The sequence below is a fragment of the Argentina silus genome, assembly GCF_951799395.1.
Source record: "Argentina silus genome assembly, chromosome: 17".
Classification (NCBI taxonomy): domain Eukaryota; kingdom Metazoa; phylum Chordata; class Actinopteri; order Argentiniformes; family Argentinidae; genus Argentina; species Argentina silus.
Window position 1 is genome coordinate 3,467,497 of NC_139671.1, and position 138,090 is coordinate 3,605,586.

Consider the following 138,090-nt stretch of genomic DNA (forward strand, 5'->3'; position numbering starts at 1 on the left):
TAAAAGATGAAAGAAGGTTGTAAAATAGAGAGACAGACAGATAGATAGATAGATAGATAGATAGATGGCTGGGTAGTTGAAAGAAAGTGAGAGTAGGATGGTCAGACGGTAGGACAGCAAGAGAGATAAGAGAAGGTTAGAGCATTGTTAAAGTAAGATAGACCAGAAAGAGAAAGTTCAAGGTGATTTTATTAGGGTACAGCCAAGAGAGTGCATTTTTGTGTAACCATTCTAAGAATGAGTTGTGGAGGTCTCATGCTGTTTTTACATAGCAGTTGCAGTAACAAAGGAGCTCACAGAATGTTGACCCATATCAACATACAGAAAGAGTTCAGGAGTAACTCAACACAAATAACTTGGTCTATCAGAACAGAAACGATATGAGGTCAGAGCCTTTCTGTGGGCTTCATCTAAGGGAAACAGAAGGAGATTTGGAATGCAGGCAAGGCTATGGCCTAGAGTATTATTGACATCTTTTTAAAGCTGTAATTCAGTTTACAATCATCATGAACTAAAACCCTGACATGTTCATGCACTGTACTTTAACTGGGTCATTTATATGGCTTCGGTTGACAAAAATTGACCATACTGGTGGTGCACCAGAGTTAATCATCTATTGTTTGCTGAGATTGTGTAGATGTGTGCCGTCGCACCCCGAGTAGTCCATAATGATTGAAAGAAGTCGGTTACACTTGCCAAATAAAGTGGTATTTGCATGAGAAATGCATAATGCTCTATTGTATAGGTTTCTGTTGGTGGCCCACGCTTGCAGAACTCAAACGGTCCTGCGTGGCTCAGTTGGTAGAACATTAGAGAGATTAGGTCGGAGGCAATGATAAGACAGTTCTGTGTAAAAGGACCCATGAGGATCAAAATGTGAAAGTTCTCAGAACATAGCACATTGAAATATGTAAAATTAAAGCTAAGAGTCTATATGTTTGGGAAATTAAGTCAGGCTTTGACTCCTGGTCAAACATCTTGAAGTCTTTAAAGGAGTTTAGAAAAACATCAAACCTCATTCACATGTTCTAGTATACACCCCGAACAACAAATATCAACACTTATATTTAGTTTTTAGGAAATGGTTTGGCTTCTGTAAGATTAAGAATCATTGCTGTCTCTGGGTCATTCTGTTACCGAAAACCCACATAAGTGTAAGTTATTTCTAATTTCTCTGCCTGATGAGGAGCAAGCATAATCAAGGAAGGTGACACCAAGAGGCTGAACAACCTTATTAGGAAATCTGGTTCTGTCCTCGGTGTCACCCTGTAGACACTGTGGAGGACACTGTGGACACTGTGAAGGAGGTGGCCAATAGGAGGATGAGGACCAAACTCCTGGCCATCATGGACCATCCCTCCCATCCCCTACATGTCACTGTGGCAGTTATAACCACGTTGCACTAAGGAGTGCTATAGGAGATCTTTCTATTGTCACTTTATTTTGTTGTTGTTGTTTGTGATGTGAGCTGCTGTAACGCCTTAATTTCCCCTTGGGGATCAATAAAGTATCTATCTATCTATCTATCTATCTATCTATGTAAGAAGTAGAGGTAGACCTTCCAAATACTAGTAGTGTTTTTACTGATATTGATTTAGTTCATTAAAAAAATAAGTTATCAAAACTGGTTATTCTTTTACCAAATCAGTAACTAAATGACCAAATGGAATTACTGAAATTTAATTGGCTACATTAATTTATTGTACAGGTTGTACAGAAAGCGTTCTTTAGCTGTCCCTGTGGGAGAACCCTTTAAGGAACCCTTTTGGGTTCCATGTAGAACCCTTTTCATGCAAGTAACTTCCATTGAGAATGATGACATACATGTTGCACACTTCTACAAAAAGGACATTGAGAGATGTATCTTCATCATGAAAGAGACACATAAGGTGTGGTGGCATGTATGGATGCAAATCATACAATACATGCTTACAAACTTATGTCATTAATTTATCTTCATACCCCTATTTCATGGCACCAAAAGTATTGGGACAATAGGCTTGACAGGTTAGTTGTTATTGGGACAATTGGCTTGGTGATTTTCGTCACATAATTTGTGCAGGCAAAAGAGAACTGTCAATGTCTAGTCTGGAATTAAGGCTTTGCGTTTGCCTTTGGAGTCTGCTATTGGTGTCTGTCAATATGAGGACCAAAGAGGTGTCAATGAATGTCAAGGAAGCCATTATGAGGCTGAAAAATCATTATGAGAAACATAGTCAAAACGTTATGCTTACCAAAAACAACAGTTTATTTTATTTTACTTCTATTTTCATTAAAAAGAAATAAAGCACATGTACCAGACTGATGGCAAGAGGGGGTGTTGTGGTTTGGGCATGTGGGTCTGCCACTGGAACTGGCTCACTTGTCTTCATGTTTTCTATGAGAAAATTTTACTGTTAAATAGGCTCAATTTTGAGACGACGAAGTCACTAGATGGCGCAGTGTGAGCATGCAGTAGCCACTATGTGTAATTCACATTTATAGCCTACTGCACCATTAAAGTTCCTCACAATTCTTCGGATCGGTCTGATGACTATCTGGACAGCGCCACACACACACACACACACACACACACACACACACACACACACACACACACACACACACACACACACACACACACACACACACACACGCACCCACCCACGCAGGAGTTTACTTACCACAATAGGCGCTTAATGCCAGCTGGCGGAGGGTATGTCACTCTAAAGGACTTACCTAACATCATCCATGAATGGCAAGAAACGCGTCAAAGGAATTCATCTGAAAAGGATGAACTTTAAATGACTGACTCATATGGGTAGGCCTAAGTGAATTTTATTGATCATCATAGGGAGTGGGTTTGCTTGACACTGAATGGTCCAACAACTGAGTAGGCATACATGCTACTAGTAACCAGACTTACCTGAAATTCAGGAGTGGGTTTCGACTCCAACGTAACCTATGTGCGACAGCAGTGGCAATCCACGCATTTTGAGACAGAGTTAGCCTTAACTAATTTGAAGTTTGCTGCAGTTTCGTAAAACAGGTGGACTAGGCTATTGCGTTTTTCATTAATACACTTTCTTTGTTCCTTCAGGTTTTATGTGAAGTCACCCGTTTTACATTTTTCATTTATCTGGACGAAATATCCCATAGAGATGCAGACCTTTCTGAAGGGCAGAAGAGTGGGGTACTGGCTCAGTGAGAAAAAGTTAAAGAAGCTAAATTTCATGGTGTTCGTGGATATGTGCAGGTAAGAGCATAACAGCGTGTGATTGAAAGTCTCATGTGCTATTCGTTCGAATGATTGACCTTCCACAATCGTTTTAAAGTTAAGTATCAACAGGACGTGCGGAAACAACAGACCTTAGGCTATAATATATAGTGGTGGGATATATATATATAGTTCAATAGCTCATGTTATAGTAGCCTATAGTTCAATAGCTCATACGTTTCTCACCGGGGAAAACCCATTGCTGTAGTTACAAGGCAATTGTTTTGTTAGCCTCGAGAATCAACACTAGTTCACTCCTCTGCCTACCGAGGAATCCTAGACTGAGTTTCGGAGAGAGTCCGAAATGTAGCGTTGAAAAAGATGCCACTTTTCACTCAGTTCCATTGCTATATCTTACTCGAATCCTGACACATTCTTCTTCACCTTCACCATTGACTGTGTTAAACACTGACTAAAATTTGTTTTAAAGATACGATGAGATGAAAATAAGGGTTCGATCAAAATGAAAGATTCGCACACGCCAGTCTGCCATTATGGACGCAGCACAGTTGACAGTCTACCGTGTCAGAATAAGACATTGAATGAGTGTATGAGGATAGCAGATTTTTACCAAGTCGTGAAGGTGTTTCAGGGTGTGGTATTGCTCAGTTAGCCTATTCCCTCTCTGGGACGCTACCTGGCCGGTCTTATTGGTCACCCATGACCGTTTGAGACAGTTTTCACATGACAATGCTTCTCCAGACAACCGCAGTGTTACAGGTGCATTTCTTAAAGGTTAACTTTCGGATAGCCATTTGGGCTGTTTGTTGCATTTGTCTTGAACAAAATCATGCCAGAATTGTGACACCGATGCACATGAATGGATTGCTAGGCCTACTTAACCATAAAGATCTTTCCCAGGATACAAATATATTTTAACCAAAATGTTCAGGGGGATTTTGCCTGTTCTAGAGGCTGTTATGGCACAAATTGCCCCAGCAGCAGATTATGAAAATATCTGGTGGATGAGATTACCATCTGACATTACCTGCTGCCAACCAGCTGACTGACCACAGCAGGAGCGGTTGATAAGTCAAGCACCAATCAAGTGAGAGCCTAGTAGCTTTAGCCTGTCATGGGTGACTGTTTATATGGGATCTGGGTGGTGAAATGGAATAGCATTTTGTGTCAAAAGAAAACACTTTCATGTGTGAACGCATTGCGCAGTATGTGAAAGCACTAGCAGTGCCAACATTCTCTGACATCAAATGACATCAGATCACGCAGCACGCAGGGAATGGAGGCACATTAGGTGTTTTGGAGGAGCTCTGCAACTCTCTCTCTCTCTCTCTCTGTCTCTTTGAGTCTCATGTTTCCACTGCTATTGTTAGCTTAGTAAGTTAGCAGAGGGAATAGAGCTCCATACACAGAAAGTCTGCAGATGTCAGACACATTTTGGAGTAATTTCACCTCCGTAATGTAAATATTTCCAAAGCTGTAGCTGTAGGCGTCCTTGTCATACAGTCATGGCCAAAAATATTGGCACCCCTGCACTTCTTTCAGATAATGCACCACTTCTCCCAGATTGTTGCAATTACAAATGCTTTGGTATTCACATGTTTATTTGTTTTGTTAGCATTAGAACAACACAAAAAAAAAGCAGAGAAAAAAAGCCAAATCTGATATCATTCCACATAGAACCCCAAAAACGGACTGGACAAATTTATTGGCACCTTTTCAAAATTGTAAGAAATAATTGGATTTCAAGCATGTGATGCTCCTTTAATTTGTATTTAAACTCACCTGTGGCAAGTAACAGTTGCTGGCAATATGGAAATCACACTTGCAACCAGTTTAAATGGAGAAAAGTTGACTCAACCTTTGTGAATAATGTGTGTTGTGTTTTGAAGATTTTGAAGATGTATTTAGATGGTATTTAAATTAAATGTAAACATGGTCCGAACACATTGACCAATGTGTTTGAATTATGTTAATCTTGTGTAAAAGTCCAGTAGAGTTAGTGTGAAATAGAAAAAAACCCAACTGATCAATTCAGACTTTCTGATTACATCAGAAGAACATCATTTTAGATTATCCCAGGAACCAGGCTACTGGTTTTGAAAATGTCCCTAGTCTGTACTTGATATCCACTTGTCAGTATCCAACATATTGTCATTCATTCTATTGTTTAAAAGGTTGCATCAGCCGTTGTTAAGTTTTGGAATCCCAAAAATGCTGCCACCTGTTTGTGTGCAGGGTAGGAAGTTCATATGATGGAATGTTGTTTATCTCTAAAACTGGTTTGAGACTAGTCTTGTTGACCATTTCGGTTCAAGCCATTTTTGGTGCCCTCACTGAAACAGGTCTCTGGTCGGCTGTTATTGTTCTAGTTCAAGAGTAACATTCATCATCTAATCACAATCAAAGAGACTTGCCTGTCCGTACTCTTTGTGAAATCCAATGTATAAAAAATAAAATTAACATACAGATTGGTAAGACATTGAAATGTTAAAGAGGGACTCCACTGGCTGATTTCGCCTTGATTTTTCGCCTCATTTAAAAAAATATGCAACTGAGAAAGAGATTGGTTTCTTGGAGCCCACCTTCAAAGTTGTCAAGGAAAGGAGAGGTGTCATAAGTCGGTGCTAATGAAGGTCTGTTCACGGACTGACTAAATATAGACAGAAAATATTGGGTTGATGTCAAAAGTTTTCCTTTCCTATGACCTACTACCAATGCTACATAGACCATGTTCAACAGGAAATGGTTTTTTCGCTTTATTTCCTCTTTAATGATTAGCATAGGACAAATAAGTAAAATACTGCAGAAGCTGAAATGTAAAGTTCTCAGTTCTTTGTGACTCACCCTCCTTATCCTTACCTCCATCTGGCACGACACACTCATTCCTCAAGTGTTTACATTACATCAGAGTGTGTGCGTGTGCGTGTGTGTGTGTGTGTGTGTGTGTGTAAAGTCTAAAATGAGATGTTAAAGGGATTACTGCCATGCTGAAACAGTGATGAGCATTTCTTTTTTACTATTAAACTGAATGTTTCGCTCATTTATCCCTTCACTATCACTTATTTAAAATGTTTTCAATCGTCTTTGTAGTGTTTTATATTTGACAGTCTACAGTTTGTACATGTTTCTGTAATATGTTGATGTGGTCAGTGTGTTCATTTTGTTTTGCCCTCTTTCCTCAGGAAACGAGGCATAGAAATGGTCGAGGTATGTTTCTCTAATTTATATTCTACACACACACACCACACATACTTTTGTATATGTACATTTCTTTTCACCCAAGATATATCTCTGATATGATAATCAACTAATTTAATCTTGTTAGACTCTTGAGGTGAGTGTCGGTCAAAAGACTTGGGTTCGGTATTTCAATTCTCAAACTAGTATACCTTCCCTCCAAAATGAAATAAAAAAGGTTTTACGGTTATACCTTTTGGCGGACCTTCAACATGACTCGAAATCTGACAAGTATTTTCTCTCTCTCTGGCCATCGTAACCGTCAGATTTATGACCTCCTCAACCCCTCAAACAAGAGTTATTGATCATGCCATGGGATGCTTGTGTGCAAATTTGGAAGATGTTTATCAAGCAAACGTTGGTGGGTATCATAATTGCAAATACAGGTTGAGATGGTATTGACAGAAATAAACCGGTCTAAGCTTAAATACCTTCTTCACCCGGTAATACCTTATACCTTCCCAAACCTACTGATAAATGACTCTTACTGTCTGAAAGCTCATGATGTCTGTTGGATTGGAGACGTCCGTGTGAGCTATTTGTTAGGGCAGATCCTATTTCCCTTTGGAAGGACACAAGCCTGATGATGTCATGCTTGATGGATATAGTAAATCACGGTTTTGTGTGCTTTTACACTCCCCTGCTGCTGTGACTTCTAACCTGCAACATATCAAATGCTGTTGTTCGGCCACATGACATGTAGTCATGGTCAAACTGAAGGCCAGTGTGGAAATAGGTGAGTGACCTTTTCAGTTGGAGAGACCCTGTGGAAGTCCATATGTTGTTTTACATGCAGGTTACGGTTAGCATAGGAAAAAGACGATCCTATGAAGTTCAGTGTTTTTGTGTAGAGGTCTCCTTCTCAGAATATGAGCAAGGATCCGTCCATCAAAAGTGTTATTGCAATTTGAAATATAAAATCATTTTGTTTCTTGGCTCATGCTTACATGTTTTGGTAAAGTAAGAGGTAATAAAAATAAGCATAGTTTTAAGTGTAGTTTTTATAGCATAGTTATAAACTGGTGTGAAGTTTGATATCATATTGATTACTCCCATAATGATAATAAACCTTTGTGACAAGATGGAATGTCTATAATATGCTAATGAGCAGAACATAGGGAAATTCAGTATGAAAACAAAGAGGGTTGTTTGTACTGTACTAGATATAATTGGATCTTGGTTATGTGTATTTGTCTTCTGCACAATTTGTTTATTGCATACCTACAGTGTCCTGCGTAAGTAATGGGACAGTGAAGCCTTTTCTCTTCGTTTGGCTCTACACTCCAAACGTTTGGATTTTAAATCAAACAATTACTATGAGGTTAAAGTAGAGATTCTCAGCTGTTATTTGGTATTTGTGTACATATTGGTTTCACCATTACGTGACACTTTTTATGCATAGTCCCCCTAATTTAGCGTAACCAAAAGTAATGGAAGAATTGGCTTGACAGGTGTTTCTGGTAAGTCAGGTGTGTTCAGTCACATAGCTTGTGCAGTCATAAGAGAGCTGTCAATATCTAGTATAGATTCTAGGCTTTGTGTTTGCCGTAGAGTTTGCTATTAGGCGTGAATGTGTCAGAGATTACCATCCGTAGAATAATTCACCAGCCAAACTACAGACACTTCTCTGCAAAGTACAAACCACTAGTTATCCTCAAAAAGGATGGTCAGGTTACAGTTTGCTAAAAAGTACCTAGAAAGGTCTGGAAAAAGGTATTGTGGATAGATTATATAAATATTATCATGTACCAAAGTGACTGCAAGAGGAAAGTTTTGAGAAAAAAGGATCTGCCCAAGATTTACAGCATACCACCTCATCTATGGAACATGGTGCAGGGGGTGTTAATGTTTGGGCATATATAGCTGCCACTAGAACTGGCTCACTTGTCTTTATTGATGATTGTAACTGCTGACGGCAGCAGCAGAATGAATTCTGAAGTGTATAGAAACATGTTGTCTGCTCCGAGTACAAGCAAATGCCTCCAAATTGATTGGATGGTGCTTTATAACGTAGTAAGACAGAACATACTGCCACACAACTAGGAAGTTTTTCAGGGTCAGAAAGTGGAAAGGTCTTGACTGGCCAAGTCAATCTTCAGATGTAAATCCATTGAACATGCATTTAATTTCCTGATGATAAGATTTTAGGCAAAAAGACAAACAACAACCAAAGATGGCTGCAGTACAGGCCTAGCAGAGCATCATCAAAGAAGATACCCAGCGTCTGATGGGATCAATGGGTCGCAGACTTCAGGCAGTTATTGCATGCGAAGGATTGTCCACCAAATGCTAAACATGAGTGCTTAATTTGGACATTTGATAAATATATCCTATTACTTTTGGGTACCCTGAAATAGGGGGACTATGCATAAAAGGGTTGTAATTTCTGCATGGTGAAACCAATATGTACACACTTTTAATGATTTGATTTAAAATCCAAACGTTTGGGGTGTAGAGCCGAAAGAACAAATGCTTCACTGTCCCATTATTTACACAGGGGACTGTATTCAGCAGAACTGACATACTTAAGTACTTAAATGCTCTCATGTTGGTAGGGTGATGAACTTCTCACAGCAAATTATGCTGTGAGAATTGAAATCATGTAGGCTAGTTGGGTGTCAAAATATAGCTTAAGAGGAAATTCCCAAACTAGCTGCTGAAGTTGCTTAATGAAGACAGAGTTGGTTGTTTTGAGTGAGAGGATTGAGCTGATTATTTGTTCATGGCTGTCCTTCCATTTTGAGCAGAGCCACAATAAGGAGAAACGTCCTGGGAACAATCCCAAAATCAGCAAGGTTGTGTTTTAAGAAGCGGATGTGAAAGATTGGAGAGGGAACCACTTTTTACAAGCTTGCTGGGATGCAGCGCAACCACACACACACACACACACACACACACACACACACACACAGACACACAGACAAACAAATACATTCAGAAACTAATAATAATAATACATTTTATTTGATATCATTAAGACAGTACATGATAGAAGTGGGGCAGTGGGTTTGAATGAGAGCTATAACCAATGATCTATATAAATAGGTATATTAGTTGGTAAAACAGAGTGTCGTCGGCTTAACAGTGGAACTTGACTCCATGGTGGCGTGGTAGATGACAAAAAGGAGTGGACCGAATACTGACCCCTGGGGGATGCACTATGTAACTTTTTCTTTTTTTTGCTGGAAAAACTGTTCTCTTTCTGAAAGGATTGAAAGCAGGAAAGTGCTACTACACCTGTTATCCCCAGGCTAGCCAGCCGGTGCAGTAACAGGGAGTGGGAGACGGTGTCAAAAGCAGCAGAGAGGTAGAGGAGGAGGAGCACGGAGGAGGCCATTGGTGACTGTGCTGTGTTTAGAAAGGAATCCAGGTTGAAAAAGGTTCATGCAGGTTTTTAGAGTCCAGGTGGGATTGGAGTCGGGCAGCCCACTACACGTTCCAGTACATCGGAGAGGAAGGGGATATTGGAAATTGTCCGGGAAGGTATTTAGGTTGTTAGGATCTGTACCAGGTTTTTTTTAAGAATGGAAGTGACAGCAGTACTGGCACAGTACTCGAGGTCAGGGAGAGGTGGATTATCCCAGTGGCCAGGGGGGAGATGGTGAGCAGGCAGGCTTTGACTAGACCAGTGGGTAGATGGAGGACTTGCAGGTGGTTGTGAACTTTGTTATGGACGTTTCAGAGACCGGGGTGCCACCAGCCTCTATGCTTGGCTGTATAATCAGACAGCTCAGTTGATAACAAACCTCTTTTTTCTCTCTCTCTCTCTCTCGCTCCTCCCTACCTTCGGGGTGTAGTAGAGCATGACAGATGTGTTTGAACAAATCCATATCAGTGGGAAGGTTCGTAATGAGCAGAATGAAGGAGGGGACTGGACTTTGAGTAGACTCCTTAGTGTCACATGTCATTGCCGGGACGGCTACACCCAGTCAGAGGTCGCCAGCTATCACAAGAGAAAAAAAAAAAAAAAAAAAAACTTTTGTTAATTATCAACTTATCATATAATGACAAGCTGTAAAATGGCTTAATTATCACAATGTACAGTGCATAAGTAATGGGACAGTGAAGCATTTTTCCCTCCTTTGGCTCCATACAATGAAACAATTACTATGTGGTTAAAGTAGAGAAGATTCTCAGCTTTTATTTTATTTTATTTTTTTACATATTTTATTTAGATTTATGTTCAACTTTTATGTACATATTGGTTTCACCATTCAGAAATTACAATACGTTGTATGCATAGTCCCTCTGTTTCAGGGTACCCAAAAGTGATGGGACAGATTTATAAAATTAAGCACTCATGTTTAGCGTGCAATAACTGCCTGAAGTCTGTGACCCATTGACCCCACCAGACGCTGGGTGTCTTGTCTGGTGATAATACGTTTCTTACCGGTACTGCAGCCGGTTCTTACTGTACTGCAGCCATCTTCACTTGTTGTTTGTTTTGAGGTCTTTTTGCCTAAAATCTTATCATCAGGAAATGAAATGCATTAAATAGCATTTAAATCTGAAGATTGACGGTGGTAAAACAAAACATAAACATAGACATTAGCCATTAATTTATCATCACTTAGCATGTAATTACTACCCTCTAGGAATTTGTACAGCAGATTTATCCAGGGGTTTGTAATAAGGTTGTGGTTATTCTATAATCACGATCAGACTTCATTACGACAAGAAAGATGGTGCCACTCCACCTCCTATCAACCACACACCATTAAGACATTTAATACAACAAGGCTTGGACTATAAAGGTTTTAAACACAGATTGTTTACTCCTGGTTCTCCAGAACTGCTTCTTTGTTTGTTGAATTTTTTCAGAAAGGATATGGATGGTTTTCTGGAATAGAGACCTCACACAGTATTTGCTTTAGTCAAGTGGATGGTGACCGTTGAAATGTAAACCTGTGTCATAAGTGCACTGTGAGTCCATGACACAATGTTCTCCGAGCTGTTAAGAGACAGATTTGCCTTTGCCTAATGCACACCTCTTTATTCTCCAATTGCTCTGTGTAATTTACACACCTGGTCACTTAAGAAAATGAGGAAACCCTGGCTAGGGGCATTTAATATTCTTTCATGTCTCTCCCCAACAGGGTTGGGGTCTTTTGGAATTTCAATTCAGGAAGTAAAATAGAAAATGCATTCAATTATTGAAAATAATTAACTGGGTGGCATTAACTGGGTTAGGGTTAGGATTAGAGGAGTTCTGTAATGAACCCACTCTCATTGATCTCACAGAACACAGTACTATGTCAGTGCCCCTTGCATGAAAGCACCCAGGCATTTTGATCGATTGCTCCCAGAAAGATAAAATGGTTGCATCCCTCACTCAAGCTGAGCTCATGAGCTCTCTACCCACATACAATACGTATGTGTATGCTTTCTTAAATCAGCTGAAGGCGCATCAGGTCCAACTGGTAAAACATTTCCAGACATCCTCCTTCCGCAACACATCAGATCCATGTAGAAAATGGGCCCCAAGGGTCTCCCCCTAAATCCTCTCTCCTCCCCCCTGCCCCCGCCTCCTTCCATCCCACAACTTGGTGGGTCCCTGGTGTGTTTGTGCTCCTATATTTGGTGCCAGCGCTGGACCGCTGGCCCTTGGCCGGGTCCATACTCATTACATAATGTGATATTCCATGCTGATTTTTCCTCCACAGCTGTTACCAAGGCCCAGTACATGGGCCGATATGGTTCCATCGCTTGCCAAGAGGCTCAATACAGCCTAATCCAATGAAACAACTCTTTGACCCTGAGGGTCAAATCCTAAAGGATCGGGTTAACTGTTTTGCCACCCAGTGCACTGGGTCTAAATACCTGTTTGTTCACCATGAAAAGCCTCTTTGGTGAATAGCTTTTTCAGATTTCAGATTATCGATACTCCAAGTGGCCTTTATTTGAAATGTTTGTTTTGAATTTATTGCCTCAACTTACATTTAATGTTTTTTCAAAGGTGCAGGGATGGTGTTTGCCAGTCTGACAAAATTCTGAAAACCACATAAGCCATTTTCTATATTGGTCAGTCATTTAATGGCACACTTTGATGAGAGGGATAGAAAATCTACATGCAACAGTTGCCCTTGTGTTCTGAGAACTCTGAAAATACTGCAAAGTGGCAATAATGTAACCTTGATTACAAGATTTTTAACCACATCGCTTATCTGTATAGAACATAGTCCTCTTGCTTGTCCTAAGTTCATAGTACATAGAACATAGTCCTCTTGCTTGTCCTAACTTCTGCGCCCGTTCCCTCGTCTCCAGTTGGATCTGAGTCAGCCGCTGGAGGAGCAGGGTCCCCTGGACGTCATCATCCACAAGCTGACTGACCTCATCCTGGAGGCAGACCAGAACGACACACAGGCCCTGCTACAGATGCAGAGTGTCCAGGTAGACAAATAGCATCATGGGAACATTGCAGGGAGGGTGGAGCTTCCTTTGTGGGGGATCATACAATAAGCTGCTCATCTGAAGGGTGGGGTTACTTTTAAAGTGATGTTTCAAAGCTAGGGTTCCTTGTTGCTGTATTTTGTACATGCACACCCTATGTCTGTGGTGAATAGATAAGACCATTATGACTTGAGATGTAGGTCCACCATTCAATTTGTCAGGTAGTTAGTGGACTTGTTTTCCGCCTTTCATATAAAACATTTGCAGTCAAGTCATTAAACGTGCACACATCCTAAACCCCCCACTGTCAGACATTATAATAATCAAAGCAAATATTTGGCATACTTTGATGCCTATTCAATTACAAGGCTGACAGGCATTTGTTGGTCCTCGGCAAACATCTTAGTTTGCTGCTCCACTCTCAGGTTGAGTTAGTCCACCAATGACTCCGTTCATGTCTGCAATGTTAATTGATCTTATCTTTGGCCCAACTCAGAAAAGAGACTCTTTTAGATGAATATTTAAGACGCAGGCACTGAATAACAAATCCTTCTCATACAGCAAACCCAAAACGGAAAGGAATGCCATAAACAATGGTTTGAGGTGATGACCAGGTTTTGTGTCGCTGTAAACGCTGTGAATTTTCTGCCATCTTGTAAACATTACGCGCACCACATGAAAGAGCGTTGTGATCCATAACTCTACTGAAAACATTGCTTGTCACACAGCCTCAGAAAAACAAAATTACTCTTCTCTTATATGCTTTTATGGTTTCATACGGTTTCATACTTTCATACTAAGACGAGGAAAGAAATAGGCTCAAACGGAAAGAGTATAACAAAACTGGAGAAAAACAACAACTTTTAATTTGAAGGAGACACAATAGGACAGAGTAACTCTGTTTTCAAAGTACATACAGAGATACCAAATAGATTAAACCATAGAATTATCAATTATTTATATTGTACACACTTACAAACATTTGACTATCATCATCACTAGTGTCACTGGTCTAATGATTAGTGGGTTTCCCAAGCTTGTTCTTATAAGAGATGCTATGGTACGTGGGCACTGATTATTCTTTTGTGGTTACTGTACTTCTCAATTATTGGTGACTGGTGTCCATGGTAACACTAAACAGAGGAAGTGGATGGCAAATTTGGACAATGTAATCTATGTTGTCTTTCTATTCAACAGATGTTGCCTCAGTAGTTTTTATTGCTTTTGTGGCCTACCAGAACTGTAACATGGAAATATCCCAATTGATGATTTGAATCCCAATTTATCCCAACTGCCTGACAGAGAGTCCCTAGATGGCCATGCTGGAAAGTACAGAAGTGGCAAAATCGTTAGAACTGAAGAACATATTCAAGACCTATTTGTTCATAATGTGGGGTTAGGGCCAAGGTTAGGGGTAGATTTTAAATGTGCATTTGTCTTTAGAGAGTGTTGTACTTTCTAACATGGCCAGATAGTGAGTGATTGGGGTTGTTGTGGGCGTCTTGTTCAGGACTACATCAAGGCCCACCCTGAGACTGTGGTTCTGGACCCGCTGCCGGCCATCAGGACCCTATTGGACCGATGCAAGTCCTACCAGCTCATCCGCAGGATCGAGGACAACATGAGAGGTATGGGCACACACACACACACACACACACACACACACACACACACACACACACACACAGATAGAGACACAGACAGATATTTACATACTGTACCCCATCGTCTTACGTCAGGTATCGCCATTCTAGTGTGACGCTGGTGTGATTCAATGGCCATTGCGTGTTTTGCTAAGCTCTTCGTCACGTTTATGACAACCTAATAAAGGCATTAAGACGCACTCGCATGAACCAAAAACACATAAAAAAAAACAACAACTCAGCATCAACACCAAACACGAATATGAATGGTCGACTTACTCCCGGAAATCCCGGAATACCAAAATACGGGAATCTCTGTGTGAGGTTACTTGCTACGTGAGCCTGCTTCCAGAGCCCCTTTGTCACTGGATGGATGTCCAAATGCGGGCTCCATTTCGGAGCTTTCCGCTGGGGAAATGTGTGGCTTAGAGTGGGTTTATCCACAGTGTGTGTAGAAAAACTGCCGACTGGCTCATCCTTTGTCCCATGGCACAGGGCATTCCCAAACAAAAGGCCGCAGGGATCAGGGACCAAGAGGCCAAAGGGTTAGACACTGACATGCACACAGGGATGAGCTGTAGCTACTGTGGCACCCTGTGTAAATAATGTACATAAACGATGTACAGTAGGTACTACTAGATAATACTGGAGGTGTAATATTTTTGTGAAGTGTCATGACATTTACAATTGGTTCTTTTGACCATAGAACAATAGAGGCGCTGTGACATCATACCACAGGTCTTACTGTGGTCCAGATCAGAAAAGTTACCTAACCTGCTCTTTCAGATTCTTAGCTAGAGACACCCAACCTATTTTTGAAACGATGTGTATTTTGTTTCAGTTACAGGCATTATGAATTTGCATTGGTGTGTCAATGGAACATTTGCTCACATCCCCCTCGTACAGCTTTTAAGCTAGACCCACCAAACCAACTTTAAAATGTGCAGACGTACTGAAATGAATCAACTTTGAAATATCCCGAAAGACAGGTGTGAAACAGTGACAATTAATGGCTGAAACTGAGGTGACATGTTCAACACTCCGTTAAAAAGAAAGAAACACCAACCCACTTTTAAAATGCACAGATAGACTCGACTTAATGAATACCTTAAAATTGCTTTTTAATACTTATAATACTTTTTAAGCTATAAGCATTTTCAATTGGTATAGTGTTATTATTCGAAAATGACTTCAATTGAATTCAATTGTTATATAAATCTTATTGAGGAAGTACACCAGTTATAAGCCCTGTAAATGCCACTTCTGCCATAGAACATGCCATTTAACCAATAACACACAAGGGTGTGCTATATCGTCGATATTGGAACGGCTAGAATGCTTCTCGGCCAATCACAAAGCTTGATTTGATCAACCCGTATGAAGCCGGTTTAAAACAGGACCACAGTAAGGTGGCCACCAAATTGCCCCATTCCAGTGCATTAGGTGTCTATGACATCAGCCTATCTATTGTGGTGTATATATGCTGTTGACACATCATCTTCTCTGCCCCTTTATCAACTACTTTAAGCAGAGGTCAGGGCCAAAAGCGGACGTACCTATTAGGCCACTTCATGACTGGACCCCCCCCCCCCACACACACACACACACACACGTTTGAGCCCATGTCAGAGTGCAGTGGATGCGTCCTGGGGTAGTCTGAGGTGAACTGTGTGTCTGGAGCTGGAAGAAACATCTCTGTTTATAATAGCTCTGGAAAGAAAGTGTGGTTTCTGTGGCTCCGCTCATTCAGGCAACCACTTCCATGGTGATTAGCAGGACATTTAATGTGAAGGATCCTGGGGAAAAGCGGCCGCTTAAGCTCTGGCTTTATGTAACAGGGCTATTTGAATGCTTTTTAGATGCCTATCGACGCATGGATCGGACGTTCTCTGGTTCATATCAGCACGTTGAATCGCCCAGTTGAGGTGATGTTGTTTCTACAAGAGGTTCCCAGGGCTTAAAGAGGAACTGAAGAGAAAAACCTACTTTTCCTGTTGAAAACGGTCTCCTGTATGTGGCCTCGTTAGATGTCATTTACTGTACAGTGACGTCTGTAAGTAATGGGGCAGTGACCTATTTTCTCTTCTCTTGGTTCTATACTCCAAAAGTTGGGTTAAATCACCTATTATGATATTCCTACACCACAGTAGATTTGTGTATCACGTTACCTTGACAACGTTTGTATACTCCAAAAGTTGGGTTGAAGTGCAATAAAGAATGATATAATAACAAAGAACACCACATCAGGTAATGAAACAGACTTCTTTTCTGCTATGTAGAGTTTTATGGCAGATCCAATCACAAGTTGTATTTGATTGAGTTAAACTATTCCAATTCAACCTGAATATTGACACCGTATCGGAGGTGTTAACTGTGTTAAAAACACACTCCTCAGGCTGTTCCTCTCAAGGGTATTATCCTTGGACACAAATCCACACCTGTCCTTATAAGTGGACCAGCAGTGTGTGGTTTGCCTTCTCATGATTTTAAGTGATTTTAATTTGGCGTTTTATATTTATGTTCTAAATTAGTACTCTTAAATTAGTACAGAAGATTAGCTCTAGTATGGAGATGTTCATTATTTCTCCCCTGTGTTTGCATACTTCAGGCCTAGGTGGTTATTTAACTAGGATTTAAGAGGATAAGAACAGCCTCAGCCCTTGGGGATTCAAATGCTAATGTTTATATGCAACGCCCCCCCCTCCCCTTTAAGATTTCTTTTATAAAAGCCTGGATGTGGAGCCATGCTTGAAATGTCAATTGTTTCTTTGGAAGAGACAGAGTCATAAATAATGGGATTGTTTTGGTCCAAGGGAACTTAACAGTGGGTGCGGGATCTTGTAATTGGTTTACGTAATGTGCCTGGGATAAGAGGAGAGGGAGAGAGGGAGAGGGAGAGGGAGAGAGAGAGGGAGAGAGAGAGGGAGGGATAAGAGGAGAGGGAGAGGGAGAGAGAGGGATAAGAGGAGAGGGAGAGAGAGAGAGAGAGGGATAAGAGGAGAGGGAGAGGGAGAGAGAGAGAGAGAGGGATAAGAGGAGAGGGAGAGAGGGAGAGAGAGAGAGAGAGAGAGAGGGATAAGAGGAGAGGGAGAGAGAGAGAGAGAGGGAGAGAGAGAGAGGGATAAGAGGAGAGAGAGAGGGAGGGATAAGAGGAGAGGGAGAGAGAGAGAGAGAGGGAGAGAGAGAGAGAGAGGGATAAGAGGAGAGGGAGAGAGAGAGAGAAAACCGAGGTTGTTTCACTTCTAGATGGGCCAGATGATAATATTGGGTTGTTGATAGTAGCGACCCGTCCAAAATGGAGATTAGTAGGGGTGTTGGGTAATGGCAGGAGCTTAGGAATGGCTTCTGTTCTATGAAGAATTCAGCCTCAGACTCAAACTCTGCAAACTCATTCTTTATTGCACTTCCATGTTTTTTTTTGCTATGAACAGCCACAGCCAGTATTTCTTTTTTTATATTTTTATCAGTCTTGCTTCTTACAGCTTTGCATTGATTTCTCAAAATATTATTCCAAATATTATCCCAAATATTATATTTCTGTGCTGAGCTCCTGAACGCCAGGCTTTTTCAGAGCAGAGTTGAAAAAGGGTCAACTTTTGATAAAAAGCTGTGTCCATCACTGTCAATGTTTACATCACCCATAGCAAAACATAATATTTCCTACACTGGATGGAACGAACGTCTCACCCCATCTTAACCATATATGGTTTTATTATTCTATTGTTTACAAACACAAGAATGCAAGCAAACAATGTACAGGTGCAAAATATGTTTAAAACTATCATGTGGATGTCGAGGGCTGTCAGTACGTGCACCCAGAGCACTGTCTATGAATCTGAGAGACGTTACTCTACAAACCTCTGTGAAGTGAAACCCTTGTGTGCATGTGTACTGTATGACGCCATCACATGCCCTACCCCAAGGCCTTGTCTGTTTCTCTTTCTGTTCCTTGTCCCTGGCCTGGCTTACCAAAACAAGTTGAGTCAGACTTAGAGGGTCACAGTAAGCAAACACAAACACACTGATGGACGAGAGAGAGAGAGACAGAGAGAGAGAGAGAGAGAGAGAGAGAGAGAGAGAGAGAGAGAGAGAGAGAATGGGAAAAATGGTTGACTGACACGGCACAGAAATATCCAGTTATGCCAATTTCGTTCCAGGAAGCAGACTTGTGCATGCACTAACAGCTGTTCCAAAGACAGCAGGACTGAAAACATTACAACTGAACATCTCTCCCCCGAGACCACAGAGGGAAGAAGAGCTCCTGCCCTGTGTAATGAGAGAGAGAGAGAGAAACCAATAGAGAGGGGCTAGAGAGAGATGTTACAGTTGACTGTTTTAGTGTGATTCAAAGTAATTGTTGCTCATGCAGTCTCCGCTCCTACACATTACTGGTGCCATCGTCTAAGGAGAAGCAGTAAAATATCAAAGGATTGTTTAATCTTCCCTAACTGATTAATTTAGACATCTATTATCTTAGTTTCAGAGCCAAGTTTTATGTTGTTTTCATGCTACGACTGTGATATAACAAATGATATAAATGATTATGTAAATATATTATAATAGATAAAGTGTTTAAAGTTGAAGGGCGTAACACGGAGGTCAGGGGATTGGTTGTCACTATCCCCTCTCTCATTGTTCTTTTTTTTGTTGTGTGATACTTGTATATTACATTCCTACAGAAAAACACATTGTGGAAACACAAAACAAACCATCCCAAAGCACCATATATGAATGATGTTGAAAAGTAAAAAGTAAAAAGTTTTAGCAAAAACAGAGAAAGATAACTGGATTCTCTCCCTCCCTCCTGCTAGATGACAGGATCAGCTCTCCACCCTTCATGGTTCTGAGGAGTGATTGTGGGGCTGACACCCTCCAGCACCTCCAGAGGCATGGCATCACTTTCCCCTTCAGTATGTACAACCAATGTCTCTACCCACTGTCTACCTTCTCTACCCACTCTCTACCTTCTCTATGACCCCCTCTCTATGACACCCTCTCTACCCTCTCTATGACCCTCTCTATGACACCCTCTCTACCCTCTCTATGACCCTCTCTATGACCCCCTCTCTTTGACCCTCTCTATGACCCCCTCTCTATGACCCTCTCTATGACCCTCTCTATGACCCCCTCTCTACCCTCTCTATGACCCTCTCTATGACCCCTCTCTAGCTTCTCTATGGCCACTCTCTACCCTCTCTATGACCCTTTCTATGACCCCTCTCTAGCTTCTCTATGGCCACTCTCTACCCTCTGTATGACCCCCTCTCTATGACCCCTCTCTACCCTCTCTATGACCCCTCTCTACCCTCTATATGACCCTCTCTATGACCCTCTCTACCCTCTCTATGACCCCCCTCTCTATGACCCTCTCTACCCTCTCTATGACCCCTCTCTACCCTCTCTATGACCCCTCTCTATGACCCTCTCTATGACCCTCTCTACCCTCTCTATGACCCTCTCTATGACCCTCTCTACCCTCTCTATGACCCCTCTCTACCCTCTCTATGACCCTCTCTATGACCCTCTCTAGCCTCTCTATGACCCTCTCTATGACCCTCTCTACCCTCTCTATGACCCTCTCTATGACCCTCTCTACCCTCTCTATGACCCCTCTCTACCCTCTCTATGACCCTCTCTATGACCCTCTCTAGCCTCTCTATGACCCTCTCTACCCTCTCTATGACCCATCTCTAGCCAACTAACATATTTTGGATCCCAGAATGTTTCTGGTCGGTAAGGGAGACGTTTCTCTGACTTTGTGTCACTTATGTTGAAGGTAGACTCCGTTAGATAACCTCATCCTAACCCTCATCACAATGGAAAACTAGCATTGTGCTCAGCTAGCCAGATGGGTCGGGTGCGGGTTGTTAATAAGAGGACGCAGCTTTTTTCCTTCCTGACTTTTCCTGACATTGACCTTTTCCTTGACCTTGTTTGAAAACTGTCAGAAGTTCAAGGTGAGGAGGGGAGAAAAAGACACAAGGGAAAAGCAGGTCAACCTTTAATAGTGACGATTCCTCTGAGAAGATTCCACAACTGTCTCGTAATATTTTTCAACTGAACTCAACTGACAATGGCGTTAGAGATGACCTGAATGACTCAATATTTGCTTCCCTTCTCTTCCATGTACAGTTTGCAAAACCCGCGTGGCGCATGGCACTAGCTCCCATGAGGTAAGATATTGCGTTTCATCACAAGACCAAATGTATGACTTTCACAACCATTTATTTCTGTGTTGATCATTTCTAGCTCAGGACTATTTGTCCCTCAACCTATTTGGTCAAGGTTAGGGTGGGCCGTCACCTTCGAATCTTCTGATTGGCTGGAGATTAATGAATCAGTAGGACTTCCTGATGTGGCCCACCCTGTCTGTCATTATGTTACTAAGGAATTCTCCCACTTCCTTGTAACCAAACCAAATAAAACCAACATGTGATTACCAATGTGAATCACACAATTAAGCTCTCTGCAATATTGACTGGGAATGTTCAGGACAAATATGTGTGTTCAAGACAAGAATTCTAGAATGGCTCATGAGTAAGTTGCCAGTGAGTTGCAAGTGTCATGTGCTTTTATGACTGTGTACTCAGCCGTGCCTTGGTCATAAAGCAGAATGAGTAGCGTGCAATTGTGTTGAAATGGGTGCGACACCTTTGTTTCTGTGATCAATTCCTTATTGATTTCAGTGTCGAAAAACTGACAATACGCCGGACAGGATAAGGGATGCCCACCCAGTTTAAACACACCTGTATGCTTATTCTGCTGTAATCCATTTATATGTTGATGTTTTGATGACGTCATCAAAATTGAAAAGTGGACTGTAGCGCGCTAAAGTGACTTAATCAATTTCATAACTTCATAAATTCAGAGAAGTATACAAACATAGTATTCTCACACCGGGTGGTACAGGATTGTCACTCTGGTCATGTTGTGGAGATAGTGTTAATAACACTGGAATGACATCGTCATTGCACGTACAGTATAGTTAATGTGTCACATTGTGCTGACAGGATGTCCAGCCAACGCCTTATGAATAGTTTGAGATGATTTACTGTAGGGTGGAACCAGTACATTAGGGTAATTTGCTGATTATGAATAAGACAAGTTATCAGTGGATCCCTATACATAGACTATATACTGTTGATGATTTATTTGTATGCAATAGATTGATGAATCGATACTGACAGTGGAAAGGATGATTTGCTGAATCTAGCAGTTTCAGGATGAATGAGATGATAGACAGTTTTTGGGCTTGTCCACTGAAAGGTTAGAGGGATGAACATTTGGTGTGGATGGCACGGAATAAACAGATGAGTGAGGTTGCCATATGTGTCCCATAGATGGCCATCATCTTCAGCGAGGAGGATCTGAAGGACGTCAAGCCCCCGTGTGTGATCCAGAACTTCATTAACCACAATGCCGTGCTGTACAAGGTGTTTGTGGTGGGAGAGGCTTACACCATGGTGGAGAGGCCTTCCATCAGGAACTTCCCTTCTGGACCGGCAGGTGAGATGTGTTCCAGGTTGCCCACTGTACATTCAGGCTACACAGATCAGTCCATCGCTATTTCATATGGATGTGGATCCTCAGATGTTCCACGCATGTCCAGGCGATGTAATATCCCACCATCTACACTGCACGACAGAAATGAAGGTGACCATGACAAAGGATTGGAAAGTGACCGTCTTAATCTACTACTTCCCCCCCACCACCCACCTACCCACTTGCCCATCCATATCTTAACCCAAATCTTGCTACCACCTTTTAAATGTCGAAGCCTTTAGGGCTAGCTGTGAGTGGCAATGCTTAGGGGTAACACTTGCTTTCACATTTTCTGTGGTATGGTCCATCTTTCTGTTCATGGGTGGACGTGTGTGTGGACACGTGTGTGGTGGAAACCCGTAATAACAATGCCTCTTCAGAAGGTGACGAAAGAGAAAACACAGTCAGTAAGTGAGCAACCCGTCTAACCCAAGTCTCTGAGTCTCAGATGTGTACCGGAACATTCCCTTATAAAGGGCCTTGATTTACGACACTATATAAACAGATCTATGTGTAACCGTCACCAGGGGCCCCTTGCCAAGTGAGATGTGCATTTATGGGATTTCCGAGACGCTCTGTTTCACGCAAAGTGCTGATGCTTTCTCAGATGATTCCCCCCTCTGTGTCAATGTTTGTGCTCGTCCGTGTGTGTGTGTGTGAGTAGGTTCATTTTCCCTGTCACACTTCATAAGCATTTGTTACCACATACTGTATGAGTCACATTTCTGCCCCCCATTGGACAAATAGTGTACTGCACAACCCAACATCCTTCAACTTGAGCCCATCTTTGATTTGAAAAGGATGGCATAGGTAGCGACAGTTTATCCTGAACATGTGACCTGTCCAGGAAAAACCTTTGGAACATAATTGTCATTTGACAAAAGTAGCAACTGTACCCTGATTTGCTGATTTTATGTATGTTGTTTATTTGTCCTGGACCATGCACAATAAGTATTGCACCAGATTTAGCTACATACTGGTTTCAATTTGTAATCCCTGATTTCCCTGATTTAGTTGAGAAACATGATTCTCAATATTTCCGGTTAGAGTCGGCCATTAAAATGTAGTACTGGTCCTGTTAGGCACGTCTCTATAGGGAAACTAAAATATGTACAAGATCATTGTGACTTAATTTACATCAGTTCATACTTATTCAACTGTCTTGTTTGTGAATTGTGTCTTTCAGAGAGGAAAGCCATCTTCTTTAACAGCCACAATGTGTCCAAGCCAGAGTGTGCCTCTGACCTGACATCAGTAAGTGCAGCACCATCTCTCATCTAAAAAAAATCACGGCCATTTTGAGTGACAAACAAATTTGTGATTGTTTATTTTCTATTATCTTAGCATTTGTTTTTAATATCTCAATTGACACAACCTACTGTACACTTAATATCACTTAGTGCCTTGAAAAAGTATTTAACCCCCTGCACAATCTTTAGATTGTTATTGCCTCAGAGTCTGAAATTTTGAATGATTTATTTTTTTAAGTGGATGTCCACTTTCCTTCATATTTTGTTTCATTACTCAGACAGCAGGAAACTACAGAGAACGGTTGTGGATTTGAACCCTGTCAGCCCACCAACCCTGTATCATAACCTGGGCGTGAAAATGTTCACATTCAAACACTTTTCCTCATCGTCACATTACTAGACGTAATTATCATAGCTATGATACAAAAGGAAGAATGCTGTTGGGGTTGGGGTTGGCAAGTGGGCGTATAACCAAGACTTGTAACCCGAACGTTGGGAGTTCGAATCGGCTTTGGGGCAATTTTGACAAAAGTGCTTTTAGTGGTTTCGTTTGATAATTCTTGTTGCTAATATTTAATAAAACCTTCCCCTGACAACTAACCCTAACCACTGGAAGTTAATGCCCAACCCTAACCACTGGAAGTTAATGCCCAACCCTAACCACTGGAAGTTAATGCCCAACCCTAACCACTGGAAGTTAGTACTGCCTAACCGCCATGTAAATAGTACAGGCAGTGTAAAAAGTATTTATTAACCAAGACATCTTCTATTTTGACGAAATAGGACGTTCAGAACGTTCAGCAGTGACACCGTGTCGGCCCCACACTCCAGAACTGATTCGATGTCATTTGTTTCCATAGAGGGACAACGTGGAGGGCGTCTCCAGGGTGCCAAATGACGATGTCATCCGGGAGATCTCCAGGTGCCTGCGGCGAGCCCTGGGCGTTTCCCTGTTCGGCATTGACATCATCATCAGCAACCAGACGGGCCAGCACGCTTTCATTGACATTAACGCATTCCCAGGTTTGTGCACGTTTTAACAATGCTTCCACCAGGGGGGCGATGGTGAGGATATTATTCGGGTACAACCACGTAACAAGCCTCGTTCTCCGGTTTTCCATGTGCGTTGCTCGGAAAGTCGTAGTAAGTAGAGGTGGTATTGTTGAGCTGCTTAAGGATTTGTTACGAATGAGGTAATACTGTGAGGAAGCATCTGATGTCCATCCAATCAACCACCAAAAGACACCCATCGCAATCGCAATTCACAGGAATGAAGCTTGACTGATATTGTAAGAAGAAATCAAGAGAACTATGGGTCTCCAATTCTTGAGCGATATTGTTGTAAACGTCAAACAATAGTCTGAACTTTTTCTATTTTTCATGTTGTGTATTGTTATTACATGTGATGTGTATGTCGATGGCTGTGATTTGTTTGTGTTGAAACATTCTGAAATGCCTGTGTGACACAATGCAAAACCATCTCAGATTTCCCGAAACCTAAGCAATAGAACTTCTATCTCTCTGCCGCTAGGTTACGAGGGCGTTCCTGAGTTCTTTGATGATCTGCTGAGCCTCCTGACAAGTGTTCTGACGGAGTGTGCGCCTGGGAAAACTGTCAGTGGACAGACCCCCCCCGCCTCAGCCACAGAAACCAGTGAAAAGCCCTGCAAGCTGTTAGCGGAAGAGGCCAGCACCTGGATCGAGGGTGAGGGTGCCAAGAGGGGCGCCCATCAGGGACTGGGGTGCAACTCGGACGTTCCGGCCAACTTCCAACAGCACTGTGCGTCTGCCATAGCCACCAAAGCCTCCTCTCAATGTTAATTTTCTCCCTCTCACTCCCACCCTAGCCATGAGAAACAAGATGTCATATATGATCTAACTCAACACTAATTAAAACTGTTCGTTGTCAGGAAGGAAGAGATGTTAATGATTTCAGCACTGCCAGTATGTTTTTCATTCGCTCCGTGTTCCTTTGTACGGTATACAGGTTTTGAAGCTTTTGGACCGCCATTACGTCGGCGACAGTTTTTGTAATGTTTTTGAGTAAGTGAATTCCCACCAGTAGGTAAACAGTGTTGACACAACAGTGCGACAGTGAATGAGGTGGCTACTGCCTACAGATGGGGTTTGTGTGTGTGTGTGAGAAAGAGTGTGTGTGTGTGTGTGTGTGTGTGTGAGAAAGAGTGTGTGTGTGTGTGAGACCTACAAAAGACTTGTTTATATATACCGGGTGCAGCAGGTGTAGGCCCCCTCAGGTTGGCTTTAAATGGTCAGACTAATGTCATATACATGTTAAGATTTACTGATACAGTGAATTTATCCGTCTGTGTTTTTCCAGGGCAGAAAACAACTCACTAACTTTACTCCTTCATGCCTTGTTGAAATGCTGGGTGTGAAACATGCGTGACTCCAATTTCATTGTAATGAGGATTTTTTTTAATCATGTTAAATCTACTGTAGTGGTTGACTTATATGTTAAGATATTACTTTTTTTCCTGACGAAGACACAAAACTAGCAAAGAATTGATAAACTCATAATGAATTAATTGATCAATTATAAAACACTCAGGTATGAGGGGGAGACTGTTCCTTGGACATATTTCACAGAGCAGGACTCCAAATGTCCTAGGTCATGAAGAAAGTTACACTTGAATTGAGAATCAAGAAATTAGCAAGCTGACTTTGATAAACGCTAGTTAAATACGGGTGATTAAGATTACTGGCCCGATAATAATGTTAATCGCCCATATTTAACTTGAACCAGATATAAACTTTTCTGAGTGTATCAAAGTTATCTTGCTAATTTCTTGATCCTGCTTTTTGTGAGACTCAGCAGTCTATAATCTATGCTTCTATAGTCTGACTGTGGCTGATGATCAAATGAAATGGAAAGTTCCAACTTACAAATTGAGATGCTTTGTTATGTACCTGTGAATTATTTTGCCGTCATTTTCAATCTAGTTATTGGAGCAAAATTTGAATACTGGTATGCGTGTAATTTGTCAATGTATCGTGCATTCGGAAAGTATTCAGACCCCTTCACTTTTTCCACATTTTGTTATGTTACAGCTTTATTCTAAAATGGATTCAATTAATTGTTTTTCCCTCATCAATCTACACACAATACCCCATAATGACAAAGCCAAAACAGGTTTTTAGAAATGTTTGCTCATTTATTAAAAATGAAAAACTGATATCACATTTACATATTCAGACCTTTACTCAGTACTTTGTTGAAGCACCTTTGGCAGTGATTGCAGCCTCAAGTCTTCTTGGGTATGACGCTACAAGCTTGGCTTACCTGTATTTGGGGAGTTTCTCCCATTCTTCTCTGCAGATCCTCTCAAGCTCTGTCAGGTTGGATGGGGAGCGTCGGTGCACAGCTATTTTCAGGTCTCTCCAGAGATGTTCGATCGGGTTCAAGTCTGGGCTCTGGCTGGGCCACTCAAGGACATTCAGAGACTTGTCCCGAAGCCACTTCTCTAAATTTACCACAGGTGGACTCCAATCAAGTCGTAGAAACATCTCAATGATGATCAATGGAAACAGGATGCACCTGAGCTCAATTTCGATTCGTGTCATAGCAAAGGGTCTGAATACTTATTTAAATGTGATATTTCAGTTTTTTTATTTTTTTATAAATTAGCAAACATTTCTAAAAACCTGTTTTGGCTTTGTCATTATGGGGTATTGTGTGGAGATTGATGAGGGAGAAAAAGGAATTGAATAAATGTTTAGAATAAAGCTGCAACAACAACAACATGTGGGAAAAGTGAAGGGGTCTGAATACTTTTGAATGCACTGTATATACAGACTGTATATATTTTGGAAATATTCATACCTTCATTAACTGTAATAGAAAACTATGAAGGACCAAAACATTAAACATATGTATATACTCTGGAATATCTTACTGTAACAAAGCATTGGTGAAATACATTCACCGGCCACTTTATTAGGTACACCTGTTCAACTGCTCGTTAACGCAAATATCTAATCAGCCAGTAACATGGCAGCAACTCAATGCATTTAGGCATGTAGACATGGTCAAGACGACCTGCTGAAGTTCAAACTGAGCATCAGAATGGGGAAGTAAGGTGATTTAAGTGACTTTGAACGTGGCATGGTTGTTGGTGCCAGACGGGCTGGTCTGAGTATTTCAGAAACTGCTGATCTACTGGGATTTTCATGCACAACCATCTCTAGGGTTTACAGAGAATGGTCCGAAAAAGGGAAAATATCCAGTGAGCGGCAGTTCTCTGGGCGAAAATGCCTTGTTGATGCCAGAGGTCAGAAGAGAATGGCCAGACTGGTTCGAGATGATAGAAAGGCAACAGTAACTTAAATAACCACTCATTACAATCAAGGTATGCAGAAGACCATCTCTGAACGCACAACACGTCGAACCTTGAAGCAGATGGGCTACAGTAGCAGAAGACCACACCGGGTGCCACTCCTGTCAGCTAAGAACAGGAAACTGAGGCTACAAATTGCACGGGCTCATCAAAATTGGACAATAGAAGATTGGAAAAACATTGCCTGGTCTGATGAGTCTCAATTTCTGCTGCAACATTCAGATGGTAGGGTCAGAATTTGGCGTAAACAACATGAAAGCATGGATCCATCCTGCCTTGTATCAACGGTTCAGGCTGGTGGTGTAATGGTGTGGGGGATATTTTCTTGGCACACTTTGGGCCCCTTAGTACCAATTGAGCATTGTTTAAACACCACAGCCTACCTGAGTATTGTTGCTGACCATGTCCATCCCTTTATGACCACAGTGTACCCATCTTCTGATGGCTACTTCCTGCAGAATAACGCGCCATGTCACAAAGCTCACATCATCTCAAACTGGTTTCTTGAACATGACAATGAGTTCACTGTACTCCAATGGCCTCCACAGTCACCAGATCTCAATCCAATAGAGCACCTTTGGGAGATTCGCATCATGGATGTGCAGCCGACAAATCTGCAGCAACTGCGTGATGCTATCATGTCAATATGGAGCAAAATCTCTGAGAAATGTTTCCAGCATCTTGTTGAATCTATGCCACAAAGAATTATGGCAGTTCTGAAGGCAAAAGGGGGTCCAACCCGATACTAGCAAGGTGTACCTAATAAAGTGGCCGGTGAGTGTATGTTACAGTTTGCAAGTCCAAGTGGGATATACAGAATACCATTTGTAGCATTACCTCTCATTACCTTTCACCCTATATAGGTGGTGATGATGTATGAATGAGAACCTATACTGTATTTCCATCACCTGCTCATCAATCATATCAGTGACTCAAAGAAAAAAGAGCATAAACAGTTTGTGTTTTAAAAAAAAAAATCATGAGAATGTTATTGTGCTATCACAGTAACTGAGTATCAAATATATGTACCGTATCTTTACCTATACTGTATATACTAATATATGATGGTGTTTTTGCACAAGGAGAGGTGTTTCTGTTTTTAATTATTTGAATTATAGGGAAATATTCAAAAATGCTTAAAAATGTACTTCATTTGAGTGTTCTATCACTACCGCTTGAAGCCAAAAAGTGTTGGATTGTATAGGTGCTGAAATGTATATTACAACTCCCTCAGTTGAACAATTGACAAAAATGCTCTTTGTAAAAATGTCACATTTTTTTCATTAATGCTAGTACTAGTAAGGCGGGCAGTCGTCAACAAACAAAGGCTCAAAAACTGCGAAATACGTCCTGTTTGAAACTGCAAAAGCTCGAGTCCCACAAAATGGAATCTAACATCGCGCCATTTTCAATTGTTGTTTATTTTGAGGTATTTTTGCTGCTGAAGATCATCAAGAACTGCATCGTGGTCACGCCCTGTTCTCTCTGTTACCATCAGGTAAACAGTGTCTTGGAGTATCCAGACCCGGACCAACAGGTTTCGGATGGGCTTTGACAGGCCAGAAGACTGCTCAACTGACTACCTCCGCATTCCCATTGACATTCTCCTTCCTGCACTTTTTACACTCTCACACACACACCCAATACTGTTGTTGTGTTCTGCTGCTATACAATTGTTATTATGTTATTCTTATTGTTTTTTTGGCCTACACAATATGTTGGCATCGCTACGTTGTGCACATATTCCTAAAAAAGTATCTTTTAATTATCTGTCTGCTCAGACATTTTTGTCTCAGTACTTTGTACTTTCAAATGAGAACTCCGGTACAACCTGGAAAAGGCAGCCAATAGCGTTCCCAAACCAGAACGATGAAGTAAACAATGTTCAACGTGGTTGCATGGAATGCACGTAACTTTGCCAGTAGCCCTTCAGTTTGGTACACGATAAATCTGTTTTTGGGTGCATTTGAATTATGAAATATCCTTAAACCACACGATGTGCATGTCACATCGCATGTTTTTATCTTTAACGATCAGTGATATTATTGCAGTGAATCCAAGTAAACTCAGTTTGTCCACCTTTTTATTTTGGTGAATAGATTTTACCCACCTTTTATGATACGTCTGTTATTTGCATTAGGGTTTTTCCAACCTATTCAATCCAGGGTTTGACCACCTGTTTTCTTTTGACCACTACATCCTTGGATGGGATTACATGTCTATTCCAACAGTTTATCCTTTCAAGTACACTAGCAGTTCACGATAAGAATCAGCCAAGCCTCAATCAATCAATTATTGCCCCAGTAGGGAAATGCATTATGCAGCTGAGTTGATTCAAGACAAGTTGATACATAATTAAAACATATTGAGGCAGCATGTGGGGTGAGGTGCTACCACAGACTGGATTGATTAACTGGTACCGAGGCTCAAGGAGGTAGGTTAAAGGTCCAGACATAAGTCTTTATTCACACCAGGTTAAATAGAGCATATCATAGATGAACTCCAGCTTTACAAGCACTTACATCAAACAGTTACAAATAAAGGTGGCCAAAGAAACAGCCACACGCTACCCTCAGTCCCGTCCAACCTGTGGCTGCAGCAGCTGCTAAAAGACGGGTGAGTGGTGGGATCAATAGCTTTGATTGACAATCAGTCTCAGCTGGGCCCATCTAACCAGCCTATGCCCCTAAAATGGATGGGCTTGTAGCGTGGGGAGGCCCAGAGGACACAACCCCTCATATGACATCAATATATACATACATTTATACATACACTGACAAGTTCACATCACAAATACACAACTGACAATTATTTAAATAACATATATACAAGGAGAACATTTATGGATTATACTGTATCTGTCAGAGCAGGTGTAGCGTTAAGTGAAGTCGCGTTTATTTGTCATTACATTGAATACAAGTATACAATGCAAAGAAATGCCTGAGGCGGAGCAGCTCTACCACGTCAATCAATATCAACAATAGAATGTGATAAGCATAATAGCTTAAATATAAACATCAACAGTAATAACATACAGTACAAATAAAATATACAGATTTTTCCTAGCAGCAGGAAAGGGAATAAGGCAAATCTCCGTTTTTGGGGAACGTGCGCGTCTAAACTCTAAAATGCTAGCTGACTGAGCGATAGCCCCTTGAATAACACACACCTACAACAGCATTAAATGGGCAACATTACATCTGGGATTCAAACAAAGTTGGTCTCCCCGCCACTTTGTTGGTAAACAGCTGAGGGATGGGGCTGGAGAAATGTAACCACTCTCAATTTCATAGACAGAGCTATGGATGCTTACATTTTGGGTTCTGATGGGGTAAAACTGCTAACTTCGCTCATGTGGCTTTTATAAGTTATGTAAGAATCATGGCTATACAGTGTGATGTTTCTACTGCGTACAAGAAACAGCGCGGACAATGACTTTATAGTTGAGGCTCTTTAGTTCAGCTTGTATGCATCCGACCATCATACAGTATCTTGCGTAACTGCAGATCGCCACTAGGCGTCACTATTGACGGTATCGTAAAGATTGTCTGAGATTGTATTATTCTGTCTAAAACATTACATCACTCTTTTCATTAGTTTTTTTAAAAAACAAATATGGTATCGTTTTCTCAACCATAATGTACTTATAATAATGTACTTGTAAAACATTCTTAAACATGACTGATATTCCTTATTGCCTGTAATAAACATAAATGATAATGTGTGTGTGTGTGTGTGTGTGTGTGTGTGTGTGTGTGTGTGTGTTCATAGTCCATGAGACAGAACAGTCTCCGTGAGTGTGTGTGTGTGTGTGTGTGTGTGTGTGTGTGTGTGTGTGTGTGTGTTAACAGTCCATGAGACGGAACAGTCTCTATGTGTGTGTGTGTGTGTGTGTGTGTGTGTGTGTGTGTGTGTTAACAGTCCATAAGACAGAACAGTCTCTATGTGTGTGTGTGTGTGTGTGTGTGTGTTAACAGTCCATGAGACAGAACAGTCTCTCTGTGTGTGTGTGTGTGTGTGTGTGTGCGTGTGTGTGTGTGTGTGTGTGTGTGTGTGTGTGTGTGTTTTAACAGTCCATGAGACAGAACAGTCTCTGTGAGTGTGTCAAATGTGTTCCTTCCATCAACACACAGGGACTGAAACAGAAATTTGCTCCTTCGTTTTTGAATCCAACAATTCGTCCACTACTCGAATGTGACTGGCATGCATATCTAACCAGTAAGAAAAGGGTGGGTATTGACTCTTCATCACTGACTCTTCATCTTCTCCGCAGGAGCTCATCATACTGAATGTGACAATCATAGCATATTTTTCTAGCAAATGCATTTTCACATCTGGCACTAAATATATCGTATTACTAAATGTGCATTTGTACCTGCAAGCACGTTACAAAAATGTGCAGTCATTACTGTTTGAGGTTGACCAACAATGGATCTATGTTAGGCTTTTAATCATTAAAACACAAACACGTCTTATTTCGTCCTTAGGAATTTTTTCATAAGTGCTAAACGATTACAACATGGATTCTACTATTGGAGATAATATGAACTTCATCAAAGACTATGTGCTTTGCATATCCCTCTCTGACTTCACTACATTTTCGCTAAATGACCTCAGTTGTGATTTCTGCTTGGTTGAAAATTCTGATGGGTGGGGGGGTTAAAGAGCGCCTCAGACATGTTTCCTGCCACCTGCTATCAAAGCGAACTGACACTTGAATGTCTAACAGACTAGCTGTTCCTCAGCTAAATTTGGGCGTCCTTTTGGTTGCAAGTTAATTACATTCTGCACACAGCTGATGGTCATCACTAGCTGTTCTTCACATTATTAAACACATCCAGACAGATCTCCAGATAACTATCCAATTTATTAGTTTTCTTATATAAATTCCCATACAGCATGTTATTATAGTCAAGTCATTCATCTATCAAAAATGTCCAGTTATTGCATTGGCTTTCATATACTAATTAATAGCCAGGATAATCAAGTACAACATCCTAGAAAGAATAATTTGTCTCTTTTTTTCTTTTTTCTTTTTCACGTATATGCGTATACATTAACTTGTACAACCTCACCTTTTTTAGCATGGCAACAATAAGAACAGCCTTTATTGTCTACATTTTTCATGAGTTGTTGTGCAGTGCCAAAGTCATTTGAAAAGCAGACGATATACTATTGTCAAGCTGAAGCAGTTAGAGAGAGAGAGGGAGGAAAATAAGTTACAGTCCTTTGGTGTCAAAGTGATGGAGGACCACAGTGTGTGTGTGTGTGTGTGTGTGTGTGTGTGTGTGTGTGTGTGTGTGTGTGTGTGTGTGCGCGTGTGCATGTGTGTGCGTGTGTGCGTGTGTTTTAGGTGTGCAAATGTGTGTGTCGCAAGGGGCTGGAATGGGCTGTTATTCTCTCTGGAGGAAAGAAAGAGAGAGAGCGAGAGAGAGAGAGAGAGGATCCGATCTCAAATTCACACCCTTGTCTGGGTGAACAGAGCCGGCTTGTTAGGAGGAAGAGGAGAATGAGGAGGAGGAAGGTGTAATTGGCGACTCAGCCTCTTCTCAGCTCGTGCAATTTCTGGGCAACACTCTCCAGCTCTGACTCAATGGCAGCCAGACTCTCAATCTCCGGATCCTACAGATTCAGGTGGGGGGGGGGGGGGGACAGGGGACGGGGTGGGGGGGGGGGGGTGGAAGGAAGAAAGATATTAGTTATATGTGTCTATATCAATTTGTATTTGTCTACAGTGAGCATAAATCAGAGCAGTCGGCTGGAGGGCCGCAACATTTTTAATCAGTCACTTACTATGAATTGACTACAATAAAATTACATTAGACTTCCTTCTCACTAGTATCATCATTGTTTTATTTCAACATATTGGCAGTTTGCTCAAGCAACATAAGCAATTGAACGTAAAACGTAAATGTGTCCAATGTGGAATCACAACAGCATCTTGAAAATATAGAATACAAAATAAAACATAACCAAACAATAAATGGTCACCACAAAAACCTCTAAGTGTTTTCTATCTGGTTTAGTAATTATTTAACCTGAAAAGAAAAGAAAGTTTTGGCTTGCTGGTCACCAGTTGAGTATCACTGGTCTGAAGCCATCTTTACATTGTGAAGATAAGGTGCCATAGAGGTGGATCAGCAGTGTACATACAGCTTTACAACAGTAAATATCTGTATCCACCAAGAGGGACAATAGAGAATATTGTGCAGTTCTGTGTAAAGGACCCATGAGGACCAAAATGTGAAATTCATCAGAGCATATCAAATTGGGTGTCAGATGAAAGCTAAGAGTCTATATTTTGGGGAAATTCAGTCATAAACACCTTTCTCAACCATCTTCTATATAAGAATAGGGATAAGGAAAGGCTTTGATTTCTGGTCAAACACATGGAAAAGCGTCTAAGAAAACATCTACCAGAGAAAGTATTTAGAGGTGTTTACAAAAACATCAAACCTCATTAACCAAATCCATCTACATCCCTGTGGGAGAACCCTTTAACGTTTCACAGAGAGTTTAACATGGAACCCAAAAGGATTCTACATAACTTAAAAGGGTTCCAAAAGGGTTCTCCCATAGGGACAGCCAAAAAAAAAGGGAAATCATACAATAGTAGTTACAAACCACTGCATCAACATCCTCACATCCATGTACTCGTCTCATGCTCGAAAAAATGTAGACTTCATTGTTGTTGAGTACAGTGGGGAAAGCAAAGCCAGCAAATCACACAAGTACGTCGCGTAAGTAACTGCCATTGAGAATGATGAAATACATGCAGTAGTTGCACTCTTCTACAGAAAGGACAGCAAGGGATTTGTCTTTATCATTAACGAGCACACTGACACATATGGTGTGGTGCCCCTAAGACAGATTCTTAGGTTCCTTCCAACACTGGTTGCAGAGAATAATATAGTATAAAGAACTCTTTTCATTTTGCAGTGGGGATCTCTGAGGCAAACTAGGACCAAATTGGGTGTGTCTGTGTGTTTTTTTTGGTGCCAAAAGTGTAGACTATTTAGTTTTTGTTATAATGAAGAAAAATACATTGGAACCACATGTCATTGATTTAAATAACATACATTAAGAGTTTCAAAGGCAGATTTGTTTCTTGTGTTCTGTGAGTTATGTATAAGTTAATAAAATTAGACATTATTACTTCACTGGAAGTGTCTATTGTATATGTCTACCTTTGTTCCCATCATCATGTACAGAATGACATTCCTTTCTTTAGAGGACCCATTGCAGTAATTCTGTTACCATCATTCTGTTACCGGATGTAAATCCACTTCACTTCCTGTAGCTCAACAACCAAAAGAGATATTTCCAAACTCAAGGTATCATATGATAGCTAACACCCCACTCTTTCTGCAGACATATTGAAATCTTAATTTGAAGCAGATATTTAACAGTTTTAGGGGAAACGTGGTTACATTAACTACATTAAAGTAAATGGAATTGCCCAATTGGAAAGAGTGTGTGAGAGAGGGAGGGGGGAAAGGGGAGGGAAAGGAAACTCCATATAACCTTCCTCTGAGTGCACTTTAACAACTCCGCCCTTCAAACTTGCATGGCCAAACCAACTCAAATCAACTCAAACCAACTCAAATCAAAAAATTTTGGAAGTTCTTTTGATTTGGCAACAAACGTGGAACCGACACGTAGTCTCCATGCCTTATCGCATGACCATTGTTTTTGGGGTTAGCAGTGGTTAAAGTTCAGAAGTTCGTGGATTACGGTCACTCCTTGCCAATAGACTACGGCTACAGCAAAGGCAAGATGTACCGCTCCACTTCACTGTTAAGTAGGAGGATGGGGTGAGGAGCCTACCTCTGTCTTCCTGCTAGCGCTCCCTTCTTCCTCCACTTCTCTCCTCTCCTCCGGTTCCCTGCGTGCCATCATCTGGAGCTCCTTCACTTCTGGGCTCCTTCGCTTCTCATCCCCCTCCTTTAAGACCTCCTTGGAGTGATGGGGGGCTTCCTGTTCACCTCTGACCTCCAACGACTTCACTTCCTGCCTCTCTTCTTCTCCCGCTCTTTTCTTTGTTTGCAAGCTCCTGGCCATGGCCAGCTCGCTCATCCTGCTCCAATGCTTTGGCCTGCCACCACTCTCCCGTTTCATCTCCCCCTCCTCCTCCTCCTCCTCCTCTTCCTCTCCCTCCTTCTCTGCCTCAGTGTCGTGCAGAAACGATGCAGACCTCTTGTCTTCTTCCTCATCCTCTACCGCCTCCTCTTCCTCTGCAGACTTCTTCTCCTCTGACTTCTCTAAAGTTGCGTTCTCTGCTTCACTGGACTCAGCCCCTAGGCAGACAAACAGAAGAGGGAACTTGTTAGGATCTCTCTCTCTTTTCCTTCTCTCCTTCCCTCTGCCCTCACACAATCAAACTCCCTTTACAGTATCTAACGTCAGCATGATTCCACTTCTCTAATGAAATCTTCTCCTCTTGCTAGCCGGCCGTGGATAGCTCTGCCGACCTCTGCTTTTTAGTTCTCCCTCATGGCCCTAATGGAGAGAGGTTCAGCTTTAGCTGACTGTTGGGGGCCTTCAACTCAGGCCCTGGAACGGGACATCACTGGGTGTGCAGGCATGGTTTGTTCCAGTCCAGCTGTAGCCTCATTCAATCAATTGTAGTCCAGACTGAAGGCCATGATTAGCTGATTGTTTAAAACAATCAACTAATCAAACAATCCCACCCCCCCTGAATAGTTCAATCTGATTAATGCTTTTTGCACTCTGCAGAGCAGAGTGAGGTAATGACAGTACAGAATGTACCTCCCCCAACTGCTGTCAATCAATCGTCATCTGTGTATCGAATGCTGAGCTTGCTGCTTCTGGCCTGGAGACTGAACAGTCTCTATTAGTTCTGCAGTGCACCGCTGGATCTCACTATTGGTTTACACCTCCTTTTCTCTGGCCATATCTCCTACCCCCCCCCCCCATCTCCTATCCCCCCCCCATCTCCTACCCCCCCCCCCCCCCCCCCCCCGGCTGGCTTTTGGTTTCTGTCTCTTTTTGTGCACTCCATTTCTTCTGATAGTCTCTCCATTTGCTACTCTATTTATCTCTCTCAGGTACTCTCTCTCTCTTTCTCTCTTTTACCATACATGACACCCGCACACGCACACACACGCACACACACACACACACACACACACACACACACACACGCACACGCACGCACACGCACACACACACACAGAATCATTTGTCCTACTCTCTCTCTCTATGTGACTGTGTAGCCCAGAGAGCAGCAGTTATCTTGGATCAATTTGGCAGTTGCCTAAAGGTGTCCAGAGATTCATCTTTATGACATACTATCATGATTGTCCTTTGGGTGCGGTGTACTGCTGCTGGCAGAGGAGCTGCAGCCTCTTTCATGCTCACTTCAAAGCTAACAAGGGCAATTACATGATGGGAGCTGCTCGCGGTGCCTGCTAATGAATTTTGAAAGCAACTCTATCTGACAAATGCTAATTAGTTGGGGGAGTGAAAGGAGGGTAGAGATCTGTGAGAATAAGTTGTCTTACCGATCTTACTCTGAATCACTTTTTCCTTCTCGGTTTCTTCCTCTGCCTCTTTCTCAGAGCTGGCCCGCTTCTCCTCCTCCTCCTCCTCCTCCTCTTCCTCATCCTCCTCTCCCTTCTTCTCGACCACACCCCCAACCTCCTCTTCCTCTTCCTGGTTCATGGAGTCAGAGATGTGATTGCCGGGGTTCTCATCCTTCTCTCTCTTCTCTTCACCCTTTACTTCTATCTCGTTGCCCTCCTGTGACTCTCTATCCTTCTCCGTGCTCTCCTCCTCCTTCTCTCCTTCTCCCTCTCCTTTCCCTCTCTTATGGGCCAGGATAGACCTCTCTCCAGGTCCCCCCAAGGCAGCCAGCATGGATCGATCTGTGAGGAAGGGGAAAGATAGGTACATACTTTATTAATCCCCAAAGGGACATTGATTGGGCTAGGCAGCCGAAAGACATTTATTGGTCCCCGACTCCTAGCCTCTTCCCAGGGTCAAGCTGCCTACTGCTGCCCCCTACCCTCATCTGGAGCTGCGCAGACCCACAATGCACCTGACTCACCCTCCTGTCTGGCTCCTCGTGCCTCCAGCGCAGGATCATCCCATACCCTAGAACTCAATCGCATAACTGTGTCTGTCCCAAATTGTCAGTTTTGTTCATTTTGCTAATGTCTGTTGCTGTTAGCTGTTGTTTTTCTTGCAACAAGCCAATCAAAATGCAGATGTGCTTTTTCAGTGAAGCCAATAGGCGAGCTGTGGGCACTGGTTAATGACATCTGGATAGCCAAACCTGACAGGTTTCTGAATATACATCGCTGCTAAGCTTACTTGAAAATGACACCCAGCAACACCGTAAATAACTTCTAGAAGTTATAGAGGAATAAATACCATCTGCTACAGTTTCCGCTCTTGTCTTTATCTACAACACATTGAGAATTATTTCATTTTATTAATGCCTGCACCAATCCCAAAATTAAACTTTGTGCGTGTGTGTGTGTGTGTGTGTGTGTGTGTGTGTGTGTGTGTGTGTTGAGTGTACCATTTAGAATGGGTGATTCATTGCATGTCACAATCCTGTGGATTTCAGAACAGTATCTGTTCTAGTTGTTCTATTTCTGTGGGTTTGTCAGAGCTGCCCACTCTCTCTAAGGGAAGGTTGGCAGGGAAACGAGCGCCCATTGGAATAGGCACAGGCAGAGGGAGACCATGCTCCCTGCCCCAATTCTGTCTGTCAGAGACAGTAGAGCCTGTGTCTCCTTAACAGTATACATACAGCAATGTAGTCAGACTCAGCAGGCTTAGCTGACACACATATCCTGGAACATGTGCAACAGGGAGTGTAATGAATTCACAGAGTGCAGTTTGGCTGTATTTTCAAGGGATATGCCAGGATTGACTTGCATCTGTCAGTACAGGCCAATGTGTCTTACACATGCAAACACACTTGCACACACACACACACACACTTGCACACACACACACACACGCACACACACGCACACACACGCACACACACACACACACACTCTTATAATACAACTTGACCTTCAAATGGCAAACTTCACTGGATTCAGGACGTTAGTCATCATCAACTCAGGAACACATTCATCAAATAGACATTCAGACTTTCTTTCTACTGCATTGCATCAGGAAGCTGTGATGTAGATGTACAGTAAGAGTCCAGTAACACAGTCCTGAGGACACGAGTTAGAACCCACTTGTTCACATCAGCACATTAACTGTGTTTCTCGATTCGGGGGGGAGACCCAAATGTTGGGTTATGAAAACAGTCTGGATTAAAAGCAAAAACCCTGGAGAATGTTTCTGTGATTTGACAGTTTATGTATTGTATTTCTTGCTCTTGAATAGAAAACATGTGGGAAAAATAATACAGACTGGGTTGTACTGTAGCATGTCAGCTTTGTTTGTCTTTTGGGTCACAAGAAAGTATCCAGGCCTTTAGGTGTCTCACAATGCAAAAAAAAAAAAAGCCACTGTACATAAGTCTGCACCTGTGTCCTGTTTCTAAAAGTGAATTAATTTAAGCTGTGCTAACGCAGCTGCTGTTGCTATGAGTAATGTGGCTAACCTGACTCACCTGGAGCATCTGTGCCCTGAGGACCTTGTGGCGCCTTGGTCACATGATCAGCCGTGATGTCACCATGCTGCTGAGCTCTCTCACTGGCTCCTGACAATAGAGATGTAAGATTAGTCACGTATTACTTAGTCAGTTGTTTTACATGCTGCATGTCAACACAAATGCCCTGCAAATGCATTCTGTCATTCACATGGTTGTCATGTCAACGGAACTTCAGTGCTAACATACTGTACAATCAAGAACATAACACAGACACAAACATTTGATTACTGAAACTGAAAAATATAATGCAGAAAATAATGTATGTCTATGGGAATGATAAAAAATGTGTACAATTTGAGCTCAACAAAAAGACGGCCGATTGATCCGCTGGGCAGGACCAACTGGTGGAGTTGCCAGGCATCTTCTCTTTTCCTGTCTGTCAAAGGTCAAAGGTTAGCAGTGTACTGTACCTTGAACAGCAATGTCCTGCAGCTCCTTGAGGAAGTTACGGTGGCGTAGGATGGAAACAAGCCTTTCATCTGCAACACACACACACACACATAAATTCAGTGAAGCACAACTGCATTCATTGCCCAAAGGGCAAATATACAGGTGTGTTTCTCTCCCCTTGGGTTGTTCAGAGGACTCAGCATTTTAGTTCTCTCAGAGCTTATGAGAGTTAATTGCCCTGAAATTTACTGCCTCCAAAGCAGAGGCGCAATTAATCATTTGGTCCCAGTGAGAGGGTTTCCAGTGCATTCCAACAGCACCAAGCATTTCCCTTTCTGCTGACCCAGAAGGAGCACCTCATATGCAGCAAGCACTCAAGAGAACTGCTCCCTCTTTCCGTTCATGGACCTTGCCATGGTCACTCTTTCTTTATCTCCTTGCCGTCTCTCTCTCTCTCTCTCTCTCTCTCTCTCTCTCTCTCTCTCTGTCTCTCCACCCCCCCCCCCCCCTCTCTATTTGTTCCTCCTGAAGTGTTTTATTTCCCGGCTGCAGCCACATCCACATAACAATGGCAGTCTGAGTTATTCACTGATTGATTTTGCTCAAAAAGGAGGGCGTCAAGGTAATACAATGGACTGTAATTGAATAACTCGAGCCCAGTCACCCTACTGCTCTGCTGGGTGCTCTTACGGAGAAATCATTAATCGCCTCAATCCATTAACATTATGGTATAAGCAGTGTACATTCACGATGAAAATTAATAATACGAGTAATGACAATTACTGATGACTGCAAACCAATCACAGAGCTTTCAGTCGAGCTACGTTAATTGAGAATCATTAATTTCCACCAACCAGTAATTTCCACACTGTAGCTTGCGGTGGTCAATAATTCTATCTATTAAAAGGATTCTTTTAACAAAAACAAGTATGCATTTAAAAATATACATTAAGCCATGGATCTGACACCATGCACTTCATCATCACTGCTTGCAAGTGTTTACTGTTGCACTCTGGCTTCAATAGAACATATACATAACAAACCATATCGGGACCTTCTGGCCCGGGAAACAAAGCTGTACTTGTGCCACATCCGGATGCTGGTAAAAGACATACATGGGTCAGATCTGGGCCATCATTGCTCTGCTGACAGGGTGTTGTTGATGTTCGAAATTAAATGACTGGCAGGTCACAGCACCAATGGGATATCAGGAGAGTAGGGGTTGAAGGATGGGAGGTACCTCAGCCCAGGGGGGCTCCCCTCCAGCGCCTCCCCTCCAGCACCTCCCCTCCAGCGCCTCCCCTCCAGCGCCTCCCCTCCAGCACCTCCCCTCCAGCACCTCCCCTCCAGCACCTTTTGTCACATTGCTTGAATTTTGGGGGTGTCAATAGTCGTTGGCTCTCAGAACTGGAACAGACGGTCTGTCGTCAGATACAACCATCTGTGGGTAGAGACTAAAGCTTTGTTCACACCGCAGGCCTTGATGCTCAAACCTGTTTTGTTCTTCAAATCAGTTTTGGAATATACTGATTGCTCAAACAGCATTTCCAAGGTAACCAAATCGGATTTGTGTGCGTTAAGACAGTGTGGTCTTCAGCCGACATGGCTATGCTACTGTAGTTGTCATAGTAACGATGTGACCTTGTGCGGCAGTGGAGGCAACGCACCTCTTCAGTACTCCACAAACTCCTGTCCTCCACGCTTGTTTGTTGTTTGTTCACGGGAAGTGATGATGTCAGACAACACCGTGGCCCAGGTACGACGACAGGGAGTGATGAACAAATCACTTCAGGGCAAATTCATCGGATTTGACCTTTCAAACACAAGTCACATGGCCAAGCATCAGATTTGTATCTGATTTCACCAATGAATGTGGTTTGAAATATCCGATTCCATGTGGTTTTCGCCTGTTCAGACCGCAGGAAAAAAATACATTTTCAATCGGATGTGGGAAAAGATAGGATTTGAGTCGCTTCAAACTGCCAGTTTGAACAAGTCTTAAGATTCGCTGCCCAATGGCAACTTTTACCCGGTGGCAACTTCTACCCAGGGCATTGTTCACCTGAGAGGGCGGAGAAGCTTACCTGTCCGTAGCGTGTCCAGGCACTCCTGACTGACAGGCAAGGGGTGTGGCCTAGAAAGCACATCAGCCAGCACCTCCACGATGCATTTCATCACCTGAGGGGACACACGGTCAGTGGACAAACAGAGAATGGTCTTGTGTCATTTAATGATCTACTATCCTGGCATTTACACGTTCATAACCTGCAAATCCTTGTTGTTTATATTGAGATCCATAGTGACAAACACCTCACCTCAACGCTATGTTCAAAGAATTGTTGAGTTTGTGTTTATTAGCGCAAGACGAGTCAAGTTAGAATACATCAAATAAGGCTTTAACAATACTGTAAACTTACACAATTATTACATCATAGAGAAATGTTACATTCTATCCTCAGGGTAAATGGTACAGTAGATGGAGAGAGAAACAAACAAACAAACAGCAGACCACATGATCTGTTGCTGTACTCACAATTAACAGCTGGGACCTCTGACCAGAACTCAAAGAGAGAGAATATATTCCTCTACATTCTGTTTTATACCTGACTTCCAACCATAAGTATTTAAATTAAGAGCTGTTCGCATGGAGAACCAATGAGACCTCAATCCTAGTCATAGAGTATCAGTACCCCAGCATCAACACATTGTAAACATCACAGAGAAAGATCAGTCATTTGGCCCATTGGGTAAAGGGATCTCAAGATATATATTTATTTTGCCCATATTTAGTATTTAGTATTTCGTTTTTAGTATTTAATGCTATAATTTGCACTGTCCTATAATTGCACTGTCTTGCCTTACCTTTTTGCACCTCACCTAACTGCAAAGACGTTTACAACTGCACCTCGCCTGTCCACAATCCTGCTTATGTTGTATGTTGTATGTGTATGTTATGTGTGATGTCTCTATGTCTGTAAGCTACTTGGAACCTGAATTTCCCCTAGGGATAAATAAAGTTTCTATCTATCTATCTATCTAAGAAGGGGGGCAGAATTGATGTCTCCCCTTCAACAATAGCATCCACTTTTACCACATATCTTATGGAAACAGGACTGTAAAACCAGACGATTGAGTGGTAATTAAGGGACATAGTGTTAGCCTCTTCAATAAGACAGATGCACATGTATTTGATTCTATTTAAACCAACCTATATGTATCTACGTTTGTCTCATTGGATAACATCTCTCTTTCAACAGAGACCTGGTCCACGTATTTGTGGGGAAAGAAGCCTTCAGACGGTCTTGTAGCCCCGAAGCTGTCTTACACTAAATACTGCAGCTGCACAATGTTACAGTCTGTGGCTTTGGAACGGACTCAAAAGTTACAGTAGCAAAGTCGGCAAAATATAGAGGCATTGGTGTTATGCAGGACTCTGCTTTAACTGCTCACTAGCGTGGCAACAGAAAGATCCTGCCTGAGGCATTGTGTATTTTTTATAAGGTGTAACCATGTCACAGAATCAATCAATCAAATGCTTTATTTGCCATGCAATCTGATCGTTAGGGATGTGTTATTTATTGCACCCCCCCCCCCCCCACACACAACACACGCACAGGCTGGCTGACCTCTCTATAACCTCTAGGCTGCCTGCCACCCAAGAGTATTGCATTGTGTGGTGGAAAGACTTTAACCAAGAATGGGTTTCTTATTGAGCCCATTATTATTTCTTATTGTAGCTTGCAAATGATTGTGTGTTCTCTGATTTAAAGATGTACAACACTAATGGACGGTCTAAAACTCGTGTACTCCCAGTGCTGAAACCACCCAAGCGAGTCCGACTGTCTTTGATTTCACTTTTAAAGTGTTTGCCATTTATTTTTAAATGTCACAGTAATGTGTTTTTATTTACTCTCTTTTATTCTCTCTCTCAATAACATCCTGTCTTCTTCCTTTTGCTCTCTCTATCTCTCTCTCTCTATCTCTCTCTCTGTCTCTCTCTCTCTCTCTCTCTCTCTCTCTCTCTCTCTCTCTCTATCTCACACTCTTTCTGTCTCTCTCTCTCTCTCTCTCTCTCTTTCCTTCCCTCTCTCTCTCTTTCTCTCTATCTCTCTCTCTTTCCCTCCCCTTTCTCACTTTCTCTCTCTCTCTCTCTCTCCCTCTCTCTCTCTCCCCCTCTCTCTCTCTCTCTCTCTATCTCTCTTTCCTTCCATCTGTCTCTATCTATCTCCATCCACACTTCTCCAACCCACCCTCAGTCTGGCAGACTTCAGTCTTTCAGGATGTGAAATGTATCTACCAATAGAGAACACAGAGGTCATTGCTCTCTATTGCCTAGTTCTCCATCCAGGAACAGCACCATTGATTTTTGGCAAAGTCATATTGAGCTTGTCACCGACATATGAGTAATTTAATCCAGCACAAAGTGCTCTGTTGAAATATTGTTTTCCTCAGCTCACTTTTCAGGTGCAGAGGAGCTGATGACATTGACAAGCTGTAGATAACCTGGTGCAGGTATCTGGGCAAGTATTTGGCTGCCCTTTTGCAACTTTAGTTATTGACAATGTTCCTCGCTTGTCTCCCTAACAATTAAATGCTGCTACATGCTACACAATGTGCCTTGTTTGGTGCTTTTGATGATTCATTAACGACACCTCCTTTTTTGATAACGCTGCTTTAAACAAATGGGAAATTATGTAACTCGCTATTGCGATTGAGGCAGGATTTGAACCTGGGTCTCCCACATGGTAGACATGCGCACATCACTAAGTAAACCCTAGGCATTAGCTTGGGGAACCAATGCATGTCTTTGCGTATCTAGCAGGGTATTTATTAGTAACATGTGATCACTCTTATCACCTCCATTACAATATACATACTTATCATGCATCATCATCATGCGACATTTAATCGAGGAGATCGATGAAGCATAAAGTACACTAATATTCTGACTGAATCGTAGATTTAATCCTAAATTATTCCACAGCAAATGTGGCATTGTACACATAAACCTCTTTGGTCGAACATGGAAGAAGTCATTTAGAAATGTAACACTTTGTTGTAACACATCCATCCCCCCTCTCTACTCTCTCTCTCGAGTCCAGCCACACACCCTGTATTCTTTTCAGTTAGACTTGTTCCAACTGTTAGAGTGGGGGACTAGCTGTAGCCTAGGTTCTGAGGGGGTGCTGGGCAGTATCCCCCAGACTCATTCTGAAAGGAATGGAGCCCCGTCGGCACCACTCAAGGGACCAGCTGTCATAACTCTGTACAGTATCATAGTGGTCATTTCAACTCATATAGTTAATTGCGCCTGCACTGAGTGTGCATTTCATTCTAATCTTATTCTGCGATCGATTGTTTTTTTTCTATCCCCCAGGAATAGTATTTGCAGGATGCAGGATACCCTAAATGTTGCACTCTTTATACAAATAGAAATAGAATACATATGAACATGTTGTACATTTAGTAAAAAAAAAAAAAAAACACAAACATGATAATGTTTCATTGTCCTGACACAGGCCGTTGTGTATTGATTTTGTTTATGACAACCGTGCACAAAACATGCTCTGTGTATACTCTACTACAGTGGTGTTTATTTGAATGACAACGATTTCTTACCTCGACGTCTTCATTCTCCAGGTGACTTACAGTCATTGGCAATGACAGAACTGCGTGGAGAAAGAAATTATGTCAATGTGAACGAAATGTTCATGTGTGAGCTGCACACACTTATGATGTACGCCATGTAACTAGCGCTCTGACTATAAGTAAGAACTGAATATGAGATTGTACGTTAAGTGCTGTAGATGCATTCCTATTTTCTGGCAAATATCTGAGGACATTATCCCGTTGATTATGATTTCACGTTCGGTTGGTAAGGCAATAACCTAACTGCTTACTGTTGATAACACCAAGCTAAATGTATTTTCCCCTCATAGAAAATGTGACTGTCTCTGATTACCCGTATACAGCGGAGCGCTGTCCTTGGTGCTGAACCAAAAGGACATCACACATGCCCACGAAACAGTGCTCTCAGTATATTTATCATAATAACTTTAGCGGTATTCGAAAACATACAAGACATCATTGTCAATGTTAGAAGATAATTTCCTTCCCCCTTACCGTAATTAGCCAATACTGTCAAAATGAAGCATCCTCTTGCGATCATCATTGCAAATAAGACGAAAGCTCTCAAGGAACTTATTCAAAACGTCAGTTTCTCGCCCGCTTGCGTGTGTGGAAAAAATCGATGAATTATGGATGCATTCTGTATACAACTTAGCCGCCTTCGTTATTTCTGGAGAGCCGAGTCCTTCTGCATCAATGGTCGTGTCCCTCCGGTCTTCTGACGAGCCACGAACGAACTACTTGCTGCAACTGCACCTGCTTATATCATGCTAGCTAAAAAGGAAATTACATCATCGCATGGAAAACATGATTCCACCTTCCAACACACCTTTATTGATATCGAAGAACATAGAGGTGGCGGAGAAAGTCATTCATCAGGCATTTCATTGAAATACCTGCAGCTTGCTATTTCGTTGGTATCTCGTATCCATTCTGAGGTCTTTCAGCTGAAATTCATCTTACCTGAGAATAGATGGAACACCTTTTAAAAATGTCCAATATGATTTAGGCTCTTTTCCATTAATTTGGGATGTGGGCATACTGGAAGTACTAAATGGTTCAGTATGGATCATTTACTCATGGACTCATAAATCGGCTGTTGCTGAGGACCAAGAGAGGTGTCTGTGAAGGCCTCAAAGGAGAGCATCTTTAACCTCCCAGAGCACTGTTTCTACAGCCTTAACCTCCCAGAGCACTGTTTCTACAGCCTTAACCTCCCAGAGCAGTGTTCTACAGTCTTAACCTCCAGAGCACTGTTCTACAGCCATAACCTCCAGAGCACTGTTCTACAGCCTTAACCTCCCAGAGCAGTGTTCTACAGCCTTAACCTCCCAGAGCACTGTTCTACAGCCTTGACCTCCAGAGCACTGTTCAACAGCCTTAACCTCCCAGAGCAGTGTTCTACAGCCTTAACCTCCCAGGTTATTCATCTCTCCTGAGGTGTTACTCAGCCTGTCCTGGGGTCCAGTCTTGGTCCAGCCCAGCACTGGAACACACTCATTTAATACTGTCTATATTATATCTTCCATACGATACCATAGGCCTGCTCGCAATTGTAATTTCTCAAGTCCACTGAGGCCTTGCTTTTACTGATATCTCTTCTGAGATATTTAATACAGACAGTTAACCTTAAAGGGCCAATCTGGGATCCAAACAACATAAAGTGGTCACCCCGCTACTTTTTTGGGGTAAACAGCTGAGAAATGGGTCTGGAAAAATGTAACCACTCTTTTAAAAAATAATAACATTGACAGTATAGAATGGAAACTCTAGTTGGTCATTGGAATCAGGTGTAATGTTGGACGACAACAATGAAGTCACCCAGATCAGATTATGGAATATGGAAGTTCAAAACAACTGTGTTCTGATCACTGATCTGTACTGTATCTATACTGTATACCATATATACACCAAATATATACCAGGATTTCTGCAGAGACACTAAATATACTATGTATATTTCTATCGTTTGACTGCCTTTAGCCGGTTTATGCTGCGTCTACCCTGAGACCTTAATAGTTTCTGTTCAGGATTCTGCATGGAAGGGGAAATGTTCATTTCTGAACTGGATCTTGTTTCTCATTACAGGATCCTGTGAAAGACTTGTACCAGGGTAGGTGCAGTACACAAAGGCAATGACAGCAATGAGACGATAATGAAAAGGGGAAGGCATGAATTCATCTCAAAGATCACTTCTATGGATTCTGAATGGGAAATAGAACAGATAAAGTAACCAAATGTCTTACATTTGTCTATGAGAGGAGGGATGACATGCAGGATATGTCGATGGCCGGAATCGAACCAGGGACCTTGCGATGACATGGTATGCGCCTTAGTGTGCTACGCCACTGAGCACCCCACTTTAGATACAAATTAACAAATGTCTACCAGTGGACATCTCAGTGGAAATGTACGACACTGTAGCTTCAAGACCTGACTCATTTCACAGAGCACTACTCATATTATTGCACGCTTGTCACAGAGTATTTATATGTATTTCCTGCATACTTTTCCATGTGAAGTATTCAAGTTAGGTGAATAGTCTGTTCTTGGCCTTCATGCTGGCACTGTGTGTCACGCTTTGATGTTCCACTGCATTGGCCGCTCCTGGTCAGCTGCTGCTCTACAAATGTAAATGGTTTTTTAACAAGATGAGATCTGATTCTCTTCAATCTCTCTTTGAGACCAAAACCTGTGCATTTCAAACACAATGTTCCTCTTCGGTAAACATTGTGTATTTGCTGTGTGCTTCTGTCCTTTGTGGTGATGTCTGTCTCGCTTTGTGACTTTACTTATGATTTGTACTTACAGCCACACTCGTCACTTTCCTGGCCATAATAAGAATGTGTTCTTAATGTACCTGTCTGGTTAAGTAAAGGTTAAATTGTTACCTGGATGAGTTGCCAGGTTACAGATAACTGAAATATCATTGCCATGACTGTGTTTGACCAAGTCATTTTTGTTGACATTTGGCTTGAATGGGGGACAAATTAAAAGGGATTCTTTCCATTACATAACCCAGTGTGATTCAGACAATAATGACATGTGGAGTTTGTTTGGCAAATATTTGTCTCCATCATTCACAAAAAGTGAACTATTGTATATATGATACAACTTTTGTGTATATATGATACAACGTGACGTCAAATTAGTGTTAAGAAAATGAATGGTGCCTAAAACCTCAATTATTATGCAATGAAAGAACTACAGTATCACTCATACTGGTAACAAAACCCAACATACTAATTATCAGATTTACAGTTTTATCATCCCATTGTGCTGTATTCTATCCATCTATTTCCATCATTAAAGTCTATTGTGATGATTAGAAGAAACAAGCCTTACATAGACTCATCTTATCTTTTACTGACCCTGGAAGTTTACAGTATGGACAAGGACAGTTTTCAATCCACACTTTCATTCTCTTTATCTGGGCACTGCCACTAACCACTAACAACATGTTTTACCAAAAAACAATGGAAGTTAATGGACCCTAAATTAGCATGACTGAAATCATGCACAAATCGTTTCAGTAAATGAAGTAATTGAGTCTTCTCTGAGATTTTTTGGGACATTTTAAACATGCTAATTTAGGGTCTTTCTTAGGCAGGTCCCTATTTATTTATTTTATTTGGTAATGTTTTCTCTGTCTGTTTATCTTTAGAGATGATACCTACACTTTCCATTAAGACACTGGGTCACCCTGGAATTTGCCCCAAATTCAATATGGCAACCAAAGTGTAATAATACATTTATCAATCATGTAAAAACTGAATGAAAAAATCATTTTAAGATCATCTTTGGATTTTAGAACCATTATCCATCTTGAATATGGTGTTTTACCTCCTAGACACATTGCTTTTCAGAGCTGGACACTAGAAAGATTTATAGACAAGTGGGAGTATATTTTCCAACAATGTGTTTACTTAAAAAACGATCAGTTAATTGCATGTTTAATGTCAGGAAATGTAAATGTGTTGCTCTGCTGCGCCTAGTGCTTTCACTACAAAGAAAGGTAGAATTAAATTAAAAGCAATGTAGACTGATAGTGTTTGCTAGCTTGAATTGCCCATTTCACCACGCTTAAAGATCCCAGTCAGAGTGCTTTTGCAGAAACAATGACGGCAGTATTGCGTTAGCAGGGGCCTGGTGTTTGCCCTCTTTCAATTGCCAAACGTTCTGTTTGCATTTTGAGAGGTATAGAATGAAAGCAATAAGTCATCAAGATAAGAATATTATGTACTAAGTACTTTGATGTGCTGTCGGATCATAAACTACAGTTTACATACTGTAGGCTACAAAAAGATACCTTACCCCTTTCAAAACACCTTTTGTTGCCTCAGAGCCTGGAATGAAAATACATTCAACTATTACCACTGATCTACACAGCCTACTGGACACTTTTCAAAGTGAAAGACAAATTCCACACATTTTCATTCATTTATTAAACATGAAAAACAGAGGAGACCTGTTTACAAAAGTCTACACACCTTTTGCTGTGGCTCTCTTAAAATGATCTCAAATGCAAACATTTCTTCAACAAGTTACTCAATAAGTTGAACTGAGTCCACCTGAGTGCATGGATAATAGTTAATACCCTTGTCTTTGTAGGGTCCCTGACTTTAATAGGAACAGGAAACTTAATATGCACTGCACTTTACATTGATTGCACATATGTTGTGTCATTGTCTGTCCTGTGATTCTCTGTGTAATGTATATTAATGTTACACAATGCAGCGAAAACATTTCCCAAAGGGGATAATAAAATCATTGTCTTAGCTTATTCACTGATAAACATACCCTGATGGCCAAAAATGCTACAAAGGGCCAACCAAAAAAAAAGAAAGAGTGATGCAGGAAATCGTCAACAGTGTAAGTATGCAAGAACCTTTAAACCCAAAGATGAGGTTTAGTACAACATTTGAAAAGGTGGAAACTACAGAAACTACAGACACTTTCTGTGAGTTGATTATCAAACGGTTTAATTGTTTTTTTTAACAGGTAGGCCTACATATTCCAAGCATGACACGATTTCTCCATGAATTTGTGAATATGCTTATTAGCATTGAGTATTATGCAAGATTCAAATAGGAAAGATACCAGGAATTCACTCGGTTGTGTACAATGTCAAAAGCTGTGGCTGTCTTTCTGTACAGAAGCAAAAAGCACTTCTCATGTTACCCATGGCAAAACCTATTGTTCTGAGTGCTCTTATGTACATTACCTGTTTGTTCACCTTCAAGCATGCTTCTCAAACCACCCCATTGTACTCTTAATACATTCAACTCTCCAACACAGGAACCGAACCAGAGATGGCCACCACAACTGGCATCTGAGCAAACTCATCAAAGCAACATGAAATGAACTAAATTTAGCCTTCACCTGGCCCTTTTGTTTTGTGTGGATTGTCATTGCAAAAGTGGTTCACAATGAGACGGATGATGAACATGCTGTGCTCTACAGAACAGGGGGGAAAGCACCCTCTGTCCTTATTGACAGTCCTTTGAATCCCATCTCCCAGAATATGTTTTTTAACATGAGGTCATCCAGCAAACAAGCTGTGTGCTCTGGACGCCACCAACCGGTCTCTCGGTCGTCATGTCAGACCAAAGGCCAATGTCGGCACAAGTTTCAATGTGACCTCAATGTTCAGCGTATGACAATGCAGGCAATAGAGGCAACTGCAAAAACCCAATTAAAAGTCATTATAACTGCAACTGCTCGTGTAAATGCTTTGTGCAGTGCTAGAGAAAGGCGCATGCAGTGGTTCCTGAGGACAGGAGGCCTGCCTGGACCAGGAGGGGCAGGAAAATGGTTGCCTGAATCGGAGCAGCCGACTTGGAGACTCCAGGCATGGTGGAGCGGCCTGTCTCAGCAGCCCCGGGGCGGGTGTAGATGTAGGGGTGATGCTGCACACAAAACACATACGTTGTGACAGTCACTATGATTAGGGCCAGGAGGGTTTCTTGACCTTGAGACCTGACCAGGAAAAAACCCAGGCTCCTCATTAGGGTACATCGTATGACTAGGATACTGTAGCCTACACGGTTTTTTTCTGGTCAGGTAATGTGATCAGGAAAAGATCTCCTGACTCCAACTGCATGTCATCGTATACTGCAATTGTATCACAAAGGACACTGGCACATGTCTTACCATGGATGGGCAAATTAGATCAACAGGGTCGGAGAAACTCTGCACCATGAACTTTCCTCCCTCAGGCTGAAACTGTGGGAATAAAAAGGGTCACTATTCACTATTCACTATTCACTATTCGCTATTCGCTGGTAAAGTAGAACTTCACTGGGGACACGCAAAAAAGCACACAGCGCTGTAACACTGACATGATAACGCTGCCAAATAAAAATAATAATATTTGGCTGCCAACCTTGCTCTCACCGTAATGCTTTCCGCATCATCCCATAAACAAAGACAATGTGAAAAACTGCACAGTTTAAAACAGCTGGTCTCCTCTCCTTACTTACACAGAGCACTGTACAGTATATAGAGATACTGCACATGGTCATCGTAACAATGTTTAGGCTACTTCTCTAGGAATTCATATGATCCCTGCTAGTCTGCTTTCACATCCTGTTGGTGAACACTCACCATATTGTTCCACAACCCCTTGGCTAGCTCCTCGTGGCCCTTAATGGTGAAGTGGAAGCAGTCGTGGGTAAAGAAGGTCATGTCAATCTTCCCGTTCTGTTTCGGAGTGACAAAAACGGAACAACAGCTACAGAAAATGACTCACACCTCTAGTTTTTTTTCCCTCGCCACAATATTTAGCAATTTGGTATCAAGGTCAAACGGCACTAAAGGAAATTGACCCAGTGTCTCTGTAAATATGTCATCATTACTATATAACATCTTACATGAATAATTAAATTAATACACGCATACTATTGTGATAACTGAAGCAGATATACAACCACAATAAAACAATAAAAGACGAGAGATGTTACCGGAAGGCGAGGCGGGTCGGCCTGTTTCAGGAAGGGTTGGAGAACGACAGAAAAGTCTTCTCTGAAGAAACGATCGCTGTACAGGAGCTGCTCCAGTCTTCTCTGGAGTCAGAAAGCACACCAAACGTCATATTTCAAACCTCCATTAGGTTAGGCATTCACACAACATTTTATTTTTAGCAAGGAAAATAATATGTATTTTCCTGTGAAGAAGGAGAAACTCACCTGGAACTCTAAGTTGACCTCCAGCAGCTCTCTCAGTTCAGGGGAACTGGCCACTGGTTTTATCAGGCAGGAACAGAAAGACCTGAAACAATGAGGGTCTAGAGTGACATAGAGAAGGATCTGATAGGAATTAAAGGGAAGTATACATGGAAGTCACCTTTTCCAATCCGTCACCAGTTCGGGTGATCAGTGAAGCCTTCAAGTATAGAAGGAAGGAAGGGTTATAGTTTCTGTCCATGAGGCAGAGGTGGAGGTTATAGTTTCTGTCCATGAGGCAGAGGTAAAGGTTATAGTTTCTGTCCATGAGGCAGAGGTAAAGGTTATAGTTTCTGTCCATGAGGCAGAGGTAAAGGTTATAGTTTCGGTCCATGAGGCAGAGGTAAAGGTTATAGTTTCGGTCCATGAGGCAGAGGTGAAGGTTATAGTTTAGGTCCAGGAGGCAGAGGCGGAGTTGACTCACCGCTGGAGCAGGCAGCCCGGGGTGGGCTTCTGGACCTCCCTGAGGGTCTCCATGGGGAGGATCTGGGCCACATTGACAATCATACGAGGAACCTTGACCGCAACATGGAGAAACACTGACAATGAAAACAGCCAATGACACTCATGCACTGTACTGGACCATGCCTCATATTTTGTTTTATCCAAGTTATTCCCATTTAAAGATTTTTTTTTACCATATACTCATTATCTGTAGCACCATACCAGTGTATGGATTTTCTATGTTCTGTAGTCAAAGAGATATGAGAAAAGGACCTACGTAAATTACCCCCTATGTAATTATTATTTATTCAATTGATTAAGTGATTATTTATTCAATTGATTTTCATCAACTTTCCAGTGGAGTGGGTTTGGGGCTGTAATTCTTTTTTTACCCCCAATAACATATATAATAATATCATAGGGGGTTTGTTTGTTTGTTTGTTTTTGAATACAGAACCTAGAAAATCGCTGTTTTCACATATGTAGACACTGGTATGCTGCTGGAGATAATGAATATGATGTAAAAAATCTATAAAGTGTACCTTTAAGTAAATCTCTTTTAGAAGGGAGACAGAACCTAGAAATGTCGCATTCATTGAGAACGAAAAAAACAATCAGTACACACAAGATTAAATATGAATGGAACTGTCAGGTGTATTGATATGGAGATGGAAGCCATGGACTTAGCTTCAAGAATGATCTTTATTAAGACTTATCTTTGCTTTGTTTTACCTCATTCATTAGCATCTCCAAGGAGACACTCATGTAGTGAATGAAGTTGTCCACTGAGAACAGAGCCTGGGAGAGAGAAAGAAGAAGGCTCCAACACAGCACTTTTCATCTCCTATATGGTACAAACATAAGATGACGTAACATACATACCATAATGACTCAGTGTAAGCATAGACAGAGTCAGATATATCTGTATACAGCATATGGATGTGAGCAGTAGTATAAACTATACTAACTATATAAACTATAAGTATAAACTCATGCTGAATACTGTATAGACGTAATAAGGGCATTTTGAGAGTAGTTCTTCTCTGATCCCTGTGTCACTGGATATGACATCCCACCTGTCATTAGAGAAAACTCACAATACCCACTTAACTTCAATATCAATAAGGCATCCGGTAGCACAATGCATTTGAGATGTTTTCACTACATTTGTTTTAATAGGAATGAAAAGGGTGGTGTTAGAAATTAGACGAAAAGATGTACAAACAAAATGACAATGGTAAAAGGAAGAGCTGGTGTTATACAGACCTTATCCTTGCAGTAATCACATATGTCATTCATGCCTATGAGAATGGTCAACAGCTTCCAGTCCTCGTCAAAATTCAGACCCTGAGGTAAGACGGAGGTGAAAGAGGATATGGTTACAGTTGTCACCGTTCCGTCTGGCCACCAGAGGGCGGCAGAGATCACCCCAGAGACAGGCTCACAGGTGTTGCCAATCGTTAATTAAGACCCTTCCCTTTAAGAAATGTGTTTTCTGTCGTTTCCTTTGTCTTGGCTTGGAATCCTCTCGGTTGTTTCTTTTGAGATCCCTGTGTTTGTGTTTTCTAGTGTTCCTGCGTTTAGTTATTTCTCTAGTGTTTTCTTTGTTTCCTGTGGATTATCTGAGTAAAGTAGCCTATTTGCCTTTGAATTGTGTTCGCTCGTCTGGTCTCCTCTCTGTGCTTGGGTCCTACACCATACAACCTCACAACAGTACTTTGCTACCTGAATTGGAGTAACCAGGGAACAAAGCAGGCTTTTATTCCATAAGTTTGTAACATAACGCAGGCTTACCTCATAGTTCCTTAGTGTGTCAATGAGGTGCCTGGTCTGGCCAGGAAGATTACTACAGAGAGACCAGAGAACCACATTACAATATCATATCACCTCAGCAAAAGCACCAACTGGCACAATCAATGTGAAACACATTTCACAACATTTAGGAGGTCAAGCTTTATCAATGACATTTTTCTTTTGCAATACTATGAATAAAAACAGTGAGTGTATCAACCCATTTTATTCAATAGAATCTGGATTACCCTGAACATGTTGAGTATTATTTCTTACAAGGTGTTGTGTCCGGTTACGGCCAGGTTGAATCCTGTTTCGCTTATAGGGGCAGAGGTGCCGTGAACCGTCTTGCTTGGGGCGGCACCAATCACAGTGGGATTGAAGAGCCTGATGATGTCTGAAACGGCACACGACGCAGCGGGCTCACACACATCACACAGGAACTACTGGATGAATTTGACTTGCACTTGTTGTTAGTCATTTCAAATAAAAGTGATCTGCTGAATGATCAAAATGTGAATTAAAATGTAGGCTGAGGGTTGTCTTTGTATTCAATGTTTGAGGTAGAGGGAGGGAGGTGGTAATGTTTGAGGTAGAAGGAGGGAGGTGGTAATGTTTGAGGTAGAGGGAGGGAGATGGTAATGTTTGAGGTAGAGGGAGGGAAATGGTAATGTTTGAGGGGCTATTGGATTCTAAACGCACTTACTTGCCAATGTAATGACATCTTGGAAAGACCCATAGCCCCCAATGCTGAAATATACAAGATATTTTCCACATGATATTGATACATTCATGTTCAAAAACAATTGAATCACTGTCAATAGTGCATGAGCTAAGGAAGATCATTGACTGGTTATTAGACTGACAACTGCTGGGAATATACCATTGCAAAACTGAATTCACAGTAAAACATCAGTACATCTATCAAATAAAACTCTAGAAAACCAGAAAGTGATCATTCACTGTGGACAGATCTTTTACAGACTAAATTATGAATTTATCAAGATGTCATCTATCATCATAGTTTTATGTTCTTCAGTCAATCAACATCTTTTTTTTGTTGCCTGCTTGCTTATTGTTTGTCATATTCTACCTAAAGACATATCAAGCAGACTGTCTGTCTATTGTAGATTTCACACAGATACAGTGCCCTCCATAAGTATTGGAAAGAGGAAGCATTTGTTTTCTTCTTTTAGCTCTGTACTCTATTCCAAACAGTTTGGAGCCCTGAAATAGGGAGAGTATGTTTAACAAATGTGGTACTTTCTAAATCTTGGAGAAAAAAACAATGAATTAAAGCTGAGAATCTCTTTTTGATCCCGTAGTAATTGTTTGATTTCAAATCCAAACTGTCGGAGTATAGAGCTAAAAGAAGACGCTTTTGAAAATACTTCCTCATTCCAATATTTATGGAGGACACTGTATCTATAATCTGACCGACTTCACTGAGACATGCAAAACAAAGTAAGTCCAGGATTGGAATAGGTTGTTACCTCCATGACACATGCCTGAACTCAATGGGGATCCCAAGAACATTGGTGGCATTGGCGCCGATGCCAGTCTGAAAAGGAAGGTTAAAGACAGCCCATACAGGAATTCAAACACAATACCGTTTGTGTAACAACCGTCCCTATTTAATCAATGTCAGCAAATTTTTGGTTCAATCAGAAGATTTCACACTGTACTTTAGAGACAGGTGGGGTTTTGCGCCGATATTATCCACTGACAATTGGCAATGATAACATTTTGGGTAACATCTTGTTTTAGTGAACACACATTAGGCACTGATTTGTAATAACATGAGAATAAGAAAGCATTGCCAATACTGTAAGTGTTCCCCATACTAAAGTGTTTCCAAAACCCCTGTCACACTGTTGGACTATACAATTGACGTTCATCATTTATAGTTGTGTTGTGAATGTTGCCAAAAAGAGGAGTGCATGTAAACATGTGACCTAAAAAATATTTATTTATCATCTAACATTGAAATATTGTCTTTGGACAAAAAAATACGAAATAACACGTCACGTCAATTTCCCTTAAACATTTAGGACGGTTGAAATCACTCCCACTACACGTATAGGAGCTTAACTTTCCTAGTTAGTACAGTGTACGGTAAACATTCTGAATAAATCAAGAGTGCCATGCTGTATCTGCAATTGATTGAATTTGGGAAAATAAAATTGTTTGTTTTTGCGGTGCCTGAATACAATGAAACAATGGACTGCTTGTTTATGAACAGTATATTGCAGTGTTACGGAGCGTTGAGATCAAGGTCATGGTCATGGTCAAGGTCAAGGTCATGTTATATATCACCTCCAATTATTTGCAACACAGCAATCAATCCTCTTGACAGATAACAACAGAGAGATCAGACAGGCCAACGTAAAAAGGAAGACATTTGTCCAATAATGACATTGTGTAACAATGTTCAAAGTCCTACAGTAGATGTGGTTGCCTGGTTTCATATTGACTGGTGTCAGCTGGGATGAGACAAGTATAGTCTCTCAACAAGTCAGACGTGTTGCCTCCCACACATAATGACATATGCTCCCGATGACTCAAGACAAGGACAAGCATAACACTCACTGTCAGAGAGTCCCCCAGGGCGGCGATGACTTTGATGTCTGCTGCTTTCACCATCTCAACTGCAAAGAGAGTGAAGAGAGAGTGAAGAGAAAGAGAAGAGAGAGAGATGGGAGAGGGGGAGACAGTGGCGGACAGATATTGAGAGAAATATCCATTTTTTTTAAACCAAGGTAACCTACATTTTTCAGAAGTTAAACTACTACTGTTTGAACAGTAACAAAACAATGTTTTGTTGTACATGCACTTACTAGGCTTTCCCACAGAGACATTTTTCAATCCGTCAAAACACTAACATCAGATTGACACCGGAAAAATGTCCTCATCTCTTCCTCAATCTGGATCTCACCTGAGGTGGGGATGGAGGGTGACGGACTCATGTCAGGGCATTGGAAAGAAGGATGTTTAAAATTCTCAGGTCTAGTTTTCTCTGGAAACTCCTGAAGAAAGAGAGAAAGAGAGAGAGAGAGAGAGCGAGAGAGAGAGAGAGAGAGAGAGAGATTAACGTTTTAATATTCGTCTTTACTTTCTGATTGTTCTTACCTCTTTATCTTATGATTGCTTTTGATGCTTTGGTAATGTAAACAATTGTTTGTTCCAGCCAATAAAGCCAATTGAATTGAATTGAATTGAGAGAGAGAGAGAGAGAGAAAGAGAGAGAAAGAGAGAGAGAGAGAGAGAGAGAGAGAAAGAAAGAGAGAAACAGGGTGAGGGAATTAGTTGGACATATAGTTTTAATGTAGAGAGATAGAGGTAATCAGACATATTTGTGTGTACCAAGGTGACCTACAACGTGACAACCATATCTTGTGATCGAAGGAACCATGGAGCACATGACTTCAGATACTTAGTCAGCTGTAATTTACTGCAAAATAAATTGGGAGTCAGCCAATGTTTAGATGCACGTATGTACATGACTGACTTACAGAGTTATCTGTTTCATTCCATATCTATAACAGCAATGATGGTTATTTATCAATTCAGGTCAAGTAGGTTATACTAAAAATAGACACATATTTTGCATAGGTGCCCTATTTGCGTACTGTATAAGCCATTTTAAAACTAGAAAGCAATGCATATAATCAGCTTCTATCAATAATCAAAGACTAACATACAGTAGCTTATGAAGTGCCATCAAAAAGCTATTATTGACATGAATGTGGACTCACTCCACTTCAACTATGTCAACAATGGCATTTTTCACAGAGCCCCTACATTTGAGTGCACTGTCATCAAGGTACCATATGTTAAAGGGGTCAAAGGTGATAGACACAGTACCTTATTGAGAGCCTCTTTGCTGTAGTGACGTAGCCCCTCTTCATACTCCCACCACCATTCATTACCTGAGACGAAGGTTAACCCCTTAAAACAGGTGTATTTCCTCCCAGTGCTTACATATATCAAGGTTAAGAGCAACTGAAGTCACATTCTGTGGAAAGAGTCATTTTCTGTTGATCCCCCATATAGTGTGACGGGCATATGATGAGTTTTCGAAAACAGCTTCTTCATCTATATCAAGCGTCCCTGGGTCTTCATTAACATTGTTGCAGACTGCTAAACCGTTACATCTGATGTTTCAAACCAAAACCTAAACTTCTTTGTGACCTGTTCCCCCATTATCTAAACAAGCATGGACCTGTCCAAACCAGGCCCCTCTTTCAGAGAAACTACTCATCCAACAATGAAGCCAACGCAGCTGACATGGTGTGTGTGCGTCGTGTGCGTGTTTGTGTGTGTATGTGTGTGTGTGTGTGTGTGTGTGTGAGAAATATGCACAGGGACTGGGCCGTCCATTCTCCTGCCTGTTCCAGCACTTACCTTTGACAGAGCAGGAGGCAAGCGCGCATGTTGCCACGGCAATCAAAAGCCACCCCATAGCGGTGCGGGCCAGTGGAGCGGTCAGGCGGACAGCACAATGAGATGCGCGTTCGGAGGGCACAGCCATTATATGAGGCTAGCCTTATCTCCCCCACCCAAAACAGCTGAGTGACAAAGTCCAGGGCCAGTGACATAAAGCATCCGTCATGGAGCTGCAGGAGGGAACCGCCGCTATAGTCATGTTGACAATTCATCTGTTCAACTTGTCTGTGTACAAGTTCATTTATTGTTGTTATTGTAAGAAGTGAAATACGTTGGATATGGAAACTCTTATCAAGTTGTTGTTTTCTTATGACAATTTCAAACAGGCGGAAGGTCGGGCAATAAGAACAGACAAACAAATGTGACAGCCAATCATCCAACAGCAGGCAGTCTACCCTCAGGCACTTAATGGTTTCTCTGTTTCACCTTTTGAGAAAAATGTATGCTGGATTGTGATACGAGGAAACTAACCTCAATGTTTTAAAGCTCTTCTTGCCTCTCATATTGAGGATGCCTTTCCTGTTAAGGCACACGATGACCTCGGAGAGCCTATATCAGCTGATGATTGAAAAAAAGATTTTTAACTCTGAACAAAACAGCAGTCATCCGGACCTCCACAAGAGGAGACTGTGTCATTCCTAAAAGAAAAAACATCTTTTGGCAGTCAGCATTCTCCACCTCAGGCGTCAGGAAATTGAATTCCCTCCCCTCTACCTAAAGAAGCACTGGCGACTTTAAATCCTTCTCCATGGAGGTCAAAGCACAGATCAAGGCGCATTAACCCGACACACATCGACTATTTCTTAATGCACTCAAGTCTCAATGTGTTTTATGTATTATGATGTGTCCTGTATTTATTCTATTGTTTGTTGTATTGTATGTCCCCTGTATTTGTTTCAATCTGTTATATCCTGTATGAGTGTTGTGTGTCATGGTTTCATCTGGCCACCAGAGAGCGGCATAGATCGCCCCCAGAGACTATTGGCTCACAGGTGTTGCCAATTGCTAATTAGGACCCTTCCCTTTAAGAAGTTTGTTTTGTGTTGTTTCCTTTGTCTTGGCTTGGAATCCTCTAGGTTGATCCCTGCATTTGTATTCTGTAGTGTTCTTGCATTTTATTTCTTCTTTGTATCTTGTGGAATCTGAGTAATGTGGTCCATTTGCCTTTGAACTGCATTCACTTGCCTGGTCTCTTCTCTGCGCCTGGGTCCTACGCCATACAACCTCACAATGTGTATGTGTATTTAGCTATGTTTAGTTAGGGACTGCGGATGCAAATTAGTCTTTGTTTAGCTAACTCTGATGCAAACGTCATATTTCACTGTCTGAAATGTATGTTTTAAATTGCACGTGGTCCCTTTAAATAAACTACTACTAGTAATATCCATGAATATGCCATGTTAGAAACAGTCCTCTCCAAACATTCTTAAAGAAGGATGGGCTCATTGTAATGCATGGAATGGAATATCAAATATGTGGATCGTATCAAATATGTGTTTCTCCACTGCTTCTTTCATTAAGGAAGTTAAAGTAGGAGGGTCTATCCATTCTTGACAGAGCAGTAACATTACAGGAACATAAAGGCACTCCTATCACGTGACTTTTGACATGAATTTGGGCATAAGATTGCCCCATTATAATAATAATGCATTGCTGGAGTAAAATACTGTGTTTGAGAGGATACATTTTGATTATTCGCGATTATTCAGAAAGAGAATTCATGGGACGTTTTATTTAGGATTTCAAAGCTGTGTAGTCAGAATTGCACTTCACTGTCCGCAGAGAATATAAACTTGCCCTCGTTAAATGACATCTCTTTTAATTTCTTGGCGCTACAAGTGTGAACAAGTGTAAACAGTAAACATGTTGTCCCCCACGAATGATGTAGCGCCCCTCCTTGTGTGAATTGGTGACCGGATTGGTGAATTGGTGACTGAAAAGTTACCGGAGCTTGTAGTGACCTCAAAACTTATAACAATCTCTATGGCAAGACGAATCATTCACCCAAGTTTCGTAAAAATTGGGCCAATCAGTGTCATTTTGTAAAGGCCGCACCTGTATGGAAAGACGCATCATTCACCAACATTTCGTAAAAATTGTCCCAGTGGTGTCAGAGATAAAGTGTGGGACTTTTTCAGAATTTTGTGACATATGAAAGGACAGAGACCGATCCATACTCCTCTCCCCGATTTCATCGTGGAGGACAACAAGTTAGCTCACGGGGAAAATAACGTTTTAATATTGTATTGAATATTCAGGTCACAACAACTTCTTAGGGTGAGGTCATCATCAACAACGTCACAATCAGTGACAGTGACGTCATTTTTGTCACTTTTCCAGCTGTATATCTGATGTATATATGTAGATGTATATCTACAGACGAGGATGTAGGAGACATTCATATGAATTTGTCTCCACTGTGCTGTTTCTCCGAAGAAATGGACCGTGTTGATGGTGCCGAAATACGCAGAAGGGTTTTGAAACCTCGCCCTTACCTTGTAAGTCTGCTTGTCATGTTTCTATCATTCTGTGTTTCCTCAATTAACTTATAATTGAAGTATGCGATTGGGTTATGTCAAATGTATCGAAATGACAAGCTACAGAAAATGCAATATTCTTAAATGTTAACAGTATCTCCACACATTACATTGAGTGCTCTATTTACAGCTTCATACTGGCCCACGGAATCTTCTGGATTGTGAGCGGCGGCCCCACACAAGGGTCCAGAGACGGCTGGTAAATTAATTTAGGAAATTCAATAACTTTAATAGTAGGTGCAGTGACCGCAGTTCTGAAGCAGCTATTTTCTATTGCTTCACAGACTGCCATTAAGGAGAACATTGAAAACACAGACACCCCCTACCCTTTCTGTCTGCGTGACACGACGAAGTCATCTGGGGACGGGGTCAACAAAACAGCCAATCCGGAGACTCCTACCCAGGTCAGACCCTGCCACTGAAAGACCCTACTAAGAGGGTGCATCTCATTCTACTAAAGTGTTTAAGTTTAAGTTGTTTAACCACGATTAAACAACACTCACTTACTTTTTATGTTATATATCCGTTAAAAAAAACTATGAAGTAGGTCCGTAGGATTTGCCACCTTCACGCTGTAATTTCGTCATTACTAGCCTCGGTACTCGCGAGCAAAGCTAGTGTAATTATCATTAAAACGACGTTCTCTGCGTCATGCAGGACAACTTATAAATATGCAGTTAATTTCTGAAGCAGGTAAGTTACGTCTTGCATAGTTTTGGTAGTTTAGTGATTTGTCACCCGCTTTTCTATTATTTAGGCCTATCATTTGTTTGTTATGGGTTGTTTTTTTGCTTGAGCACCTGCCCCCCAAAATGTCTGTGCACGGCCCTGATAAAAACTAATATGGTGGATTCTGCTTTCATATCCGAACAGTTCTTTCACACAGGGCATCTAGGGGACGAAGAGAGGAAGCCATAACAGACCATTGAGATGTACTGTTTAAGTTAACTGCTAAACTCCATGTTTCTCTGTCTGCTGTAACTTTTTGAGAGTAATGTCTCTCCCCTTCTTCAGGTTGAACATGAGAAAGGGAGGCAGAGTCAGGCGACAGAGAGTGATGAGGCTGAGGATGATGCTCACTCCTTGTCCTCTGGCACTGAATCTGAATTGCGGGTAAGCAGATTTGTTCCCATCCCTTCATTCTTTGTGTAATGTCCGATGTAACTTCTGACTATGGAGAATGTATGGATGATGACCGAAACTGGACCTCTCTTGTACAGTCTTTGAAATCCGATGACGACGGCCTCCCAGATGAAGACGTCATAGTCCTTCCGGATGAACCAAGGGTATCTTTCATTTTAGTCTTTCATTTTCACTGTTACAGTATATTGCCTATTTTACAATCTTCACATTTTTTTCTTCACACCTCTTAATTACTTACTTAATCCTTTATTTCCACCACCCAGATCCCAGCTTTTAATCTGCTTGCCGCAAGTAAGACCTCGGGCGAGGTGGAGCTGATCCCCTTCATGGATCAGCCCTGCAAGGAGCTGCAGGACAGGGAGGTCATGTGGACCGCAGCCAAGCAGGAGACCCTGCAGGTCATCCAATTGGGAATGGTCGCGCTGCAGCGCGACATGGAGCTGTACCTGGAGAGACTGAGCAAAGGCCTGGACAACAACGACTGGAGCTGCCATGCCGAGGACCGCCAGGAGGAGAGCGACCCAGGCAAGGCGGACGGCTGTCTGAGAGGCCTGCGGGAGAAGCTCTTCAGGAGGAAGCGGGTGAAGGAGGTGGAGGTGATCAACGTGGAGGAGAGGCAGAGCGAGCTGCAGGAGTTGGATTTGGCCTGCAAGAGGCTCCGAGAAGAGATGGTGGGGAGGATTGCCAAAGCCTGGGACACAATGGCCATGGAGAAGCTGGCCAGGGACAAGGTCCTGATTGCCAAGAGGGAGAAAGCTGCCCAGTGCTTTGTAAGTTTAAATCTCTAAATTAAAAGTTATTATGAATAGAGTGGAAAGATAAAGATGCTGTAAAGGGCAAGAAATGCAAATGATGTACCAAAAAAACAACAGTATGTTTCAAATGGATAAAGACAGGACAGACAGATACAATAGCTCAAGACTGGTATGACTAAGTCTAATTTGTTTGTGTGTTTTACCCCCACAGACCCGAGCCTGCTGGAGAGAGGATGAGCCTCACGACAGGCTCTCCGAGAGTAGCCAGCCTCCTATGTCCCCAGGGCCCTACAACACAGCAGACGATGATGCTCAAACCACCATTGTGGTACCATTTATTGCTGATGATGATTTTAGATCTTTCCACGTAGACAGCCCTATGGCCCCGCCTCCTGACGTGGAGTACTTCCCCTACCGCCGCAGCCCCCGCCTGCCGCCCATCATGAACCTGAGTGAGAGCGGCAGGAAGCTCCTCACTGGGGGGGCCGTCGTGGGCGTGGCCCCCGCCCCACAGGTGAGTGAAATGATGGTAGATGCTAAGTGGAATCCTTGGGATGACCCTACCCTAAACCCAAAACCTAACCTTAACCCTTACCTAACCTTAACGGTTTTAAATCTCAACTTCAATAGGGTGACAGTCGGACCGTGAAAAGCATTCCACTTAGCATTTACGATGAAATTATGGGAAGGGAAAAGCAAGTCATTTTCAGCTCAATAAGTCAAAGAGTTACAGTCATCGAAAGCTTGTGTTGTCCTGTCCTCGTCATTCAGAAAGTGAAAGGCAAAAAGAAGAAGGCAGGGAAAAAACAAGAGAAGGAAGAAAAGAAACAGCAGCAGGAGACAATCAATGAGGACATTGAGAAAGAAGTTAAAAAACCAGGCAAAAAGAGTCTGAAGGAAAGGTGATGACTAAATTCAAAGTAGGGTTAATAGGGGTAGTATCATAACAAGGAAGTAATAGGTCTTTACATTCTGTTGGTAACAACTGTGTTTATTTCTGACAACAGGATTATCCGGTGGCTGCTGCGCAAATTGGCGTAATGGACACCAATACACTCATCTACCTCCCTCCCAACCCCACCTACCTACCTTTTTAAGCCACACCAACACGCACACACACACACACCTGTCCATACAGTACCTACCTACCTACTTACCACATACCCACCTACCACTTCCTTCAAAAGACATTCGTAGAATAAAATATTTGAAATGAACTGTACTTCAACTTGTTGATTGCTGTATTAGCGTTTTAAACTTGTAGTTGTATCGAATATTTGGGTCTTCATCATTTGACTGTCTGAATGCCTCCATGCTCGTGGAGTGCCCCCTGCAGGTCAGAGTACACACAGACCCCCATAAAACAATGCTCAATCCACTCCACTTCTGTAGTTCAATCAGGCCGCCTCCTTCTTGCTTTTTAAACCTATTTTCCAGTCTATTGAAGGGATCTACTCCTCCCCTGTTTATTGCACCAAAGTACACATGGCATATGAGGTTAACCAGAATGCATTGCATTTTTTTCTGTTGCACTGGTTCTCTTTCACACAGTCATCAACCCACATTTCAGCTTCATTTCAGCCATGGAGGTCAAATCATCGTCATTTTAATTCTGACATTGCGAGTGTGAGGGCATTTCCATTATGTTTTCAGGATCAATAAAATGTCAATCAATAACAGGTCATACTGTAATACTCACAATGCATAGACCCTCACTGAGAAAAGTTCCACAGTGGCCACACCCCTCCACTAGGGTACGAAAGTGTGGTTTCCAGTGGGGGTTTCCAATGTTTTCTAGTGGGGTACAATTGCCTTTTAACTACAATGCAGGTGATTGATGGTGATGACAGCTAACTATTTTGATAATCACACCGCAAACCCATCAACAAATGTATTGGAACATAAAAATAACAACAGTGAATGTGGAAATTGGCCAACAGCAAGCTATTTGTAGTGAGGGTCAACTTGAACTCTGTACCCCAGTAGAGGGGCGTGGCTTCAGTTTTCCTGGATTTGAAGCTTCTGACGTATGTCTCAATGAATGAGTGCAACACCACAAAGTCAAGCAAGACTTTCCAACTGACGAAAAAACTGGATGCACCTTCGGAGAACTGAACAATTCTGAACATAACTTACTATTCTTTGTATTTTGAAGTCGATTAAAAAATTACATTTCCGTCGTCTACAGTATCTCCACTGTTTAACAATTTATCAAAGAGTTGGAAGAATTTAGATGTGCGTACGACAATCAGGCACATACAGTGTAGACACCTGAGGGATTGATTCAACAACGGGATTTATTCAACTGATAGCACTGCGTCAGGCTGTTTGGCTGGAGGGTATCATCTATGGCAGGGTTCTTCAGGTCCAGTCCTGGAGAGCTATCGGGGGCGCAAGCTGTAGTTCTGGCCCTGCACTTACTGTACACATTGTCTTCAAGTGATCTACTAATGATGGTTTTTATACTGAACCACAGTAAGTTGAATCAGGTGTGATAGTACTGGGACTAGAGCAAAAACATGCACACACACACACTGGCCCTTCAGGAAGTGAGTTTGAGAGCCCTGGTCTAGGGTGTCCTTGAAGTGACAATATCTCTGGAAGCCCATGAATTGACAATTCATGAATTCACAAACAAATTAACTCATCAGAGACACTGAGAAAATGGGGTAGCAGAAGGGTTAGGAGGGACTTTGTCTCCCCTGTCCATATGCTTGATGACACCATACAGCACACAGCACATTTCTGACAAGAATATATTTGAACACTCAAATAAGTAGGGTGATCCAAAGCTCAGCTCTGTAGTGACACCTGCTGACTTGTGCCCCTGATGTATGTCATCATATTTTTTGGTGCCAAAAATCAGCAAGTCATTTGTACAACCTTTACACCTTTTACGCTAACAAAGCATTATCGCCAACAAATCCAAATTCCTGAAGCAGACTATGCCGTCTATGCTGTGTGACAAAGACGAGAGACAAAACCTTGTTTTAGCACGTCTGCTAGCGAATTACGAGCAAACACCTTCCCAACAAAAGCTAAATCAAGCAAATGTACATACGGAACATGCAAGAGACAAACCGCTTGCTGTGGAATCATGTTTATGAAAAGGATGTTGACTAAGCAAAACATTCTAGCTAACAAAACACATCCATTGCCAAAATATTTGTTAACGGCTAGGAGATTGACATGAGCTGAATTCCACAAAACTGTTACCCCCTGATCTGTTGGTGTACGGCTAGTTAAGGATACAGGGAGCTTGAACCTTCTCTGCCAATGGGAGATTAATTATTAACCGTAACGCACAAGTCGAATCAGAGAAGAAAAAAAAAAAAAAAAAAAACGCATTCATTTCTATTGAGTCCCAACTACTGGATCAAACAAAGCAGGTAGGACGTTTCAGCCCAATCTGGACACCTGTGGCTAGTTCCAAGAGCAGGAGCAGGTTTCTGCAGACAACACCCTGAGTCACACACTAACAGTTTACAAGTCTGTATTGTCTTATCCACTGCCTTTTTTTCCCCATAGCATTGTTCACCCCCCCCCCCCCCCCCAATTCCTTTGATTTAGGGGTGGGGGGGTCAGCGGGCATTGGATAATAAGAGCGAGTCTTGACTGTTCAGTAGCCTACTGTTCCGCATGCAGGAGGGGGGAGAGGAGTAGGTGGTGCCCACGCTGGGTGGAAGTTAGTGACTGTAGTTTTTGCTGCCTCCTATAGCAGGAGGTAATGGGTAGGGGCCTCCATAGACCCCCCCCCCCCCACTGTCTCTCTCTCTTTCTCTCCCTCCCTCTCACAGCTGCTGCTCCGGTTCAGCCTGGGCCTGGGGCTGGGCCTCGGGTTGAGCCTGGGGCTCAGGTTGGGGCTGAGGCTGCTCCTGGGCGGGCCTGGTTGGGGCGGCGGGGGGGGGCTGAGGCACAGCCTGGTGCTGCCTCTGGCGGTAGGCGATGACTGTGCCCAGCAGGAGGGCGATGACCGTCATGAGGTAGAGGTCCCACTCTGGCCCCAGGACCTGGTCCAGGTCCACCTGGGTGAAGACATCCTTCACCTGGGGGAGGGAAGGAGGAAGGGAAAAAGAGTTTTACATTAGTAAAGTAAGATGGCACAGGACAACGGAAATTAACTCAAACTCCCAGAAGCCCCCAGGTCCCAGCAGTACGTAGTAGAACACTCACATTGAAGTCCTGCAGATACTGGAGAGTATAGACCAGGCCCAGCTTGCACAGGGCAAGGAAGACCGGAACCTGGGCGTCTGGGCTGGCCTCTGCTGCCATGTCGTAGAAACGCTTGGCTAAGTGGATGTCCTACAGATAGGAGAGGGATGGAGAATTTAGGTCACATGACGTGTGTGACCGTGGCCGTGTGTGTGGTTTTTTTCCATTTGTAATGGTCTTGTGAGTGCACCCAAGAATATGTGTTTGTGCCATAGGTCTGTGCGTGTGACAACTTCTTTTTCGTCTGTGTGTGTGTGTGTGTGTGTGTGTGTGTGTACACACATGCATCTCTGAGCCCACCTGTTTGATTCCCAGGCCTTTCTCGTGCATGTAGCCCAGGTTGAACATGGCCTGAGCACCGTGCTGCTGCTCAGAAGCCAGTCGGTAGTGGATGACTGCCGTCTCGTAGTCCACATCGGTGCCGTAGCCGTAGAAGTGGTAATCCCCTAGCTTTATCCTAGCCACCGTATAACCTGTGGGAAAACACGAATATCCCACATTCAATCTGTTGGCACAGATGCTGGATACTAAGGTGCAAGAGGTAAGCGAAAAGAAGGCAGAAAGTGTCCAAATGTGCACCATTCCAGGCGGCCATCTTGTTTTTTTTGAGAACCAATGTTGTCCTCTGCTGCGTTATTGGCAGACTAGGACTACACATTGACTTGACATTACATTCTCAGGATGTTTCTTGACTTAGTGGTCATGTTTCAACTTGATGACCCGATTGAAATGTTGTCACTAACAGACAAAACGCATTGAAGGCACATTAAAAATAAGATTTATACAATGGAAAAACTGTTGCAAATGAATAATTAATATCATCAGAGAGAGAGAGAGAGAGAGACATGGACTGACCCTGTGCAGCTGCTCTGGTCCAGTGAAGGAGGGCTCGAGGGTAGGTCTCATTTTCACTGAAGATCTGAGCCTCCTCTGCTTAAAACGAGACACGCACGCACACAGACACACACACACGGACACGCACACACACACACACACACACACACACACACACACAAGTTCAGAAGTAGCCTTTTCAAATACAACTGGCACCAATTTCTTGTTAATGAATTCCTTTCTTCATCGCTAATCAAGTGCATTCTAGATACATTCTAGATTCACAAAATACAAGATCACAAAACTGTCTGATACCCACAGCACCCCCTGGTGGGCTGAGGTGGGCAGAGGCACAGTAAACTCCCCAAAAGAAATCCCTATACATTTGTCAGCATCCTGGAAAGCGATCGATTATCAAAAATGTTTTCCAGTTTTTTATATTTTTACATTAATTGATAGCTCCCATTGTCATCAATGTACTGAGCAAGTTTCATGACTTAATTTATATTACAGACGTAGGGGTGAAACTCAAAAGGGGAGCGCAAACTTTCCAAATGAAAATATCACACTTCGCTGTTTGCCAGATAATTCAACGGTAATTAGAATTGGAGTGATTTTTCTCCAATTCCATATTTGTAATCATGTTTGTATTTTCATATGTCCAGTTTCTCGGTCTTACTCTGGTCTAGGATGAAGGCCACATTGCTCTGGGCGACCTCGTAGCCCTGCTCAGCCAATACGAGGTATTGCACCAGCGACGAGTCCATGTCCCCCTCCTTGAAGCTTCCGTAGGCCGCCATCAGCCTCTCTGACCAGCGCCCGCGCTCACACACGTTCTTGAACAGCTGTGGAGAGAAGGCTGAGTTCACTTAAGACCACCAACAACCTTGTACTAATAGTAGCAAATGAAAAAAGGCTAAATTAATTAAAACAGACGGCTAATTGGACACTTATGGACCTAATATGTGACTAATTGATGGCTAATGCTATGAGTTTAAGGTTCATGCCTGGCTAACAGATTGCTAATCACTGGCTAATGAGTTAAAACACGTGCAAGGGGGCTAGCGCCAAGGTGGCTAGCGCCAAGGCGGCTAGCGTAGCAGCGGCACTTGACAGTGAATCACAGGCTAACGAACTTGGCGGCTAGCAGGAGACCGCTACCTGCCGGTTGCTCAAAGAGGCTAACGACCGGACATGAAGGGGGCTTGCTGGCTAATCACAGGCTAATGACCTGTAACACTGGCCAACGTATTAGTATGCTAGCCGCGGCGCCAGCTCACCTCCACGGCGGTGTGGCAGGAGCGCATGACGCCGGTGCCCGTGGCGTGCATCTGGGCCAGGTTGTAGAAGGCCAGGATGTGACCCGCCTGAGACGCCAGGTTGAAGAACTTGAGGGCCTGCTTGTAGTCACGCTTCACCCCGATTCCATCTGGGGGAGGAGAGAGACTGAGTCAGGTACCGCCCACAGAGAGCAACTGAGAGGGAGAGACGCGGTCTGGCAGAGGGAGGGTGGAGAGAAACGGGTGAGAGAAGAAGAAATGTAAAAGGGAGAGAGGTGAGAGAGAAAGGAAGAGAAAGGGACTGAGTGGTGAGAAGGAGGATAAGAGAGAAGGAGGAAGGATGATTGACAGTGAGAGGCTGTAGTGAGAGAGGGGAACAGAGAGAGATAGAGGGGGGGCATCTCACAGGGAAAGAGTGGAGAGAGAGGAGGAGGAGGAAGGATGTTTGGCAGAATGAGAGGGGGAAGAGAGAGAGAGAGAGAGAGAGAGGAGGAGGAGGAAGGATGTTTGGCAGCATGAGAGGGGGAAGAGAGAGAGAGAGAGAGAGAGGAGGAAGGATGTTTGGCAGCATGAGAGGGGGAAGAGAGAGAGAGAGAGAGAGAGAGAGAGGAGGATGAAGGATGTTTGGCAGCATGAGAGGGGGAAGAGAGAGAGAGAGAGAGGAGGAGGAGGAAGGATGTTTGGCAGAATGAGAGGGTGAAGAGAGAGAGAGAGAGAGAGAGAGAGGAGGAGGAAGGATGTTTGGCAGAATGAGAGGGGGAAGAGAGAGAGAGAGAGAGAGAGAGAGGAGGAGGAAGGATGTTTGGCAGAATGAGAGGGGGAAGAGAGAGAGAGAGAGAGAGGAGGAAGGATGTTTGGCAGAATGAGAGGGGGAAGAGAGAGAGAGAGAGAGAGAGAGAGAGAGAGAGAGACAGGCAGTCTGGTAGAACTAGGAGAGAGAGAAAGAGAGAGAGAGAGAGGAGGAGGAGGAAGGATGTTTGGCAGCATGAGAGGGTGAAGAGAGAGAGAGAGAGAGGTATGGGAGCAGAGAGGGCTGCTGAGGCTGAGGGGGAGGTGGCAGCAGAATGAAGGTGGGCGACTAACGCCGCGTTTCACACCAAACAACAACAGGAAATAAACCAAAGTGGAGAAAAGGGGAAACTTACTGTAGTACATGGTGCCAAGCTGAAGTTGTCCGTCCACCCAGCCCTGTTCTGCTGCCTTCTGGAAATACTTCAGTGCCAGCTCGTAATTCTGAGGACAGGCAGACAGGCAGACGCACACAGAAACAAATCATATGCCAATTTCCGGTCAACACAGAAAACCAATGTTGTTTTGACAAGCTAACTGTATTCCAGCTAACTAGGCCACCAAACCAACCGGATGTCTCAAGCCAAACTCTAGGTCTGAGGTCACTCACCACAGGGACTCCTCTCCCGTACAGGTAGGCCATACCCAGGCCACTCTGCCCCACAGGGTTCCCCTGGAGCACAAGAGAAGAGAGAGGAACACACAACCTGAGATCACGTTTGGTACAAAGTATCAAAATCAAATCAAATTGTATTTGTCACATACAGCCATAATTGATACAGTGAAATGCTTTGGGATCTTGGTCTTCGATCAACGACAATCAACAACTCAACAATACAATATAGTCATAATAAACAGTGACAATAGTAGTGCATAAGGGTGTAGTGTAAGTAACAGCAGTAATAACTATAATAATAACAATAGTAATACAATGTAAAGTGTATGTAGCAGCAATAATTTACAGTAACAGTGCAATGGTGCAATGAATGTAGTGGTAAGTGTAGTACAGTATGTAACCTTGTGAATGGAGGGTACATGAAGGTGGATGGATAACAAAACAACGACATGACAAACAATCTAGGCTGGTTGTACAGCAACTCTAAGCTGGTGTAGCAAACTGTGAAAACCTAGCTCACAAGAGCTCAGAATATATCTGCGACCTAAATGAAAAGGCAAAAGTGGCCAGATAGCCGGAAATTATAAACAGATCCCCACAGAATCAAGCGCTCACCAGGTCCGAGGCCTTTTTGAAGTACTGCAGCGCCGTCTCATTGTTCTGTGGCACAAACTCACTGCCCTCTGAGTACATCTGACAGAGGAACGACGGAGAGACGGAGAGGGAGAGAACAAGAGGATGAGATGAGAGGAAGGAGAAGCTAAAATAGGAGTACAAACGACTCTCTCATGAGGGCTCATGCCTAAAAGAACATCCAGGTACAGTACAGAAGTAAATCATCGTACCTTCCCCAAGAGGGCCATGGCATGCGTGTTGCCTGCGTTGGCAGCCTGGTTGAAGTAATCGTAAGCCCTCTGTGGACAAAGAAACACGAGAGATGACAACGTCCAAAACATCAGTTTCACACAAATGAGGTTATAATGACGTTGGGCATTAGAGGTTACCTGGTGGTTCTGCTCCACCCCTCGGCCTCCGTGCAGGTGTAGCTGACCCAGTCCCACCTGTCAGGAGATACAGCATGGGGCTCATGACACTAAACACCATCTTGTCAATCTGGATCTCCTCTTACAAGAACACATTTGACAGTACGAGACACAAGGACCTCTGTGCAAAGTCCTCAAATCAGTACACCCCAATCCTAATTGAGACGAAAGGCTCAAAAAGCTAAACTGATTTTTGGATGGAGTTGTCTTTACACTGCCATCAGCAAGAGTAACAGTCGGTAAGACCCCATGTTAACCCAGTGAGATCACAATATAGCAGACGAATGGGGCTGGTACAACTTCACGTTAGCCTATTGAGATCACAATGTAGCAGACGAGCAGGGGGTCAGTGTACCTGGGCCTGGACGTCCCCCTTCTCGGCCAGGAACTGGTAGTACTGGATCAGATCCTCCTCCAGCATGCCGCTGGTAGAGCCGGGGTTCTCCACCTCGTCCAGCAGCCGGACCCTCTGCACCGCGCTGCCCCCGGTCAGCGACACGTCACTGGCCACTGGTGTGTGTGTGTGATGTTAGGAGTTTAAGACTGAGTTCCATCTAGCCGTTACAGTGATTTTCTATGGCATGATGTGTCTAACGCTGCCTAGGACATTGACGGTGTGTGGTTAAACAACTGACGGATATGAACATAAGCACTCATCTTTGGTTTTGGTGGTGGTTGCCACAGAGTTCAAAGACATGCTAGTTGTTTGCTTTAGATGAAAACAAAGCTAAAATATTATTTCCTTGTACTCTACTACATGTGCTAGGCAGGTCTGTTGACCGGTCAGTCAGTATCTTTCGAAAAAGCAAGCACTGACGTTTCCCAATTGTATTATAAGACAGTGAAATAAGACTGTTGAATTACAAAGGATGGCTTCTTACCGTGATTGGCCACCAGTCTATAGTGCGTCAGTGCTGATTCGCAGCTTTGGGGCACGCCCACACCGCCCCAGTATCTATATCCCTAAAGAGAGAGAGAGACCAAAGGAAGAAATGTCAATCATTAATGTCTGATCATGGAAATCAGGTGACTGTTCACTTAGCGTCATGCCTTAATGCCTAGATAATGATGTTGTTAGCAGTTATTTACACTGAAAAACTACACTTTGTCTTGAGGAATGTCCTGCGTAAGTAATGGGACAAGCATTTTGTCTTCTTTTGGCTGTATACTCCAATAGTTTCAGATCCTTCGTTCTGTGACCTATTCATGCTTAGGGTAAAAACAACACAACCTCTGGGTAACCATATTTTCAAGGGAGCACCTGACCAGATTCTGAATATACAGACAAAGCGGCTCCATTATCCAAAGCAACAACAGCACAGATTAGCTCACCAGAATCATATGAGCCACCAGGTTTCCACCTAAGGCCCCGAAAGTGTAGTAAACCAACGCCTGCAAAAGAAAAGAGGAGGAAAGATAATGAGATATACAGGCACCAGAAGCTTAGCTCCAACTGCTGTATTATGACATATACACATTCTACCTCACTACAAGTAGACATTCTGATGGGTACGGTGCATGAGGAAGGGATGTAGGAGGTACCTTGGCTTGGCTGGAATTCACTCCTAACCCAGCTGCATACAGGAAACCAAGAGCCTATAATGAGATTAGGGGTGGAAGGTCTTGAGATATTATAGACTATTATTATTATAATAGAGATATATTACTGACAATATTATTGTACAGGCTTTGTTGTCGTTTAAATCCCAGATTGCTCCTTTAAGGGTCTGCACAACAACTCTATTTAAGATATACTATATCTTAAGATATTCTCTTATGATATTACAATGATATTACAATAGGACAAAAGTTGTAATGTGTGGAGTATGTTCCATACCGTCTGAGCTTTGGGGGAGCCCTCCAGAGCCAGCTTCTCAAACAGCTCTTTGGCCTTTGGGACGTCCTGGGCCATGTAGTCCCCAAACAGCATGGCGTAGGCCACCTTCTCCATGGCCTTGTGGTGGCCTTTCCCTGCTATCTTAAGCAGCTTGTCATACAGCCTGGAGGGCAGGAGATAGAGAGAAGATAGGTACTTCATTAGTAGAAGGAAGTACTTTATTTCAATAATTTTTTTGCACACAAGACAACACACATGCACACCTCAAGGGAGAAGGCGGAGCAGTTAGGAGTTAAGTGTTAACTCAACGGCAGTGTGGGCACCTTAGATATGATGTCAGTAACCCTCCAGTCACCCCACACATCTGGCTCCCTCCTGGAGCGGGGACCGAACCAGCGACCTACCAACTGCTGGCCGGCCTCTCTAACCTCTAGACTACCTGCCTCCTGGAGCGGGGATCGAACCAGCGACCTACCAATTGCTGGCCGGCCTCTCTAACCTCTAGGCTGCCTGCTGCCCACAGAGAGTAGTAAGAGAGGGGACTTTGCTGGTGACTGGTGTGGCGGAGAGGAAGCAACACAAACACACATGCACAAACACAGGTGCACAGATACACTCATGCTAAGCCGTGCAGACAGATACACACAGATCACACACACACGCGCCACTCACTCTTTCTTCTGGCTCTTCCTGTTGGTTCCGTTGATCATACGGATGGCTGCCTGGTACTGCTCCTCAGCTTCCTCTGCCTGGTGCCTGTGCTCTGCTTGCTCCTCAGCTGCAACACAATGACATACGGTGGCCCTGCGTAAGTAATGGGACAGTGAAGCATGTTTTCTTCCATTGGCTCTACACTCCAAAAGATTGGATTTGAAATCAAACAATTACTGTGAGGTTTAAAGTATAGATTGCGAGCTTTTATTTAAGGGTATGTCTGTACATGTTGGCTTCACCATTCAGAAATTACAACACTTTTTATACATAGTCCCCCTATTTCAGGGCACCAAAAGTAATGGAACAGATTCATATAATGTCCAAATCAAGCACTCATGTTTAGTATTTGGTCAACAATGCGTTGCATGCAATAACTGCCTGAAGTCTGCGACCCGTTGACCCCACCAGATGACCCATTGACCCCACCACATGCTGGGTGTCTCCTCTGGTGGTGCTCTGCCAGGCTTGTACTGCAGCCATCTTCAGTTGTTGTTTGTTTTGAGATCTTTTGGCATAAAATCTTATCAGAAATCTGTACTAGCCATTGACAGCTCTCTTATGCTTGCACAAATTATTTGACTGAACACCTAACTAAACAGAAAACCCTGTCACGCCAATTGTCCCATCACTTTTGGTACACTGGAACTATATATATATAATGTTTGTAAATGGTGAAACCAATATTACACAAATCAAATAAAAGCTGAGAATCTCGTCTTCAATCTTACAATAATTGTTTGATTTAAAATCCAAACTTTTGGAGTATAGAGTCAAAAGAAGAAAAAATGCTTCACTGTCCCATTACTTACACAGGGCACTGTAGAGTACAACACAATTCCATCAAATACACTACAAGTTAAAGTAGGACTGAAATGACTTTCTGTTATGCATCTACATTATCTCCTACAATATCTACATTATCTCCGAGCAACAACATTGCACAAACTCAAGTTTCGACACCATTTCTATGTTCAGTCAATTAAACACCCTTTTATGAATTTATAGATTCCTCAGGATTGACAGGGTGTGTATCCTAGTTGGATGACTGAAATTTGCCAATCAATGTTACAGCCGTTACTACTACTTACTCTCACAGAAGCCCCATCTCTTGTCCCTTTCATAGTCATAGGAGGTGGCGCACCACAGTCGGCCGTCCCCCCGTCCCTCGGTGATGCAGTCGGAGTATTCTTTCCCCAGGAAGAGGTAGGGAAAGAGGCAAGGCTCCCCGTCGGCCGTTCCCCCATTCACCACAGGAACTGCAGAAACCAAAGATCATAGCATTAGTTGAAGACAGAAAGCAGGTGGATGGTGGATGTGGACAAACATTGTCTGGACAAAATATTTGGATGGTGTTGCTTTGAAAAAATAAATAGAAATGTAACTGAATGTAAATACAACCTGGAGGTTTATTAATGAGTGCGTTACCAGTTGAACCCAACTACATTCCATTCAACTCAATAAAATAAAGGATACAAACAATGTTTTAATCTGTTTCCCTTCATTGGTCATTGATCAGCAACATGTCTATAGCTGCTAATGTGCTATGATATAGGCTAGCTGCTTTATGCTAGGGGGAGTACAGGAAGGCCATGAAATCAGTCAGTGAAACCTCACAGTGGACTCATGGTTCATACCCTTGTGTATTGCGTCTTTCAGATGCAACAGGTGCAAGAGTGTTTTAATTTCCCAAGAGGACAAACCATTTCTCTAGAGTTGCCATGCTCAAGGCCACGTGTCAGGAAAGCTAGCTAGCTGTATAGCATGTACAGTATGAAACAATATATGAACAAGATCTTTACTTTTAACTTGCATCAATCCCAGTTTTATGAGTTTGACTTCAGGAGGAGTGAAATCTGAGATCTAGTCTACTCAAAGGGGCGGACATTTCAGAGCATTGCAGATAGAAATGAAGGGCATGGAACTGACGCACTTGTCCATTCCACATGAGAGAAAATTGTGACCATTCTATCTAAATAGTGACACATTTCTATGTGCACATTCCCCCTCCTGTTGATCAGGCCCCTAGTAGACCGTGGTGTAGACCCTGGTTCTTACCCTCTTTAGGCCGCTCCATGACAGGAGGAGGGTGGGTGGGCAAGTCCTCTTTCTCTTCCCCCTCCAGCCGACCATCCTGGGCCTCACTGTCGGGCCTGCTGTCCACCTCGGGCTGTGAGGGCACGCGGGGGGAGGTCACAACACCTGCTACGATCCTTGACCCCACCGGGACTTCATCCTCTTCAGAGTTCTGGTCATGGTAAGACTTGAGGAAAAGAAAGATCACAAGTTCAACACAAGACCACCAGCAACATAAACAACATAAAACATTTTGCAGGCGCCAGGTACTTACAAACAAAGGTACATTCCCTACAATCTTATAGTAAGCATGCTCCACCCTTAGGCAAGCAGCTACTAACCCCATCAACAAGCCCACAGACCATTGCCCCAAGATGCAATTTTTCCTGTTCTTCCACATTGCCAATTTAGCTACTCCCCAACAGGAGAAATACAAAGAATTAGAACATCACATTTGGCAGCGTTCATAAATAATCTGCTCAAGTGTCACAGTAGTATCAAGTATCACACTCAAGGAGGAGTGTAATGTAATCTAAGAGATCAAATTATGAATGTGGTCGAAAGTACAGAATGTCACCTTTTATTTCAGGATATTTTCATACTAACCTGTTTCACCATTTAGAATTAAAAACACTCTGTATGTTATTCCACCATTAGAAGAAATGATAAGTATTTGGACAACTTAACTTTCTGTACTTGCACGTTTACACTACGTGATAAGTTTGGGGAGAGGGGGCACCCTGTCCTGCGGTTGCCATATAACAGCCTCACCAAAAGTAAACATTAGGTCAGGTTGGTAAATAACACCTATGCAAACTAGGTGGAGAGTAAAACCAAAATAATTAAATAAATAAGGCTAAGCCTCTTCAACGCTGGCAACGGTTATAATGAGGTTACACAATGAGGTTGCTGGTTAGAACCCTTGGTACTGTATGCAAAAATGATTGCAGCCCCATCGCCATATGCTACAGAATCTTGAATCTTGATCAAGCTATAGCCAGCTCTCCAGCTGTGTTCATCCATAAATATACAAATACTACAGTAAACCTACCTTTAACTCTGGGGCTTCATTTCCCTCTGGCTCTTCATCTACACAGGGAAGAACAACAAAGCAGTTATTAGGAACACAAAATGGCATTACTGTGCATGAGCTGACATGCATCAGAGCCATCAAGCCTGGCAGAAAACACTTCTCAAGCTAGCTCAGTGTGCCTGCCTAGCCGAGCTCCCACAGGCATGGAAACAAGGTTAGTAGCGGCTAAATAAGTACGTTGCTTGATAAGATAACATGTGGACACGTACCTGCTGTTGTTCCGTGTGAGACAACGAATAGGATAATGAACAGAGGCCAGAACATCCTCGCCGTATTGCATGACCCTTTCAAATTCATTTTAAATGACAAGCTAACGATAGCTAGCTGGTGAAGTTAGCTCTGTGGCTAAACATCCAGTTAAAGGTGTCGCGCCAGTTTGATAATTGAAAATAATCTTCTTCTTGCATATGACAGCTAACTCACGCATATGCCAAAACCCACGATATTAATATTCAACGGCAACATACAGTAATTAACGATGACAAGGAGGTGCAGCTACGTAGCTAACGTTAATACCCTCAGCAGCTGACTGGCAATGCAAGCAAGACCGCCTGTTAACATGTTAGCGAAACAAAACACGTCCGAATTAGAGTTCGATGATGCTTCGAGATACTACGCCAGCTGGATGTCCCTTCTGTCTTTAAAGTGTGTTCTTCCATTCAACACCAATCGAAAACGAGGAACTGTAATTTGGTTTCATCAGACAACACAGGACAGAACACCACCTCTGACCCCGGAGCTCCACTTCCTAATCCCTCGGATAGACCAATGGCAGCAGGCGGTGACTGACATTGGCCAATCGTTGACGGTACACGACACGTCATCCAATCAGGTGTGCACACACAACAGAGTTTCTAGTCCACGACCCAGACCCGCCTCCAGGCTGTCAGGATGGTCTGACATCAGAAACTAATGACATGTTTGGGCTGCTTGCTTATTAGCTGGTAGTACTGTCAAACTGTTGTTATTGGGGGGTATTTTAAAAATGGTATACATTTTTCAAATATGTCAGAATATCCATTTATGTAAATACGTATTTATAGTATGCTTAAAATAAGATTATTTTACCGGAACATATAAAAAAAAAACTGCTTGGTTTGAATTATGTTATCCATAGTTATAAATCAATACACCCACCAATCCAACCTTTATTCACCCATCAATCTATACTTCTATACAAAATTTCAGTCATCTATCCAATAATCAAACATTCAGTCATCCACTATATCTACTTTCCTCTATCCATCCTTTAATCACAAATTCTATACTCTTTCATTTATCATTCACCAATCAATATGCTTGTTAGAAGATAAGTCTTTGGAATAGAAGAAGAAAAGGTGCATAGTTCATTGAATAGGGAATATTGTTTGTGCAAATGTATCTGGATTTCAGACATTTATTATGGATGAAATACCTCTTGTAATAAAATATATATGCTTCTCTTGCAGTCAATTGTCCATGTACTCTACCCTCCCGATCTGTCTTGACATCTTTATGTTTAAATATACAAACCACTACCAAGAACCATTTTGTCCAGACAGAAAGCACAGCGCATACAGAAGATGATCCTGCCACAATATCTGTACAAGCATACTCAAACAACAATTCGGTAAAAATTTAATTTATTTCATCATATATGACACTTAAAATGTGAAGACTTGGAGGTTGAGAATGCGAGTCCTATCATGTAATTTAAAATACTGCCATTACTTGATTATAGTTCAAGTGATTGTTTTCTACATTGCTTTTCCCGTAAACACTCAGTGAGGTAAGCACAGACATCAAAGGAAGCTTTGACCCCATGACCCTGACATGGACAGCAGTCTTCCATCTGGAAAAGTCACCGTTGTTTATGAGCACCGTGTAGCGCTGGTGCTAAGAGAGAGATACGGTGCCAAAGAGAGAGTATCTTATCCACATTAAATAAATCTGGTTATTTTTTTCTTTCTTTTTGTTTTTGTACACGTTAAAAAGAGTTAAAATCTCAGTAGAGCCGGGCCCCATATCCAAATGTCTGTTTGATGGCTTCAAAGTAGTATCTCTTCCACCCCTCCTTTGTCCTCTCCTCCTCAGCCGACGGGACTCCTTTACATTCCAGCCTCAGCTCTGTTTCGTCGCCTCGATCCTTCATGTTCAGGGTGATCATTGCATAGTGCGCTGGCAGGGGAAAATTAAAGACAATATTTAACTTAATCATTTGCTTGGAAAACAACTACACTCCATATACATATACACTCTAAATGTTTGGATTTGAAATCAAACAATTACACCCCCCCCCCCCCCCCCGAAACAACACACATGCACACCCCCAGGGAGAACAGACTGGGCTCTGGGCACAGGGTCAGCCATATTTCCGGCGTCCCTGGAGCAGTTCGGGGTTAAGTGCCTTGCTCAAGGGCACAACGGCAGTAGTAGGCACCTGGATATGATGCCAGTAACCCTCCAGTCACCAGCTCACATCCGGCTCCCTCCTGGAGCGGGGATCGAACCAGCAACCTTCCGATTGCTGGCCTCTCTAACCTCCAGGCTACCTGCCGCCCCCGTGGAGGTCAACATTTTCTGGTTAAAATGTTTTATTCAAAGCCTCCTGTGTCTGTGAATTGTATGAGTGGTAGACCACTTGCGATGCATAAGCTTACTGATCAATATCCTGGGGAGTGTTTTTATTGAGAAAGTCGTCGTAAGGAAAAATGTACACTGAACATTGTTGGGGTGAAAAGGAGCTGACACAAATCGATCTGATCGCCATAAGCAAGCATGGTGGGAAAACATACCAGATGGCCAGGTCTTGAACCTCCATTTCATAACAATTTTTTCATCAGGGACCTAAGTAAGTGGAAGAGAAAAATATAGTTAATAAATATACATCACACATACAACAGCTCAGCTAACCATTTGGTAACACTGTATTTGAAGTTAGCATACATTTGTTAATATTTTAGTTCTGAATTAGTTGGCCGTGGCCAACTGTAACAAAAGGGGACTTTTATTTGTACATATGTGCAATGTCAGAGGCAACATTAATGTGGAATAAATGTCCTGCAAAGGTTGTTATGAATGCTGCAGCAACACTGATGAAAGGTGTTATGAAAGGGTCATGTCAGGTGTTAATACTACTTTCTAGGGTTGTTAAACATTTAGCATTGAACTCAAATGGTTTAGCAAAAAAGGTCCAATGTAAATTAAGAAATTATTAAGCTAACAGTGACATGGGCGGTAACTTCGATATATGGTACTAAAAAAGGGAAAGACCAAAAAAAAAGAAAAAAGAAAAGACCACTTTCGATTTCTCACTATATATGCTGCATCAACAACAGCAACAAGCGGAGGAGAGAGAAAAGTGGAGGACCGGAAGAGAGAGAAACCATAAGTTGGCTAATCGAATCATACCAAGTGACCATCTGTAGCACAGGTGTCAAACTCATTCCATGGAGGGCCGAGTGCCAGCAGGTTTTTGGTTTTTCCTTTCAATTAAGACCTCGTCAACCAGGTGAGGGGAGTTCCATACTAATTAGTGACCTTAATTCATCAATCAAGGCGATGGGAAGAGCATAAACCTGTAGACACTCGGCCCTCCGTGGAATGAGTTTGACACCTGTGATTTATAGGCTGAGAGAGATTGATCAGCTTCCATCCATGACAGTTAGTAGGCATCATCGTTTACATGAAAATATTTGGACCAACTGAATGTTTATGAAAAATGTTCAGCTTTGAACATCCCTACCTTCAAATTGGGAAGTGTTGCCAATTGTGTTACTAAATTTTCTCTCAATACATTGCCACATGCTTTGTCTGGAACACAACAGAACAGCAATGATAATGTCCCAAGATAAATGTCCTCAGAAAATGACATATTATAGACCGTTTGGATGCTTGTTCTCACCAGATCCAGGAACTCTCCATTGACATTCCCATCCAGAAGCTGAAACTTCCCTCCTTTGTCTCCGTCAACAACAGCTGCAGAATGACTGAAGGCCCGGACCATCTGGACGGACAGAGAGGAAGAATTAAATCAGCATTGATCCCTCCAAGCCTACAGCCTGTGTACTATAACACGGTACTACTTCTACTGCTACTACATTACAACTGTGGTTATTGTCTGTGGGCTGTCTGTACTGTTGTGTTAACCCTACATTGTGACAGTGTGCGATTGTCATGTGTTTTTACTGTAATTGTGTGTAATAATGTGTCTACTGTGTGTGTATATTTTATATTTTATACTGTGTGTGTGTGTGTGTGTGTGTGTGTGTGAGAGACAGAGAGAGACGCTTACATCCTGGTTCATGAAGGTTCTGTACAGCTCGTCAGGTGAAGTGAGGAAGATCTCCGTCAGCGTGAACTTGCAGGTTGGGATCTTGACCCCTGTGTTGGGGGGTGGGGCCGGGGCCGGGGCCGGGGCTGGCGCCGAAACAGAGGAGCCAATCTGAAAAACAGACAGGCATGTGATTCATGCTGTGATCCAGACGTCACTTTATTTACATGGATGAAGCTGACATGATGTAAACGCTTAAAAAAATAAAACTGGTGCTGACATGGTGAAGTACTATGTTTGGCTTTTTGGAGTAACTACCCACCTGTGTCTTGTCCACCTTGACCTTGGTCTGCGACGGTGACGGCTGCGGCTTGCTCAGGCCGTTGACCGAGGGCAGAATCATACCCTGAGTGAACTCTGCAGCCAGGAAACATAGGAAATACTCAACTAACCAGGTAGGGTCCACATCGGTCAATGTCAAATGGAACTATCATTCATAGACACTACACAGAGTAAAAAGGCCTGACCTGTTTTGAGGTGGCCCACATAGCTCCCCAGAGCGGCTCTGACTTTTTTGGCTCCCTCCTTTTTCATGAGGTCCACAAGGGGAGTGTTGGGCTGATCCTTGCAGAGGGTCACGCTGATCTGCAACCGAACAGAATAGAAAAACAAAACTATAATTTTATGTGATCTAGTTTATGTGATCCAAAAACAGATTGTTCAACAATGTGCTGCATCCTAATTCTCCACCCTTCTGAAGTGTCTTTCACGAGAAGGGCTTGTGTAACAGACATGGTGTTTACTCACTGAAGTCCATGCTTACACCAGTCATATGTCTTAAACGTCCTGTTATGTTGCGGGTCAAATTGACCATTGCTCCAGTACCAACCATTTAAACACTGGCCTAAGAGCACAAGTGCACACAAGAGAATAGGGTAGAGAATTAGGACACAGCAATATTCCCTGCTACGGCTTACATCAAGGTCGTCCATGTCGTTCTCATCAGAGAGGTTGGGAACGTCTATGCTGCCTTTGTATTTGATTCCGGTTTTTGATGTTCCTGAGAGAGGGGGAGAGGAGGGAGAGAGGGGGGAGAGGAGGGAGAGGAGGGAGGGGGAAGGAGAGGAGGGAGAGAGTATGTACGGGTTAGATTAGTCGATAAAGCGATTTGTCAATCGCAAGCCTAAAAATCAATTCGAAAGTGTGTGCGTGTGGATTTTTGGGGATCGCACCAAGCAGCAACTATCAACTAATCGATTCCAGAAAAACCTAAGTCAGATCTCATTCCTAGTCATGAATAGGGCTATGGCATCAACAATACAACCGCAGGACCACAGACATGAACACGGATCGCAGTTCAAATCAGATAAATGGAGCTAGCTGTAGTTTAGGCAGGGAAACACTTTAAGGGAAACACCGCAGCTGTTCTTCAGGTGACACACGTATGCAAAAACACCATCACATGTTCAAGGGACAGAGGCTTAAAGCAGCCAGGTTTATGCTCCTCCATAGTTCAGTCATGACAGGGTTGTACTGGCTATGAGAGTAAGTAATTTGCACAATTACTGTAATTTATTTCTGTTTATACACTTGACATTGTATTACTAAAGTTATTGTTACAGTCATTACTGCTACTACTTACACTACACCCTTACGCACTACTATTGTCACTGTTTATTATTACTATATTATATTGTTGAGTTGTTGATTGAGGAGCAAGATCCCAAAGCATGAATTACAGCTGTATGCGAAGTGTGTGGAAAAACAAAACTTGATTTGAGAATTTCGGGGAATCAATATGACGGAAATCCATCGCAGTGACGGAGAACGTGAGCCTGCGAGATCCGATCCACTAACCGGTCCACGTGGCGTTGACGGTCCATTCGTAGAAGTAGATGAGCTTCCCCTTGCGGTTGTTGATGGACGCCTCTCCCTCCAGCTTGGGGACGTCTGTGACCTCGCAGCTGCCCTCCGCCCCCGCCACACGCAACCCCAGCAGCAGCTCCTTCAGCTTCTCCGTCGACCAGTCGGTGACGTCACGCTCCGTCCTGTGGTGGAGAACCATAGCGAGTACGTTAGGCGGACCGTACCGTGCGTGCACAGCCTAGACACGTTTTCCTATATATTTGGGGAATTTTCCGGATACAATCATGGCACAATTATTTACTGATGTAACAGACAGTCCCAACCCTTATGACTGTCCCAAGGATCCCAGTTAGACTTTTGTCGTCAGAACTCAAACAGTGTCAACAATGCTCAGAATAGTGAGAAAACACTACAGGTACGTTGGTTTGTGTGTGTAACATCAGGAGACATAACATTTACACGCTTTGGAGTTTCTAAAAGGACACTCTTGTGCTTCTTTAGACTACTTGCCTAGTTTGCTTCCACTACACACACACACACACACACACACACACACACACACACACACACACAAATTAGTGGGCTGTAAGACATAGCTAAATAAAAAAAATATGCACCCAAAGACCATCTGGATGGATCAACAACATACAGTAGGCAACAGGGCAGTTCTGTGTAAAATGACCCATGACCCAATTCATCAGAGCATATCAAATTGGGTGTCAACTGAAAGCTAAGAATTACAGTGAAGTTCAAACGTTTAAGTTAAAGTAGAGATTCTCAGCTCGATTCAATGTTTTCAGTTTCCCTATTTCAGGGAACCAGTCGTATTGGAAAATTGGCTTGACATGTGTTTCTAGATAGTCAGATGTGTTCCGTCACATCATTTGTGCATGCATAAGAGAGCTGTCAATGTCTAGTATTGATTCTAGGCTTTCCGTTTTCCTTTGGACACAATGCTAGCCCTTTCATTTCAGCGGGTTGCTACCCTTCGGTGCAGGTGTAAAAATATACTCCCATCTGCTTACACAGCCCCCCCCCTTACAGTTCCAAGTTCCAAAAGAGGACATGTTTTGGAAGGCACATCATTTGAATAAATATAGAGAGATGATCTGGGAGGTAAATCCCATCTAATATTTATCATTGACGAAGTTAACCAGGGTTCAAATTACTGCGGCACTCCCCTAACAAATCGAGGACCCCTATGAGAATCAAGTACCTGCAAATTTGATTGAGAAAATATGTCAAAATTATGAGAAAATGTAATTGTAGAGACAGACAGTGCCACTCTGACCACCTGCTCCATCCCATCTCTTGCCACAGCTGTGTAGTCTGAACCTGCTTCAATCGACAACGACCTGCCGGGAACCCCATTCACAAGAACTTGGAAATCAAAAAAAAATGATGCAGATTATGCAATAGACGGCGTGGTCAATACCCTACTGTACCTGTAGCATTGCTAAGAGAAAGGCTGTGACATCTCATCCTGTCTCCGAGGCAGTCTCTCTGACTTGAATCTTGAAGTCAAGATAGAGAGTTCTAGAAAGAGGTCCTGGCCAGTTCTAGCACTCTCTATTTTGTCAAGACAGCTTTACTGCAACCGCCGGCGCCTAGCTAAGCTAGCTACTACACACTGGAAGCCATGTGTTTCCTTTCTTTAGACTTGACTCACCAATGCCAGTTGTTGACGTTGGTTGCGTCGGCTCTTTCCTCTACGATCCAACGGGGATCTCCCTCGCCCCATTTAGCCATGACTGCAGTCGCTGGGATAGTTTGCTAAAATATATTTGTAGCTATGTAAGAGGTAGGCAGCGTGATGAGGTCGAACTAGCTTGCTCTTTAGCTAGCTGGTCACACAGTCGAACTGGCTGGCGAGCTAACGTTAATTTAGTAGCTCGCTAATAATGTCGGTCACTAACGATCAGTGAAGCAATATACGAATTAAATGTGGTTCAATTGCGTTGTCCTCTATCCGACTGCGCTGTGCTGCTGACTTGGCTCCAGTCGGCTAACGACAGATAGGTACAGATAACAGCTGCTCGACCCGCCGGCAACCCTAGTGAAACTCCGCCCAACAAACTCGTAATATAAAGTATAATTTCTTCAAAATAAAAGCGGCCACGTTAAGTTTCTGTAGCATTTAAAAATAGTAAATATGCATAAAGAAACCACTTCAGTTGGCCCCGGGGTTTGGCCCGAAGATTCCTTGTTTTATTTACATTAAAGAGTAGGACAGTAGTAAGCCCTATGGACCCAATGATCAGTTTTGAGCAGTTTCTCACCAGTGCTTTTCAATACCTGATGGGAATCAAATCTGTCCGATTTGCTAAACAATTTCGAGATGCCGGGTGTAATTGCAGACCGCAATTTGGGGTGTTTCTGGGCTTTCCTTGATATCTTTCTATGGGCTTTCCTTGATATCAATGATCAGGAAACGCCCTCGCCATTGATCCGTGGCCGTTTATTACACCCTTTATACATCCTCTATTATCCTTGGTTCCAGTCGCTATAATTGGATACAGATAACTGGGAAGCTGTTAGGTAATGGATAGCTAATTGATATTGACAGCTAACATCCCCGAAATACAAATCACAAGCTCCTTTTACACACCTCCTTTTACACACCTTTTACACTCTTTCCATCTCTCCTTCCCATTGTCCTGGCATGTGTGGTAACTCCAACTCCTGTGTAAATCCACATGTATATTTGTCTGTTTGTTTCTGTAGGTGGCTTACAAGACAGGACAGGCCTGGTTGATGAGCAAGGTGGGGCAGTCCTGGCCGGACAGACTCTTGAGTAGTGCTGAGTGAGATCAAAGGTCAAACACTGTGTGTGTGTGTGTGTGTGTGTGTGTCTGTCAAGATCGGTGGTGTATGAGGTGTATTTTATCATTGTGCTGTGAGTGGGTATGTATGAATAGCTAAATCCGGAAGTCTTGTAAACATAAACAGCATGGGACAGTACAGGAACTGACCAATGGCAGGCATCAATGGGCGTTTCATGATGTCAAGGAACACCCAGAACAAGAAACGCCGGTCTGCGGTCTGCAATTACACCCTATTGGAAACATCTGGCTGGTTGACATTTACGTGAGTTGCGAGATCAAGGCACACGCACTTTTTAGAGCAATGCGCAGTGGATCGCTGCAGTTACTTCTCAGACTGCATGAAGCAGCAAGTGCCTTCATTGCGGGAGGCACTTTTCATCAAATCGGTGGACTGCCTTCAAAAAACGCAAAGCTGTAAGAAGTAAGACCGATAATGAATCAAATAAGCACTACACCGTCCGGTAACTTTTCACTCATACGTCTGAATAATTGTCACCAATTCATTCATACGATTCATACAAGGAGGGGCGCTACGTCATTCGTGAGGGACATTCGTGAGGGACGTTTACTGCTTCCACTTGTTTACAAGTGAGCGTCAATAAAACAATTTACAAACAAGTAGGCCTCCAAGACAGTAGGCTAATTAGCTATGAGACTATATATTAACAATATATAAAATGGCTTCCTAAATAAAGTTTCTGCGGAAAGTTGCATTTTATATTAAAACAAATAATCGAAGTCTGCACTCAAATGCAACGTTTTTGTTTTTACTTTTAGTAGAATATATATTAAAAAATCCTTGAAATTAATTGATGATAGGAATAACCAAATATTAGGTTATTCGAGTACAATCTGATGAAAACACTTTCCCGGTGCTTATATGGGAATCACCAGCAAAGTGTTAGATCAAACTAAGTGTTACTGAACTAACACTTACAGAGTAAAATATTAACACCGACACAGATAAGAGTTGCAAGGTTACAATCTTATAGTTCAGTTGTAGGTCAAACACTATGATGAATCTCATCACTTGCTCAACACTTTGGGAGTTGAAAATATACACATATCTAGTGTTGAAAGTGCATTATATTGGTGTTAAGTTTTTTTTAATTCTCGTCTCTTTGGAAATTGAAATGAACACTGATGTTGTGTTGAAAACACTGTCACATTTAACTACGGGTGTTATTATTATTATTTTATTTTTTTAAATAAACTAGAATTAAATAAGCAATACATAAATCCACGAATTGCTTTTGCAACACCTTATTCACTTCAAGAGCACAGCACATTATGACATTCAAGAAATTATCCTTAGAACTCATTTACATAAAGCTGTCCAGGACCACGTAAAAGAACGTGTCGCTGCCATAGTACAATTGTAATACCTCAACTCTTTTGGTTTTGTAAGTGAAAGACTTTGCTCTTGCTCGAAAACATTAAATGCGTGAACATGTTCAATATAATTTTGGCTCTATGCTCCAAAGGTTTGAATTTAAAATCTAAAAAGCCATCAACATTTTGTATGACACCGCTCATGGTTGAAACTCACCTATCTCTAAAAGTGTTGCCGAGTAGACTGGTACCAGAGATGAGTTGAAATAATCGAAAAATATTTCTGTATTGTCCATTATAGGTGTCCTATGCAGTCCATATAGGGCACTGTGAGCTGTACGGCCACAGTAAAAAGCCAGCAATGTTTGGTAAGACACCGCTTTAGACTCAAACTCACCTGATCTACATTCTAGAAGTGTTGCCGAATAGACTGGTGCCAGAGATGAGTTGAACTAATCTGGTATTTCTGTACAGTCCATTATAGGTGCCTTATTCAGTCCAGCAGTCTGTAATATTTGTCATATTTAATATTTCTAAATGCTTAAACAAGTTTAACGTGGGCACTTTTATTTTGAAGAAATCCTCATTTCCATACACTCGTGGGTAGGTGGGCGGAGCTCCGCTATTATCGTTCACGGAACACAGATCAGATCCCATCACGACAGAGCAGTCACTGCTGGTTGTTGAGTTGTACATTTCTGAAGGTAATAAGCTCGTCTCTTTCTTGCTGTTGATCTATCACTGATCAGTTATGTATGTATGTATGTTACTGATGTGTTATTCTCCAGAATTTTGCATTTTCTTACACTGTTCATGCCATGACCATGTAGAAGAGACAGTCGTTTCCTATATAGCTAGCTACTAGCTTACCTGTCCACAACATAATAATGTGCCTCTAAGCTGTTGAAATAGCCAATAGGCACCTTTCTCTAATAGGCTAGTGTCATCAAGCGAGTGATTCAGGTATGATAGTCGTGAATCACCCTGAATCACACACTGTATCATGGAATCATAGCTAGCTAATGGTAGCTACTCACTCATAGGGTTGAATAAACACTAGAGGGCGCACTCTCCACAATGAACTGTGATTACATGGGGAGCTGCATTTAGTCTACTTTATTATTTTTCTGTGATTTGAGCGGGCATAAAAGCAATGTTGGTGATTCATAGCTTGCATGGTTGTTCACATGTGTAGTATCAACACAGATCCAGAATCTCACATCATTCAGAGAGAAAAAAGAGCACCAGCAGAGGTGAAAAGTGCTGAGTCGCGGTGAATGACCTCTTATCTTCTTCTACTGTGGAGAAAAAGTGCGGCCTGGACAGGTCTGGTCTGCCCGACTGCCCCCCGCACAATAGTTGCATGAAATCAGTGTGTGATATATATACGATTAACTCTCTTTCAGATGATCAGAGGTAAACCAGATGAGGACGAATATTGGAACAGTTCAAAATTCAAAGCCTTCACGTTTGATGATGAAGATGATGACTTCACCAGGGTAAATAACTTCTATATACAGTGCCCTGCATAAGTAATGGGCCAGCCTCTTTTGGCTCGACACTCCAAAAGTTTGGGTTTGAAATCAAACAATTACTATAGGGTTAAAGTAGAGATGTTTTTGTTGTTGATGGTATTGGTGTACATTGGTTTCACCATTCAAGAATTACACCACTTTTTGTACATTATTATTTTTGTTTGTTTTACTGTTTGCAGCTTAAAGAATCTAAACGAGCGGTGAACAGTATTCGCAGCCTCGTAGATGAAGAGGAAGATGATGATGATGATGTGCAGAAGGTCAACTGGAGTGGAGAGCCTATTGGAAGTAAGAGTACCATATAATCCAGAAACGTGACTTCTGTCAAAAAAGTACCTCACAAAGTTGGGGGAATGATGTATGTGCCTTTTGCAAGTGCAGGAGAAAGAAGAGGACGAGCTGGTATAGACGTGCATAATTCAAACAACATATGATTTTTCTCCCTTTTTGTTTGTTTAATTGTTTGTGTAGTTACAGAGAACTAACTTTGATTATGTTCGCCACCCACCAAGTTCTCTAGCCAACTAAAGCAGTTGGATGATAAGAATATCCCGCCCTTGCTCTAGACCGTGCCCCTAGCCCTGTTTGTCCTCATAAGGACCAGGACCAGTTTTAAGCACTGACACGGAACTAAAGTTGCCTGTCAAACCGTGCCGTCGGGCTCAACACTTAAAAACATGGCACTGTAACGACACGACGCGTAGATCACCGTGTGTGCAGTTATTTTCACCATACACACCTTTATTCGTATCTCTCTTGGTAGATCTGGGCCTAACATTTAGCACGACTGACATGTTCCTTCAGGCATCTCCTGGTCTGTCAAGGAGACAGCATCCAGCACTCCATCTGCAGGAGAGCTTCAGCAACAGGGCTCCCACAAAACCGTGGCCGCCCCTTCGTTGCCCAAGAACAACTCTGGCTACTCCTTAAGTTCACTCTTCAAAGGTACGTACGGCTCACTCTCCCTCTTCTGTCGTCCTGCACTTGGCATCGTCTCCCTGATGAATTATCAATACGTCAGAATGTCAGAACTCAGTTCTTTCTCTCTCCTCCTTTTAGGGAAGACCAAGACGGGGAGCTTCCAGTCCTTCTCTGAGAGTGAGTAGCATTGTAGCTACTACATAGTTACTACATGTGTACTACAGAGTAGTTACTACATGTTTACTACAGAGTAGTTACTACATGTTTGTCATATTGCATTATTATTTAAGCTTCTCTTTTAATTGGGGTGATCATTTGTTTGTATTTTATAGCTCTTGGTGATACTTCCACTAGAAATTATGCCCCGGAACTTCGGAAACCAAGATCTGAATACAAGGTAAACATCTACATTCATTCCAGAGTACTTTCGCCACAACACCATATGCTAAAATGTCAACCTCATTAATACCACTGGATATGTCGGCCTGCTGGAGTTACTGTATGTAGTCACAGCATTGGTCCACTGTGATGTCATTTTGTTGTGATGGCAGGATTATGTCAGTGATTGGACCCCCGAGGAGACGGTCAAGAGAATGCAACAGGGAAAGGTACAGTAGAAGTGGTGGTGTTAAGCATATATGAGTCATACAACTACCTTTTACCATGAGTACACTACTACAGAAACATTTCAGCGTTTCAGGTTTGATTGAGTTCAACCTGTGGTCTAACTTACAGTGTTGTTGTAATACACTCCATCCTGCTTGTACTGTATGAGACACATCATTTAAAAACACATGCTTAGGTCTCAAACAGTTTCTGTATCTTACTCTGCTACGTTGTGACAAGGAAAAACAGTGACAGGTTGGCTAACTAAATGTGTTGTGATGTCATTAATATCATACTATTCTATTCCTCCGTCAATCATTGTGTTTACTCATAGGCCTATTGGTTGTGTTAACTTGTAGGCCTATTGGTTGTGTTAACTCGTAGGCCTATTGGTTGTGTTAACGCGTAGGCCTATTGGTTGTGTTAACTCGTAGGCCTATTGGTTGTGTTAACTTGTAGGCCTATTGGTTGTGTTAACTCGTAGGCCTATTGGTTGTGTTAACTTGTAGGCCTATTGGTTGTGTTAACTCGTAGGCCTATTGGTTGTGTTAACTTGTAGGCCTACTGGTTGTGTTAACTCGTAGGCCTATTGGTTGTGTTAACTCGTAGGCCTATTGGTTGTGTTAACTCGTAGGCCTATTGGTTGTGTTAACTCGTAGGCCTATTGGTTGTGTTAACTTGTAGGCCTATTGGTTGTGTTAACTTGTAGGCCTATTGGTTGTGTTAACTTGTAGGCCTATTCGTTGGAGAAGTTCCGCTCTTTGCAGGACAAGCTGTTTCTGCTGGACGAGGCTGTGAACGCACATGATGGAAACGTCATCACTGCGGTACGGTGTTGTTTCACTGCTATTCAAAGGAAACTTTTCTAAATTGTAAGTATGTTCTACTTATGCTCGTCTCTGACATTCAATTGCAGGTTTTAATTTATTTGAAGAAGACATTAAGTAAAGGTGAGTATTTTTTAACATCATGTTTTTAACCAATTTCACCTTTTAGGTAATTTGATGTTGTCCACCATCACATAATCTTACTCTTAATCTTAATCTTATGTATCTTTTTGCTTTCTAAACAGTACAGTAGGGGGCAATATTTAGCCTCCAAACTTTTGTGAGTTGAAAGTCTGCACCACTTAATTAAGGACAAATAAGATTAAATATATAGTTACACTCTCGAGATGGCAATTTATTTTCTTTTTTTGGCATTTTTGTATTAATTTTTGGGGGAAAAAATCAGTTGCAAACATTATAAATATAATAATAATCTGGCTCAATATGTACAATTTCATGATGGTTTCCTGTGTTTCTGTGCAGAAATTGTCTTTCGTGAGTTGATATCAAGGGAAATAGCCCTTCGGCATTATATTCACTACCTGAAGGAAATGGGAGAACAGAAAGTTTTGGTACAGTTGTTCAAGTAAGTAACAACAATATGGTTGACTGAGAATGTCATTTTTAAAGCAGAGGGATCTTATCCATGGATGTGTCTCGTTACCTGGCTAGACTTGTTTTGTTATCAGTTATGTTCATGGAGTGTACCGCAGCTCCTGGGGTGTCAGTAAAGGGAAAATGTTCAGGATGTTGCAGATTGAAATCTGACAGTAGAGCTGATTTGATTCCTTACTCTACATGGAGGAGAATCTGTTGAACACGATACACTGCTACACTGCACATTCAGTAACATTGCACCACCCACTCAACAGAACCCTGGTTGTTCTGCATCTGCTTTATCTGATGTTAGCGAATGATAGGCGTACTTGTGCATGCCTGCATTCTGATTGGTCTCCTGTGCCTCTGATGTAATCCAGGTCCCTGGGCAGAACAGAAGACATGGCGGTATGTGTCCATCAGTGTTTGCAGTCAAACGTACTGTGGTACTGTGCAGAAATGAAGTCATGATAGAACATTGCTCAAAACTCAAATAACTTTGTTGGAATAGCAAGACATGATGCAAACACATCTTTGATCCATACACCTAACACCAGGAACTCTCAGTATTCAGAATGTTGTGGAGAAATGTAACAAGGCAGACACGGTCCTTTATCTATCCCATATGACAGACAACCCTATACTGTACATGAAGAACATACATGTATAGTCTGAGCATTGCTCTGCTAAACATAAAAACAATTTGGTAGTCAGCGAGTTGTAACTTTGCAGCCATTGGCTAGCCAATGCATGTCTTATCTGAATGCTCGAGACTCATTGGTTAGTTTTTGTTTGGAAACTCAAGGAACTTTTATCTGTGTCCACGTTCATTCTCAGCTGATGCAGTACAAGGAGCACCTCGACATCAAAGACGAGAACAGAAGGAGAGACTTCTTGAAAAACTGCCTCAAGTAAAGATCCACTTGTCAATACTTTACACTTACATTACTTTACACTTACATTACTTTACACTTTACAGCCCCAATGTAAAGGTTTTTGTAAAAAATAAAAATAAAAAAAATAATACAAAGTTTTGAAAACATACTACAGTTCATAGTCATACAAGACTCAGTGTCACATTTAGTCATTTAATAATCAGACCAACATCATGAGACAGACAGTATGCTTTGGATGCCAGTTTCATTAACCAGTGCTATGGGGCTTTTTGCAGTCTCCCCTTCTCACCAGACGATGCCACTCATGTTCAAGACCACTACACCCTCCTGGAGAGACAGATTATTATCGAGGTGAGAAACTGTTGCTGTTTTAAAAACAATACTCAAATGAAATGTGGTATGAAAATAGACAAGGACAGTCAACCCATTTGGTGATGAACGTCTCTGAATGTGTCGTTTACGGATGGGAAGAATGATGTGACACCACGACGTCATAAACTGTGATGATGTGTCATGTCAATATCTATGAAAGACTTGTTTTATCATTGACAGAACATTCCATTGATGTGTTACCCTATCTTTGTTTACAAGGCTAACGACAAACACGTGGAGAGCGGCGGCCAGACAGACATCTTTAAAAAATACCCTCGGAAAGCCTCCATCCTCAACATGCCCATCATCACCACTCTCTACTACTCTTGTTTCTACCACTGGGGGGAGTCAGAGGTACGTTAGTGCTGCTGCAGTGATCCCACATGGTGTGGTCCTCGAGAGCGACAGGGTGTGAATTCACGGCTTTTGTTCCAGCCCAGTACCAGTACTTAAACACCTGGTTCAGCAAGTTTAGGTCTTGATGATGATGATAAGCGCATTAGCTGAATCGGGTCAGTTTCCCAAAAGCTTTGTGGCTTATGTAGTACTTTGTTCACTTTTGTTGTTGTTTGAATCCAAGATTGCCCCTTTAACATCACGGATTAGCAATGTTGCTGTGATGTTGCCGTCTTTTCAGGTTAATTCAAATGTAACAAATTGTGTGTGTGTGTGTGTGTGTGGGCGGGCGTGTGTGTGTGTGGGCGTGTGTGTGTGTGGGCGTGTGTGTGTGTGGGCGTGTGTGTGTGTGGGCGTGTGTGTGTGTGGGCGTGTGTGTGTGTGGGCGTGTGTGTGTGTGTGTGGGCGTGTGTGTGTGTGTGTGGGCGTGTGTGTGTGTGTGGCTGTGTGTGTGGGCGTGTGTGTGGGCGTGTGTGTGTGTGTGGGCGTGTGTGTGGGTGTGTGTGTGTGTGGGCGTGTGTGTGTGTGTGTGTGTGTGGGCGTGTGTGTGTGTGTGTGGGCGTGTGTTTGTGCTCATAATGGTACTAGTACCAGACCAGTATTGGTTGGAAAAATGGAATGTTAGAGAAAGGCAACACACATTAACTGGTCCATCCTCGTCTGCAGGGGACATACAGCAGTCCAGCCAACATACGAAAAACGTTCAGGGTAAGTGAGAAAGCTTGGATATTCATACTTGAATGTTTGTATCTGTCCAGTTTCTACTACAGTTACCAGGTCGTTACTTGGAATTTGGTAACTGTGTTTAACTATTTTGGCTCAGTTATGAAATCAACAAACCAAAATATGTTTGAAGACACATTTGGTTTGATTTAAAAAACTGAGCCAAAGTAGTCAGTGGGGAAAGGTGAACTGTTGAACCGTTAACCGATATAATTTTTTTCACAGTATCTCAGGGTTGAAGAGTTTGTTTTTGTTTAGTATGACACCTTCTGGTCTTATCTTTTGCCCATCAATGTATAACTTACTTTACTTTATTGATCCCACATGGCCGCAAAATACGTCACTGAAGTACATGGGCATTGACAATTATGCATTTTATTGACAACAATAAAATGCATAATATACATATTTAAAACACATGGATATAAAGGCATGAAGAGACATAAGTTACCAGTACAAATGGCTGTTGTCCATTAATGAGTGTGGAATCGTGTGGGGGGATTTTCTGTAGCAAAAATCCCCCTGTAGTTCTGTCCGTGCACGGGGGACTGAGTTTGTGACTGTCTTGTGTGCCTTTTAGTGGAGGTTTCTCTGGATGGGGAGTAGCCAGTGCCTAAATTGGGATAACAAAGTCTGTAACACACACTACACAATGTAAACATAACGCTCATATTTTTTGGGGAAACAGACATCAGTGTTATGATTGGTAGCAAAAGTCAATCTGTAGCTAACAAACAGTAAATACAGGATGTTCTAATTTGGCCCACGGTTTACTGAGCTTGCGGTTAAGGTAAATTGAATCGTTTACTGGAATTTAGCGCTAATTAGCTTTCGCGCTGACGCTTTTGCCGGCGATCATAATGATGAGTTTTTCCAGTTCTGTTTACATTCTGCAGTTTGTGACGTATGGATTTTTACAGCTACGCTTTATAGCAGAGTTTCGTGAGAATCGAACATTAGAACTACAGACTATAAAGGATGTTGTGTTTTCGTTTTCCAGATTGCAGAAAAACAGTTTCTCCTCACCGCTCTTGGGGCCAGGGCAAAACTAAAGGCGTGGTTTGACGTGGACGCGTTATTCACCACCAAGAACTGGCTTGGCTACACCAAGAAGAAGTCGCCCATCGGCTTTCACAGAGTAGTGGACATACTGCAGAAAAACAATGCACCTGTGCAGGTTTGTGACCTGTTACAGACGCACCAACTCAGGTTGACCACCGGGTGGTGCTGTCCCTGAAACACGGGCTTACCTTCTGTTTCCATTGTTTTGAAGAGTTTTTGGGGTTTTCCTCAGTCAATGCATTTGAATTTGCAAAACCAAACGTTTTCTCGAATACTTCCTCTAATTTCATTCTGTTCTTTAATCTGACAGTATTCTAGTTTACATCACATCATTGTTTTGCATAATTTAAACTGGCTGATACATAAACTATGTAGATTTGTGACTGCACTGTTGGTAACTCCTCTTTCCTTTCCTCCTCATCCTTTCTCCTCCATCCCTCTCTCTCAGGTTTTGCAGGATTATGTGAATCTGATCGATGATACAGAGCTGAAGATCAGTTTGGCGCAGAAGTACAAGTGTCATGACGTCATCATTAATGTAAGACATCAGATAAACACATACTATACAGTACTATGATAATCATCTCAAGGACCACTATTAATGCCTGTCATTTGAAACATTAATGACATTTTTGATACCATGCCCATCGCTCATGGACTCAATTTCAGTTGTTAACAGTATCTTTACAAGTAACACCAAATCTTTTGCATCTTTTGGCAATTGTCATAATGTGGCATGATTGATTAATTGATTGGCGGTTCCTTGGCCTGATCAGACGTACAGGGACCTGAAGGACCGGCAGCAGTTGATCGCGTATCGGAAGAAAGTGGAGAGGGGTTCTCCAGAAGACAGGAAGATCGAGGAAATCCTGAACAACTCGGTAAGTTGGGAGCCCCCAGGGATCGACCAGCTACAACATGTGTAGGGTTTTGTAACCGTTGTGCTGCAATACCTGATTGACCAACTCAACTACTAAATACTTTGACAATTGTCTCTAATCGTGGATGGCTGGAAGCAAAGGCCTTTTGACCATCCATATGTAGCAGCGTGTTCACCCCTGGTCCAGAGGGTGTGCATGGTTCTGTTCCAGCCCAGCACTAAACACATACTTACTTCAATTTTGATGATTTGTTGATCAGTTGAGTTTAGGTGTTAAAACTCTAGGTAGGGACAGAAGCCTAGACAAACTCTGCAACTCTGAAGGTTCAGGAGTGAAGATAGATAGATAGATAGATAGAAACTTTATTTATCCCAGGGGGAAATTCAGGTTCCAAGTAGCGTACAGACATAGAGGTATCACACATAACATACACATACAACATACAACATACACATACAACATACAACATACACATACAACATACACATACAACATACAACATCAGCAGGATTGTAAACAGGCGAGGTGCAGAAGACTAATCTCAGGTGATTATTGCAGCACAATTTGGCCCATAAGTGGAGAATGCATCAACGATAAGAGTGGCCTTGATTGGACAGGGTGGGCATAGGCCTGCTGAGCAGTAGGCGGAGAACAAAATAGACTCCTTTTGAAAATATTACTCAACGTTAACAGCATGACACATAGTTTCAGGAAACCCGGCAAGTGGATTTCCACAGTTACACATACAAACACACACATACAAACAGACAGTTTTTTGAACTATTGAACGATCACGTTGTCTCTGAGAAGGAAAGGAAGTGGTGAGTATCATAGATACCGTAGTACGCAATCTGTTGTTGTTTCCTCTGAATAATGATAACGATCATAAAGTGTGTGTCTGATTGGAGGAACCCATTGTTATACGTCTGCGGGTGGACGTCAGACTGATGCTGGATTGGCCTTCTTCCCTACAAGGGCACACTACCTCATATGTAGGCTTTAGTGCCAGTCCTGATCAAACTAGTGTTGTCACGATACCAACATTTTGACTTTGATATCGATGCCACGATTTTGACTCTTAAACAACACCACGCTATCCAAAAAGACATCGGGCAAAGTAAAAGAATATCCTGTTAAATAACAGAACATGGACATTCTTGTTTTCATATCCTGAGCTGTCAGACCTTTTCGCTGACCTGTCATGATTTGAACTCCTTGAAGAGGTCGGGATGCCTATAGGAAAGATGCTTGGCTAAATGTGACGTGTGGCCTCCCTTTGACCTGCATGGCCTTGTGACATCTTTTACAAACAGGCTTTGTGATTTTGGTCGGCTCACCGTCATCATTGGCTCTATAAGCAAAGTATCGCCAGATTTCACTTCTGGCCTTTTTATCAACAAGCTGGGGACGGCCAGCATCGACACTTGAGGCTTCCATCCTTCTCTTTCCTATGCCCATATCACCATGGGTTAGAATCCGGCCCATGCCCTGCTGACATACCCTCTCCTCCTTACTTCCTGTCTTTCTCTACTGTCTCTGTCCAATAAAAATGAAGAAGGAAAACTATGAGAGTGGGACTGCCCCACGCCAAAAAATAACCTTTAAAAGAAAAGCGAATCCTGCACCGTGACGAGAAGAATATATCTGATTGTACCGTACGTCATTTGGTACGTGTCTTTGTGTAATTGCAGTAGTTCCTCTTTCACTAGACTTCCTGTTTTAAGCCCTCCATCCTCAAATAGAATGTTTTAACATTCAGAAAACAGTCCCCTTCTTTGAGCAGCCCACATAATCAGAACTGCAATTCATTGTCAATATGTGACAGTTTCACAGATCCAGATGAAGCCGAGGCTGAAAAAAAAAAAAAGACTGAGGAGCACTGCTGTGCTTGCAGTATTCTCAAGCAGACAAAGGGGAGGAGTCAGGGAGACTGGCCAGACAAGCTAAATGGCATTGGATAGGCTTGTATTGAAGTAAAATATGTCAAAAGAGAAGCTGTAATTCCAGAAATACCAAGGGAAAGTTTAAAAGCCTTTGTTGTGGGCTTACCACCAACGCGTTTGGACGTTTGCCTTTGTCAGTGTGGCGTAGGTTGCATTTGGATTCCTTACTGTGTGTTCAGATAATAAGCGACAAAACAATTTGTGAAACAATCCCATTTTTCGCGTATCAAACTATGCTTCAACCCGCCTGGACTTGGTGTTGCTGAGCATCTCAGGTCCTTTAAAATATAGAACTAGTTCTAAGCTTTAGAGGTTACTCTGAATCCTTTTTCTCTTTTCTTTCAGCAAATCCGATGGAAAAACTGACATCTAAGTCACGGACTGTCAACACGCAGCTTCAAATGGAAGAATGATTTGTCCCCAATTAAACATTGGGGAGACATTTATTATTTAAGGCACCAAGAGCGACCCTGTAATGATCGGTTTAACTGGCAAGTCAAAGGTCATCTTTCATACCTTTGGTGTGGTGGCTGAGAAGAGAGCAAGGAGCCAAGCAGATGAGCCAAAACCTTCCCATTTCATGACTATTGTTTGTTTCATGTGCTGTCTGCTATAGTGTTTGCTTGAACTGCATATCAATGAGACCCGTGTCAAAATTACTTTTGTTGTCGTTCAATAAGTGCTTGATTTATCTTGCCGGCACAGGGTGGGCAGAGTTTGCTCCTGTGAGGCTTTTCCATTGGTTCCGGACAAGATAAATTAAGCTCAGTCTCACTAAGTCAGACTCTCCATTTAAATGGTTGTAAACATGGCGGAAGGGAAGGGCAGGGCATCGCCAGCAGCTCAGGCAGGAACTTTAGGAGGTTGGAGACTTGCTGACAGCTTCCTGTCCCCCAACAAAATTAATTGAAAGAATAACATTTTGACCCAGGTCTGGCACCCGCCAGGTCTGGCACCCACCAGGTCTGGCACCCACCTGGGCTAACACCCATTTGGTCTGATACCCATCTTGCCAAGTGTCCTTTGCCAAACCTGTTCACTGCGTCTTGTATGTCCTGATATTCACATTCTTGATCTAATTTATGTTTTTATAAACATATGAAAATAAAAGATATTTAATAAGAAAGATATGTAAGTGTTTTATTTCACAATCAGATTTTAGCTGGTACTTTACTCGTATGTGGGAACAATCTCTACTTTCTGGTTCAAATAATAACACAATTGGTACACAAACTACCTAGTCTTTTTTAAATGGTGGAGGTACTTGTGTCAGTAGATGTCAATGAATCTGAAGAACCTTACATTTTAGCATGTAATATTCAGCTAATTACCATTTCACTATTGTACTTTCTAAGTGAATAGTAGAAATCACTGATCCACCTATCGAGTGAAGCGAATTTGGAAGCCGCCCCACAATAAAAGTGGTGGGGTGACTGCTTTGTTATTGTTTGAATCCCAGATTGTCCCTTGAGAAGGAGTTGTGGGGTGGTGTCTTTTGTTCAGTGCAGTTCACTCTGACACCGGTCTAAAGTTTGAAAGGACCTTTTAAGTGTAAAGTCATGTGTGTATGCAGGTGTCATATTTTAGCCATTATTCCAAAGTTCATGACTTTCAGTTCCCCCTGGAGCGTCTCAGCTCAGTGTTGCTTTGTGACAGAGGCATGTTCTGTTCTGATTAAAACCATCAGAGGTGGCAGCGGGAGGTCAAGAGGCCCCTGACAGATTTCCCACTAATCATTTCTTAAAGCTGTTGAATTAATCAACCAGAACCTGCAGGTTGAAATTCTGAAACACTGATGCAAATATAGCTTTTTGAAAATGTTTGTGCTGGACTACTTCTAATGGCTATGGATGGCAGTCTCGTCAATGGCAGTCTCATCAACAGACATTTCAGACCTACTGTAGGGGCAATTCTTGATGTTGGTCCTCTTGATTCTGGCAATGGCCTTCATTTGTTTAATCATTAACCTTTGAGTGAAGCCAGGTTTGTTTCATAACTCCTCATTGCAACTAACCGAAATTCAAATAATTTGACTACACTCTATTATTTGTTGCATGCCAGACTCAGGCACAGAGGGTCCCATTCATTTCGTTGGATGGCACTTTGAATGACTAATTAATCAAACAAATTAGCTGACGTTTTTTACACAATTCTGACATTTATTTTCTTATTTTTAAGATAAGAATGAAGCAGGAAAAATGAAGCATGTGCTTAATTTTCAAGAAGTAATTGCTATGCATATTTTACGAGGAGGAGGTAGCCAGGGTTCACTGGAGCAATTAATAAATGATCTGTCTGTCACATATGATATTACTATATTCAACCACGTGACCCTGAGTGCGCGTGTGGCACTCCTCCTCCTGCTGCTGCGTTTTAAAGTGTATCTGAACGCACCACGAGGACGGAGCCGCTCTCTGCCAGCCGACATGAATGAACATTGTCTATGGACCTCGGGAGACATCACTCAACGGTCAGTTTATTTTATGACATTGTATGAAAATTAAGATTTTGGGGGGAAATGATCGATTTGCTTACCTGCCCTATGCACGCCTGGATAATTTTGACTGGTGTTGAGTGCGATTGTGGCACTGTGTGAGCCTTTCCCGTCCTGTATGGACTGCGCTTTGATTGAATAGGGTAAAGGCTATGGTGTCGAACATAAAATAATATAGAAAATTACAAGTTGTAATTTGAGTGCCTACTGCCCGCAAAGGGTAATATAGCCAGTAGCCTACTATAAATCGTTTATTTACCAAAGTCACTCATTCATGTGTTGCTTTTATGTATTTAATGCAAATATTGATGAATTCCAAACGTAAATTATGAAGTGTTCAATAGCATGCTGGTCAGCTTGCCACCTTCGGCTCAGTGGGCAGTTGCATTGTTAATGAATTTTATATTGTAAACAATTGGGATTATCAATATTGAATGCATATGTCATTTGTCAGTTAATTTGAAATCGTCTGGTCCTGTCTTAATTTTTTAAATCACAACTTGTGTCAACAAGATCAACATATGTTTTACGCCCGTCGAGGATATGGCAAGGGATTTGCAGCGTATAATTAGCTTCCTCATTCGCCAATTTACTATAAGTCAATGTATTTACATGCTTTCAATTTGATTTGACACTTTCTATTTAAAAGCGAACACTATGTAGTGGCAGCTCTGCCCACAAAGCGCAGAGCCCTTGTTCAGTTTCTCTCCTCTCAGATGATGTGTGCTTTCAGGTAGACAGAAATTAGCATCGTCTATATGACCCACTTCAGATCCTCCACACAAACTCTCCAGTGGGATGAGGCGCTGATAGCTCGGAGCGACGAGATAACGGCTGTTAAATGAGCTTGGGCCACCGGCACTAATGGCAGGCGACACATTGAGAAAAGGTTTCATTTGCGCTGAAAGTCATCGTGTCCACTTCTTTTAACATGTGTGTCAGTAAGGAGGGCATGTAACACAATGAAGACAAAGCCGTACAGCCGGCTGAGAGTAGCCCCTCTCACTCCTGAATATCGATCCTATTGTCTAGTCGGGGTGGTAGAGCCCCTTTAGGGAACCAGCTCCATTTCATGTCTGAGAAAATAGTCTAAGACTGTAGTGGATGCAAATCATGTACATTGTTCTTCAGAGGCCTGGGCTATATGGTTTCATAAATTCTTAATGGTCAAATTGTATGACATCTTTTATGTCTAATGAATGAAATGTACATGTGTTGTATCAGCTGCATTGTCTGCATTATAAGCTAGTGGTCCATGGATTTGCCCATCCCATCACAAATGGAACTGGGAAATACGCCATTCATTGGTTTCTCCTCGTGTTTGTGGTTCTTATACAGTCACAGGTCATGGTGCATCATAAATCTTTTGACAAAGTCTCGCATAGCCTAGTCAGTCAGAGGTGGGGATTTTCTTTACTGGAAGACTGAATCTGTCTCATTTTGTTGGGCTGTTCCAATTGACACATTTCTTGGTACTTCCCCTGAGTCTGAGCTTTGAAGCCAAACCTCAGCGATATTTCAGTTAAACCACATGCTGTGGTACGCATTGTGTCGGGAGGGCCTCTCACAGATACCTGTGCTTGTGCCATTGACTGCGTAGTGTCAGGAAAAACAGGATTGGTTAACCTTCACTGTAAAAGTAGGCTAGGCTATATGTTTGGAAATATCCTCATGTCCTCATTTCATTCATTTATGGCAAAACACTTGAAATCTCCAAAGGCAAGTGAATCTTAATTTGATTCTGATTGAATCATCTCAGATAGGTTTGGACTGAACGTGAGACCTGTCATTTCCATGTCTGCAGTGTTAAGTGATGCACTTGTTTGTTCCATCTGCAGTGTTTTACCCCCTCTCCTTTGAGATGGATGATGAATTTTTCAGGAGATGTCTTGTTAAGCTTGGGGGGCTTGGATAAGGGGGGTTGGGGTTGTTTTGATGTTAGCGGGTAAAAGCTGGTGGTACATATTAAATGGGTGAGCCTCCCTTCGGTGAGATTGCTGCTGTTAGCTCAGGTCTTGGATGCAGATTGTCTGATACAGCTATGAGGACATATGGAATAAAGTGTTTCCAATAGCTTTTCTGAGATGATTTTGTCAGAAAGCTTGATAAAGGGAAAAGGACTGGTATAAAATATATGGTGGGAACTCCCTCAAACCCATACTTACACCTATGCTTTTAAATATCTTGGGTGAGTGCACATATGCACATTTAAGGATAATTGTAGAGAGTTGGGCTGCAGCAGCAGAGTAGAGATGAAAACCACATGGTGACTTTTGTGGGCCAGCCCAACTTCACCTGTGGGACACAGGTCAAGAATATATTTTGACCACCAGGGTTAGTCAGCTGAGAGTAGATGACCATTTATGTTTAGGCTACCTCTGATGAACTGTGGTGATGTTTCTGTGTAGGGCGGTTTGTGGTTACTTATAGAAAAAAATATGTTTGCTTTAACCACGGAGCGCATCCAGTGCACATTGGAAAACGATTTTAAAACAATTTATTTTGACCCAGCATTCTCCAGTCATTAATGTCCTGACTATTAGGGTTAGGGTTAGCGTTGGAGACAAGCGTTTACATTTTGGAGACTGCGCGTATTGCAAGTTTGAAGCATTCTTGTTTCTCAGAAAATAGGCCAGAAGACCTGAAGTGATTACTCAGGACGATGTTCTCTGAATTTGACCTTGACAACTCACGTTGCCACACTAACGGTTTCCTTACCTTCCAGGAAATGGGCTGGGTTCCCATTTAGGCAGTCACGCATCATAGTCACATACGTGTGGCCCAATGTGCATATGACTCAGTGTCTGTACCCTTCAAGCAACTCACTCATACAGCCTTCATTAGACAGGGTGTGTTGAAGGGTTTTTACTGTGAACAGAGAGCCTAAGGTTATGTCTGTTTCTGTGTGTGTATTTGAGTTCAAGACTAGGTCTTTCCCCTGTCAAGTTAACAAAAACTAAACATCAAACATGATTTGCTCCAGAGATACCTGACATTTAAATGACATGGACACATCTGCATATAGGGTATCTTGTAACCTCTACATTTGTGTCTGTTTATTCTAAGGTTTACACCACCCGCGTATCAAAATGTGAGATGTGACCTCTCTTTTTCCCACTCTTTCCCTCCATGTGACCTCCAGACACCATGCATGAGCAAACTGTGAGTCAGACCACTGTGACCGCCACAAATTGGAGCGCCGAGGCCTGCAAGGCTCCGTACGATGAGGATCGCTTGCCCCTGGTGGTGCTCTACAGTGTGGTGCTGGTCATCGGGCTGCCCGCCAACATGGCCACCGTCTACCTGACCTGGCTCCAGGTACGCCGCAAGAACGTGCTGGGCATCTACCTGTGGTGCCTGTCAATATGTGACCTCATGTACCTCAGCACCCTGCCACTGTGGGCGCACTATGTGAACGGAGGACACCAGTGGCCCTGGAGCTCGGTGGCCTGCAAGATAACAGGCTACGTCTTCTTCAACAACATGTATATCAGCATCTTCCTGCTGTGCTGTGTATCCAGCGACCGCTACGTGGCGGTGGTCTACGCCGTGGAGTCGCGTGGCCTCCGCCGGCAGAGACTAGCGGTGGCGGTCGCCATGTTGATCGTCCTGGTGGTGGCCATCGGCCATGTGCCGGTGTTCACGATGCCGGAAGGCGACGCTGCAAAGGGGGAGAGACGCTGCTTTGAACCGGGTCAGAGCACGGCTACCGTGACGGGTTTCAACTACGCCCGCTTTGTCATCGGTTTCTTAATCCCGCTGGCTGTACTGGTGTTCACCAACCGCGCCATCCTGGCCAACGTGCAGGCCAGCCCGGGGCTGCGGCCGTGCCAGAAGGAGCGGGTGCGCTACCTGGCGGTGGCGGTGGTGGCACTCTTCCTGGTCTGCTTCGCGCCGTACCACATCATCCTCCTCCTGCGCGCCGTCACCTACCACTTCCCCGAGCTGCAGGAGGAGTGTCACTTTGAGAGGCGCATCTACACCCCGTACACCATCTCCCTGGGCCTGTCGACCTTCAACAGCGCCATCAACCCCATCCTCTACGTGCTCTCCAGCGACAACATCCGCAAGGAGCTGCGCCGCGGCCTGTCGAGCCTCCGGGGTCGCGCCACCCTCCGGCCGCGGTCCACCGACAGCAGCCAGCACAAGATGCACAACTCTAAGAACTCATCAGAGGCGGTGGCCGCCACGCGGGTGGCAGAGAAGCCTGGTCGCTGATGGGAAGGTGTTTTATATGTACTCTGGAATATTGAGTGGACTCAGCATGGAGCCAGGTGGCACTCCGGCGTTGGCGCACAGCAAGGGGGATGGAGGATGGATTGAGGAATATGACTGATATGCTTGACCTGGGTCATGCAAGACTTTGATGTCGTCATTGCCTCATATTTTAAGACAAAGAAATGATTAATCTTTTGCCAACTTAGGAATAGCAATTATTTGTGTCTATGTAAAAATAAAAGATCTTAAGATAAATAAAATAAAATAAAATAAAATTCTCTGCTCTGCTCTGCTGCTAACATATAGGAAGAGAAGCATTAACAAATATCTCTGGATTTTCGATGAATGTAAATAATGCCTTTGCCTTTTAGACAAACAATGTCTGTTTAGGAAATTGTATGAAAGTTAATCTTATCTTAGTCCAATATGTTATGCAGCAATGTATTGATATTGAATTTGTCTCTAGAAATGTTGATAGGTGATTTCACAGTAGATGCGTAGATCCACAGCATGTTCTTGCAGTTTTATTGACTGTTGTTTTGTTACTGTATTTTTAAGTAAGTTGTTAGTATTTGTCCTGTTTTCAATGTTGTGTCAAAATAATGTAAAGTGAAGATGATCAGTTCCTTTATATACATTTGGTGTTTCTCGTCCTTTAACCCAAAAAGGTTTGCAAAAACAAAAAAATGTTATTTTTATTTGAGAAAATGCTCCCTGTGTAACTTGAATATTATTTATACTGTTTCAATACATTTTAAAGTAAAACAATCATTTTGAACTCACAATTTCTTATTGGAGAGAATGTCTGTGTTGTGTCTGTTGCTTGTTGGAGCGTCTCTGATCGTACACTTCTGAACACGCAGATGAAAGTGTGGTTAGGAGCTGACTCGGCAGGAAGAGGATCCGGTAGGCTCATGGCTTAGAATTAACATTTCATTTCATTGTATGTTTGAAGATTTTCAGTGTTGCCAAAGAGGGCAGCAACGCGCAAAACTACATGCTACACCTTTAGTGATGAGCTGATACATTAATAACGTATTAAGGAGACTTAAGTGGACTTAATAGTCAAACTCAATACACTTTTTACACTATTCAGCTCCTATCTTTTAACAAGGTATGATTTAGGTTAACATTCTGAGAGCCCCATTGTTACCTAAACTGCTATGGAACTTTCAGAACCCTTAAATAAAAACAACAAAGACCTGCAGAACACATCCGTAGAATTATTACACAACAATGCACTCTCTTGGCTACTAGTTCTACCCCACTAAAACCACACTCAACCACTCAACCAACCAACCCTCTAAGCATTCCACTGAACTACCCAGGCTTATCCTATCTATCTATCTATCTATCTATCTATCTATTTATGACCTATGGAACTTTCAGAAGGCTTTAATAAAAACAACAGGAGACCTGCAGAACACATTCTTAGAATGATTACACAGCCTTACCACAGTTCTTCCCCACTGAAACCACCCACTCCACTGAAACAACCAAATCTACCCACTCCACTGAACTACCCCAGACTCATCCTATCTATCTAACCTTCTATCTTTCCAACCTTATGTCTATCTAACCTGTCAACTACCTAGCGTCATCCTTTCCTCCTTTCATCAGTCACTACTACCTCACTCAGTACACAACCCATACTGATTAACCTCTTAATTGTATTTATCTATCTATACCTCCCCTTTCTCATCTATCCATCCTCTCTTCTATCTATCAATTAATCCATCCATCCATCCATCCATCCATCCATCCAACCAACCAACCAAACCATCTTTAACTTAATCCACTACTATAATAAGACTTTGCAAGCCCACAAAGTTTCTTCTGGAACTTCTTTTTCTAGTTTGGTACTGGTACTGGCAGTAATGCCCTCCATTTGACACCATTCACAGGTGTAGTTTTCAGCGCAATGCGTAGCAACTGTTTTTTAAAAAAAAATATTTTTTTTTATATACATTCAAGCCGAAATAAGACGGTAGAATATGTATCCTAAACAGACAGGATGCAGGTGTCTAATAATACAAGAGATACTGCAGCTCGATCTTGTCTGCCATAAACTAGAGTATCACCTCAATGCGTTGTATATTACTTACAATGCAGAGCACTGCAATACAATACAATATTGGATTGTCTCATATAGTATAGTAAAGTATAGTAGTATATTAGTATTAGTAGTGTATTGCAATTGCTTTGCATTGTTACAATTGCTTTACATTGCAATACTGTTACACAGTGCCTTCGGAAAGTATTCAGTTTCACAGAGGGCAAAGGTTCACATTTGGCTGACATGGAGGAGACCGGCTTGGCAAAACAAAACCACACAGGGATTGCCCCTCCACTCTGACAGAGTCCATGTTTGCAGGGCTGTGTTTGTGTGGGTCCAGTTGTGCAGGGATGCTAAACCCCAGAGCTGGCAGACATCTCTGGTTTGACAGCTAGCTGTCTTTTTCAGTGTACAGGATGTAAGAACGCCAACCTGATTTGCATAGCAGACACAAATGCCAAAAAGAAAAAAAAATGTCTATCTCTCCCCATCCCACAAAAATAAAAGGCCTTCTCTTTATGTAATTTTAGAAAAGAATGGAGGGAATTATGAATATTTACAAAAAACTAACATGAAGTCCTCTTTTTATTTCGCTACGAAAACCAACTCAATCAAGATTTCACTGCAACTGTACACCATGTATCCCGAGTTCTCCTGCAAAACATGGCTCTGCCAAAGGACATAAAAAAGACTCAAATCAAAGTTAAAGGAAACTCCTTTAGAAGGCTTTAACAGGGGCTACTCCTTTTGAAAGGAATCCTTGCGTATCGGAGAAAAGCATCTCGCCAAGCCCCCGTTAATCCTCCAGGTGACCCGCCTGTGTTGCCATGCATACATGATCACACTCAGTCTCACTGTGACATGTGTCTGATTTGACCGGAATTCCGAACCTCGTCACATCAATAAAACATGCCTCACCTCCCACACAACCATAACACCTATCTACCCCTGCGACAGCACAGCCCTGGTCATATATTTGAGACCATACTTTACATGGTTGCTTTTATACCAGTGTAGTAACAATGTCAATTGAATTGGCATAGTGTTGCTTGCGAGGGGGGGGGGGGGGGGGGGGGGGGGGGTCCTGTCTGTCGTCTGACAGGTGAGCGGAGCCTCAATCTCAGCTGGTGGCCATTTACACATCATTCACCTGACTACACTCTTCGTCCCCGCCCCGCCCCATCCCACATCCCACTCCACCCCATTACCTACCACTGTAAAAACAGTCATTGCTACTACACTGCACCCTGTTGCACTCCTTTTGCACTACCACTGCCATTGCTTTATTTATTACTACTTATTGCTTTATTACTACCTTATTTTATTGTATTGTTGATTTGTTGACTGTTGTTGCACGAGGAACTAGATTCATAAAGCATTTCACTATATCACGTACGGCTGTATGCGATGCACCTGACCAATAAAATTTGATTCGATTTGATTTGGTTACTAGTTTAGGGATTGATTTCAGTGACAAGGTCTGAATACAGTGCAGTGCTCATGAATAATAGCTTTTAAAATAGAAACCTTGGAGATGTTTCCACTGTATCAGAAATCATTGGACAAGAATGGAAGTAGGTTAGTGTGAGGACAACCCTTATGTTAGTATTGTGCAGACTGTATCACTAATGGTCGTACTGTATCACTATCTATCACTAATGGTCGTACTGTATCACTCAAATGGTTTCATTATTAAGCTAAGAAAAACTGATTTAAAACCATTGAAAGGACATCTTCCTAAGATATCATGATACTGTATCAATTTCATGAGTACAGTCGCAATGGTCACTTATTGCTGTACCATATCATGGAGCATGACCAGCGGGGACAAAAAAGCACAGTCCCCCATGCCACCGCCCCTTGATGAATCGCAGCAGGAAGGGATCCATTTTGGAATAGCTATAGAGGTCAAACAGTGTGTGTGTGTGTGTGTGTGTGTGTGTGTGTGTGTTCATCTGGTCATCTGGTGCATCAGCCCTCTCCTTCCTCCACATACCTCATGAATAATTAATCCACTCAATGACCAAGACAGCCTGCTTAATTGGACTCTGATGAATCATTAAGTAAGCAGCACCTGGCAACAGCCAATAGGGCCCTCCTGTGTCCAGTGGGGAGATACCCACCCAGGCACCTCAGCCCCTCCCCTCTGCTATCCCTTGTCCTTGGCCTGCTGGTGTTGTTGTTGTCAGTCTGTCTGGGTGAGAGGGGCATGGGCAACTGTCTGGGCAGCCTAATGGCTGCGGGGGCTTTCGGGGGGCGCGGGGGGGGTCCTGTCTGTCGTCTGACAGGTGACCGGAGCCTCAATCTCAGCTGGTGGCCATTTACACATCATTCACCTGACTACACTGTTCATCCCCACCCCACCCCGCCCCATCCCACATCCCACTCCGCCCCACCCTGTCTCCGGGCAGGTTATGATGCTTTGCAGGAGACAAACAGAGAGGCCGGACGATGAAGTGGAAGAAGTGGGATGCGGTTGTTGACAAGGATCTGTTGGTCCAATTCTGTAGACAACCTCAGATTTTTTGCTGTTTCCTCGAAAAATAATTAAAAACGCCAAGTCTCAACTCAATCTATTGTTCTTCACATGTTTATTCATTTCACGTACAGAACAACACAATAACTTTCTGAAACTCGAATTAAGCATTTTAGCTTAAATTGGCCTGGACATAAGTGTTGGCAACCAAGAGCTATAAGTCAACCAGAGAGAGACTTTTTCTGAAAGGCAGCTATGCTGGATTTGTACAGTTTAGCGATGTAAATAGTTTTGGGGATGGCCCTGTCGTCCTGAGGATATCATGGTGTCCCTGGGTCATCGCCGGGATGGCAGGCGAGCCCCTCTGAAGGGCGAGCTGCCATTGTGCCCCAGGCGAGTGCTAGTTTGGGCCTTCAGCTGGTGAGCATCACTAGTGAGCATCACCAGAGAAGATACCCAACGCCTGGTGGGGTCAACGGGTCGTAGACTTCAGGCAGTTATTGCATGCAAAGGATTGTCCACCAAATACTAAACATGAGTGCTTAATTTAGACATTTGATAAATCTGTCCCATTGCTTTTGGGTACCCTGAAATAGGGGGACCATGCATACAAAGTTTTTGTAATTTCTGAATGGTGAAACCAATATGCACACCAGTACCACCAAATAAAATAACCTCTACTTTAACCTCATAATTATATTATGATTACAATCATAATCGTAATTGTTTGATTTAAAACGTAAACTTTTGGAGTGTAGAGAATAGAGGTGGGTGTAGAATGGATTACTGAAAACAGAAGTTACTGAGAGGAGGTGTGCAGGAATGACTAGAATATGTTGCCAGTAGTCATACGAGTTATGGTAACTGTTTTGTAAAACACGTACAGCGTGTGGGGTGCTGATTATTGACTAATACAGGTGGGGTTCCCGGTTAAATAGAGTGATTGTAGGCAAGAAGACGCTCCTGTCGAGTCATCACATGAAATCACCACGGAATTCACCCAACAAGTCAATACCGCATGTAAGATAACTATCTCACACCAGTGTCTAAAAGAGGAGACCTGAATACTGTATCTATGTTTATAGAGTGATTGTAGGCAAGAAGACACTCCTGTCGAGTCATCACATGAAATCACCACGGAATTCACCCAACAAGTCAATACCGCATGTAAGATAACTATCTCACACCAGTGTCTAAAAGAGGAGACCTGAATACTGTATCTATGTTTATATTATTTTAACCGCTCATTATAGTATTCAGACCCCTTCACTTTTTCCAAATGTTGTTTTTCCAAATTGTGTTATAGACTCAATTTAAAATGGATTAAATTAAAAGAATTTGCCATCAATCCACACACAATACCCCAGAATGACAAAGCGAAAAACACGTTTATTAAAATTGAAATACAGAAATACCCCTTTGCTAGGGGTCTGAATACTTTCCGAAGGCACTGTGTGCAAGTGTGTGTAAGACTGGAGGTTTAGGTTCAGTGGTTAAAATAATATAAACATAGATACAGTATTCAGGTCTCATCTTTTAGACACTTGAATACTTTCCGAAGGTGAGAACAGGCGGGGGCAGCATCTGTGCAATCTGAAATATACATGCAATTCTGACTGCAGGGCTTGCAGGGACTGCATGTGCAAAAAGTGAAGCGGTCTGAAAACCAAACATTGTTGGTCTGTAGATTGATGAAGGAATGGCTTTAGAAATATGATGTAGGACTATGAACTCTGTCTCTGGTTTTGCTTGTGGCAAAGGGTTTATGATTACATCGTGGAACGGCGTCACACTCTGAAATGACGCGCCATTTCAACGGCGTGTTGAGTATGTAGCAAAGGAGCATCATTAGACCAGAGAACCACACATTTCTTTACTTGCATGTAAAGTGTGGATTCCTAAAGACACCCCACCCTGCACAGGAGAACAACACAGTTGAACAGACCAAAATGAGAAACATTGCATTTTAAACAGTCAGACAGTAGTATGTTTCCAGGAAGGAGCAACTATGTATGTGATGTGGGTGTGTTATTTGTAGGAACCTGGATTTGCATGAAATTGTGTTAACTCCTCTTCCACAGAAGTCATTTGCTTGCTCTGCATAGTGGTGAACAGCGACTCAAACTGACCCGGTTCACTGATGCTAGAAGTCAAGTTCATCTGTCATGACATGGAAAGGCGGTTCGTCTTTAAACACTCTCTCTTTTCTTCCTACTCTCAATCTCTTGTCTCAAGGCATCTTTCTTTTGTTCTTCTCTCTGCTTCTTCTTCTTCTTCTTCTTCTTCTACTCTCTCTCTCTCTCTCCCATGCTACCCTCCTTTATGTCTCCTTCCTTCCTTTTTATGAAAGCCATGAATTATGAATGCCAAAACAAGTGCTCCCACTGTCTTTAGCCTGGGGAAACACAATCTCAGACTCGGATCCTCCAGCGTTCCTTTGAAAAGGTTCCCCTTCCCTCCCCTAACCAAAGGGTGTTTCCCCAAATGTTATGCTCCAACCACCATGAAATGAGCATGCAAAAGCTACCTAGATACCATCTATATGCAAAATATTGCACTTCAGGTAGGCAATAACATGCATTTACTAGTAATTGAATGAGAAAGCAATCTCTTATTTTTGACTTTTCTACCATTTAACACAGTTCTTATGCATAGCAATTCACAGTGCCTACACTGGTGAGAAGCAACAGCAATGAGACAGGCAAGACAAGCAAGCCACAGTGGTTACCACCAAATGAATTGCATAAAGAGATCAAACACACGTGAGCAGGACAGGAAGATAATAGTAGAGTCAGGGGGAATTGCCAGAATTGACCTCTGACTATTGTGTATGGTTAAGGGGAAAGCGTGGTGACACAGCCTCAATACTGGTATAAGGGGAGTGGTATGACTGAGTAGCATCTGTCAGGATATGAGACGGCTGGTGTACGTGACCAACCAGATCACTGGTTATTTTCAGTACTGTAGTTGAGTGTCTGTGTTTAAGAGCAAAACTTCTACTTAGAGCTATGTCTTCTACACCCTGTATTATATGGCTGCAAGTGTTAAAAAAAACAACTACAACAATAACAATCTTCCAGGAAACTGGGTCAAATGTACTGAATGTACAAACCTCCTCCTGCTATCTTGACTTGTAGGCCTTTGTCTCCCCCCATTGGTTGCTATGGGTAACAGCAGTATCACTATGTGTTTACATATGGGCAGGAGGAAGTTACCTAATGTATAAATACGTTAGGCATCATATTGAAATGATGGATGGATGGATGGATGGATGGATGTGAGGGTGGATAAAAGGATGGATGGACGGATGATAGATGGATAGATAGGATAGACACATGGAGATAGATAGAAGGACAGACAGACAGACAGACAGACAGACAGACAGACAGACAGACAGAAGTAAGTCATGATCTTGCATCATTAGGAAGTTCATCTGAAATACAAACAGAAAAATCTTCTCTGCAGCGTTAGAGGGAATGTAAATTAATGTTTCTATCCTGCCACTAGATGGAGACACAGATGACAAATCCTAGGCTACCTCATAAATGACAATGGTAATGGTTTGCTTTACTTTCAAATTTGAATCAATGCTCTCTCTCAAAAGACCCTTCTGACACACTACCAACATGTCACCACAGATTACCCTTGTACAACACTGTCATCAGTAACAATGATATTGGTCTTCTCTCAACGGTGTCTCATTGAGTGTACAGTGACCTCCATAAGTGTTGGAAAGAGGAAGCATTTCAAGTCTTTGTTTAGCTCTATACTCCGACAGTTTGGATTTGAAACCAAACAATTGTTCGAGTACAAGCAAATGCCTCCAAATTCATTGGATGGCGTTTCATCATACAGTAAGACAAACATACTGCCAAACACTGCTATAGCAACTAAGGAGTTTTTCAGGGCCAAAAAGCGTAAAGTCCTTGACTGGCAAGAGTCAATCTTCAGATTTAAATCCAACTAAACATGCATTTCATTTCCTGACGATAAGATTTTAGGAAAACATACCTCAAAACAAACAGAAGATGAAGATTGCTGCAGTACAGGCCTGGCAGAGCATCACCAGAGGAGACACCCAGCGTCTGGTGGGGTCAATGGGTTGCAGACTTCAGGCAGTTATTACATGCAAAGTATTGTTGACTAAATACTAAACATTAGTACTTTTTTTGGATAGTATATGATTCTTTCCAATACTTTTGGAGCCCTGAAATAACAGGTTACATTGTTGTTTAACAAATGTTGTACTTTCTAAATGGTGAACCCAACCTGAAAAATGAAATATAACCCCGCTGATAATCTTTACTTTGACCCCCATAGTAATTGATTGATTTCAAATCCAAACTGTTGGGAGTATAGAGCTAAAAGAAAACAAACTGCTTCCTGCTTCCAATACTTATGGAGGGCTCTGTAGTTTCAGACCCAACAGGGAATGAGCAACCCCTTTGGTGCTATTAAAATATTCCATTGAGATGAATCACCACCGAAGCAGTACACGTAGAGAGCTTTAGTGAGTCCTGCCGTGGAGTAGGCAGAGGTTTGACTCGCGCAAGCACTGACTCACTTCCTCCTCTGTCTGCAGGTTAGCTTTGGTGAGTCACTGTCAGTCAGGAACACGTATGCAACAAGAGCGCGAATCATAGTTGTTCTTTTTAAAGCATAGCAACCAACATGAGCCACAACCTGCAGAACACGTTTGTCCAGATCCCAATACATGGAACTAGACCCATATTCTGCTCTCAGCTGCTCTGGAATGCTCCCAACGAGTTGGTGCAGAAAGTAGCTACTGTTGAGCTCAAGTTCAGGACGGCTTTAAATATTTGCCTACAATCTTGAATTTGGCAGTACGGATAACATTTTAACAGGGGTAAATACTTTGAATAAGTGAGCATCACCAGTGCTTGTCAAAAAGGCATTCATGTATGTACAGGATCATGTATGTGCGGTATATCATGTATGTGCGGTATCATTTATATGCGTCCCACACAAGCTGTTTGTGTCGCTCCAGTGTGGCCTTTGTTGTTGCACCTCAGCTATGTCCGTGGTCGGCTGTCTTCAACCATTGTGGCTGACGGGCTGACGGGGGAAGATGAGACATATGTTTGGGGGGTTGGGGATGAAATCCGTACTCACACAACAAGAAACTCTTACCATGCATTTTCTTTAAGGGAAGAGTTCTAATTCCAATGTAGAACACTGCATTTTCTTTAAGGAAAGAGTTCTAATTCTAATGTGGAACACTGCATTTGTTGGGAGGATTTGTGCGCGAGATGTACGTGGTCACTTGCTATCCTGTCTCATAAATACGGCAAATTAAACTTCGTGTTGGACCGACTGCCTTGACGTTCAGTTCACAATTGCAGATATGTTCAACTAAAATGCCCAATATAGGGACACAAATGATTATGGGTGTGTATCAACAGTGTGTTTAGGCCTGTTGACATTTTGAAATAACCTTGTGAAAATCAAACCTTCTAGTGCTGTTCACAGCTGAATGCCTTGATAAAGACATTTAAGGCTATAAGAGGTGGAATTGTAGGCCTACTGTTTATCTTTGTAGGGCTGAGAGATAAAATAGTTTTTATACTGATACATTTCTACCTAAAATCTCCTCCTCCTCCATTTCATCTCAGGCAGTAGACCAGTGTTTATCTTTAGATGCAGTATGCCTCAAATGGAACATATTAGTCTAAAAATTCTTCTCAAACAGAGCCCGTATTGTGTCACTGTCTGTAGACCCGTGGTGGAATCTCCTGTTTCTTCAGTATGGCTTTTGTTCATGTTTTCCCCGTTCAGGCGACGGCCTGTCGATCAAGAGGCATGTGTCCGCCCACTCCACCCTTTCCCTCTGCCGCAGCTGGCCGCCTCGGAGCCGAGCTTCGACTGCAATCAGTCAGAGGAAGCGGAGAGAGCTGCGCCTTTAATCTCTTACGAAGAGCACATGAACCCCAGGCTATTTAAACCGTTTATTTAAAGGTAAGCCTATAGACGTGGAATATACATTATATAATGTTGTCTTGATTGTAACGAGTTAAATTTCCGTTTGCTCTTTAAAAATAAAAGTCCCCACAAATGCGCGGTCGATTTCGAACGCAAGTGCTCAATGCGGAAGTTCAAGAGCGGTATTTTGTTGTTCAACGTTCCGTGGTTACTTGGTAACATCTATGGACGTCATTAGACATTCAGAATGTTGGACTAACATGTGAAACGCAGTCGTGTTCTAAACACACTGTAACTAGTGCGATAGTCGCGCCGTCGGCGATCACAAGTTAGTAAATTGGAAAGCAAATTCAAAATGGCCTCCCCATCTCCAGGTTCTATTTGTCTAGTGACATGTTGCGGGATAATAACGCATACAGTGACCAAGTATGTTATCGTGACGGACAAGGTTTTGTTGTCTTAGGTGAACGTTATGCACTTTCACCACTTCCTACCAAGTCCCGCCGTTCACCGTTGTTTTACTGCTGTATTTGTTGTCTAGAACGGTAGCTAATCCCGAGATGAAGCAGCGTTGTGACCACGTCAGGGCGGTGGGGGAGGGGAGCAGTAACAGTGCATGGGTGGAGTCTGCAGTACGGGTGGAGTCTGCTGTACGGGAGGGAAGCATGTGGTTTGGTCGAAATAGGAGTGAGAGATCGTGAATCAATTTAACGGGGCCGCATCATTGACGCGGGAATAAAAAAATCTATTACGTTATTAAGAAAATATGGAAGACAGGTCTTGTGTGTTTGTAAATGTCACATTATTCCTGCAGGCGTCAAAATTCATCAAGAGAACTCTTTATATGCATAACATTTGAAATACATAACTTTTCTTAAATTAATGTCAACCTGACACTTTTTTCATGTACCCTTTTTTGGCCCCCAAGAGAATCCAGTTTAGAGTTGTTTGAGTCAGACAATTTTTTTTTATTTTTTTTTTTTTTATAACATTTCGTTTTAAAACCATTTAAAAATGTTGGCAAAATGTGACTGTAAAAATATGTACATCTAGCTTGTGAGCAGCTTGTTGAGAGAGCTGTAGTGGAAAGTCAACTTTAAACTTGAGTTACTCACTTTCGCATTTCCTTGACATAATCTCTGTGTAAAATGATTTCAATTATGGAAGGAAGAAGCTGCCTCTTGTCACCTTACATGTGGTAGTTTGTAGTTATGCTGCAGAGGATGTGTCAGCTTGCATTCTGGTCTCTGTCTCTACAGTGCTGGGATGTCATTCTTGCGTCAGGTAGGCTGAACCCCGATGCCTTCATCTCAACCTTGACTGAAACCTTCAATGTTGTGTGTTATAGCTAACGGGTGTCAATCAACCAGGATTTTTCTGTTATCAAACAAATCATCTCCATTGCATATGCTTTTTTAGTTTTTGCCTGCAACTAACGGTCTGTTGGTTTGGTGTACAAAACTATGCATACTACCTCTCCCCCTCCCCTGAAGAGAGCAAGCTTCAGGCTTTCATCCAATGCAATGTGAGACGACCAAATTTGCATTGAAGAGGTACAATCTGTAGCTGTACATAGCCTCTCACAGTCCCTCAGCACACGATCTCAGCAGCTAGTCTCATCCCCCCCACTCCCCTGCACACACGGCCACCCCCCCAGTGGCGTTGGATGTACTGTGCATTAACGTGCTGGTTGCTGTCATGTGTTCTCCCTGCTCTAGCTGCATGTTTGTCACCTTTAGGCTCCCGCAGCCCCTGGTTGGCTGGCCGTCGTGACGGGAGGCAAGTGTCCGACACTCGTCTCAGTACTACTGGATGTGCAGTATGTACAACGTGCTGTTTAGCCACGAGCCATTTTCAGTGTGTGTGTGTATCTGCCATTTTTATTGTCATTCAGCGTGATTTGTGTTACTGTTACAAATGCTTGCATTGGGAGTGGGATCTCTTTTCCTTCCGACGGCAGTGCGCTCGAATTACTGAAGGTCCAATTTCCACATCTTCATGTTTCGCTTCTACTGTGTGTAGCAAATGGCTCCAGAAAGTCAGTGTTCATATGTACTGTTGGATTGTGCTTTTTCCTCATGATTCACATTCGTTTACTGACAATGGTCAGAATATGCTCTTGATACATTTACTCAGATATCTTTTAATTATCTGGGTTGCAGTAATGCTGTGTTTTCAGAAATGTATTTTTTTGAATCCCTTTGTCTTAACAGGCATTTGCCAAAATATTATATCAGAAGATGCACACAAAGGATGTTGGCCGGGACAAGCGACAAAGATCAGTCCTAGGAATTCAGATGCCATATTGGAGTTGACCCTGTTGTCTACTGTTACATATAAAAGACCCAAGCTTTGTGTTGCCCGTTTCAACACCGGAGAGATAGGTTACACTACAATAACAGAAAATCTGGTAGCAAACTGTCCTTCCTTTATCAGTTGGCTGTCCCACTCAGCAGGCGCCTTGATGGTCTATCTGACAAGGCCTGAAAGAATTAAGAACAGAAGCAGTTTGTCATTAACACTGTGAAGCGATGAGCAAAAGAGGAAGCCACCGTGTGTATATGCCTGTGCGTCGCCGTAGGAAAGGTAGAGAAAAGTAAATGAACACAACTTCACGTACACTTTTTTTAAAATTGTTTGTTGTGGTGGGTTGCAGATGCACTTAGGTTGTACATATCCATGTTGAGCTTTTGAATTGATGTGTTTTTTAGCAATATTGAATTTAACCTTTGGAACAGTTTAACCTTTGGAATCCTACAATACTTTATTGATAGTGAAACAAGACCAACTATTAGAACTATATTAACTTACAGTTGTTATTACTGTAGGAACATAACAAATGTCTCTATGAATGAAACGTTTCTTTGTGCTAATCAAGGTCCCGTATTTGGCTCCCCCCGCAGGGCCAACATGTACTCCAAGGGCACCAAACGCAAGTTCTTAGATGGCACAGATATAGCAACTGATGACAACCTGGAAGGCCCCAAGATGGCGTCCTATAGCCTGCAGCGTCAGTCCCTGCTGGACATGTCCCTGATCAAGCTGCAGCTGTGTCATATGCTGGTGGAACCCAACTTGTGCCGTTCGGTGCTCATTGCCAACACTGTGCGTCAGATCCAGGAGGAGATGACCCACGATGGCAGCTGGCAGGTGGTCTCAGAGGCCTTGGCCAGCTCCAGCCAGTGCCCGTCCGACCGTCTGGTGGCCAGCGAGGTCCTGTGCCGGTCGCCTGCGCCGGAGGACGCCGGGCCCAAGCTCTTCTCGGTGATGGGCTACGATGACTGCCGAGAAGAGGAGGTGGTGGCGGACGAGGCCCTGTGTTCTGTGGCCATCAGTGGGGGCCCCTCCACCTGCCTGCTGGGTACTTTAGGCCACTGCTGGGAGAGGACGGAGCTGAGGGTGGGGGCTCTGGATGCGGAGGATGGGGCTTCTGAAGACTCCAGGTCGGTTTCGGAGGACGAGATGAGGTCTGCGGAGGAGTCCAAAACTTCCATGGGACAGGTGTTTGGAACGTTCGAGATCAAGAACAGCACTCCTGGGTCAGACCCAGCACTGGAGGAACTGTTTTCGGATGTGGACGCTTCATACTATGACCTGGACACCATGCTGACAGGCATGCAGAGCGCCCCAAAGATGGGGCCTTATGACCTGCTGGACAGTTTGGCCTCACATGGCCCTGCTTCCAACTCAAGCTGTAGGTCCGATCTCAATGAGCTTGACCACATCATGGAGATCATTGTTGGGTCATAGGTCAAAGACATTCACTCCAAGACTGATCTTGTGTTGATCTTGTGTCACTGCCTTTTTGTCTTGTATGTGACCAGACATACACATACTTTCTCTCTCTCTCTCTCTGTCTCTCTCATGTGGAAACTGAGTTAAATCAGTTTTAGTGTAATATTACTCTTGAAAATATTTGTTCAAGATCACCATATTTCTTTCAGTTGAATTCTTTGTTCATGTTTGTAATTGTGTACTCTTTTCTTTTTTTTCTCCAACTGTTTTCTTTTCAGTACTTGGATAATTTATTGTACCTGTTACACTACATGAATTGAGAGCAGAACATAATATTTACATTAACTTTACATATTTTCCTAAAACAAGATGAAAGATTGCTAAAATAGTTTATCTATATAAATATACAAATATATATTTTTTACGATAGAGACAGCTTGATTATTGTTCCAGAGTACAAATGTTCTATCATGTGATTGGGACTGATTTACCTATTCCCTGCCAAAGATTTATCTTTGGTTATATCTGTGAGCTTACAAGACATTGTCGAAAACATGAATTGTGTTCACAATGTGATGCACCTTTTTCTCTCTCTATGGTTTGGTGTTGTGCACAGTGTACAGTATTTCTCAGAATCACACGTCCCCTCCTTGAGCCATAAAGTTCTTGCACCGTGTCTAGCTGTCACCTGTAGCCTGTGGTGCCATTGGTTTGCTATTAGAAGTCATATATTCTTATATTTGTCTCCATGCAAGTGAAGAATGATGATGGGTATCTCCCATTTTATGTTATGGCTTTTAACTTATTTTATTTATTAACTGCAAACATATGGCTGTGTTTACCTTGGTCATAGAAAGGTTTTAGGCTTTCTGTGCAATCAGTGCTCTTTTAATTTTTTTTATGTTTTACTCCAAACAAACTGAATCAGAGAGAAACATGAGAGGAATTGTGTTATTCAACTGACTTACTCCTACAGACGAATGTACATATATGTTTGACCATGTTCAATGCCTCCGCTCAGGCTTATGACAATATTGGGAGGTAACAGTTGATTGCAGGTTGAGTAACCAGGCATGGGAGATTATCACTTCTCTTTTTTTATTACTAAGTACATTTGGCATTTGTGACAGAGTAGATTAAGCATTTTTATACAAGTAAACTGTAGCAGTTTAAACCATTTTTAATAAAGATTATAACATATTATAATATGAATTTATTGTGTGGTGAGCACTATTCTGAGAGTATAGCCTACATTTCCGAGGTAATTTCTCTTTAAAGTCAATGTACGGTATGTACCCAAACCGAGCGATAATTATTAACTAGTTCAAGCTGCATCAAATAAGAGAAAAAATGCCTAATTTCCTCGACCACGCCGTGTCCGGATGACCAGTGTGTACAAGTGCAGTTCCTTTGACCACTGTTTCTTCTATGCCAGAGAGGTGCTTATTGAAGGCTTGATTGATGCTGAAACAGCCCACAGCCTGGTCAGCTCATACAGTCCTAATTGAGCTACCTGGAGGAGGGGTGTGACAAAGACCAGGTTCAGGAGATTCACATGCAATCAATTGCAAAAACAAACAGTATTGGTGAACATGGATGAGTGGCATAGTGGGCTGGACCCTGATGTAGATTCTGGACTCAACAAACCCTGGTCAGTTGAAAACATAGGCCTACGTGGCTGTGCACAATATTATTGACCTTTTAGGCTTTTGCAGAAATAAGGATGGAAGTTATGTCCTTAATTTCCTGTTATGATTAATTCCGTATTATGTGACAATTAGCTAGCAAATGAAGTTGAAAACAAGAATATAGCATTGCTTAATCGTTTACATATAGGCAATAATACTTTTACAGTGGTGATGGTATCCAATTTGGCTCTACTGCCACATGAAAGCATGAATACATTCGAATAGAAACGAGAGTTGTACCGTCATAGTTCCGTTAACAGTTTTCAGGGTGCTGTACCAACGGTGACCAACGGGACGAGATGCGCAACTAATCTGCAATTTCAATTATTTAAAGTAGCCTATACCTGCATGATGTCAACACTGTTTTTCGAACCTTTCAATGTGTGCAGGGTAATTTCTGCAATGATCCTACTTAGTTTTACTCAACAGGTCTACTACACCACGGTGGTGAAATCTCCGTCTGATACGAGCGTGAGACGGAGTTCAGTTTCAAGTTTATTTGTTACGTCTCATACACGAGTGCAGGGAGTAAAATTCTTGGGCTCGGTTCCTTGACAATGCAGAATACAAAATACAAATAATACAAATACGCAGTAGTGCAATGAGGTAAGGACAAGACAATAAGTGACAGTACAAGATAAGTGAGACGGTTGGACAGTGACGATTGTTGGGGACATAAGACAATAGACATGACACAATTGCAGTATAAATAGTAGAGTAAAAAAGTAAAGTGTTTCAGTTGATAGACGCCTATTGTAGTCAACGTTACCTGCTACACCAGCACGTGCGTGAAGCGGAGACGTTAGCAGCAATGTAAAATTAGGATTGGAGTCGATTTTTCTCTGATCCACGCATGTAAACCCCATACAAAGTACCTGAAATGATAGCTTTCAATGCTTTTGGGATGCTTAAAACATATTCACTCAGCTTCATAGCATGATAATGTAAAGAAACATTGATATTAGCAGTACATGCGCACACTAGCGGTACCTGAAAAACTAGCTGATATAACGAAATACAGTCCTTGTTTACATTTGGAGGTAAAGGACCCTGAAAACTGTGAACTATGACGGAACGCTGTCCGTTTCGGAGTTGGTGTAGTTCAGCGTCAGAGCGAGGAGGACTGTGACGTCGAACGGCATCTTCATACGGTCACGTTTTCATTATGCGGGCACGAGGAGCGACAGAACGAATGGAAGGCGGGGGGCGGGGAGGAGGGGGGGTCTCCCTGCCAATCAGACGTGGTTACTAGGCGGGCTTGAGGTTTCATTGGACCAATGGAGGTTCTCCCACCTGACAACCATCAATCAGCTGAGTTCCTTTCCCGTCGCTTCTCCGCTGTAGCCAGAATCTGGGACTGCTGTCCGCCGGAGAGGTCTGTCTCCTTCCACGGGAGTTTTTATCCAGGAATGCACATACCTCGGACAACGTATTTAACGCCTTCGCAAGTCCGAACACTTTAGTTATTCGGAAGTCCGTTGGCAGAATGTAGCCAACAAAAAAACAGCGTGATATAGCTATCTTAGCTTTCTAGATGTGTTGTATTCTTGTTTCGCAGTTCGCGCAACACTTTACAAGACTATTTTAGTATATTTGACCGACAGGCAGCTGCTCCGGTAAGCTAACGTTAGCCAGCTGCACATCAGTTGGTTAGCTACACTTTCCATAGTTTGCTGTTGCTGTAAACATTTTTACGCACATTTTCGAGGATTTAAACTTGTAGAACATCACATAATGTTATGGGTCAAAGGGATATTATGTCTTACGAGACGTCGCTAAGAAGAAAAAACGGAATTCAAACTGCCTCGACGATGTGCCGACTGGATGTGGAGTCTGCTGTGAAGGGAGTTGAAGCTGGAGATGTCCTCCATTCGTCAAGGTAACAGTTACTTCCTCGCCTGATTTTGTCTACTTTTTGTGAGCTACAGTATCGATTATGCGTGTTATGAAGTAGATCTATCAGTAAACATCGTACTACGTCAGCAAAGACATAGCTTAGGCGCTAGCTCCAAACCAACTAGCTAGTTGCTATGCTAGCGTAACGTTACTTACTAGCATTGTTAGCCAGCTTGGGAGTCAGCATGGCAGTGTCACTGTACTCAACTCTTCATCAACACAACTTACCACACATGTCATGTGTAGTTTATTAGTTGAATAACTTTAATAGCAATATATATCAACCAGATTCGGTCAAACTTGTGCCACGACTGTACTTGACTAGCTAACAAGGTACGGTAGCTGAGTTTAACCTGACAGAGAGTCTCGTATCCCGGGCCTGGCAGCAACAAACTGAACTTTCATGTGAGACAGTGTCAAATCAACGGGAGCTGGCTGGTTATCGTCATTTCTTAACCGATTATCGATGCCTCGGGAGATGTTCACAATTGCTGAAGTCGTGTGCGTCTAGGACCAATATGAATGGGCACATCGCCTCCTACGTGAGTCCAGCGTGTGCCACTGTTGCGTAATGGGATCAAGTCTGCTAGCTAGTTGCTAGCTCACCGTGGTAGTGCTAGTAAGCAGTGCTGGTTGTCGAATTTGAAAACGGGGGATTCGTGTCCATCATCAAATTATCGTCTGGGGCCAGTGTCGGTGCTTGTTAGTGTAGTTGTCTGATGCTTGCGTGTGATCATAACGTTAGTTTTCTCTCAGTCATGCATGTTCCAGTTTTGCGGTGGGATTGCCACTTCTCGTTTCTCGCATTCTGTGGGGGGTTCTTACATGTACATATGTTTTTGTCCTCAAATAAGTGCACATAAATAAACTTAATTTGTAAATAAATAAATGTTTTTGACTTTTTGAAAGTATTTTCTTTTTTTTTTGGAAACTAAAATATCAAAATGGTGTAGGGGGTGAATACTTTTTGCAAGGCACTGTTACTGAGTAAACTAATCAGCTGGCATCCCTCATGAAGAGGTGGGTGCACCCATAGACTCCGAACCTGACCAGGGAGTTACCTTGGTCTGTCACCTGGTGTCAAACGGTGTCTGGGGGTTAGGCTGTCTTGAAGATACTGCAGTATGCTGAATAAGCTTTTCAGTTCATTATCAAATGTGATCAGCAGCACGTTTTCACACACAACTGAATAGGAGCAGCTACACTGAAACCTTTCTGAGAGACTTTAGGCTAGCTTATCAGAATAAACATTTGCCTCTGTTAATGCCAATATTGTAGGCTAATGTGTTACTTTTGCCTAGTCCCTGTTTCAAGTTATTAACTTAATTAGAATCCTCTGTGTTGTCATGGGTTTTCATGATGAAATAAGTCATAAAAATGCACCAGACTGTATAGGCCCAAAAAAAAGCATTCATTACACAACATTGTCTCTGGGTTAATTCAATTGGGAGGACACTGGCTTGTTAAAAATAAATTACATGCAAGGAAGTGTAATATGGCAAAAGAAACAATGTAGTGTTATAATATGGCATGATGTGAGAGACAATATTTCCTCTGTGTTTGGTCCCTATGATCTACCCGGTAGAGCATAGGGAGCATAGGTCCGGATCCGTACGATAATGTAGGTCCGGATAATGTACGATGGCTGAGCAAAGGGAATGCATTGGGACGCTTCTGGTCCATTCGAAACGAAATGGCAGATCACTTGCAGCAGCTCAGGAGTCAGAAAGCAACAGAGTTCTCAATGTTTTTGCAAGATGGGCACAAGATGGATATGTTTGCTTTTTTTTAGTTGACATCACACAGCACACCTTAATGAGCTCCATTTAAAGATGCGGGGCCAGAGAACTTCAGTTTCTGATTTGATGACAGCTGTCCGCGCTTTCCAGAGGAAGCTGGACATTTTCAAAGCTGATATTCAAGGAGAGTGTGCACACTTCCCCAAAAGTGTGCACACTTACCCAGATTCGAGGTGAGCGAGACGTTTGTCCATATGTTGTCTTCATGGACAAGCTGATTGGAAACTTCAGTCAACGGTTTGACAGCTTCAGCCTTGGGCAGCAGCTCCTCCTGCTAATCCAGAATCCATTCCTCATCAGGGAAATCAGAGAATCTTCTCAGGAGGTGACGCAGACCAATAAGGGAAAACAGTCTCAGACACAGTCTGAAGCCAGAAAGCAGCAAGGGTCAGTTTCTTCAAAATGCTGTTTTTGCTTGCAGATCAGTGAGCTCTAGCTGTAGAGATCCAGCATGTGCCCCCAGCACTACACACCTTGACCATGTTTGGATCGACTTACAGCTGTGAATCAGCCTTCTCGACTATGAACATCATTAAAAACAAGTACCGTTCCAGGCTCACCAATGAGCACCTGCATGCGAATGGCACTAACTCCATTCCAGCCAAGATTCAAACTACTGGCAGGGCGGTCGCTGGCACATTTCTCTCACTAGGAAAGAGAGAAAAGAATGTTAAAGAGAAAAGGGGGCTGCGCAAAGCTGTTTGCACCTTTTCTAAACGAGGCACATTTTCTTCAGAAGAAATTATTTTATTTTACTAGAAATGTAGGCCGTATTGTGGCTGTTTTATTTTACCAGAAATGTAGGACTTACATTCATTGTGCCATGAAAGGAAGTTAAAATACTTTGCACTTTTCTTTAAGAGGCACTTTTTATTTATGTTTATTTTCTTCCGAAGAAATATGGTCCTGTTTGTTTTTTGTACTTTTGTACTTAAGTTCATTATGCTGGGACTCATTTTATTTATGGTAAAGACAGCTATTTGTTATCCATCCAAGTGCCAAACAAGTTCAATGTATGTATATTAAAAGTCTCCAATTTTGAAAATTGACAATTAAATATTGTTGAAATGATGTGGAAATGTACATTGTTGATGTTATTTGATAGAAATAGAGGTAGGCTATGGATGCAAATTAGAGGTCCGGACCTTTGCTGGGAGGAAATTTTAGTAACTGGACCGCTTGCAGTTTTAATTGAATACCGCTGCTCAACCCCATCCCAATACGTAGGTGAGTGTCCCTTGATGTCTAGCAGGATGGCTGACTAACCTCTGACGTATGTGAATCATTTTGTGTACCCCGTGACGATTCTGTCAATAAAGATGTCCGCTCGCAAAACTGCTTTAGTCTGATCCTACTCTGCTTATCAGTGGCAGTCTCCGCCTCCTTCCATCCGCTCACTGCTTATCCCCACAGCATTATCTTTCCTCTTCTCTCCTCCCACTGTAGCCCACAGTCTACCCCTCCTTCCCTCTCTCCTGGCCAGAGAACTGTTGCCTCCAGGGCAGGGATAGAGGGGGAGGGAACTAGAGTGTTGTAATCGTGACTTCACTGTTGGTGTGCAGCAGTGGAGGCTGGTCCATTGAGGAGGAGGAGGAGAATGGTTCTCCCTTGAATGTTGATACTATAAAATTGAAATAAAAAAACTTTTGCTGCAAAACATTTACTGAAACGGATCACAAAAAAGTCACTTTCTATGGTCTCAACAGTGGTTCTAAATGGTTGAAAATGGTACTGCAGTGTGAATGGTTATAGAGCAAACAGAATTTGCAGATGCTCCTCACTGCCCCGTAAGCCCTATTCATTTGTGTGAGGTGATGACCACTCCACTCCAAATGCCGGCGTCAACTCCCTTGTCCACGTAAACTGGCAATAATGTCTCCTCTCCAGGCACTGTGGTACTGTATGCAGAGTCAATCACATTTGTGGTGTTTGTCTTCAATCAAATCCTGTCCTGCCCTGGTTTTTGAGCTCTTTACCATCCATCCATCCATCCATGATGAGCCTGTCCTGCACACTGCTCAACTGTTCCCTAGATTAACTGGTCTCATTCCCCATAATATTTGAGTATGAAAGTTTTAGGTTGAAATAATTTGTCTTAGACGGTGTCCATGCCTGTGTGTCAAGTTCAAGGTTCAAGTCACCAGCGTGCAATTGCCTTTGCCATGAACAGTCAAACACAGAAAGTTGCCTCTTGTTAAGAGAGGTAGGGTGGATAATTAAGCCCTCTCAATATTAAGTTTCCCAACCCGAAACACGTGAAAAAGGAAGAAGAGCATTAGTTTCATTACCTTTTTAAAAACAATGTTATTAGTAGCTTTCCATTACACAAACTACGAATTAGCTTGCCTTCATTTGTAACCTTTCTGTACATGTGTGTTTAATGAGAGTGGTTACACGTTGTGGCTCAGCTCTAAAGGTCCAGGCAACTATGCTAAGCACATTAGCACAGTACTTTTCTCCTGACGGTTGCCAGGGTCAGGCAGTCCGTCCTGTTCTCCCTCTAGTGGGTTTCCCTTCCTCTCTCTCTCTCTGTCACTCACACACACTTACTTCAGTTTGGCTAAACCCACATAGTTTCTAAGAGGATACTGACACTTGATTGTTTTGTCCCCAACAACCAAGGTGTAGAGAAAGTCAAGAACAAAGTTAGGGTTTAAAAGCAGAAACCAGGGTGTACTACGAAGCAAGCTAAGGGAGTTGGCGAACTAACTTTGACCGAATGTAGCTCCACACGTCACACAGGTGGGCTCACCCTTCAGCCAGGTAGATTCCAGTAGCAACTTACCTTGAAGCTCTAACCTGCTCCGGGGCTAACTGCATGTTAGCCTGAATTTGTGCCCCTATGCCACGTGCCAACATCATCCCCCCCATTATAAGGTCTGTTTAGATGCCAGGAATTGACTAATCGAATAATCTAACCCATCCCAACTGCGTTTGTGACATTTAGGACGGCTGAAACTTTGCGATAACTCAAGCCTGCTAACGTTGGAGTACAGCTAGCTTCGTAGAACAGCATTAAAGCAGAAAGCACCTTTTACCATTGATGTGAGGATTATCAAACGGGTCCCAAAAGGCCTACGTCTCCACATGCTCAACTTCAAACGGCGAAGGGCAATGGCAGATGTAATGTGCTCTGGTGCTGTGCTGTGTTGTCCATGTCAGATCTCCACTACAAGGCCTCCCCGTAGCCACATACTGTCTGTCCACCATGTAGGCCTGTGGAGTTGCTCTGGCCTCTCCTCCAGTGCTGTTGCCATGGTAAGCTGGCTGTGAAGAGGCTGGCCTAATGAGAGAGAGCCCTTTTAAAGCACGGCTCACTGGCTCACAGCTGCTTACATGTTAGCCGCGGCTCCCGCTCTTGTCCAACATCAGGCCACATGTTTTGAATGCGGACACTAATGGCGCAGGCCTGCCTGTGGAATTTAGTGGCGCAGGTTTGCTATTCAAATGTGATTGCATGTGGAATAGGAGTAAGTTAGCTACGACTGGCACATTTATCAACCAGGAGCTTTTTTTAGTGTAGTACACACCGGGACGGCTGCAGGTTGAGGTAATTGGCGACAGACTTCATCAATGTTCGTTTGAGTGACTCATTTCATTTATAGACTTCACCTGCTGACTGAGACGGACTGAAGATCTCACAGTGGCACTCCCTATGTTTAACCTGTACGTAGAGAAAGCACAGTCACACTCCTATGTTTAACCTGTACGTACAGAGAAAGCACAGGAGCAGAGGTTTCCCTTTCAGCCTGTGACTGCGTTGTGAATAGCCAACAGGACCTTAACGTGATGCTACGGGATAAAACTAGGGATTCTGTGGCTGAATGAGGTATGACAGTGATTCAAGTCATTTATTTGTGTTTGTACAAACTATACACAGGAGGTTTAAGAAATCCAGAAATAGTTGTGCTTTCCTGTAGCTTCACTTCAATTAAAACAAGACTCTGCGGTACAACAGCCTTTGAGGATGATCCCTTCAAGTTGGAAAAAAAACAACAAAACAAACATGATTTGGATGCAAGTGAGCTGTTCCTGTGAGCAGTGTTTGATCCAGAATGGATTCGGGAAAGACTTAGGGAGTCTTTCCCTGTCCAAGGAGGTCAACATGAGACCTCATAAGTTGTAGGCTAAATTAAGTTAATCAGACACCAAAAGTACACACGGGCAATGCTGAATATCAGCTAAGCAACAAAACTACAGCTTTTTCCCCAAACTGCACATAATCGTCACTTTGTTGAGAACCCATTGGTTTCCACTTATGAGGCTTATGACTTTTAAAGAGATTAATGCTCCAAACCATGTGGGCACCGCTAGTGAATTCCTATCCACAAACGAAGGGCATTTCTGTCCCATCGTCTCTGCTACGAAGAAGCAACCAGAGAGAAGAGCAGTCTGCACTCAGACCTGCGGGGGATGTCTGGCTGCGTGCAGACGTGTGATGGATGAGTCGTGGACACAGAACCGCCTCCGGCAAAGAGTAGCCGTTATGGTCCGGCTTCCTGTCGACACCCCCTCAACTCCAACACGCACTGTATGGAGGGGAGGCGGTGCTCCAGGAACAGCAGGGTAATGAAATGCCCTAGAATGGCTGAACTGGTCTTAGCTCCCCTTTTGCCTTCTTTTATTCACAATCGGAGCTGAGAGAGATGGCCTGACGCACATGACGAAAGTAGAGGTTGCTCACTTTTTTTTTTTTAACAGTGAAAGTGCGAATGAAATGTTTTACTAGGTGGTCAGAGTCTTATTTCACAATCTCTCACATCCCATACACACCCAACCCTCATCAGAGCTGTGAAACGTTTCCACTCGTTACTCGAGAGAGGAGGAGATGTCAGAACTCATGGCGCTCTGTCCTCGGTGACAGGATTGCGAGCTGACACTCAGGGTAGATGGATATGGATCGCCATGGTGACTAGCAGCACAGTGTTCCAACACCGCTTCATCCCCCCCCCCCCTGAGAGGAGCAGGTCACGTGACCCGAGTGCAGCGCTGCAGCTCTTGTGTCTGAAGCTGCAGGAGCAGATGAGAGTCACAGCATCTACTCATACATCTCACATGGTTCTTCTGCTACGCAGCTTTTGGTTTCATGTCATGAGAACCTCTGTCAGTCATCATGTTCTAAGTAAGTTCAATGCCTCAAAGGCTCTGGTCAATTAAGTTGGCCTAGATCAAGGATGGGGAGGAACACATTGAGCATTTTAGTATACCATTGTGCAACTGACGTCTTTTATCACGAATTAGCAAATAAAAGACGCTTTGCTACATATGTAAATTAGGTCGCCTATTAGCAACAATTTCAATCTATCCAAGATGGCCATCATGACTGCAGTGATTTAGCTGATCCTGTACTCGAGAGGAAAGCCTGTGTAGCCTTCTCAGAAGACATCATATTTGACATTTGTATATTTGCTCTTGTGACAGTTTAAGATGCATTTCAATACATCCAGCTCTTTGCAAACTAAGCACACAGCTTTCTCAGCTGCATCAGTAAAACAATTATGTCGTTTTTAGACACCCTACTACATTCAGCATATTCTATTTGACTCAACTTGGGAGCGTGTAGCTAGCTAGTAGCAAGTCATCCTGAAGTGTAGTGATGGTGGTTGTGGTCACATTTATCTCAAGCTTGAGTGAGCTTGGCATGGCATCTACACTTGGGTTGTCATTGGAGAAGTAGGTTATATTCAGAAAATCAAATAGCATTCAACAGATTCAATTCCTGCGTCCGCTTTCCCAACGAAGCATATATGTATAAGGTGGTTGGAAAGATTCAGATTTTCATTAAATTGGCAATATGAGTTACAGTGGCTTTGGAAAGTATTCAGACCCCCTTCACTGTTTCCACATTTTGTTGTTATAGACTCAATTTAAAATGGATTATTTATTTTTCTTTCCATCAATCCACACACAATACCCCATAATGACACGAGAACTATGAAATACAGAAATAAAGTATAAAAGTATTCAGACCCTTTGCTATAACATTTTTAAAATGAGCTCAAATGCAAAAATGTCGCCGTCAAGTCATTCAATAAATTCAATTGAGTCCATCTTAATGCAAGGATAATAGCTTAGATAAATTTAGTGCAAATCCAGCACATGCAACACAGTTTCCGCACCGTCCCTCGTGTGAAAAATAGTGGTAGCTGCATCATGTTATGGGTATGTTTGTCACTGGCAGGGACTGGGGAGTTTGTCAGGATCAAGACAAAATTATGAAATTGGCTGAGTTGGTAATCTAATCCTAATCCACACAGTGTGCAATTGATTCCTATGCAAATCAGAGACTATAAAAAACCAAAGATACTTATTCCGAAATCACTATTAATGATTCACTATTAATGAACTATTACCCTTGCACTCAGATGGACTCAATTCAACTTGTTGAGTGACTTGTTGAAGACATTTTTGCATTTGAGCAACTTCTTGAGTGTCACAGCAAAGGGTCTGAATAATTATGTACATGAGGTATTCCTGTATTTAAATTGTAATAAATTTGCAAACATTTCTAAAATCATGTTTTTTTCGCTTTGTCATTCTGGGTATTGTGTGTGTGGATTGACGGCAAAACTACATTGTTAAAAATCCATTTTAAATCGAATGAAGAATGATTGTACTGTGCAGACGTGTGTAGGCCGTGTCTCATGGGTCTCCGTTCCTCCGCAGGTACATGTTGGGCCGTGGCGTGAAGCGCAAGCTCAGCGAATGTGAGGACCCAGGGGTGAGCCTCCCGTACCCCCAGCAGAGGCAGCGTGTGCTGGACATGTGCCTGGACAAGCTCCAGAGCTGCCACCGGCGGGCCGAGCCCAGCCTGCACCGCTCTGTGCTCCTGGCCAACACGCTGAGACAGATCCAGCAGGAAATGAGGCAGGAGGGCGGCCCGCACCCCCCAGAGGCCCCGCCCGCCCCCTCGCTGCCCCACGCCGCCACGCCACACCACCACCCGGACCTGCCCTCCGACAGCCCTGCCTCCACCCCCACGGCCGCTCTGTCCTCCTGGTCCTCGTTGCTGCGTGAGGAGGAGGACACACAGGCCGCCCGCACGGGTCGCCCTGAGAGAGAGGGGCCACATCCCTCGTCCTCGGAAGAAGGAGGGAGGTCACCCGATTTGCTGTTCGGATCCTTTGAAATCACAAACTCGACCAGCTACCTGACCGACCTGCAGCTGGACGACATCTTTGATGACATTGACACCTCCATGTATGACGCCACTGACTTCTCTGTCCTGGCCTGCCCCCCCTCCTCCAGAGGGGGCGGAGCCTCAGCTTCGGTCGGAGACGAGAACCTGAAGGCGTTCTCTAACTGCTCCTCCTCCTCCAGCACCCTGCAGCTCTGTCTCACGGACCTCAACGACCTCGACCACATCATGGAGATCCTGGTACGCTCCTGACCGGGTCACAGCACGGTCAAGGCAGCTGCCCGCCATTTTATTAGCGGGGGGGGGGGGTCGGACTAGTGACAAATTAGTTTTTTGTTTTTTTTAAATGTACATTTCTATTTTTGATACGAATAACATGATATATTTATATGAAAAGACTGACGTACCTGCCTGCTACACTTCCTGCTGTATGATGATGAATGCACATTTTCGGGGGCCTGCCGACGCCGCCGTCTTCTTTGCTAAAACGACATGAAACGAGTATGCAGGGACTTGAGCGAAACACAAAGTATTACCGTTGAAACTTATTTATATCTGATGGTTTTATTCACCAGTGCATTCTTTGGAAAAGGACAACCTGTGGAACCGGATGATGAAACGTTTGGACATTTTTATTTTTGTGGACGGACATTCCGCTATGTGTTTCTGGAGCATTACAAACAGCTACGAGAGACGGGGGACATCCATATTCACTACTCTCACTACCTCTCTGAACCCAAGAGCTCTCTCACTATTTAAAGACCAAGACGAACTCGACCCGTCACTTATTTCTACGTTCTGATTGGTCTCTTTCCTTTAACGTAGAAAACTACATGAAAAAAAGAAATGGTGATTGTCAACCTGTTTTTAGTGCTGGAGAGAATGCCTTCCTGGAGATGTTGAGTCTCAAAGCATTGCTGATAATTCCACATGACTACACCGATGCCTTGTTTAAATCATTCTCAATTGATTGTTGTGGACAACAAAAATGTACACGTCAATAGATTTTGTGAAACATTGGGTTTTCAATTTGATTGCTCACTTTTTCATTCAAGGGGACATGGCATTTATAACTGGAGCGATCAGGATGTTTTGTTGACTCTGGAAAATGCATTAATTTGAGCATTTTAGCAGTGTTTCTCATTGTAGAACTGTATAATTGAATACAATGTATATTTTAGACTTTTAAGATTGTTGGAAATGCAGACACCGTCGTAACCCTCTAATGAACATAGTGCCTACAATGGAAGACTGGCGGTGGTGGAACTGCCCACTGTGGACGCCAGCTTTCGAAAAGGTGACAACCTGTTGAGCTATTTCTCTTTGTTTGTACGTGATCCTTTTTCATGTGATACTCAGTCCTGAGAAGAAGCCATTCTACCAAGCGTGGACTCACGCCTGCTCTTGACCCTTACACTCCCCTCGCCAAAGACTGACGCTGCAACAGGTCAACCGTGGATGATGCCTGTGAGGCTGCCTTGCGTGTGACTACCCCGTCAGAATGTGGAGCATACCCGTCAGTGATCAGGCATGATCCTGATCCAACACTTTACTCTCTCCAATCTTTTTTTTTTTTTTTTTTTTTTTTCTTATCTTTGTGTGCTTGTACTTTACCCCCAAGAAAATGCAAGTCATGGATCGTGACAAGTCCTGATGGTAGTGAAAAGGAGTTGCGTAACAGAAGGATTGCCAGCGACAGCCTCTCCAACAGCGTCAGGAAGCCGTAGCTCTGAAGAGGAGCTGACATGACGTTCTCCTCCCCGACTCTTTCTTCAGTCACAGGGATCAAATCGCCCACATGTGTGCTTCAAGGGACTGTCCTGCATGGCTTGGGAGAGGGGGAGGGGAGGGGAACGAGTGAGATTAGGGGGGGGTGAGGGGCAGTAGCTCTAATCACGTGGAGGTCCTTGCTTGTGGAAAAGGCTACACAGATTTTAACAACAGCTGGTATGTGTTTCTCTGTGTGCGCCAAGCTCTGCCCTGAAAGGGGCTCCCTTCCCCTGTCAGCCAATGAGAAGGCAGAGGGAGGAGCCATAACTGTCAGTCAGACAGTATGAAACTGAATAATAAAGGTAAACAGCTTGTCACAGTTCCTTCCTTCACTGTGGAATGTGTCTCTTCCCTGTTTAGAACGAAGGTTTTGCACAAATAGACAACTGTTGTTGTCCACATCTACTTCAAGGGACGTTTCTCCCCCCAAATTCATCCTCTTCATTATGAATCATATGTTACTAAACCTCCAACACCCCAGCACACGAACCCCACCCTAAAGAGCGATGGAGACCAGGGCAAAGCCAGCCCACCCTCCCTGAAACATCCCCACAAAACACACCAAGGAGACTTACTTATCACACCATCAGCATTCTCCACTGGGCCTCTGCTCCAACTGTGCATCAAATGGGTTATATTTCATTTTTCAACTTTGTAAACTTTTGTTTTGTTGTACATATTTGTATTTATAAATTTCCTGTGTGATTCTGTTTGTTTATTTTGGATGACAAGGTTGAAATAATATATTGCATTTATTTATGCGACAATGGTCTGGGGTTTTCGTAGCAGAATTTTCCGCCCCAATTTATTCCCATTGAAAGGTAATAATGTAAAAACACACGTCTGTAAATATTTGTTTGTGGATTATGAAGAGATTGTTATCATGAATTAAATATTTTATGTACGTAACTGGGCCTTCCCACATGGACCAGGCAGGCTAACTGGCAGCATTCTGACACAGGTTTCAGCCTGGAGCAACATGGTGAGCAGTACTGGAACATAGCCTACATGTTCATAATATAATACCAGTTTCTGTGGACAAGAAAATATCTCCTGATATTTGCCATAATTTTACCAATTTAGCATAGTGGTCCATCATACGTCCACTGGTTTCATAGAAATATCAAGATCTCCCAATTTTACTGTGAAGAAAATGTCCCTCGTGCATTATGTCACACCATGTAGACTATGGGTTGCATTTGAAGATGTCAATAGTTGCAAATGCTGGTTTAGTTCCCTTCTCAACAACACAGTAATGCCACTTAGAACTGTCACAAAGGTGTCCCTCGTACTTGGGTTTTGTCACTTCTGTGACCATTTCTTAAAGGCATTTTAACACGTTATACTGAAAACCTATACTTCAAAATCATCACTTTCGTCCCAAGTGCAATATCAACTCTGCAGCAAGAGTAAAAAATTACCTTGTAAAATGAGACCCTGTTTGTTGATCTATATTTACTACACATTTCTAATCAAATGTTTCAAAAGTACATGACCTAGCCCTCTGAACCACACTGGGATGATACTCAAATTTTGAATCAATGATTTATTTAATTTATTTTGTTGCTGTCTGGTTCAGTATTTTGTTCCAACCACAAACTGTGTGTGTCCTGTATATAAAGCAAGGTATTTTGACACATTTTATATTCTATGCAATACTATTGTAGCAGGTCAGTAAGTCTGATTAAAATTGAGAAAATAAAACAATGTCTCTTGATTTCTTCATTTTGACTTCCCAAAGCATATTATTATAATTGTGATAATTGCTTACTTTCTTATGACATATGGTTTTAATCAGTTTTAAATCTGGAAATATACAAAAACAATATGGGAACTGAGTTTTCTGGTGATAAATATTTTAATAGGGCCAACACAAAAGGAGGAAAAACCAGAAACACTTGATGGGATCAGAAGGAGACTGTGTGTAGGGACTCCCCCTGGTGGTGGTTCAGTGGAAATACCCTCAGGGATGTTTTTCCTTCAGTCTTGGAGGAAGCAAGAAACAAGTCTGTTTTTTTAGATGAAGTGAGTGAGGGGGGGGGGGGGGGGGGGGGGGGGGTCGAGGGGAAGAAGTCATTTTAGACTACTCAATGAGAGTGTGAACTCATTGGGTTCAAAGCATTTTAGTCACTGAATGAGTCCATTACAAGTCATCCCTGGACTTAAAACCCTAGTCGCCACAGAGATGCGATCGCTATACACCTTCTGTTCCTCAGGATCCTGCAGATGAAACCGTCTCTGTGACGGCTTTGAGCAGAGGAACCCCCCCCGGAGGAGGAACCCACCGCTGTCTGTTAATTAAGGCAGAAACACAGCATCAGGAAGCCTCCCTCACACTTCCTGCGTGACTGTACACCCCGGAGCGACAGAGAGGAAAGCCTCCCTGTTAGTCAAACACTTTACATTCACGCAGCACCGAGAGTTTGTTCAGGGTTTAGTTTCAGTCGGATTGATCGGATCGAGTAGGTTTCACCCACGGTGAAATTCAATACTTCTGTGTCTCCCATTTTGTGCACGGCACACTCAGGTGACCTTCGTGTCTGATCGCTGTCAACTCGGCATTGAGCTCTCCTGTGAAGGAGATGGGGGAGGCCAGGATAGCGTGAAGGATAATCCAATTTAACAGCCATATTCCTTTACACCCACACACACACCCTCACGCCCCTGAGAATGAATAATGTACAATTGTGTGGTATGGAGGTAGAGTATGTGCTGCTGTCAGCCACCTGGAGAGCTCTCTCTCGCTCTCTCTCACGAACACGCACACGCACAGCCTCAAAGTCGGCTAATTAGGAGTAGGCAGAGCGTTTGAAACGGCTTCCCTCTCACTCACACAGTGCGCCGTCTTCTGCCCCCACCCAGGTTCAGTGAGTCGACGGGTGGGCTGGGGTGGCCCCCCGCTGCTCTCCTCAGGGGTGGGACTCAGTGGGGAGCCCGGCGTGACGGAGGGAAGGAGGGAGGAAGAAAGAGAACCCAGATTGGGAGGTCTGCAAATCAGACAGACAAAAGACAAAACACAGCCCTGTTTTCCCTGAGGTAAAGGGAGGGCCCTGCACCCTGGTAGCTCTGTGACAGCACAATGGAAGGGGATGTTTGTGCTCGTAGCCACCAGAAGAATATAACTACACCTTTTGTTCTATATAAGCTGCCAATTAGTCAATACATCTGACACCATACCATTTTTATACAGTTGCTTTACCCCCGACCCCGCGGGTACAACAAACCTCACAGAGGAGATTTGAATGAGCTACACAGCCCTCTCCAAGGACCTCTCTTTTCCCAAATATGCTGAACTGTATTCAAGGCTAATGCAACTTGCCTGTCTACCACCGCCTTCTGAATATTTCATAACTGGCGGAGCATGAGGAGAACAATCTGCTATTGGCCAGTGACACCACATCTGCTATTGGCCACCACATCTGCCATTGGCTACACATGGGCCCATCCATGTGGCACAGTTTCCCATTTCCTAGACAAGTCATCTCAGTTGTGTTGTCATGGCTAATGTTGAGTGTCATGTAAAATGTGAGAATGAAAAATAAAGAACCAACCACCAATCATCATGTTCGCAGTGTCCCAAATGAATGGAGGGAACAGCCTGGAACACAAACTGAACAGTTTGTCCAGTTTCATGAATCAATAACACATGTAAGCTCACACCACCACCTAGTGGACAAATGCAAACCTGCACACCACTTCCATTACAAAACATTCCTC

At 42.7% G+C, this 138,090-nt stretch overlaps 8 protein-coding genes across 21 annotated transcripts; 5 read left to right on the plus strand and 3 right to left on the minus strand.

Moving 5' to 3' along the window:
* The first annotated feature begins 2,672 nt into the window (after positions 1–2,672).
* Positions 2,673–29,663, plus strand: itpk1a (inositol-tetrakisphosphate 1-kinase a). Of its 3 annotated transcripts, none has more exons than XM_083688510.1 (12): positions 2,673–2,800; positions 3,080–3,235; positions 6,400–6,424; positions 12,719–12,844; positions 14,355–14,472; positions 19,299–19,397; positions 20,620–20,660; positions 21,828–21,993; positions 23,216–23,283; positions 24,140–24,302; positions 24,811–25,059; positions 29,133–29,663. In XM_083688510.1, the coding sequence occupies exons 1-12, from the start codon at positions 2,784–2,786 to the stop codon at positions 29,483–29,485; spliced, it is 1,581 nt and encodes a 526-aa protein (XP_083544636.1). In that variant the 5' UTR covers positions 2,673–2,783; the 3' UTR covers positions 29,486–29,663. The 3 variants fall into 3 exon arrangements, with proteins under 3 accessions (XP_083544636.1, XP_083544638.1, XP_083544637.1); XM_083688511.1 differs by lacking the exon at positions 2,673–2,800 and adding an exon at positions 2,972–3,028 and having other exon boundaries at positions 3,139–3,235; XM_083688512.1 differs by lacking the exon at positions 29,133–29,663 and having other exon boundaries at positions 24,811–29,116.
* A 1,914-nt stretch (positions 29,664–31,577) lies between these two features.
* Positions 31,578–46,016, minus strand: chga (chromogranin A). 2 transcript variants are annotated; one of them, XM_083689190.1, is made up of 8 exons: positions 45,795–46,016; positions 45,291–45,340; positions 41,756–41,849; positions 39,692–39,760; positions 39,240–39,329; positions 37,168–37,521; positions 35,462–35,931; positions 31,578–33,256 (listed from the first exon to the last, which is right to left on the minus strand). In XM_083689190.1, the coding sequence occupies exons 1-8, from the start codon at positions 45,841–45,843 to the stop codon at positions 33,173–33,175; spliced, it is 1,260 nt and encodes a 419-aa protein (XP_083545316.1). In that variant the 5' UTR covers positions 45,844–46,016; the 3' UTR covers positions 31,578–33,172. The 2 variants fall into 2 exon arrangements, with proteins under 2 accessions (XP_083545316.1, XP_083545315.1); XM_083689189.1 differs by having other exon boundaries at positions 37,159–37,521.
* A 19,731-nt stretch (positions 46,017–65,747) lies between these two features.
* Positions 65,748–78,843, minus strand: sel1l (SEL1L adaptor subunit of SYVN1 ubiquitin ligase). Of its 2 annotated transcripts, none has more exons than XM_083688670.1 (21): positions 78,339–78,843; positions 78,088–78,125; positions 77,019–77,223; positions 76,052–76,219; positions 74,922–75,027; positions 74,250–74,412; positions 73,955–74,008; positions 73,745–73,804; positions 73,294–73,375; positions 72,768–72,922; positions 72,374–72,430; positions 72,215–72,283; positions 71,985–72,062; positions 71,364–71,426; positions 71,110–71,197; positions 69,965–70,113; positions 69,364–69,529; positions 68,706–68,780; positions 68,151–68,323; positions 67,812–67,940; positions 65,748–67,684 (listed from the first exon to the last, which is right to left on the minus strand). In XM_083688670.1, the coding sequence occupies exons 1-21, from the start codon at positions 78,424–78,426 to the stop codon at positions 67,430–67,432; spliced, it is 2,421 nt and encodes an 806-aa protein (XP_083544796.1). In that variant the 5' UTR covers positions 78,427–78,843; the 3' UTR covers positions 65,748–67,429. The 2 variants fall into 2 exon arrangements, with proteins under 2 accessions (XP_083544796.1, XP_083544795.1); XM_083688669.1 differs by having other exon boundaries at positions 68,706–68,783.
* An 891-nt stretch (positions 78,844–79,734) lies between these two features.
* ahsa1a (AHA1, activator of heat shock protein ATPase homolog 1a) lies at positions 79,735–86,271 on the minus strand. Its single transcript, XM_083688289.1, has 9 exons — positions 85,917–86,271; positions 84,239–84,429; positions 83,359–83,441; positions 82,909–83,026; positions 82,704–82,798; positions 82,403–82,552; positions 82,013–82,114; positions 80,904–80,955; positions 79,735–80,286 (listed from the first exon to the last, which is right to left on the minus strand). The coding sequence occupies exons 1-9, from the start codon at positions 85,994–85,996 to the stop codon at positions 80,114–80,116; spliced, it is 1,044 nt and encodes a 347-aa protein (XP_083544415.1). The 5' UTR covers positions 85,997–86,271; the 3' UTR covers positions 79,735–80,113.
* Positions 86,272–89,059: 2,788 nt separating this feature from the next.
* vipas39 (VPS33B interacting protein, apical-basolateral polarity regulator, spe-39 homolog) lies at positions 89,060–100,282 on the plus strand. Its single transcript, XM_083689186.1, has 19 exons — positions 89,060–89,108; positions 89,811–89,903; positions 90,119–90,227; positions 90,744–90,884; positions 90,999–91,037; positions 91,193–91,257; positions 91,412–91,468; positions 92,201–92,293; positions 92,383–92,416; positions 92,777–92,879; positions 93,271–93,298; positions 93,728–93,801; positions 94,062–94,137; positions 94,378–94,512; positions 95,221–95,262; positions 96,278–96,454; positions 96,788–96,877; positions 97,116–97,220; positions 99,509–100,282. Exons 2-19 carry the CDS (start codon positions 89,811–89,813, stop codon positions 99,527–99,529), a joined length of 1,482 nt encoding a protein of 493 aa, XP_083545312.1. The 5' UTR covers positions 89,060–89,108; the 3' UTR covers positions 99,530–100,282.
* A 1,279-nt stretch (positions 100,283–101,561) lies between these two features.
* On the plus strand, positions 101,562–106,627 carry gpr132b (G protein-coupled receptor 132b). Its single transcript, XM_083689420.1, has 2 exons — positions 101,562–101,633; positions 104,800–106,627. The coding sequence occupies exons 1-2, from the start codon at positions 101,594–101,596 to the stop codon at positions 105,873–105,875; spliced, it is 1,116 nt and encodes a 371-aa protein (XP_083545546.1). The 5' UTR covers positions 101,562–101,593; the 3' UTR covers positions 105,876–106,627.
* Positions 106,628–116,236: 9,609 nt separating this feature from the next.
* cdca4 (cell division cycle associated 4) lies at positions 116,237–121,294 on the plus strand. 10 transcript variants are annotated; one of them, XM_083689247.1, is made up of 5 exons: positions 116,241–116,383; positions 117,607–117,631; positions 118,087–118,166; positions 118,561–118,943; positions 119,251–121,294. In XM_083689247.1, exons 4-5 carry the CDS (start codon positions 118,879–118,881, stop codon positions 120,095–120,097), a joined length of 912 nt encoding a protein of 303 aa, XP_083545373.1. In that variant the 5' UTR covers positions 116,241–116,383; positions 117,607–117,631; positions 118,087–118,166; positions 118,561–118,878; the 3' UTR covers positions 120,098–121,294. The 10 variants fall into 10 exon arrangements, with proteins under 10 accessions (XP_083545369.1, XP_083545373.1, XP_083545370.1 ...); XM_083689244.1 differs by having other exon boundaries at positions 118,087–118,943; XM_083689250.1 differs by lacking the exon at positions 118,087–118,166.
* A 1,859-nt stretch (positions 121,295–123,153) lies between these two features.
* LOC310818528 (SERTA domain-containing protein 2) lies at positions 123,154–134,426 on the plus strand. Its single transcript, XM_083689501.1, has 2 exons — positions 123,154–123,649; positions 132,132–134,426. Exons 1-2 carry the CDS (start codon positions 123,510–123,512, stop codon positions 132,853–132,855), a joined length of 864 nt encoding a protein of 287 aa, XP_083545627.1. The 5' UTR covers positions 123,154–123,509; the 3' UTR covers positions 132,856–134,426.
* The last annotated feature ends 3,664 nt before the right edge of the window (positions 134,427–138,090 follow it).

Excerpts from the sequence above, each read along its gene's own strand:
- sel1l (XM_083688669.1), bottom strand. The coding sequence starts at position 78,426 with ATGAATTTGAAAGGGTCATGCAATACGGCGAGGATGTTCTGGCCTCTG. Across the intron at positions 72,284-72,373 it reads GGGTGGAGCAGAACCACCAG|AGGGCTTACGATTACTTCAA; the intron begins GTAACCTCTAAT and ends CTTTGTCCACAG. Across the intron at positions 67,685-67,811 it reads AGTATCTGCAGGACTTCAAT|GTGAAGGATGTCTTCACCCA; the intron begins GTGAGTGTTCTA and ends TCCCTCCCCCAG.
- LOC310818528 (XM_083689501.1), top strand. The coding sequence starts at position 123,510 with ATGGGTCAAAGGGATATTATGTCTTACGAGACGTCGCTAAGAAGAAAA. Across the intron at positions 123,650-132,131 it reads GATGTCCTCCATTCGTCAAG|GTACATGTTGGGCCGTGGCG; the intron begins GTAACAGTTACT and ends GTTCCTCCGCAG.
- ahsa1a (XM_083688289.1), bottom strand. The coding sequence starts at position 85,996 with ATGGCTAAATGGGGCGAGGGAGATCCCCGTTGGATCGTAGAGGAAAGA. Across the intron at positions 82,553-82,703 it reads TCAAGGTGGACAAGACACAG|ATTGGCTCCTCTGTTTCGGC; the intron begins GTGGGTAGTTAC and ends TCTGTTTTTCAG. Across the intron at positions 82,115-82,402 it reads GAACCTTCATGAACCAGGAT|ATGGTCCGGGCCTTCAGTCA; the intron begins GTAAGCGTCTCT and ends CTGTCCGTCCAG.
- itpk1a (XM_083688510.1), top strand. Across the intron at positions 3,236-6,399 it reads GTGTTCGTGGATATGTGCAG|GAAACGAGGCATAGAAATGG; the intron begins GTAAGAGCATAA and ends CTCTTTCCTCAG. Across the intron at positions 14,473-19,298 it reads GATCGAGGACAACATGAGAG|ATGACAGGATCAGCTCTCCA; the intron begins GTATGGGCACAC and ends CCCTCCTGCTAG.
- gpr132b (XM_083689420.1), top strand. The coding sequence starts at position 101,594 with ATGAACATTGTCTATGGACCTCGGGAGACATCACTCAACG. Across the intron at positions 101,634-104,799 it reads TCGGGAGACATCACTCAACG|ACACCATGCATGAGCAAACT; the intron begins GTCAGTTTATTT and ends TGTGACCTCCAG.
- chga (XM_083689189.1), bottom strand. The coding sequence starts at position 45,843 with ATGATGATCGCAAGAGGATGCTTCATTTTGACAGTATTGGCTAATTAC. Across the intron at positions 41,850-45,290 it reads TGGAGAATGAAGACGTCGAG|GTGATGAAATGCATCGTGGA; the intron begins GTAAGAAATCGT and ends GTGTCCCCTCAG. Across the intron at positions 35,932-37,158 it reads AGTGATTCAGAGTAAGATCG|GGGCTGAGTCCAGTGAAGCA; the intron begins GTAAGACAACTT and ends TTGTCTGCCTAG.
- vipas39 (XM_083689186.1), top strand. The coding sequence starts at position 89,811 with ATGATCAGAGGTAAACCAGATGAGGACGAATATTGGAACAGTTCAAAA. Across the intron at positions 91,258-91,411 it reads AACCAAGATCTGAATACAAG|GATTATGTCAGTGATTGGAC; the intron begins GTAAACATCTAC and ends TTGTGATGGCAG. Across the intron at positions 95,263-96,277 it reads ACATACGAAAAACGTTCAGG|ATTGCAGAAAAACAGTTTCT; the intron begins GTAAGTGAGAAA and ends TTCGTTTTCCAG.
- cdca4 (XM_083689244.1), top strand. The coding sequence starts at position 118,879 with ATGAGCAAAAGAGGAAGCCACCGTGTGTATATGCCTGTGCGTCGCCGT. Across the intron at positions 118,944-119,250 it reads CGTAGGAAAGGTAGAGAAAA|GGCCAACATGTACTCCAAGG; the intron begins GTAAATGAACAC and ends CTCCCCCCGCAG.